The sequence below is a fragment of the Sus scrofa genome, chromosome 1 (genome assembly GCF_000003025.6).
Source record: "Sus scrofa isolate TJ Tabasco breed Duroc chromosome 1, Sscrofa11.1, whole genome shotgun sequence".
Classification (NCBI taxonomy): Eukaryota; Metazoa; Chordata; class Mammalia; order Artiodactyla; family Suidae; genus Sus; species Sus scrofa.
In genome coordinates this window covers 168,126,908-168,270,747 of record NC_010443.5, presented here as the reverse complement: position 1 = coordinate 168,270,747, position 143,840 = coordinate 168,126,908, and the positions used below count along the sequence as shown (strand labels likewise).

Genomic DNA, 143,840 nt, shown 5'->3' with positions numbered 1-143,840 from the left:
CAATGGAATGCCCTGTGACTTGGTCCTGAAGTGCTGCATTTGGATCTGTTGAAGGTTGGGTTACCAGGGGAGCTCTGAGCCAGGGTTTAGCAGTCAGGATATTACTATGGAATGCCCTTGGGATAAGCAGCCTTGAAAGGAAGGGGGTAGAAGGAGCAGCAGGCAGAGGGAGTGTGTCCCTGGCTCTGGCAGGGCTCCGAGGACAAATGGCCTTTTACACCCTGTGCTGGAGGCCCCCACATTTGGCAACTCAGCATAGAGTGGTCCTCACAGTGATGACCTATTACAGAGAAAGGACGCAAAGCAAACGCAGCAGGGCAGGGCATGCAGAGCAAGGCCAGAGGAAACCAGGCACAGGCTTCCAAGAGCCCTCTCCTGGGGGAGTCACACGGGACATGCTAATTCCTCCAGCAACAGACTGTGACAACACGTGTGACATGGTGCCCACCAGGGAGGTGCATTAGAGACTCAGGGCCCAGGGCTTTTGTGGGGAGATGGTGGGAGGCCTGGCTATACAGGCCCCTCAGCCTGCCACCTACGTGCCACAGTGCCCCACTCCCAGGAGGAAAGCACATGTCGGTGTGAAGCATATTGTTTGGACAGTTGAGGCAAAGTGAGCCACTTTTACGGAGGAATGGCAGGGACCCTCCAAAACCCAAGTTCCCAGATGCCAGCCTTCCAAGCAGGCCTTCGAAGGAGGGTGACCTCAGGTTTCATGATAACTCTTTGCTTCTTGTCTCTCCACCATTGGCCGGGGTCCTCAGGGGCAGAGGTGTGACCTTGGTACAGTTGCCCTCTGCAGCCAAGGCAGTCCCTGAAGGGGCTGACCTCCCCCAAAGTCTGCTTGCCACAGCCCCCACACACCCCAGCAAGACCTTCTTTAAGGGGGAATCTGTATCCAAGTGTCTACCACAGGCACAGAGGAGTAAGGCATGCTCTTGGCCCCCGTGGCTGTGGAACAATGAAGAGCTCAATTGGAAGTCTGGCTACCTTGTCTCATGTGGACCCTGGAGACCTAAGCCTAGAGGGAGCCCCTGCATTGTCCATCCACGAATCATTTACAAAATGTGCACAGGTCAGACAGTGGGAGAAAGAGAGTGGAGCTTGGTGTTCAAGGAGGAAGTGAGATGGTTCTAGGGGGACGGCTTGTCTGTAAACACAGATAACCAGAGTAAAACATAATAGCCTGGCAGTAAAGACATGTTTGCTGAATTGAATTGATTGCACTGACCACCTTCCCCATGCTGAGAGCGGTGGACTTAGAGACATAATTAGGGCTTGGTTTCTGCCCTTGGGTGCTCACTGTCTAGTGGGGGAGACTTGTTATCAGAAAGATGTGGTAATTGAGAGAAGCAAGACAGGATGCAGAAAGTGGGGAGGGTCTGGGTGACCCCTGTGCCTAGAAGGACTGGAATCAGGAGGGAAGCCTTCTTGGCAGAGGTGTCATTCATGTCGGGCTCTGAAGAATGAATAAGAGTTAACCAAGTGGACAAGGAAAGAGAAAGGTGATTTCAGGAATGGTCAATGCAACAAACTTAGGGTAACTCAAAGGCTGTGGATTTTTGTGGTCCCTGGTGTTGGATTTGAGTGATTTCTTCTAAGTCAGGAAAATTTCCTAGAGTCACAGAACATCGAGTTGGAGAGAACCATAACAACTCCGATGGCCAAGCATGCGTCTATACCAAGTTATTGGGAAATCTGCTTGCTTCCCTCTGGTGACAGACAGCTCACTACCTCTTGAGACCATGTGTTCATTTGGATGGCTCATCATCAGCAAAGTCTTGCTTCTACTGAGCTACAGACTATGTCCTTGTTTCTTCCACTCATTGACCCTGATTTTATCCTTTGGACTGATGACATCCTTAAATCTTTATGAAATCATGAGGGTCTGTGGGTTTTCCACTGTTACTCTCCAAATAGTCCCTCCATCCACTAACAAAGAAAGAGGCAGTAGTTGGAGTTGCAGGGAGCCAGTGTATTAAAGTTATCAGGAGTGAGACTCTGGAGCCAGACGGCCAAGTGGGGAGTCTTGACTATGCCCCTTATTGCATAACCTCTGCAGGTAATGTAACCTCTCTGTGCCTCAGTTTCTTCATCTGCACAGTGGAGAGAAGCGCAGTAACCTGTGCCATTGGGTGGTGGTGAGGATTAAGTGACTCGATACTTGAAGTGCTCAGAATACTGCACCCAGGCCGTTGGCACCATTGATGTACAAACTTCAGCTGCTATTAAAAAGTGACTGTCACTGCTGCCAGGCCATGGGAATGCTGCCGCAGACCCACTGAATAAATTCAGATTAAAATTGCCAGCACAGCAGATGAGGGTAAGGCTTCTTCCCATGAAAGCCATCCACCTCCTTCATACACTTGGTTGCCACTATTCCCCCTGCTTTTGTGACCTATATGCCAGCCATTTGGCTCCCCAAACTCTCCCATGTATGTGGGCCCCTTTTGCTATTAAATAAAACTGTAAGGTGTCCCCATTTCATGAATAATGGCAAACCTTCCACCACTGAACCCTACAGCAGCCCAACTTTAGACCTGTTCTGCCGCGGTCATGAGTGGGTACTTGTGTCACAGCAAAGCAGTGAACTTCAAGTTGGATGTCACTCCTTCCCCAGGAAATTCTGCCCCTCTGCCCCTGGGTTTCTGTCTCCTCACTCCCTCAGGACTTCCCCACATCTCTGCCTCTCTGTGTCTTCTTCCCCTTCCACTCCTCTCCCTTGGGCTACCCCCAGAAATTCAGGATTCCTTCCCTTTATTAAGAAGAGCAGTTTCTGGCCCTCTACCCTCTACTTGGGCTGGGACCTGTTTCTGCAAATCTAAAGCAGAGCAAAAACCAGCAGAGGCTCTCATGCGGCCGCTTCCCTTCACCACGATCAGTTTTTCCATGTGGCTCCCCCCGCATCAGTCTCTGTCAGTAAGGGGATCCAGGCCACCATGTAATCTTTCTCTGATAGAAGCTACTCTATACCCCAACCCTCTTTAAAGGGAGCTGGAGTTACTGTCTTTTACTTTTTAAACTGATTTGATTCTTTTTAAAACTGATTCTGCCTGCTAAGGGCAGAATAGTCTTCCTTCCTTCTCCCTGGTTCTCCAGATTCTACCTGCTGGCCCTATAGGAAGGAGCAGAGTCTGCCTCCTCTATGAAGCTTCCCCAAGCTTGTGGCTTTGAACCTTGCAACAAGGCCCCCAATTAGCCATTACTTACCTGCCACCTGGATATAGGTAATCCAAATCTCAAGCTTGTGTGACTTATTACCCCAGTTAGAACACTCTTTCCTAGAAGTCTCAGGACTCTCAAATCTACTGAAAACTCCCGGCCTGAGGACAGGAAGAGCAAGGAGTCAGAGAGGTGTGGGTATAACCCTGGCTTCCCCATCTCTTGGCTGTGTGGCATTCCACAAATTACTTACTCCAATCTCTCATCTACAGAAGTGGGGAAGAATGCCTGTATCACATAGTTGCTCTGAGAATTAAAGGAGGTTGAGTGTGATCAAAAAGCCAGAAAGTGTTGGCAAGGATTTAGAGCAAAGGAAACCCTTTTACACTGTTGATAGAATTGTAAAATGGTACAGTCAGTGTGGAAAACAGTGTGGTGGTTCCTCAAAAAAAGTAAAAATAGAATTGCTGTACGATCCAGCAATTCTACTTCTAGGTCTGTACCCAAAGGAGTTGAAAGCAGAGTCTTGAAGAGATACTCGTACACCCGTGTTCACAGCAGCATTATTCACATTTCACATTCCGCAAAAAATGGAAACAACCCCAGTGTCTATCAGTGGATGAGGGATAAACAAAATGCGATATATTCTCACAATGGAATATTATTCAGTCTCAAAAAGGAAGATGCTTCTGCAAGAGGCTATGACATGGAAGAATGTTGAGGTTCATATGCTGCATGAATGAACACATGAATGAGGTTCATACATGTTGCGTGAAATAAGTAAGTCATAAAAGGACAAAAACCATATGATTCCATTTGCATGAGGTACCTGAAGTAGTTAAAATAAGAAAGACAGAAAGTGGAATGGTGGTTTCCAGGGGCTGAAGGGAGGAAAGAAAGGGGAGTTGTTCAGCAAGGAGTTACTCTTTAACATACGAGAGATTGCTCTGGGGAAGAGGCTACAAGGCTGATGCACACTGTGTGGACACCACTTTCTCTGATGGAACTCCCTATTAGAGAGGGGACTCCTGGGATGGTACCTCCCCCGAGTGTTAGGACTCCTCCCAATCATAGCAGAAACTCTGTCCTCCCCATCAGCCTGGAGGGTTCTCACCGGAAGTGCTCTCTTCCTCCCTTCCTTCTGTCCCACACACGGGCTGGCCCTTCCCAAGGGTATGGTCCTTGTCTTCTCTACCCAACCAGGAGCTTCAGAGGTTCATATGTCTTCAATGAATTTGAGAGCTTCTCAAGGGTAGGGAAAGCTGTCTTCCCTGGGAGGTGTCAGCAAAGAGGGACAGTGTCTTCCAACCAAAGCAGGAGCTTCTTATTTTGTAACCTCTCTTAGTAGGCAAGATGGAGCCTTGCCTATCTTGGATACGCAGAGCTTTTTATCCACTGCCTAGGCCCCAGCAGTGGTCCTGGGGATGATGGGGGTTACTTTGAGTTGGAGATGACGCTCGCCCTTTAGTCACCTGACTCAGGTGTTTTCCTCAGGCCAGCTTCCCCAGGTAACTTTGGCCTTCTGTCTCTATGGGTTCTTCATAGAGGAAATGTTCTCTAAAAGGGCAGGGCTCACAGCTTGTCAAGGGCAACACACACATGGTTTTAATTCAATCTTCTTCAAGCGAAAAATGTGTGTTCAGGGAGCTTACCTTAGCCCTGGGAATTATTGAGCAGCCATTACAGAATTCATTAGCTTGCTAACAACCTTTCAAGAACTCCCCACCTGTGATGCTGTGCCTGATGCTATGACAAGTCACCCCAGAGTCTACTTAATTTGTTCTGAGAGGCTGTGAGTGTGTGTGCACACGTATGTGTGTGTGGTCTTGGAGGTAATGATGCAGGCAGTGGGAAGGAGGCAAGAATCGTTTACTGAGTGTCAGGCAGCAGGATTCTGCTCCAAAAGTTGTGTGACCTTGGACAAGTAACTTGACCTCTCTGGGCCCTGGTGAGTTTGTAGCCTGGAAAAAAATCATCCTACCAACCAACCGACCTTTCTTGTAAACAGACTCCTCCCTCCCTCTTTCTCCATAATCAGAGAAAATGCAATAAAAAAGGATTAATTCTCTCCTACAACTTTTTTTTTTTTTGAGATGGGATAGAAGAATCACATTTATACTCAAAATCTCAGTTCTGAATTTCCCTCCAACAAAAAGCCAAGGGAAACAGATTTGAGAGAGCCCATGTGAGTCTCTAATGCTGGTCATCACCGTGGTGTTGACACTCAGTCCTGAATAAGGTTGCTGATTTCATTTGGGCTGTTGCATACAGGTCAAGAGTGCCAGGCCCCGCTGCTGCACAGCCCAGTGTTGGCCACACACTGAATTTGAAAGACTTAGATGGCAAGTCCCAAGTATAAGACAGAAACACATTTCTACCCATTTAATCTCCTTACTTATTGAGCATCTTATATTAGACACATCTCTCCCAAGGTCAAGGTCATCTTCAACAACCCACAGGGAAGGCCAGATGTCCACTGGTTGAGAGAATGGGCAGACTTGGGTTTGAATCCCAGCCCTGCTTTTGGTGTTTGACCCTTTGCTGGTTATTCTTATTTTCTGAGCCTCTGAGCATCTTTACGTACAAGGTGACCAGTGGGTGCTGCATGGAAACTCTTCTGAGCTAGAAGAATTACCATTTTAGAGACTCTAAGTATTTCTGTCTCCACAGCAGAGCCTGGGAGGGGCTGCTGAAAGCCAAGGGCACAGGCGCTGCGTGTTTTCCTGGAAGCCCTGATTACAGGATGTTTTGAGCTGGTATTAAATATTATACTCTCCTTGGGTATAAGGGACCAAACTGCTTCCCCATGGAGTTAAAAATATTCCCTTTAAATTTGGAGGAGTTCCCGTCGTGGCACAGTGGTTAACAAATCCGACTAGGAACCATGAGGTTGCAGGTTCGATCCCTGGCCTTGCTCAGTGAGTTAGGGATCCGGCATTGCCATGAGCTGTGGTGTAGTTTTGCAGACGCGGCTTGTATCCCTGTGTTGCTGTGGCTGTGGCGTAGGCCGGTGGCTACAGCTCTGATTGGACCCCTGGCCTGGGAACCTCCATGTGCCGCGGGAGTGGCCCAAGAAATGGCAAAAATAAATAAATAAAAAGACTAAATAAATAAATAAATAAATAATAAATTTGGAGGAAGTGTGTTCCCCCCGGTCAATTGGTTTATTATTATTATTATTATTATTATTATTATTATTTTAGGGCTGCAATCGCAGCATATGGAGGTTCCCCAGCTAGGGATTGAATTGGAGCTGCAGCTGCCAGCCTACACCACAGCCACAGCAATGCCAGATCTGAGCCGTATCTGCGACATACACCACAGCTGATGGCAATGCTGGATCCTTAACCCACTGAGCAAGGCCAGGGATCGAACCTGTGTCCTCATGGATGCTAGTCAGGTTTGTTTCTGCTTGAGCCAGGACGGGAACTCCCCCCACCCCCTAGTCAATTACTATTTCTCCTAGGGATGTTTGGTGGTGGTGGTGGTGGTGGTGGTGTGTGTATGTGTGTGTGTAGCGTGTGTGTGTCTGTCTGTTCTTATCTGAGCTTTTCCTCCCAGCAGACAGGAAGTAAAGACTGTGCCAAAGGGACACATGGGCCTGGCTTCAGCCCTTCACACTGGAGATGGTAAAGGGACAACCTGGTCTTAAAGCAGCTCAGCCTTGACTGGGTCGCTGGACCCCTGTGAGGGATGTTATGTGGGCACGATTCGGGACACTGAACTGTGCACTCTTACGAATGTCTTATCTGGACATTCCTTGCCTGATGGTGTATATTTTGTTCTGAAGCAGATATAAGTAGCATTATCAGTTGTCTTGAGATGAAACTAATCCTGGGATAGGAGGTAGAGGTAGCCTAGAAGCCAGGCTAGGAACCACCCCAATGAAGGCCTTGGCTTGGGATTAGGTTTAAGAACCTCTTAAAAACTGTCCTTTTACATCTTAAGGGCTTCAGGTGTAGCCACTTCTAGTAACACTCATACATTTTCCTCTGGGTTGCTATTCCTTTCTCTTACTCCAAGACTTCAGACAAATAAACTGGCAGTGGGGGAACTGAGAGGCACAGGTTCCCCTTACAGCTGCTAAAGAGGAGATTCGGATGCACGGAGCACGTTTTGATAATCCCTGGTCTGAAGGAAGCAGGCCCAGTTCTTAGGGTTGATGTCACAGGACCTCTAGGACCTGGGCCTTCCCGTCTTTTCCTTCACCACACTAATGCCTCCCCCTCCAGCCCAACCCATGCTGCGCACACAGCAGGTGCTCAGGAAATGTGTTTTTTGAATGGAACTGGGCAGGTATCTTGGCCCAAGCCCTGCAGGCCCGCTTGGCTCACCCTCTCTTTCCACACCTACCTGCTCACCAGTGTCAGGCCCCTCAACCCTTCCACTGTCAGGAGTTTTCATCTCTGTCTTCCCACTGTTAGCCTCAGGTGAAGGGACCTGCGTGGACTATTACAGTAGTCTCAAAGGTTTAACCACACTCAGATTCTCCCATTTCCCCTCTGTTCAGCAGGTTGTTGCCAGGAGATTTTCTGTAGGTCACTGCTTTGATCATAGCCCTCTCTGGATCCAAGCCCTTGCTGGCTCCCTGGTGAGTATAGATACCAACCTGGCCTTCCACAATCTGATGTCAGCCTGCCTTCCCCATCCTGCCTGGTGGGACTTAAGGTGTATCAGCCAAAGAAGCCCACTTGCACATTTCATGTGTGCCCCTGGGTCTGGAATTGCTCTTAGAGAGACCCGCTCTCTCCTTCAAGGAGCCGCTGCAACTCCAGCTTCTCCCATGGACTTCCCTGCCCTTCTCCACACAAAGGGTCCCTCTCTTCTAAGCTCCGTGTGTACACTGGTCTCTTGGCACTTACTGTGCACTGTGTAGTGCAGTGTGCACGCTGTCCTATTCCTCAAGCTCATAAGCAGGGCCTGTGACTCAGTCACCTTGGTGTCCCCAGTGCCCAGAGCAGATATTTGCAAGACACAGGAGCTCAATAAATGTTTGTTTAATGAATAAATACATAATTCAAATCCAACACTCTGCTTTCTTCCAATGACTCTCAAATGACCTTAGGCAGAAAACATATTTACCTTTCTAACCTGACCTCCCACCATTGGTCAAAATTAGAATAAGCACTAGGTGAATTAAAAGCTGTCACATTATATTTGGCACCTTTAAGACTCAGGGTTGGGAGTGACTCAGAGTTTACCATGCAAAGGTCTAAGATGCTGGCAACAGTATCATCTTCCTGATAGAATGATGTCTGGGCTGGCAAGCATGCATTAACTTGTCCTTTGAGTACTCCCTCTGACTTCATATGTCCTGAGCCCTGGACTGGTGTCTCCTTCTCTGATTTAACCCTTCCCCTGGACCGCTGGGCTTTGATCTTGGTATTTGTTCCTCTTTTGTTTTCATTTCCCAGTCCTTATCTGCCAGGGAGCATGGGGTTCAAGCAACAGAAAGCACTCTGTCTAAGATCAGCATAAAGAGTGTATTGGAAAGATGTGGCAGAACTCATGGAATTGAAGGGAGGGCTAGAGAGCCAGCCCAGAGGTCCTGAAACCAGAACAACGTATGGGGTGGCTTACAGGTCTCAGAAACAGAAGGAACTGATAAAAGGATAGTTCTTAAAACATGGCTGCTGCTACTGCCAGTGCAAATAAGTGCCAATTTTTGTTGCACTGTTCCAATTGGACCTAGAAGGTGCTTCCATTTCACCATCCACTGCCTGCCTCCCAACTCTTTTCTGGTTACCAGCCTGCCACTCATTGTTCCACCCATCACTGTATCCCCACCCAGGCCAGCATCCTTACCCCACAAGGGGTTTCCGAGTTGCCCCCCACCCCCGGCGTGCCAGATTTCTGCTTGGCCCGGGTGACACAGCCCTCTGAGCAGCAGCACAGCAGCAGCAGGACAATTAGACATCGATTGTCCTCCTGCTTAGAAAATAAAGTGTTTCCTTGTTTAGCCAAGAAGTCAGGTCATTAGTGGCCAATAACATAAAGCAAATTTAGATTCAGTGAGTCACACTAAATTTCATAAACCCCTGTTTTCTTTCCTGTGGCATAAAATATGTAGGCCATTTCTGAAAACTCATAGGCGATTTGGTCTTACAGTGTAAGTGCAAACCTGAGGACCATTTGCTAATTGGTTAATTGCTCCTCCTTCCTGGGCATTAGCAAAGCGATCTTTAGGCACAACAGATAGATTCAAATGGCCAATCTCAGTTGTTCCAATACCACCATAAGCTTCCTGGGAAACAGGTTTGAGCAGACGTCATAAAGACAGTGTTCCTAATTTCTACCCATTGGACTTGTGGGTTTGCTTAATGCTAGCTTTCTCTCTAATGAAAGGCAAGGGAAATATCAGCTAGAAATTTCATAATCGGAGTGTTTGCCTAGTTTGCTATTTTTAAGTGCCACAGGCTTTGCTCAAAATGAAGGATGTGCATTAGGCTGGCCAATGAGGCTGGCGGATAGAGAGTGAGGCTCCTGTCTGCAAAGCTGTGCTGGAGAGGACAAAGAGCAGGCGTAAATAATGGATTAAGAGTGGCTCCAATGAGAGCCTATTCGTCCAGCAGCCTCAAAATGAAAACACGCCGCCGATGACTCATTGGATAATAGTAAATATGACGGGCTCATAAAACCACTGGTTCCCACAGGGGCTGTTCCGCAGCCTTTGTCTGGTCTTGAGCTTGTTATGTTCGGAAGCTACCAATTTAAACCTCCCTTCCCCCAGCAAGGACATGGTTCCTGGATCAAGAGAGTTATTTGGGTGATTTGCAAAGTCTGGATGGTGCAGGGGGAGGCATCTCACTCCCCACCTGAGATAGTCCTCTGCTTCCTTGCCTGTGCCCTGGGCCTGAGGCCAGCTTTGCGCGGGACCCCACGGAGACCTGGATGCTATATGAACTTCATTAAGGGGAAGGCAGAGACCTTAGCCCTAGGGAACCCGAAACTGAAAAGAGACACGGCCTTGACATAAAGCGAGGGTTTTGAGCCCAACCTGGGAGACGAATAAAGAACATAAACATGTCTTCCCTCCACCATCCTAAACATTTCCAGCCCGAGTGCCCCTGGTAAGAACAGAAAGAACATGATATTCCGCAGGACTGTGGCTGCAGTGAAAGTGGTTGTCATCAAATGGGGAGTAGCCACGTGGGCAGAGGAACCACGTGGGTTCTCTGAGGTCGCAGAGGCTTCACCAGGACCCATGAGAGGAGGGGAGAAGCAGAACAAGGTGGAAAAGTGCCAACATCAGCATTATCCGAAAATGGAAGGGAATTTCCCACTGCTGGAAGTGTATGGGAATCTGCTCACGTGATCATTGATTTCCTTCAGCCACTGATGCCTTAGGCATCAGGTGGATGGCTGCTTGTAATGACAACATAGAAGGCCTCTGTGCTGACTTCTATTTGCAGGTGGGGTGGATGCCTTAAGAGGCAAATTCTTCATTCAAATTCCTCAAGTGTAGGAATAAAAGTTAAAAAGGGAATCAGCCTCTATGCTATTGCCAGACCTCACAGACCAGGGGCAGAGGTGGGGAGGTTAGAATGGGTTGACTTTATTCTGGTATTATTTTCATTTGCAGACCATTATCTAAGTAATTGCAGATATCCATTCCACAAATACATTCCCATGACACCTTGATGTGTTAGGTGCTGGGGAAACAGAGACAGTTGGGACCAGGCCTGCCCTTGAGGGGCTTGTACCCTCATATGTGCACATACGATGATGTGGATGAGATGCTCACCGCAGTGCAATGAGTGAGGACTGGAGAATGTAGGGCCGGGAGTGGGGGCAGCGACAGGTGGAGATACATGGCTGCTTTCCATGCCTGGGAGCAGCTGGAGAGGAGCATAAATACAAATGTATTAATACTGTCCTAAGCAAAGACTAGCAGAAGGCAGCAGACCCTGTCAGCAGGAGGCTGTGTCCTGACATCTGCATGAAGCTCAGAGTTATGAGTATCACCATAGCACAAGCTCTGGGCTTCCTTCCTGGGACATTTCCCAAAAGGAAGTAAACTCTCCATCATGTTCCAGGGGCCCTTGCACCTGAACAGACAAGAACAAGGAACCGGAGCCAACAGGGGCCCCGAACCAGGCTCTTGTTCACACCCACTGAGTGGTCTCCCCCACCACTCCCAGGCCTTGAGGGGCCTGGGAGTTAAATGTGTGACTCAGCAAAACTGTCACTGATTGCAGACTTTGGGATTTAGGGGTTGCCAGCAAACAACCCAAATTGGCAAGAGTAAATCTGCAAATGACAAGGGTCAGTTATCTTAAGGATGCATCTGCTTGTGGGAGGCAGAGTGTTTGTGCTGAAAATTCCTTGAGGGTGGGGAGCAGAAGAGAGTTTTCATTTTCCTCTGGCTCCTGGCCTTTGCACCTCACACCCTGTGGATCCTTGGGAAATCCTGACAGTGTTTGCACTGAGCAATTGCTTTTTCTTTGCAGATACCTACCGGGATCACTTGATGGTCCATGGCACTATGGACTCTGGAGGGAGACCTTTGTAATAAATCCCAGCTCTGCAGCTGACTAGCTGTGCGACCTGGGGTAAGAAACATTATGTCTTCATGCCTTGGTTTGTTCATCTGTAGAAGGGGTGTAACAATAATGTTACCCTCATAGGTAAGGAATGAATGAGAAATGCATGGATGCCACTTGGCAGACGGTTAAGTGCTCAATAGATGGGAAGCAGTAGCAGCAGCGACATCTTACTATTGTCTCCATCTGCATCCTTAGCACCACCATTATCATCACCATCATTATTCTTGACTCCTGAAGGCCAGGACCAGAAGGGAGGATGGCTGCCCCTTCCCGTAGGTCTCCTGAGTGCCTCCTAGACACCCCACCCCCAACCCCTCACAGACAAGGGCCATTTAGAAGCATGCTTTTCTCTAATTCAGTGCTTCCCAAACTGGAGCATGCAGCAAAATCACCACCACACACCGCACACACTGCTGGGCTCCCCTCGCAGGCTTTCTGGTTCAGCAGGTCTGGGGCAGGGTCTGAGGATTCCATTTTGAAAACCACTGACCTAAGTTAGCCCCCGTTGCCCTCTCCAGGTGTCTCCAACAATTAGCGCTCTGAAGGCCATTTGCCATGGCGTTTAACTGGCTTTCAAAGACTAACTTGTGCTTAAGGACAGGCCAAGACCAATCAGTCACTTCTGATATTTTTCCTCTTTTCTACCTAAAATCATTCACCTAAATCTTGAGCTCCCCCCCCCCAAACAAACAAACAAACAAAAAAAAAACAACTGAGCCCTGGGTTGTAAGCCCTATGAGGGAGGGTACTGGGGTGCCTTGTTCCTCTCTCTTTCCAGAGCCCAGGACATTTTATCAGGAAAATGAATAAATCTGTGATGCCTGAGGAGGCCTAAAGCCCTTTGTGATGGGAATTACTATGCTTCCTTTACTTGGTCCCCTGTGGACAGTCTAGGACATGGAAGTGCTCTTCACGCCTAACAAAGTGGAAAATGCATCAGCAGCTATTTGGATCTGCAGCCTATGCGAGGTGCCCAGGATCCCACTGTGAGCCCTGCCGTAGACTTTATCCCAGCACTGCCTCCTTCAGGAAGCTTTCCTTGAAAGCACCCCCCCTCCCATGGGTTTGGTGCTCTTTCCTTGTGCCTGTGCACACCCCCTCCAACCGTCTCACTTATCCTACCATTTTACACCATTTTATAAATATTACCCTTCTCTGCTTCAGAGTCTCCCTGCCCTTCTCTGTTGAGAATTCTTGAGGATTAAGAACTGTGTTTTATTGACATTCAGGGACTTGTTGAATGAATGATTGATTGTGGAATTATCTGAGGTCACATGCCCGATAAGCATGAATTGAGCAAACTCTGCTAAAATATCACCAGGGTCTGAGGCTTTCCTTCCTGAAGCTCTGGGGATCTTAGCGTCCTACCAGCCCGTAGGTGGTTCCCATGAGGGTGGTGAGCAGAGAGCGAAGGAGGCTTAAGAGGGCACTGCATTGATAACTCACAAGACCTTCCCCCACGCCCACCGTCTCCACAAGGGAAGCCTGGCTCCACTCATTTCCCTCCATGCCCCTGGTCCAGCACCTATCCTGTCCTTGGTCAGAAGGGTTGGGTGGGGTCTTGAAGGAACCCTGCATGGTAACTGGGGCTTGCCTTGACCTTGTGCCTGGGGCCTGGAGTGGGGAAAAGCAATGGCCTGGAATTCACACCTCACACCTCACTAGGTGGTTGTTCACTGCATTCTTCTTAGCCTCAGCTTCTCCTTTGTAAAATGGGAATAATTATAGTACCAGCCTCATAGGTGTGCTGTGATGAATAAATAAGATATTTGTAAAGTGCCTGGCTTGGAATACTGCCTGGTACTGAAGCTGCACTCGGTAGTGTTAGCTACTCTGATGATGATATATGATGATGGTAATGTTGATGATGAAAGAGAAGATGACAATGCTGAAGGGCTCCATGTCACTCCCTGTGCCACCTGCTTGGTACCTGAGCTCCTCTGAGACCAGGGTCTGCCTGGCTCCTGGGAGCTCCCCTTGCAGGGACTGGCACTCTGCCTGGGGCCTCATCACCTGCTATTTCACTTCCTCTGTGTTGTCTCCTGGGATCTCAGCACCTACCTGCCCCTGGTGTTGCTGTCTGCTGGTGAAATGGAGTGGGGCCCATGGGCCTTCCCCCTAGTAAACAGTTTGGGTGCCCAACTGTGGGGCACTGGGTGGGGTGGGTGTGGTCTCACGACACCTGGCACCCCTGGGTTTTCCTGAGTAGAGCCATCAGCCATGACAGAGTGCAGGGTGCTTGCAATGACCCAGCCGCTCGTGGTTGGTTGAACCCAAGAAGGAGATTTGGGGGCACATTCCTAGTAGCTACCAAAACTATTTGTTTCAGGGATCTTCCCTGTTTCTGCCTTGCTGCCAACTTACAGTTTCCCTTGGTGGAGCAGAAAGATGCACCTGGAGGAGCTGATGATCCCCGAGACCGAGTAAGTCCATCTGTGTGCACCTAAGCAAACTTCTCTTTTGAACATGAAGTGCTGTTTGGGCATTTTGCCACCTGGTTCTGCCGTGTGTCATTGTTGAGGACCGTTTATGTTGGGGAAGTGTTTGTTTGGGACTCTGTTTCTGTCGTCCTCCCAGAGGATTTGTGATAGTTCTGACTTCTGGTGTGTGAGTGTGTAATCAACTGGTGTGACTGGTGTTCTGTTGCCTTTTGTAAAATGCGAAATTAAAGTTCAATTCATTAGAAAAATTTCAGCTATCGAACTATGACTGAAGAAAAAAAAGGTGATTTTTTTCCCCCTTTTTAGGGCTGCACCCTCTGCATATGGAAGTTCCCGGGCTAGGGGTCAAATCAGAGCTATAGCTGCTGGCCTATGCCACAGCCACAGCAACACCAGATCCGAGCCGCTTCTGTGACCTACAGCTCACAGCAGCACAGGATCATTAACCCACTGAGCGAGGCCAGGGATCAAACCCCATCCTCATAAATACTAGTCAGGTTCGTATCCATTAAATAGAACTCTGATTTTTTTTTGTTTTAGTACTGGCAAAACTATTCTTTAGATGCTGGAAAAAATTGGTTAGGATGAAATTCTTTTGAAACTCCAGAACTGGTTCTTTTTGCATATGCAGTTAGAGAAATCCGGCTTGATAAAATACTTTATTCAGAATTCTGACTCTGAGAAAATAAAAATGTGCCTAAGAGAAAGTTGGAAGTTAATTCTTATCATGTCCTTGAAATACAGACACAATCCACTTTGCCTGAAACTTGAGCCTTGGGTTAATTAGTAAAACTTCAAGGCAAGCAGGGGAAAGGAGGAAGGAGGGCTTGGGTTTATTTTGTACCACATTAAAGATAAATTATGCTATTAAAATGAATATTTTGTTCTTAAGTTTGGCAATCAGAAAATGCTGGTACAATAGTTCAGTTACTTGTTTCTTGGTCTTGTTAAGCTTTTCAAGGGTTAAAAATTGTAATATGTAAAAATGATAAGGGAAGCATTTCAGTATGTAAAGCAAGTAGGATGCGTGTTATTGGCGGGAGAAAGTATAAAGAATGCAGATATTTTTGCTGAGGAAAAAAATGATAATTTTGTCCTACAGTTGGTTGTTTCTGAATGGGAAAAATGGGACAAATTAATATAAGTACAGAAAATGAGAGATGGTTTATAAAAAAAGAACTTTGAGGAAAGAATTTTGGGGATTCCCTGGTGGCTCAGTGTGTTAAGGATCCAGCATTGTCATCAATGTGGCTCGGGTTTGATCCCTGGCCCAGGAACTTCTTCTGCATGCTGCAGGTAAGGCCAAAAGAGAGAGAGAAAGAAAAGAATTTTGTATGTTGTCAGCACTAATTCAGATTAGATTGGATTTAATTAGGTAAATGAACTTTGTTATTAATAATAAACTAATACAAGATTAAATTTTTTTCCTCCCTGTTAAGAGAACAAAGTTTTCCTGGAATATTGAGCTGCTTTTGATAACAGATTCTAAGTTTCTTTATCTAGCTAACTCTGAGTTTTCCAGAGGGCTCCTGAGGCATCTCAGAGAGAAATATTTGTAAGAAATTTAAAGAATTCTGATGGACAGCTGTTGTTTTGCTTCTAACCATATATTTGCCTTTTGTCTCTGGAAAGACTTTAGTCAAAGAATAAGTTTAATCAGAGAAGTAAAAAAAAAAAAGCAAAAACAAAAAAAAGCAATGGAATAGGACAAAATAATAATAGTTTAGTCATTAAATAAAGTCAAGGACATTTAGTTCCTCCTCAAGGGCTATACATAATATTCCGAGCCATATCCTTTGAGCTGTTTTGTAGACACTGAAACCCCCACCAAATGGAAGAAGTTAACTACCTGATGGCTAGACTGTAGCCATGACCTAAGTGGCCACAGTTCTGAGAACTGGACTCCAAAAAAATGGAAACAAACGGACCCTGGAACTGAAGACTAATTGTACTTAAACCAATCAAGATCAGATCACCCCATGGCCAATTTCAAGAGGACTGTCAGAGCCGGTTGTGCTCTCTGCATATAGCCCCCTCCCTCTGCCTATAAAAGCTCCTGCCTACTGATTATCAGTCAGTGAAGGTAAATGGCCTTTGGACAGGAGTCTTCCCCGACCTCCCTCCACACCTCTGGTTGTCAGTCTTTGAAATAAAGCAAACTTTCCTTTCCACCACCCTTGCCTCTTTACTGGCTTTAGAGCAGTGAAGCACCACTTTCAGTAACACTGGGACTCTGCTCTTGTGCCCCCCTGACACCACTGTATGTAAGGTCCAGCCTCTGCCTCCTGCCACCTCCCTGACGAAGGGCTCCACCTGCCTGTCCCATTGCCCTTGGTTACCGGCATGAGGCTCCAACCATAAACACCTGGTACTCCTGGTTGGCCTTCCCTCCATGCCCCTGCCTCTCCCTCCCAGGAAGAAAACACCTACCTAGTACACGCTGCTGCCTTGTACTTCTCAGACCATTCTGTCTAGGGAGAAACTGCCGGGAGACCATTCACGTCATCACTGCCCTTGCCTTCCCCTAGAAACCACCTTGCAGACGCCCTGACCATGTAATGCTGGAGGGCTGATTGCTTGGTTCTTGTTTCTTACATATATTTACACTGATATTCAGCAATGGAACCTGGATAAAAGATCAAACTCAGGACTTTCTGGGTCTGTCTGTGGTCGTTCTTCTTTCCATTATGTCAAGAGGAGAGTCCAGCTGAAAGTTGGACCCTTGAATTTAATCATTGGTTCTATAAATCTCACCTTCACCCTCTCACGGTGCTCATTCAAAGACAGCTGGGGCAGCCAGATATACCATATGTTATGAGGCTGAGTTTGGGAGCAGAGAAGTAAATTGTTACTATTACGGATGAAGCAATTATCATAAATCTATTTTTAATCTCTTCTTCCTTTTAAAATAATCGAGGCTGTCTTTTCATAAGAGGAAGAATTCAAGCTTTGATATAAGGGAAGGTGCAAAAAGCTCTTCTTCTCCTAGCTGAAAATGCTAATTGAGCAGCACTTTTTTTTTTTTTAAACTTTCATTAACTGCATTAGCCTGCATTAACACCTTTTAAAACCTCTTTAAAATTGTGTTCAATTCACTTTCTTTAATCTCTTCTTTTCCAGGAGTGTGGAATCACTTTGATCCTCATCGTCATCTCTTCTTTGATGACAATTTTGGGTTTAATTTGTATTTGGGAATTGAAATGCAAATGTGCAATTACCCACAACCTTCTCCCACTCCCACTCTGCTGGGGTAGTGAGGACCCAGATGAAATTTTTTTTTTTTGTCTTTTTGCTATTTCTTGAGCCACTCCCGCGGCATATGGAGGTTCCCAGGCTAGGGGTCCAACCGGAGCTGTAGCCACCGGCCTACGCCACAGCCACAGCAACGTGGGATTCGAGCCGCGTCTGCAACCTACAGCACAGCTCACGGCAACGCCAGATCGTTAACCCACTGAGCAAGGGCAGGGACTGAACCCGCAACCTCATGGTTCCTAGTCGGATTCGTTAACCACTGCGCCACGACAGGAACTCCCCAGATGAATTTTGATGCTGTGTGTTCCTGGCCAGAACACCCTCCCAGCCCCTCCCAGGTCCCAGGGTAGGGTGACACTGTTTTCTCTTCTCCTGTATGTCCTGGGCACTTGAGAAATTTGCATAAAATGCTGAGTTGCGCCTGCCCGTGGTAAACCTTCGACCAGTTGTAGAAATGATTGTTTTTGAGAATTTTATAAGGAGTTTCTTTCTTGTCTCCGAACATTGTTTTTCTTTGTCCTTTGCGATGGTGTCTTGACGTTGGGAAGAAAGCTGTGGAAATTTTCAAGAGAAGAAAGACGTAAAACTATATTGGTTTCTCATTAAGTTAAACATAGAATTGCCATGGGACCCAGCAATTCCACACCTAGGATATACCCTAATGGAAAACAGATGTTCAAATAAAACCTATACATGAATTCAGAGAAGCATTATTCACAATAGCCAACAGGTGGAGACAGTCCAAATGTCCACCATCCAGTGAATAAATATACATGTGGTATATCTAGGCAATGAAATATTATTTAGCCATGGAAAGGAATGGAGTAATGAAATATGCCACAATGTGGATAAACCTCAAAAACATTATTCTTTGTGAAAGAGGCCAGATGCAAAAGGCCACATGTTGTATGATTCCATTTATATGAAAAGTCCAGAGTCAGCAAATCCATAGAGATGGCAAGTAGATGAGAGGTTACCAGGTTGGGGTCGGGGAAGGGGAAATGGAGAGTGACTGCTTAATGGGTACAGGGTTTCCTTTTGGGGTAATGAAAATATCCTGCAACTAGGTAGTGATGATGGTCGCACAACATTGTGAACGCGCTCCATACCAATAATGAGAAATTGTATGCGTATTTTACCCCAAAAATAATAATTAGAAAATGGTATTGGTTTCTTCAAAGGGAACTGGGTTTAACTTCAAGATAATATCAACTCAGGCCTGGGGTTATGCATGTGGGAGACACGGGGAAGAATGGAAGAATGGGAAGAGCCTTTGGAGTCAGACAAACCTGGTTGTCAACCCCACTCCTTCCTAGGCAGCACCTGGGCACGTTACTCCTGGCCTTGGGAGCTCAGCCTGTTTTTTCACCTGTAAAATAGGAATAATAATACCTACCCCACGTGCTCATTGGGAGGCTGAAGAGAGATGACATGGGAAATTTTCCTGACGCGCGTGGGTGCTCAATGAGAAAATTGCCCGCCTTCCCTTCTGTATCAACTGTGGTTATTTTTATTGCAAAGAACAGAAACCAATTTTAGTGGACTCAAGGAAAATGAGAAACTTTACTGGAAGACTGCTGGGGTATGCCAGAAGTCAAAGGCCAGTTGCTTTGAGGAGAGCAGGACCCAGGCTGCTCCTGTGCCCTGCAGCCTTCAGCTGGTCAGCCTTCCCTCTCTTCCTGACCATCCCCTGACCTCTTTGTATCTCCTTGTTAAATCTACTGGGGGTGGGGGGTAGAGCCTGATTGGCACAGCTTGGGGAAGCGGTGTCAACACTGGAGTACCCTTATGAGTCTGGGAGCCCTCTCCTGCATCTATCGATGACTGTTCCCAGGGAATGGGAGTTAAACGTAGAATTACCATACACCTCTGTCACACATCTCTACCTCTGCCATAAGGAAGAGGAAACAGTCACCTCTTCCTCAGTGGCTGGTGTCGGGCAGGAGGTGAGGAGAAGCAGGGCACACAGAGAAGTGGAACAGCAGCCCTGGGTGCCAGCCTGACCTCTCCTTGCCTGGCATCACCTTCTCTCCCCCTCCTCTAAGATGCAGCTTCTGGCATCTTCGTAACTCTGCACCTGGCTCGCCCTGTTCCCCTTTGATTTTTCACTGCAATGTAAGACACGGAACTCCTCATGCTCAATTCTAATTTTGCCTCCTCCTGGTGGCCTTCCCTGATTAGCCTCCATCCTGAGTCTTTTGTCCCTCTTTTGTTTCTCTTTCCCTGTATTGTGCACATGGCTCTTAGCACAGAATGCCGATTGATACCCCTAGGGCTGATCAACTTCTCATAGTGTGTGTGCATGCATGCGAGTGTGCATGTGCATGTGCATGTGTGTGTGTGTTTCTCTGCAACCCTGCGGTGTAGGCTCTGTCACTTATCTGCAGTTTTTATAGCACCAGCTCAGTTTTCAGTGATGTAAAGGGGTTATTAGGAGTCCAGAATGATGGCAAGAGGACAGAGGAACCCCTACAGGGTATAGGCAAGAACTTACTCATGGGAAAGCACCCTGCTGCCCAGTGAGTCCCCATCTGTCCTGGGCCATGCCACAGAAAGAGGGTCGGCCTGCAGATTGGGGGTGTGTGGGGGGCCCAAGCCACTAGAAGTCTATTTGCATGAAGACCAGAGGTTCTCATGGCAAAAAACTGACCCTAAAGGAAAGGGGAGGGAGGTGCACACGTGCGACCCTTCTCAGAGCAGGAGTGCAGGGGGACTTTAGTGTACTTCACACTGCCCACTGCCCAGAGCCCCAGGAGGTAAGGACCCACACCTCTGCACCTCAGGTGCAGGGTCCCCACTGGGGAGGGTCAGACTTTGTTTGAATCTCACTGCGTCCCCTACTGACTGTGCGGCTGAAAGCAAGGCTCTTCCCCTCAGTTTTCTACTAGCAAAATGGGCACAAGACCATGTATTTTGCAGGGTTGCTGAGATGAAAGGTAATGAATTCGAAGTACCTCACGTGGTGTAGCACATTACTGCAGTTCTGTAAATGGAAGTGACTTAAGGACTTAGGGCCGGAGGGTGTTGGGGGAACTCCTGGATTCTGGAGGGATTGGGGGCCGAATTATGCATAACGGGGAAGGCCCTGGGGGGGTCCTGTGTCTGGGTCCCCTCACCCTGCCTAGCAGCTGGTTTTCATTGGCTCCTTGGCGAACATCTCTCAGGAGGCAGGTGAAAACCCTGGTTGCTCTGAGGTGATGGTGGGAGATGCATTTAGAAAAGGCAGCCTCCCCTATCTGTCTGCTGGCTGGTGTGTCCAGGCAGTGGGCTGGGACTGATGAGACAAGAGAGGCAGATCCTACAGGCAAGAAGCCCTCCCCTTTTCACTTCCATAAGTTGACTAAGACAGTGAGTTTTTCCTGTCTTGAATTGAGACTGTAAAGACCCATAGCTGCTGAGGTGGTTGGGGAGGGGGACACTTATTCCTCCACTCCCCCCACTCCCATAAGAGGGAGAGTTCCAGGGCAGCAAACCACAGAACAAACAGAGCATATTTTCCTGGAAGGTTAATTCTCCTGGAAGATTTTAATATAAAATCAAACATGCCAGAAAGCACGATTCCCAGGAATTTTTTAGATGAATATCGGGAAGGTTTTTACAGTTAGAAGGGCCCGTTCAGTTGAATTGCAGCCTGTGAAAGGAAGCGCTCGTTCCCACCCAAGACTCGCTTTCATGGAATAGTCTGGGTGACTCTGGGTTGATGTAGAGCCCCTGGGGTTTAACTTCAGGTATAGACTTTTGGATTTCCAGTCTCTCTTCTAGATCTTGGAATTGCTCTCAGGTCAAAGCTGGGCTATCACTGTGCCTCTAAGCTTCCAAATTTCAGCTGGAAAACTAAGAAGTAGGAGACACATTTACAGCCTGAAGCCAGGCATAATGCAATGACCCTCCAGCTACTGTATCCCAGGGGACATTCTAAGGTGACACAGGAAGTGTCAAGAAATCATAGGCTCTCCTGTCACTCAGGAAGAAGATAGGGGTTATTTCAAGTTCTAATCAGCCTGCAGATTGTTGTTTTCTTTCTTTCCATAAAGCCCAGTCTAGCTGCGATGTCTCTTGGCATCCCAGTGTAGGCATAGAGAGATCAAGATAAAGGTGTTTCTCTTCACCTCTCAGCTGGGTAATACCTAGTCCAGGCTTTCCCTACTAGTTGATGACTTTGGGGAAACTGTTTAAACTTTTAAAGTTTTCTCATCTTTACTAGTAATTAATAATCCTTTCCTTGGAGTTCCGTTGTGGTGTAGCAGAAACAAATCTGACCAGGAAACATGAGGTGGCAGGTTCAATCCCTGGCCCCGCTCAGTGGGTTAAGGATCCGGCGTTGCCATGAACTGTGGTGTAGGTCGCAGATGCTGCTCAGATCCCGAGTTGCTGTGACTCTGGCATAGGCGATTCGACCCCTAGCCTGGGAACCTCCATTTGCCACAGGTGTGGCCCTAAAAAAAGGGCAAAATACAATAATAATAATAATAATAATAATAATAATAATAATAATAATAATAGTAGTAGTAGTAGTAATACTTTCCTTAAAGCACTATTGGGAGAATTTGGTGTGGCAGTGAATACCAAAGGGCTTGAACTAAGGTCTGGAACATGACAGACACTTAATGCGTGTTAATTATGATGATTATTATTATTAAAACTGAAAAAGCTACAAAAACTCTTAGAGAGATTGGGGAATATGCGAAATGGAAGCCAAACCTCAGAAGTTCCCTCCAGCAATGCTTAAAAAAATGAATTAAAAATTGTAAACTCCAGCAAGCAGGCAATCATTGACAGCAACCACAGGAGGAAAGGCATGCCCCAGTCCCGTGAATATTAACAGTGATGGCTAAGAAAAGAAAACAGGATTCTGGAGTGGGATGAAAAGAGACAGCACAGCAAGGCTCCTCTTTCAGTAGGTAAAAATCTAGATTTGTTTTCAAAGAAGACCCCCCAACCTGGAGATATGCAAAATGACTGAGTTTCCTTGTCTTTTTCCTCTTCCATCTTGTGAATAGTGGGAAGGCTTCAGGAGAGGTGAAACGGAGGATAGCAGAGAGTGAGCTGCCCCCCCAGCAGAAATGAAGGCTTCAAGGGGAGACCCTCAGCTCAGGCTCTTCTCCACGGTGATGGAGTACATCCTTAAAGCAGGTGGAGAAAACCCTGGGCCAGGTCATGTAACAACTTCAGAAGAGAAAGCAGAGTCCAATTGCTCTGAGTGTGTACTGCTTGAGTTCAACTCCTCCGCATCCCAATCCCTTCCCCATCCCCCAGGATGAAGAACAGGGCCCAGAAATGCTTTACCCAGGCCTCAGTCAGGAGACCAAACCAACTGGTTTCAGGTGTAGCAAAAAGTGCTGAGAAGCACCCTCACTACATTAGTGCAAACAAGAAGTCCAGAGCTATTCAAACAAAGGGAGATAAACAGAAAACACATGGCAACCACACAAACATGCTATAGCTGAGAGAGGAAAGTACCCAACCTAGAAGAAAAGATGTTCCTGAAATAGAAGGAGGCTCTCCACTGCTGCTGCATATATAGCTTCATAAATCCATACATTCTAAGTGACAAGAGAGAATAACAGAATGGAATAGAGATGCAAAGCTAAAAATGTAAACGGAGGACCCAAATCTTCATGAACACTAAAGTTAGAAAGAGCCAGGAAGGAATCGACACAGCTGAACACAGATAAAACAGACGTGACTGACACAGAGAACAGGCTTGGTGGGGGTAGAAGAAAAAGAGATTTCAGCAATTAGAGAGGAGTTACTAGATATCAGCTGAGATGGAGATGCTCCAATATGAGCATAACGGGTGTGGCCTGAATTCAAGAAGCCAACAAAGGATAAAGAGGATGTATCAGAGATGGACCAGACAATGTCCCAGAAATGAAGAAAGGAATGATCCTGTAGATCAAAAGACCATACAGTGTTCCAAGATGTGATTATAAATACTCATTGCTGAACACGGCTTGAGTAGGCTCTTGAACTTCCGGGATAAAGAGAACAGTATCTTTGGGTATCTGGAGAGCAAAATCAAATCACCTGTAAGGGTTGGCGAGGTGGTGAGGATGTGGGGGGGCCTTGGCAGAAGGACATAAGGCTGACCGTGGGCTTACCCGTTCCCAGAAGACCATAAAATAATGTCTCCAAATCTCTGGGAGAGACTGTGTCACCTAAGAATATAATGCGCAGGCATGCTCTTGTTTAAGTACAAAGACCAGGCTGATAGGCCTTCTCACATGTAAGAGAACGTCTGAGCACTTCCTCTGTGAGCCTTTAGTGAGGCTCCACTTGATAAGGAAATCCAGCCAATTAAGTTAAGAATAAAAGCAAAGAATTCAGGAATCAAGAGAGACTGATCGTTTAATCAAATGTATTTAAAAATAAAGTTTCCAACAACTGTGGGAGTTATGGTTATCAAACACAAAATCATAAACCTTATGAAAATAACATAATAAAAACAGGAAAATACAAGGGGGTATGAAAGTACTAGTGTCTTTACACAGAGTGGGGGATCAGTTGATATTGTTTATAATACAAACATGGAATTTAAGAAAATATTTATTATAATATATAATGCTTTTTTTTCCTAATCTCTTTAGTTAACCTTACAGGAATCTTAAAAAAAATTTTTTTTGTGGTCAAGCACATTTGTTTGAAGTTCAACAATTCCTTCTGTTTCACTTCGGCTTCTTTTTCTGCTGATAAATTCATGTAAAATTAAATTTGGTACTTTTTATGAAAATAGCATGTGTGGTATTATCCCATTTTTATTAAAGTATTTCTAACTTTCTTTCTACATATGTATCCAATTAGTTGGCTTTCTCTTCATATGAATATAGAGAAAGTTATCGGCAATGATGTTTACCTAAAGTTAATAATGGTTATTTCTGGGTGATAGTTAACTTTGATTTTGAACCTTTCTGCCTTGCTTAAGTTCTTTAGAGTGAACATATGTATATTTTTAAAAATAAAAACTACACAAGTTTTTTTTTTTTTTTTCTGTTTGTTGTTGTAGAAAACCCTGAAAATAATTATGGCAAGGAGTTAAGAGTGATGTTTTTCTCTTCTGGTGAGTATTTAGTTTCTGTAATTTTCAAATTTTTAAAAATGAACAATTCTGAATTGAATAAAGCGATGTAAGTAAAGAGGAAGAAGCAGACATTTTGCCAAAGGTACACTTTGAAAGAAAGCAAATCATCCTAGTTCTGGGTGTTAGCTAAAGACTGTGGAGGTGACAGGAAAAGAGCAGATGAATGCTGTAGGAATCGGCAGGGTGAGACCTAGAATTTAAAGACTAACCCCTGAGCAAACGCACATCAGGCTTGGGAATTCTTTAAGGCAAAACATGGCCATTTCAGCAAAGGCTGACCTGAGGTAATAGGTAAGTAAGTAGTTAGGTAGCTAGCTAGCTAGATAAACAGATAGGTGGTAGATAAATAGATAGATAGATAGATAGATAGATAGATAGATAGATAATAGATAGAATGGAATCCAGAGGAGAATCTTGGATTGAAAGGAGCCAGATGATGAAGAACAAAAGAATTTGCTCCCTCCCTACATTTGATGAAGGGTTTCTCTATTCTCCATGTATTTTGTGGGATACCTGGTAGAGCTTGGATATTAAAATAAAGTTGGAGCTGGAAAATTCCTCTGGGGGCCTGTAAGCGTTTGAAGCCATCAGGGTGGAGATGAGAATTCGTCCTCTTAGGCAGTTCTGGGAGTCACCTCTTTATTGGGGCCTTTCAGTCAGGGCAACAAGGACCTGTCCATTTTTCTTGGGGAATCTATGAAACACAGATGAAGTGCACCAGAAGCAGAGTCTGCAGCCTGAGATGTTCAGGATCTTGTTTAAAATGTATCTGGTGTGTTAGGAGAGTCTAGGACCATGGAGTTAGGATCCTATCTATACCCCACTGCCCCGCCCAATACCTGGATTTACAATATTCTTGCACAAACAGCGTTGTTTGTATCCTTTTATCTTACATTTTTCTCCCAAGATATATGGAGCCAAGAACCAGGCCAAACAAGGGGTGGAAGCTGCATTCCCCCTTCTCTGCAGATCAGGTTTGGGGGTGACCATGCGTGGAACTGGGCGTGAGCTGCCGCTATACGTTCCTCACCAAACAGGACACTAAAATCGGGAATCGTTTCAATTGTCACATCTGGGCCCTGCTGTTTAGACCACATCCGTGGGACATGGGATCTCTCCAGAAGGAAAGGGATGTCTTGGGGTGGAAAAGGACATGGGCCTTGCACTGAGGATCTTCCCCTCTCCCTGAGGCCGCAAGGAGTGGACTGCAAGGTGTACAGATTCCTGGAGATTCCCAGGGCTCCAGGAGACAGGGCCATTCCCCTCCACGTGGAGTCCTGCTAGGAGCTGGGTAGTCAGTGTAGGTTTTTGACTGTGAGCTTTAAGACTAGCAGCTTCTGGTAGCAGGCGTCATTAATCTCCATGTTGTACATATCTTACTCCTAAGCCTTCAGTAAAATTGTGTTAAAATATCAGCTCAGTCTTAGCTGAAATAAGAGATGGAGACAGTGGCTTGTGTCCAGAACTGAGATGACACAGTGAGGGGGTGGTGGGTGCACTGGCCTGGAGAAACAAATCATCAGATGGTAGGCAGTGACCCTGTAGTGGAGCTGTGCCTGGAGCAGGGTGGCGGGGAAGTCAAGGCAGGAGCAACCATAGCGTCTTAGGAACATATTTGCATTAAATGCATGGAGAGGCTCAGAAATCCTTGGAGGGGGATCCCAGGAAACACTGTCCTCCCTCCATCAGCCACAGCAGATGGAAGCATGGGGTTATTTAAGGAAAGGGGACCCCAGAAATCTGGAGAATGGAGGTGTTTGGGTTAGTTGTCAGAATGCTTAGGCAGGGTTGTGTCTGTCTGTCCTCATTTCAGGAAACAGTCTTTCTCACCTGAGCATTTGGGGGTTTCTCTAAAACCTTGAGTTTAAAGGCACTTGCTGACATCACTAAAGGGAAGGCCCTGAGCCAGCTGCAGCCAAGTGACAAAGCCAGCCACTTGTCACTGGGGTGGTTGGCTGCCCACCCTGAGAGCAGGGGGCTGGATGAAGTATGTTCTTGCCTGAGATCCTCTCTGCTCACACACAGGCCCGCCAGGCTGCTATCCCTCCACGGCTTGAAGTTCCCCTTCCCAGCTGGACTTTCTTCTGTCAACCCAGTTTTTAGACATAGCCTAAATTTGTCTAAATTTCCCTGGTCTTCACTTCACTTAATCCCTGCAATGCAGCTTGTGGAAAACAGACCTTTTCTTCTTTTTCCACCCTAATTTTCCCCGCCCTCAATCCTTATTATGGTTTTCTTAAAAAAAAAAAAATCATTTATTTTGTTTCTTAATAGTTTCTAACATAACTGACATATGGTAATGGTAGAAACTTGATTTCTTTTAATTTGGGGGGCAGGACTATAGGCTTGAGGAGCTGAGAGATATTGCAGTTGGGCTGCTGTGTCTTTCTGTGTCCGAAGGGCCACCTGCTGCTATGCAGGCAGTCTTCAGAGAGTTGTGGGTACTAGGCTGGGGTGCCAGGAGAGGAGAGGTGCAGCCACTGGAGGGTGCTCAAGTCTCTGGGCTGCGCGGCCACGGTAGTGACCTCACTCGGCAGGAAGAGGGAGCTGTGGAGCCAGGCACTTAGCAATGCAACTTTGGGCCCAGCCAGCCAGTAACACCTCAAAGGATTCATCTTGGTTTGCTGCAAACCCTCCAGTTGGTCCAAGGGCACCCCACCAGCATACCATCTGTTGAACCCTTATTATGTTCAGGGCCTTAAGGCAGCTGGGTAGGGTACTTTAAAAACCTAGTTATATTTCATCTTCCCAATAACCCTAGAAGGGAGATATTATTCCCATTTTACGGGGGTGGGGGGAGCAAATGGAGATTTAGAAAGGGTACAGAAGTCGTTAAAGGTCAAGATCATCCGGCTACCAAGGAATGGAGTTGAGAATCTCAACTCACACCACTGACCCCAAAGCCCAAGCCACAAGCCACTGCTTCTCCATGTTGCCCCACCAGCTGAGCTGAGAAAGCATCAGACTTCTCATGGGGGAGGGGCGGGCTTTGTCCCAGCAGTAGGAGGCCCACTAGCCCTGTCCAGGTGTCAGCTGTCGGGGACTTACCATTTCATAGGCTTTGCTTTGGTTTTTGCAGAGGTTCTCACACTTGACTAGGGGATGGAGACTTATCTTTAGGTTCCATCTGACTGGGGATGCTGGTGTGCAGGGGGTAGGGTGGAGTGTGGGGCACAGCTGCTCATCCTGGAGGTTGCCGTGTCTGAGCCAGTGATACCAGGATGGTGAAGGGGCCACTCTAGACATGGGGGCTGCTGGCTTGTCTGCAGGGTGGAGGTGGGAGTTGTGCTAAGCCTGGTCTCCATTGAGGAGGAAGGTGTAGCATCGCTCTAGGAAGGCCCCATGAGAGTGTTTTGAAATAAGGGTGTGGGGTAGGGATGTGGGCGCCCTCTGGGGAAAGGGGAAGCCCTGGGCAAGTCTTGTCAATCTAAGCTTCCTGTGACACCCCATGGTCAACAGAACAAGAAGTACAGACCAAATCAGCCACAAGAGGAACTCGTAGATCACTTTGTCTGAAATCCTCATTTTGCGGATGAGGAAACTGAGGCTTGAGGGGGGCTCTGACTCATCTAATGTGACAAAACCTGTGTGGGGCAGAGGTGAACAGGCTCCTGACACCTCACCACACTTTGGGACCTCTTCGGCCCTCCCCCCCACTCCTGGGGTCTTTTGCTGTCTTAATGTAGGCTAAATCCACGCCCAACCCCTCCCCACTCCCGGCACCAGCTCCTCCTAGGCTAAATCAGACATCCTCTTCTGTTCATTCCTATCTCCGGGCTTTGCCCACGCTGTCCCTTTGCCTGGCCCTGTGGTGGGTATCCCACTGGCTTGCCTAAAAAACTCCTCATTTACAGCCTGAATCAAATGTTACCTCCTCCAGTCTCCCCAGCTGGAAGCGGTCCCTTCTTCCTCTTTATTCCTGAATCCATTGTTTGGGCTTTTCTGTAGGATGAGTGATCTATCTGCTTTCTCTCTCTTTACTGCAACAGTTTACAGAGCGCACATCTTCCTCTGAACACTGGGAGATGAGAGGAGTGAGTACTGTAACCGCTTGTTTGGACATGAGAAATCTAAAGCTTGAGAATGTTAGATGACTAATGAGTGGCAGAGAAGAAGCCAGGCATCCTGACTCCCACACTCTGGATAGGAGCCAGCCTGCTTCCTCTGCAGAACCACTTCTGTTGTCTCTGGAGCTGTGCAGTGCACAGCCTGGGCGACTGTATCCCGCAGCCCCACCTTTGTGCCTGGTTCAGGGTCCCACTTGAGGCAGATGCTCAGTAAATATGGGTGGACTCAGTGGAACCACAACTCAGAGGTTGCTCTCTTTTCTTTTCCTTTCCTCCCTCTTCCCTTTCTGAACCTGTTTCCCTGTTAACACTCTGCATTTTCCACTGAATATTTCATTGGGAAGAAGCACATTTAGAGATGTGAAGCACACACTTTGCTGGGCCTCAGCTTTGATGAATCTTTGATGCTGACGCTGGGGAGGCAGAGGCTGCAGCAAATTGCGGGGGAGGTGAGGGAGGGGTTGGGGAGGGGGTCTCGAAGGGCCTGATTCCCCCTCCCTTGCCTCTGGGGGTGGGGGGCGGATGGCATTCAAACCTGCCAAGCGCCTTGCTATGTTCTGCACGCTGAAGTCATGTGGGGTGGGAGGGGTGAGAGTATGTGCGAGCTCTGGGTGGGAGGGGTCAGCACAAGGCTGGGGGCGGGGCAAGCTGGAAGTCACTCTACCAGGCACCACCCACTCTAACCTCAGCTCTCCCTCCCTTCTCCAAGAGCTCTGAGGTCAAACCAATTTCTAGCTGTGTGGCTTTGGTGCGTCCTTTAACCTTTCTGAACCTTACTTCTTCAGTAGTAAATTGGAGATGCTAATACCTTCCTCCTCAGGCCATTGTGAGTAAATGAGATACCTGTTTACTGTGCCTGACTCATGCTCAGTAAATACCAGTCCTCCTGCCCCTCTGTTCACATCCACCTCCTAGAGCCTGCAGAGGCAGTTTTCTCAACGTGTGTGTGCTGTGCCTGCGCCATGGGCGGGCCCTGCCTAGAGGCCTGACACTCAGCTTTGCTCTGTCTGCCCAAATAGCAGTGGATAACCTACCTCCAGAGCTCTGTCCTTGGCATCCCAAGGCAGTTAGAGTTCTGAACCGACTCAGGTTGTACATGTGGCTCCAACAGCCCCTTCTTGGGGAGAGACCCTGCCTGGGTCAGAGCTGGGGGCCCTGTGATGCCCAGCATAAGTGCCTGGCCTAGAGCGCTACTCATCAGTAGACGGAGGGGATGACGATAGTGGACGTGTGGGCATGGTGGTAATGATGGCCTCTCGCCCCCTAACTAGCCGCTCTGTACAGTCTCCCACAGGATTGTAGGACCATTACTGGGTGGGCAGAGAGGATGACTTGTTTTGTGGCCCTTCCCCTGTAATTTGTGTCATAGTGTCTTCTGTGATTCATCCTTTATTAAAACCCACGGGTGCGGACTCCGCTATGGGTCACCACACACACACCTCTGTCCAGGCTTTGGCCATTGCCACTTCCTTCTTCCGGCCTTTCTCTGTCGACTGAGATGGAACAGCTTGCCCACCAAGGCTCCGGCCAGCCCCTCTGCCCTCTCTTTTCCCAGGCCCCTCTGGGCATTTCCAGTAGGCGTGTGTTGGATGATACAGGGATCTCCATTGGCACAGTTCTGCTCCCCATATTTCCCCGGCAGGTTGTGTGGTGCGTGCGTGTCAGTGTGTGTGCATGTCAGTGCACGTGTGTGTACATACCCCGAGGGTCTCCCTGGCCGGTGAAGTCCTTCCCACTCTGAGGGGCTCTAATTCTAGGATTAACCTCCCATATGCATAACAGATTGTGTAGGTCCTTGCCCAGGCAGGGGTATCAGCGACTCCTGCAAATCCCTTGTCCCTTCCCTTTAACTGCCTTCAGGTCTGGTTTCATGGGCTGGTCTCAGATTTCTCCCTCCATGGGGCGAAAGACACCTAAACAGTACTTCTCCCACCTCCTCCCCTCACCCCCTCACTAGCCTGAGTCAGCCACACCTGAGTGTGAACGTTTTAATCAGATTGCTCTCCTGTTACCATCCCTGAGGCAAGGAGATTTTGGTTGAAGTAGAAGGAGGGTCTGGGTTACTCAGGAAGCCCTGAGCATGCTCTGCCTTTCAGTCATTCAGCTTTGGTCTGTCTGACCAGCAGCAGAGCCTAAGGATGGGAAGAGAATTGCCCTTGGCACTGGAAGGCCTTGTTTGAGCCGGAGAAAGTGCTCTGAGGCGGGCAAGCCTGGGGGACCCCAGGAGGCCTCGGAATATTGGGAACCAAGGGGTCCTCTGGGACTTAGCCACCTGGCTTAGGTGTCTCTGGTCATCCAGCTTCCTCTGGTCTGTGCCCACTGCCTGTTTTGCTGCCCAGATGGCCCTAAGGTGCCTGTGTGTCAGAGCCTAGTGATGCAAACCTGTGGCCACCAGCAGGGGTCACTGTTCTGGCATCCAAGGCCAAACCAGGGGGTGGTTTGGGGACTTTGGGGGAGAATCTGGGAGCTGGAAAGTGAAGGGGCTGACATTTTACTAGGAATGGGAGTGTTCTGCAGCCAGGTAGCAGAGAGCTTGAATTTGGTTCCCAAATCTGAGCCTTCCTAATGGAGACATGTTAATCCAGGAACTCCCAGAGTGGTGTTGCCCGTCTTTTCGGGTGGCTGTCCGGTGAGAACGCTGAACCCTAACCACTTGATGTAGGTCCCTAGCACTTTGTCCCTTTGGAGAAAGAATTCTGCGAAGAGACTAGGGTCGCGAGGCAATGAAGTGTTTATTTAAAGAGAGAAGAGAGAGAAGACAGGTGTGGAGAAAACACAGGCACCGGCAGCAGTGGGAGGGAGGGGTAGAGAAACAGCAAGAGAGGAAAGGAGCAACAAGTCCTTTGGAGGTCCTTTAAATCGCTCTATGGGGCAGTCCTTCCGGGCATCCTCTGACCAATCATCTTGCTTCATCTGTCTTTGGCCTGACTCAGGGCGCTGCCCTCAGAATGGGTTTTAGCCCAAGAGTTTCTGGGAAGTTGACCGGAAATGCTATAGTCTGATGCCCCTCCCTTCTCTGACCCCGAGGAACCTTTCTGCACAGGGTAGTTCCAGAGGTCTCCTTGACCTCAGGAATGAGAAATAGATGGCTGCTATCTTTTATCCAAGCAAGATAAAGCTTTTACCTTGAAGTTATCTATCCACAGGGAACAGATCAGTTGCTCAGCCTGGGACCCACTATCTCCTGCTTTGCCAGGTCAAGTTCTCCATCCCCAGCCCTCAGACGTCCCCATAGATGAACCCGGTCAGGCAGCCCACTTCTGCCACAGTCACATCACCCACCACCGTGACCTGGGGAACAGCTGCTGAGTGCCTTATGTGCAGTTAAGAGTGGGGGCGCCTGGGGCTGACTCTTATCCACCCCCTCCACCAGGAGGTGCTGTCTGCAGAGAGGGGCAGATGAGAGGAGCCCTGAGAATGTTCTGGCATCTTAGCTCTGCTGTTTCTACCACCCAGGGCAGCCCCCGCCCTGGGTTTCAAATGCTGGCATCTGAGGAGCTGCTTCCCTCCCCAAGTCCTCCTTCCCTTCCTGGTCTGCTGGAGCCGCTGCCTCCCCAGCGTCAGGTGCTGTTTGGGCCCAGACCTTTCTTAGGACTAGGCTGAGTGGGCAGCTGAATGAAGGTTTCTGAATGAATGGCTTCCTGTCCTACCAGCTCCCTTCATTGCTGCAGGAAACTCCCCCTTACAGAGCCTGGATTTGGCTTTCAGAGCATTTCTCTCCATTGACACGCCAGGGAAAGAAGGAACATGGGAGCCACCGTCACTGACACCAGGATCGTTGAAAAAGATGGGGCTTCCAGGACACAGGGCATTTATGGGAGCAAGAGGGGCTGGGGCCAGGGAAGGGGAGGACAGCTCAAAGACAGCGTTCTCCTGGCTAACATCTGACCTTGCGGCCTAGAGCTTCACTGAGCCTAAGTTCTTGTGTAAACCGCATTCAAGGTTCTTGGGGGTGAGGGTGGGGGAAGGGAGGTGGGGCATAACTTCTGTCCTGAGTCACAGATAGGGACCCCCCGCCCCCCTTGACACCGATTCCCGCTGAGGCTCACAGTGACTTGCCCAAAGTCCCAGAGCCAAGGTTCAGCACAGCCAGGCTTTGTGGCTGTAAGACACAGCTGGGCCTGGCAGCCCCAAGTGGGCTTGGGGTGATTTAGGGGAAAATCATAGGTTTCTGTAACCACATGGCCACTTCAGGGTCAGCCCCGGCAGTGATTCAGGGCTCCTGGGGGCCGGGGCTTTTGGTCTGAGGGAGGAAGTCCTGAGAGCTGCTGCTGGGCCTAGTCATAGGGTTTTGGAAACAGAAGTGACCTTGAACTTCGGTGAGGTGAATCCCACCTTCTTGGGCTACAGTAGAAACAGCTGAGGTCAGGGGGGTCAGGACCCTGAGCAAGGTTGTCAGCAAGTGGAAATTGACTCTGGTCGCCTGACTGTTCTTTCCATATGGCCCCAGGCTTGTCTCTTTCCAGTAAACTGCTAGAGATACGGGCTGCCGCTTGGCTGGTTTCCCCCACCCACATATGTGGGGGGACTTTCTCTCTTACCCTTTGCCCCGGTTTCTGTGTTTGCACTACCCTCTCTCGGTTCTCTGACCTCCCACCTCACTGCCCGCTTATCTATCATCCACCCGTCCATCCATCCGTGCACTTGTCCACTGAGCAAAGTGTTTACGGGCATCTCTGTGTCCAGGAGGCCCTGGGCCCTGCACACTCTAGAAAAGGGACAGAGACTTCAAACAGAGAACCCCACTGACACCTCACGAGGCCTGTGATTCAGGCCACGAAGGGAAGGTGTGGGGGACAAGGAGAGTGTGTAACTGTGTCCTAGCCTGGGCTAGGAGAGTCCGGGAACTTTCCTGCTGGAGGTGACATTGTTCTGATTTTGGAGAGACAGTAGTGAATGATGGCTTGGAGCGAGAGCTAAATTTTCTCCTTAGGAATTGAACCTGGGTAGCCTGGTTGAAAACCAGGAGTCCTAGCCACTAGACTAACTAGAGGCTAAGAGTAGAATTGCCCTGGTTCTTGTCCCTTGTTGAAAGCAAGAATGTTTCAAGGAGGCAAAGACTGTGAAAGCAGGTATAAAGTTTATTGTTGGAAGCACAGTACACCATGTGGGAGAGCACACAGAGAAGCAGTCTATCTAAGACAGAAGCTAAGAAGTAATACACACTCTAAAGAGGAGCGTGGGTGCAGGCATCCTCCTCAGTGAGGAGCCACCAGAGAGGTGATTTACGGCACTTATTTAGCACAGTTCTTCCTGGTCTTTGTTTTCCTTTGGCCAATTGTCTTGTTGTATTTCTCACACCTGAATGGCACAGGACCCTCCCCAATACGCATGCGCATCTTTTGGCAAAGATGGATTCCAGAGCAAAGGATGCTGGGATGGTATCAGGACTTATTAGGGCCTGGCACCCCCTCCCTTTCTGACCCCTAGGAGTCTTACTGCGCATGTGTAACTAGGGAGCTCTCCTTGACCCCAGGCGTGATTGAAGTGGTCATCTTTCTACTCCCGCAGAGCTCAGCGCCTGCCATTAACTTTTCCCTTGACATATCAAAGAGAAACAAGGCCCAATTTACTCAGCTTAACAAGTCCCAGCTGTTCTCAGCCCAGGGGCCCATCTACCTCCTACTTCAGGTCTACCCTCCCTCCTCAACGCTGCTGGCTCCTCAAGGTCAGGAACCTCAAGGTCAGTCCCTCTGGTGTCTTCTCAGCAAAGAGCACAGCAGCAGGGTCCCCGGCCATGCTGTGTGAAGCCCGGCGAGATGGGTAGGGAGGCGAATGAGTGTGTCTTCTGGATGCAGACAAGGCTGCTGTGATGAAACTTGGGGCAAATTCCTTAGCCTCTTTGAGCCTCATGCTCCTCACCTGTAAACTGAGGATGGAAGTAGCCCCACCCTGAAGGACAGAAAGTGCGGACAAAAAGTGGTCTCTTTTCTCCTTTGACTTGACACTGTGAGGATCGCTGTCTCAAGCCTTCCAGTTTGTTCCTTGATCTGACTTTTTGTTCCTGGTTCATCTTGTGGTGCAAGCAAATGACAACTGATAGGACATGAATGATATGACGTAAGCAGTTGTTATTGTTGGAAAGAGCCCTGGTTTTGGAATCGTGGGCTCAAGGACTGCTTCTTCCCCAAGTGGCTGTGTGGACTTGGGTAAGCCGCTTTCTCTGAACCTTATTTCCTCATCTGTAAAATGGGTCTGCCTGTCTCCCAGATGGTGGAGGTGGCCAATGCCAGCACCTGGCACTATTGAGCATTGAACCCTCTCCAGAAAGTTCTTCTGCCGAGAGAAAACTGCTGGTTGAAGTTGGTAATAGGCTGAGGGTCTGGGAGGAGCATAGGTAGGATGGAGGCCAGGCCAGGTGCCTGTAGGAACCCACTGTGGTGCTAGCTCTGGCCGTTAGCCATGTGAGACCTGGAGCTCTTATGATCTGGGCTTTGATTGGAATAGACAAGTGGCACTTGGATGGAAGGGGTGGTGTTGAGGAGGGAAGGCACAGCTGGTTCCCAGATGTAGGCATGGCTACTGCGTGAGAGGACCCAGGGGGTTTATTATTGCCTCTGCCTCCACCAGGAAGCTCTGTCCTTCCTGTGGAGCCATCAAATACTCAGAGCAGAGGAGCTCCCTGGTGGCCTAGTGGTTAAGGATCTGGCATTACCACTGCTGTGGTGCTGCTTCAGTTCCTGGCCAGGGAACTTGTGCATGCCACAGGCATGGCAAAAAAAAAAAAAAAAAAAAAAAAAAATGCTGCAAAAGATGGTGGAGCTGTGGGGCTCTGGGTTAGCCAGGCTTTCATGAGGCTGATGTGCAGGCAGCAAAGGGGGGCCCTAGAAGCCTGTTTACCCCCTCCTTTGTCTTCTTTCCTATTCTAGACCCACCCCCTTTTGCTTGCCAGTTCTTTCTCCTTTGACCTGCCCTTCCATCAGGCTTGCCCATCATATCTCTGAGGCCCTCTCGTTCCTTCATTCATTCAGCAGCTTAACTGGCCACCTCCTCCTTACTCCACCCAGGGTCTAGGCAGATGCCCAGGATGGTTCATTTGTAAGACCGGTTTGCAAGAGTTGGTTTTTCTCAATTGAAACTGCCTGCAAACCCCCAATATATAAAACAGAGCACAGAAACCTGCACCATCTCACCCTTGCCCTCCTGGGCCCATGAAGGGTGTGGATGTGTCCCCAGACTGTGCAGATGGAAGTTCACAGCTCTGGTCTAACCCCTTGTTTCATGCGAAGGGAGAACCAGGCCCAGAGGGGAGAGGGTTTTGCTTGGGGACAATTGGTGTGTTGTTGGTGGAGTTGGGACTGGATCCCTGACTTCTAAGGTCCCTCCTTCTCACATCCTGAGCCTCTTCCAGTTTAGCTGTAGTTTCTCCCAAAGCTGCCCATGGTCTCTGCACAGAGACCTGAGCTCCCCTCCTGCACCCCCCAGCTATTGCCAGGACATTTCACAAGCTCTCCGAAGGTGAGCTGAGGCTGAGGGATGACAGAGAATGCAGGTGGTATCTAGGCTGAGTGATTATTGAGGGTGGGACCCCTGGGATGAGGCAGGAGACCCTGGAGGGGACACTGACCATAGCTGTGGATCTTGGGGAGGAAGTGGATGGGCAGCCCAAGGGAGTTTTATTGTCCTCAGTAGAAGGAAACTGAGGCTTAGAAAGATTAAGTGACTTGCTTGAGGTCACACAGCCCATGGCAGAGCTGGGATCTAAACCAGTCTGGCTCCATTAGGAGGGGTTGGGGTGACTCTGGGTTTCTGTGGGGGGGAAGCATCGAACTCTTAAAGTACCAGCAGGTGATAGGACTCCTTCTTGCCCACTTGCCCACATCCCCACCCCTAAAGTCACCTGGTCACCATGATGACTCTAATGGCTGGTCCAGGGGAGGGCTGGGGTTTTGGCAAAGAGGGCCTGAAATGCAGGACCTGGGCAGCCTCTCCGCTGGAGGCATCAAGTGCCTCTATTCATCTGCTGCCCCCAGACATGGAACTGTTTTTTTGCAAGTTTTGTAAAAGGCAATTTGTTTGCTCTTGGAAGCCCCTAGTCTACAGAGGCAGAGCCTGTGAGGTTCAAGACTCTGATGCACGTTGTCAAGACATTTGGCCAGCTGAATGGTCATAGGGATGTTTAAAGCATGCTGCCGGTGCTTCTGATTTTCAGGAAATCTCCAAGCATTTATACACATGCTCTTAGGGCCTCTGCCTTGAATTGTTGATACCTCCTCTTCTGATAGAATTGCTCTCTATATTTGGCATTTTAAACCCTGGGTGTTCCTAGAACCTAGAAGTACATTAACATGTGAGCCGCTTTATAAGAAAATTCACAGTATTTTCACCTGTGACCTCTGGCATCATGGAGGAAAGGGGACGCTGCTTTTCTTCTCTGTGAGGCCTGGGACTAGCTGCCTTTCCTGCCCACGTGCCCACCTGAGAGTAGCAGCCAACGTTTTCCTTCTGACTGGTCTCATTAAGCCCAGGAACTTGGAAGTGGGAGAGAGAATTTCCTCATTTCATAAAAATTTCAACTACCGTGCAGAGGCAGCCAGGTCCTTCCTAGTTATTTTCTCTCTCCTGCCTGGAGATATTTAGTTATCTCTCTTCCTGGTGGGAGATAAGGTACTGGAAGAAAACAGAAACAGCTGACGGGGGAGCTGATTCATTCGGTTGAGGACGTGTTAGCTTGGGAGGAACACATGAGAATAACCAGCTCTAATTGAGCCCTACCTGTGTGCCAGATACTTTGTGGAGTCTTTATTTGATTTAATTTGTAGAACAACCCTCTGAACGGAAGATTCTTTTCCCAGTTTCACAAGTGGAGAAACTGATGCTCAGAGAGGCAAAGTAGCTTGCTTAAAGTCACGTAGCTGGAGGCCGAAGGGGGTAGGACTCAAACCTGAGTCCGCAAGCCACTAAGGCTGTGGCTGTGAGTACCATGTTACATGGCTTCCAGCCTGAGTGGCAATGGCTCACAGCTTCGGCTGACAGGGCCAGGTTTGGAAAGCGCAGTCTCCTGGCCTGCTAGCTTGGGGATTTTCCTCACTTGGATCTGGGTGGGACCCCCTCAGGGGAGGGTGGGATGGAGTTTGTCTGGGAAGAGGCTGGATGACTACATTTCAACCCAGGAGAGCTGACACCCTTCGCTTGTACTATGAGGAAGAAGGCTCTGAAATCAAAGTTGATGGGGCTTGGATCTTGGAAGTTTGCTAACTTATTCTGTGCCAGGTTCAAGCCACTTATGTTCTCTCAGTGTCTTTATTTGCAAAACAAGTCTGCCCTTGAGGATCAGCAGGAGACTCAAGAAGACACTAGTGTCTGTGACCAGCCTTAGCCCCATGCCTGGAACAGGGGAGGGACTTAGAACGTATTAGTTCCTCGCTACACATTCTCTCCAGATCGCTCCTCCTCTGCATTCAGTGCATCTCACTTTGCTGAATTATCTTCAATGCCTGCCACAGCTATGTGGAGGGAAGGGGATCATCTGTCCTTGCTGGTGCAGGACACGGCCTCCCTTTGGCTGGGAGGACCACGCCACTCATTAAATATGTGTGAGTCAGGAGTACAAGGTACCTCCACACCCAGGGTGCCTGTTGGGAGCTCCCTAGCTTAAAGGCTCTGGCTGCTCCCTAGAAATACTAAGAGGACACCCTTCTCCCGATGCCCATCAGGAGAGGATGAGACCAGGTTGCAGGGGTGTCACTGAGCCAAGGACCTGCTCTTCCAGCTCGGGGCCTCTTGGGGAATGGTATTCTTTGCTGCCCACAACTTAGAAAAGAGCCTTCCCTCGAGGAAAGGATGATTCATCTCTGTAAGAACATGGACGGAAAATCTCTGCCTTAACCAGGGCCTGGCAGGGGGAGGTTGGCCTCATCCAGGAAGACCGTGCCGGAAGAGGACATTTAGGCAGGTAGTTGGGACAAGAGGTGGGACTTGGTCTCGGTGGGGCAGGGAAGGAGGAGTCCCAGGCCCTTTGGCGTTGCTTCAACATTTATTTCTCCCTGCAGCCTTGTAAGGCATTAGTGTAGTTAGTTCCATCTTGCAGGAGTGAGCAGTGAGGCTCAGAGAGGCAGGTTATACATCCCAGGTCACTCTGCTAATAGCAAGACCCTAGAGGGGAACCCAGATCTAGCTGGTTTCAAGGCCTGTGTCATTGTCGCTGTTCCTCTGAGTTCTGGGCATAGTTGGTGGTGGGCATGCTTGCTAATTAAACCACCAGTCAGCATCATCTCTCAGTCCTAAGCATGGAAACACCAGGGATGTGTGGGACAATATCAGTTAATAAGAATCTTGTCCCTCAAGGACCTCACAGTCTAGGGTGGGTATGAGACAAATAACCAGGCAGTCACAGTGGGACATGTCTGTGATTGGAGAAGTGAGGATGCATTGAACTCAGCTTGAGGAACCAGAGAGCTTTCCCCAGGGAAGAGGGGTTTAAATTGAGTTTGAAAGAGGAATCGCTGGAATTAGGAGCCTCGGTGCCTCTGTGGGCAGCGGTAGGACCACAACTCCCATTGCACCCCCTTTCCTGCACAACCAGACCTTCAGCTCATCACTGAGCTGTCTGCATTGCTGATGGCTAGAGTGGCAATGTGGGAATTTCTACAGCACAGTGGCTGCTGACGCCTTTGCATTAGAAATGTCTTGTCAAAGCTGGGCAATGCAGAGCTTCGTCCTGGTCCTATAGAATCAGAATCTGGAGGGTGAGAAGAATCAGGGAATTTGTGTTTTAAACCAGTGGATTATTCACAAAGCCCACCCTGATTATACTGCATGGGGAGGGGGTGTCCCTCAGACCCAGCCCAGGCTGGATGAAATGGAAGCGCTCAATAAATAAGAAGCAAAAACAGGGAAGAAAACAAAAAGAAAAGGGAAGATGTATACATTGTCTTCTAGCGTGAGTTTACAATCTCTCTGGGGAGATAAATTTCCCACATTGAAAAGATTGCCCAACCTGGACTAGGCCACAGTGGAAACTCCCCAGTAGGCTCTGCTCAGCATTCGCTTCCCAGATCAGACACGCAGGGCTGAGGCGAGTGCTGGGAGGAAGATTGGGACAAACTTGAGGCAGGGAACGGGGCAAGTAGGCTCTCCCCACTCTATCAGATCCAGGTCAACCAGCATGTATTGAGTGTCTCCTGTGTGCTGGGCCCTGGGTTAGCTGCCAAGGATATGGGAGAGAGAAATGGCCTCTATCATCTAGGAAGGAACTATCAAGAAAGGATGACAGACATGTGAATAAAAAATTACCCCTTGGTGTGACATAGTGAGAGAGGCAATAGCCAGGTCACAGTGTGATGACTAAAATCTGGGCTCTGCACCTGACTAAGCTGGGTTGAGATCTCATTTCCGCTATGGCCCAGCTGGGGGACCTGGGGAACATTTCTATTTTTCTTTCTTTTCTTTTCTTTTTTTCTTTCTTTTTTTTTTTTTTTTTTTTTTTTTTTTGTCTTTTTGCCTTTTCTAGGGCTGCTCCCGTGGCATATGGAGATTCCCAGGCTAGGGGTCTAATCAGAGCTATAGCTGCTGGCCTACGCCACAGCCACAGCCACAGCAACGCAGGATCTGAGCCGCGTCTGCAACCCACACCACAGCTCATGGCAATGCCGGATCCTTAACCCACCTAGCAAGGGCAGGGACCGAACCTCATGGTTCCTAGTCGGATTCGTTAACCCCTGCACCACGACAGGAACTCCCTAGGGAACATTTCTAACATCATTCAGTGTCAGGTCCTCATCTGTAAAACGGGATGGTTTTAGAACATAGTGCAGAGTGTCTGAAGAGTTGTGAGGATGATACATGGAGTGAATTTGGTCCCATGCTGGGCCCAGGAGTCACTCAGGAACATTAGCTCTGTTGATTTTGATGTTCAGAAGAGAAAGTGATGAACTCCATCAAGGTAGGGATTGTGGCAGTGATGCCAGGACAGAGTTATGAAGGATGAAAATGAGTTCACCAGGCAGATGAGGACGGAGGCAGTGGGAACATGTACAAAGCCTGCCTAAAGCATATGATAACCCATTATTTTCAAGCATAGGGTAAGAGAACCTTAGCCGCTTGGGAGTGGATAGAGGTGAGAAGCATAGGAGAGGAGTGGAAGATGAAGCTGTTGGGGAAGGTTCTGAGTGCCATGTGATGGAGCTAACAGGGATGGTTAATAAGCTGCCATCATGCTGCCACTCTCTGATGCTGCACCCATAGCAGCCATTGCTAATCAATCAGAGAACTCTTCCTGGCTGAGTCACTTTGGCATCCTAGGTGGATTGGCACTGACCTGTAAATTGAAGACTATTTGCCATCCCTGAGAGAGAACTAGATACAGCTCCTTCCAGAACCCACGCATATACCCTTGCCCTCAGCACAGAGTCTTATCAAGCCTTTCCTGTCTTTGCCACACTGTGGTTTGGGCTGCAGTGAGCTGGCAAGCCATAGTCTTTCCTTCTCTTTGACCAGCCCTCTCTGGTCCACCTCCTAACCGCGGGCCTAGGAGGCAGCTGGAGCAGGCTGCCATTTGAGGTTTGGCTGACCCTGGGCTGTTCCACCCACCCTCTCCACAGCAAGGACGGCAGCAGCACCCACCCCTGGCCAGGTTTGGCTCTGTGGGTGGGCAGATCCCTCTGCTGGATCTGGCTTGCTCTCCACCTGCAGCAGCTGCAGCCCAGGGACACCACATCAGGCCCAGTGACAACCTTCAAAGCTTGCCCGATATGCTTCTAATTTGGCCAAGACCTCATGGTGCATGTGAGTGAGGGCTGTGGGCAGGGCAGGGCCCACTCTGAGACCGGCCATTGCGGCAGAGACCAGGAATAGCCCAGACAGCACCACGTAGCACAGGCACACTCCATGTCAGCAAACCCTGTATTTGGAAAGGCAAGCGTGAAGAGCACAGACTTGGTTTCCAGATGGCCTGAAGTCAAATCCTGGCTCTGCCTCTTACCAGCATTACCACTTAACTTCTGTCTGCCTTGGTTTTTTAATCTTTAAAATGGGGATTTTTTGTTTTTTTTTTTTTAGGGCTGCACCCACGGCATATGGACATTCCTAGGCTAAGGGTCAAATCAGAGCTGTAGCTGCCAGGCTACACTACAGCCACAGCAATGTGGGATCCAAACTACATATGCAACCTATACCACAGCTCATGGCAATGCCAGATCTTTAACTGACTGAGCAAGGCCTGGGATCAAACCCACAACCTCATGGATGCTAGTCAGATTCATTTCCACGGAGTAGCCCCTAAAATAGGGATATTAACAGTGACTCCCCTTGGGATTTTTGCAAGCATAAATAGAAGGATTCTAAGGAAAGTGCTGGCACTTAGCTAACTATTTTACAAAGATTAATTATTGTAAAGAAGGAAGGACAGAATGGGTACACAGAGGGCCTGTGAATAGGATGGAATGAATCAGAACATAACTTTGCAGGATCAGAAAGGTACATAGAGGAGTGATGACTGTAGAGGCATCTGAAAGGTCAGAGCTTTATTCCCAGGTGTCAAGGGCCTGGGACCACACAGCCCATCCTGCTTCACCCCATAACCCCCAAGACAAACCTTGCCTCTTCTCCACTGAAACTGACCTCCCTGCTCCCCAGAGGCGGGGAGCTCCCGTGAATTCCCTCCAGGCTACTCTGCCCAGCCTGGTGAGATGGGAAATTAATCTCCCTTTAATCCTCTACTTAATGTACAAGATTCCACTCCCCAGTGAGACAATGAAATTAATCTGCCACTAATTTTCTGTTTGCCAACCCTGGGTTTCAGCATTTTTCAACCCTGCTTTTCTGACTACCTTTCTTCCCGGGGAACAAAGATCTAATCTCTTCTCTGGCTTGTTTATTCTGTGTCTTCAAAAAGTGAATCACACTGGCAGTTTGCTCTACTGGTTTGGGAAGGAGGGTGGAATGAGGATCCCCTGTCTCTCCCGCAGGGCACAGATTCAAGGCCCATCACCCCAACCTCTCCCCAGCTTTCTGGGTGTGAGGGGATTAGGGCCCCATGATGTGTCTCCTTACTCAGAGTCTAAGTGTATTGGTCATAGATGGGATGACTAAGGGCTGCCTCCTTGGGAACTGCAGGAGCGGGGGAAGCCCCAAAGCTCAAACACGTTCTAGTGTGAGGTGCAGACCTGGGTCCCCTCTTGTCCGTGTGTGTGTGTTGGGAAGGGGGCTCAGGACTTGGCCTCACCTACCCTGTCGTACCATCTGGCCCATTCCCACACTTATGCATGAGAAAACTGAGGACTGGAGAGGTTGTCCAGCAGGCCTGAGGACACACAACAAATCAGAGGCTGCCCCTGGATTGGATTCAGTTTCTTTCCTCCCACTGGAGAGCTCTTTATGACACTGTGCCACCTGTCATCACTTCACCAAAACCACCACGGTGGTTTTGGAGCAAGGACACTAGTATTCACTGGCATCTGCCATGTGCCGAGTACTATGTAGGCTTTTGTGCATGTTAGCTCAGTTACCCTTCCTGACACACCTGGGAGAGGTGATACTATGCTCTCCACTTTATAGGTGGGAAAACTTAGGCTGAGAAAGATGAGGCCACCGATCAAGTCACAGTAAGGCTACAATGAAGCTGGAATCCAAACTCAGATCTGTCCACTTTCAAAACCTCTGATCTTTCTGTTCTTTTGACAACCCCCCATGGAGAAATGGGCCCAGCTGAGCCCCAGCCCTGGGTGGTTAGGCAGGGGGATGCCAGCCTGGCATCTCCATTCCTCCCTCTGCTGTGGGAGGTGTGGAGGACGCTTGGGCAAGCAAATTACAGACGGTGGCCGGGGACTCATGAGCAGCTAGGGCTAGATTATTCTGGTGGGACTTCCCACTGCCTCCGTGACCCAGCCTACAGCCCCTCCACCTGGACAGGTAGATTTCTGCCCCTGCCTGTTGGTGGGAGGGTGGGTTTGCAGTTAGCTGGGACCAGTGGAGTAGCAGAGACCGGGGCTGTGCAGCTGCCACGAGCCTCAGGCCAGCGGTGCCAGGAACTGGGCAGGAAGTGGTTTGTGGGGAGCGGTGACGAGGCCGAGGCTGTTCGATGTGGCTCTGCCTGAGGTTTCTGCCCTGGAAACCCGACATGTGGATGAAGCCCAGGCTCCCTCCCCTAGGGCAGTGGAGGGGTGGCAGTTAGTGCAATTACAGGCCTTGGCCCTGCAGGGAAGGGAGGGTATGCTCCCAGGGGGAGCCCAAGGCTGCCCCAGGGGTTAGTGGTTTCACCACTGGTGGGCGGAGGGTGTGTGGGAATGAGTCCACGCAGGCTGAGATGCGGGGGAAACTGGTGGCATGCACTCTGCCTGCGGGGGGGGGCTCCCCCGAGGAGGCTGGAGTCCTTGTCCGAGCCCCAGCATGGTTCTGACTCATCGCCTGAACTGGGGCAAGGCCTTTTCGTTCTCTGGGCCTCACTTTCTGTCTTTATCTCTAAAATGAGGTTTCCCCCAGCTCTAAGAATTAGATGAGTCTCCCCTGCCCCCACCCAATCAAAGGAGCGTAGAAACCACAAGGGAGCAAAATAACAACACGGAAAACCACAGCGGCAAGTAGTAACTGCTGGAGATGTGCTCGGCCCTGCTCTGAGCCCTTTGCGTGCCTTCTGTCATCTTCCTAACAACCCTGATGTGCCCATTTCTCAGATTAGGAAGCAGACCAAAATATTCATGGGGATCTACAGCTGGAATGCCCAAGTACTGCAGAGAAGGGGAATCTTCTGAATGTGAACTGAGGGTGTTGCCCCCTGCATTTCCACTCCTTCTCAAACTACCTCTTTAGCTATTAAAACTCACTGTGTTCAGACACAGTCCCACCACTCCTGTCTCTCCCTCTCCCCCATCCCCATCAATCCCAGGATGACAGAACCTAAGGGGACCTTATTGGCCAAGCAGAGTGAAGCTTCAGGGAGTTCTGGGGAGCGTCCTCGGGGGGTGAATGGATGGGAGAGGGGCATGGGTCCAGCTCAGAGAGCCCTGCCGCTGCTTTTGGCAGATCTGTGATCATCTGTGGGTCCCACAGGCAGTTTGTTGCAAAGAAAGGTTTGTCTTGCACAAAGCAAATTTGAACGTCCCGGATGGAGTTCACCCTTCCCATTTCATGGATGGTGACACTGAGCCCCAGGGAAGGAGAATTTGCCCCTCAGGCACTGGAAGGCAGTACTGGGACTTGAACTCAGGTGTCCTGACTCTCAGTGCCATGTTCTGTCCTTCCAGCGCTCTGGCCGGGCAGGGCTGGGCTTGGAGTTGGACCAAGAGTTGCCTGCCCTGAGTACGGACTGAAGCTCTCTGCTGGTCAGACAGAAATTCCAAACCAGGACCTTTGGGATTTGTTAAGTGGGGCATGGCCACGAAAGCGGTGTGAACCCAGCTTGCATTTCCCCCCCAGCTTTACTGAGATATAATATTGTCTAAGTTTTAAGGGCACCATATGATGATTTGCTATATGTATAAGGTGTTTACCAAAATAAGGTTAGCTACATTCTTCACTTCGCATAACTACCATTTTGCTGTTGTTAAGATCTTCTTTCTTAGCAACTTTCAGGTGTATAGGATTGTTAACTGCAGTTACCAGACTGTGCACTATGTCCCTGGAACTTACTCATCTTATAACTGAAAGTCTGTACCTGTTGACCAACTCTTCCTGTTTATCCCCACCTCTGCCCCCACCCCAGGCCCTGGGAACCATCAATCTACTCTCTCTTTATATGAGTTTGATGTTTGTAGATTCTGCATATAAGTGAGATCATACAGGGTTTGTCTTTCTCCATCTAACTCAGCTCATTTAGAATAATGTCCTGAAAGTCTATTCATATTATTGCAAATGGCTGGATGTCCTTTATTTTATGGCTGGGTAGTATTCCATTGCACACAGAAACCACATTTTCTTTACCCATTCATTCAATGATGGACACCAGCTTGCATTTTTCTCTTGGGGAAAGGGGAGCAGTTGTGGCCAGAAACTGCTCACCTTCTAGCTGAGGATGCCAGCAAAGTATTAGCAAGAGTGTCTGCATACAGCAGGTGCTCAAAACTGCTACCTGAGGCTGAAATAATTGTATTTTTCCAACTCAGAGTCACCTTCCCACTGTCTGACTCTTGGAAAAGAATCCAAGGGGGAAGACTTGGCACAAGGACAGGAAGGACGGCCAGAATCTCCTGCCAGGGGCGGGTACCAGGGTGGGCCTTCTGCCCATGTCACAACCCAAGCCTGAAGATTGTGGGATGCCCTGGTTTGGGGGGTGCAAAGACTTCTGGGTCCTTGTCCCAAGGTGTTACCAGCTCCTCCCTCTGGGCCTCAGTTTCCTGCTCCGTGGAAGGGAAAGTTTGGACTAGCTGGTGATTCTCAGCCCTGGCTGTCCAGAAGAAGTCACCTGGGCAGCTTTCAAACAGTCCCAAGGGCCATGGCTCACCCTGGGTCCTCTGAACTTTTGCGGGTACCATCTGAGCATCTGTAGTTTTGGTTCTGATGCCAGTGAAAGGTGGGACTTGTAGACTGGATAGTTCTGGGGGAGGGGGCAGTCCCTGGTGGTTGAAGTCCAGGACAGCTGTGTGGGTTCTCAATAGGCTGCTGTGAGTAAGGCTTTACATCCCTTCTTGGCATTGACTGGGCATCACTCTCAGCCAGAAGCTGTCACCCAGCACGTATCTCCTGCCCTGTAACAGGTGATAGGCAGTAGGTCCCTGGGTACTTCAGGGAGGAGGCCACCTGGGGATTGGTCTCCAGAGTCAGGACCCCAGGAACCTCATTATTCTCCCCACAGGCCAGTCAGGGCTGCTTGATAGAGCATGGCCCCCAGGGAGCTCCCAGCTCTGCAACAAACTCTTCCAGTGGGAGTTCAGCCATCCAAAGATTTGGGACCCTTGTGTCCTGGACGGGGATCCTGGCAGGCAACTGGGGTTGGAGCCACAGTGTGAGCCCACAGTGTGAGGGCCAGCATCCTAAGTCAGACTCTCGGAGTTGTGCTGTGGCTCTGCAGTTAATGAACCTGAATAGTATCCATGACCACGCAGGTTTGATCCTTGGCCTCGCTCAGTGGGTTAAGGATCTGGCGTCGCCGTGAGCTGTGGTGTAGGTCGCAGATGTGCCTCAGACCTGGTGTTTCTGTGGCTGTGGTGTAGGCTGGCAGCTGCAGTTCTGATTCGACCCCTAGCCTGGGAACTTCTGTATGCTGCAGTTGTGACCCTCAAAAGACAAAAATACATACATATATACATACATACACACATACATATATGTCAGATTCTCACATCCAGGTCAGGTTCTGCTGTCTCCGGGCCTCAGTGGCCCCATCTGTAAAATGGGTCATGTAATCCACAGCCAAGGTGGTGTTGGGGGCTGGCTGCTGTGGGGATTCTGATACGGAGACCTTCAGAGAGAGGGTCAGGCAATACGAGGACTTAAAGTCTCAGGGAGAATGACAGGAGGGGGACAAAACCTCCTGAGGGAGCAGGGGTCAGACCCTGTGATGCTGGGAAAGCTAAACCCAGGGAGTCTATACAGGAGAACAAAGCCTCACCACATGGCCCTGTCCATGGGTCTCAAATGCATGTCAGTGAATATTTTCAGCAGGGGCTCCCCTAAAAAAGAATTTTACCAGGAGCCACAGTTCACAAAATATATATACATGGAGCTGGTGTTGCTGAAGTAGGGGAACAGGTTCTAGTTGCCCCAGGCCTCCCCTCCCTGTCCCCACAGTGGCCTAATTTGGGAATAAGTTTGAAAACCACTGATCTAGCACTGGAAGATGAGCTTTGCTATTTCCTTTTGAGGTTCATTTCAGGGGAGAAGGTGTGCTGTGCAGATGGGGCTTGGATACCCAGGAGCATATTCTCGCAGTGGGCTTGGTAGGTGCTGTACAGGCGGCCTGGGGTGCTGGTTTTTCGTTCCTCCTGAGGCATGAGGGGTGAACAACAGCCTCTTCATGGCCTGTGGGCCTCCTGCATCCAGAAAGTGGGGGGACTGGGAGGAGGCCTTTCCTGCTTTGGTTCTTGGTCCTGTTCAGAAGGACAGGCTTCTCCCAGGAAAGCTGGACATTGGCCACTTGGCTAAGTCCTCCAGGGGCAGTGGGGGCATGAAGGCCTTGAGGTGGGGAAGGAAAACAGCAAAGTGACTTCCATCCCTCTGCCCTCTGTGGCCCTGGCTGCCGAAGAGGAGCAGGGACAACCCGGTCAGTTGGCAGTGGGGGGAGGAAGACACAGAGAGGGGAGAAAAACAGCAGAAGTCAGGACTGAGAATGGAAAGCCAGGGAGGCATGGTGGAGGGGGCAGGACTGGGAAGAGCTAAGATGCCAAGAAACCAGACTCAAAGGGAGCAGAGTCTGAGGGTGGAATTCCAGCCAGCTCCATCCTCAGAATGTGTCCAGGATCTGCCACTTCCTGCCACCTTTGCCATGCAACCCTGTGTGAATCTACCTTTTTAGCATAATATATCCCAAATAATGCATTCATTATTTATGTGAAGTTAAAATGTGCCTGAGCTTCTGTATTTTTATTTGCTAAAGCTGGCAAGCCTAGTCTTGTCTACCCCCTTTGGACCTGATGCTTATCAGATCAACTGTCCTAATGCTTATGGGCTATTAGCAGAAGGGAGAAGAAAGCTATCCTGCAAGTATTTATTTTACATAAATATATTTACGTACACTTATTTAAGGTAAATTCTTTAATTTCAAACAGATGAATTTATTTTCGAGACATTTATTTATTTATTTATTTGTTTATTTTGCGTCTTAGGGCCACACCCATGGCAAATGGAGGTTCCCAGGCTAGGGGTCTAATCAGAGCTACAGCTGCCGGCCTACACCACAGCCACAGCAATGCCAGATCTGAGCTGCATCTGCAACCTACACCACAGCTCATGGCAATGCTGGACCCTTAATCCACTGAGTGAGGCCAGGGATCGAACCCACAACCTCATGGTTCCTAGTCGGATTCGTTTCTGCTGTGCCACAACGGGAACTCCCATTTATTTTATTTTAAAATAAATCTATTTGGTGTAGGTGGGGGGTCCTAGAGGCCATGTTCCCTCACCTCTTTCCTGCCTTGAGTGACCCAGATGGTGGAAATTTTAGGAAAATTGGAGGGGGTGGCCTTTTAAATCAGAAAATTCGAGTTCAAGTGTAAGATCTGTTATTGGTCCCCTGACTGGAGTTAGGGAGTTTCTTCCACTGCTGTGGCCTCAGTTTATCCATCCATAGAAAGGAACTAAGACTACCTGCCTTCCAGCTTACAGTAAGATTCATGACTCATGAGCACACATTGTGGCCACATGAGAGGTTTAGTTATTAAGGCCCTGCTGCCTGGGGTCCAGGGTCCCTGGATTGGAGAGCTGGGAGGTATGGCCAGAACCACAAGCACTCTGCTGCTTAGCACTTGGATGGTCTCATGCCAAGCCTCTTGACCTCTTGGGGCTGCTTGGCTGGCCATGCAGTTCAAGGTTATGTCCACCAGGGGTCAATCTTGTATGGTGCATGGGGCCCTCCAGCCTGAGAGGTACAGGCAGTGAGGATGGGGCCTTGGCACTTGTGTCACGGGGCACTTGTTTCACATGGCTCCTGGAGCTGCAGGTCTGGGACTTGCAGATCTGAATGGTGAACCAACCGTTCTTTCTTGTATTTACTTTCTCCTTGGCACTTCCTAGAGGGCTCCTCATCTCTTTGGCCCTCATCAGGAGACACCATGGAGGAACTGGGTTAGGTGGTTGGGGTCTGGAGAGAATTCTAGGCAGGGAGTTTGAAGACAGTTTGGGTTCCCCCATGTCATCTCTTGCTAATATCCTTGTGGGTTTTATTGCCCTCTGAGCCCTGGTTTCTTCTCCAGTAGAGGAGGATAATAAGGCCTCTCTTGCAGGAGGGGTGTCAAGATCTAGGGCGTTGAGCTGCTGCTTTCCAGCAGGGCTGGCGTCTCTAGATGGAATGACTGGAACGGCTTGTGTTGAAGGTGGAGACATGATACAAAAACAGAAAAAGGACCCAAAACGAGGGCTGTCACAGGATACCCCATGATCCCATGCCAAGTCCTGGAAGCAAGCACAAAGCTGTGAGGAGGTCTGGGTGCTGTAGCCCAGAGAGGGGAGGTCACTGGCTTGATCCATGACAGCCAGGGGGACAAGCTCAGGGCTCACTGGCAGGTGTCTGAGCCGGGCTTTGTGGTCCCCGGAAATGGGCAGCAGATCAGGCACCCAAAGCAGGCGTGTGGAGGAGCCGGGTCATAGCGTGCGGGCGGTCAGGGCTCTGGGACTTCAGATTCAGTTCAGTATGTTTCCTGGGCACCTGCTCTGGCTGTGGGAGCTCATTCACTCGAGGAGACAGATGTTTCCAGAGCAGGGTGGTGAGCAGCAGGTGGTTCCGATTTTTGGTTCAGGCACCAGACCCAGGTCTCAGAGACAGGCTTTTCCTATCACAGTCGCCTGGCCTCCTCCAGGAACCTCATATGTTCACCTTTTATTGTGCAGGGAGAAAGGCAGGTCATCCCAGGGTGCCCTGAAAGAGTTGGTGTCTTTGAACTGGGCCCAGTGGCCCTCCCTTCCCCCGCAGCCTCAGCCCCGCTGTGTCTCAGTAAGTGGGCAGCCATGTACCAACCGGGGTTCTGTTCTTTGGCCCCTAGCTGTGGTGTGGCTGGGGTGCTCTGGGGAGCCTGAGGGCTGTCCCATGGCTGTTCCCTTTCTGGGGGTGGGTCCCAGTGGCCCTGATGGATTGCCCTTTCACCCCCACTGGGTTGCTGTGGTTTCCTCATCAGCAGAAATGACTCCTTACCCACAATTGCATCAGACTTTCCACAGATGGAGTGAATCACGTTGCAAGATGTGGTTTCAGACTGTGCCCTGTATTCTGCTCAGGGCTGGCTGGGCCAGAGGGGTGGGGGCTGGGGCTGACAGTGCTTTGACTTGGACTTGGGAGAGGGAAGCAAAAGCCAGGAGGGCGTTGCCTGGGTGGGGAGGGGTAGGCGTGAGAGGATGCGGAACTCATTCTCACAGGCTGGGGAGGGGGCTGAAGCAAGTGTCCAGCGACCTTGACCGCAACCACATGAGGAACCATATACCTTGCTCCCCCCCCAGCCCCACCACTACCTCCAAGAGGGAAGAAATGAAGAGCACGAGCTGATTCATCCTCTAATGCACTGCAGCGGTGTGGGGGGAGCCAGGGAGCTGAGTTGGTTTCATTTCCTCCTCTTTCTCTATTTTGAACTCCATGGCTTGCTTCCCCCTCAGCTGACATGTCATGGCCATGGGCTGAGGGCTCACAACCTCAAGACCAGTTTCTTTCCTCTCTCTACTTCATAGCCTATAGCTATGGAGGTTTGGTTATTAAGGCCCTGTTGCCTGGGGTTCCAGAGTCCCTGGACTGGAGAGCTGGGAGGTACGGCCAGATCCACAAGCACTCTGTGGCTCGGCACTTGAGCCATCTCATGCCAAGCCTCTTCACCTCTTGGGGCTGCTTGGCTGGCCATGCAGTTCAAGGTTATGGCCAGCCTTGACCTTGTAGGTGTGTGGTACTTTACCAGAAATATGCACAGGGTTCAGGGTTCATGACCTGGGAAGAACACTTGAACTGAAACCTAAGAGGTGTCCCCAGGAGGACAAGGTTGGGAGTGGGTGGAGAGTGGGGTGGGATGGACAATGCATCATGTGCAAGAGGAAAGAGGGATAAGATAACTTGGTCTGTTTAGGGAATGCTCACTAACTCAATATGACTGCAGTAGAAAATGAGCTTATAAGGCAGATTTCTGGGAGGTAAGGTAGGAACAACAAATAGACCTGCATTGTGACATTTGAGGACATTTAGAGGCCTAAAGGTAGCAAGAACATTTCATCTTGAAAACTAACTGTGATGAATTGGTGGTGGCTGCTTGGAGTACTGTATTAAGAAGGATTCTGAGGCTGCATCTGGTTTATTAGGGAAGAGTGCTGGGTTTAGTTGGTGATGTCATCCATAGGCTGGGGAGCTGGGAGTGACAACCCACATGTCACATATTTTCCAGCTTCACTTAGGAGCTGTGGAACAATGGGAAGAGTCTGAGGAGGAAAGTGGTGGGACCAGGAGAGCAGGTGAGGTAGAGACATCGTTCATCGTTGTCTAACGCCATAGAGGAAATAAACGAAAGAGATGAGATTGAACCCAGGTCTGGGTGACAATAAAGTCTCATCCTTAAAAATTCCCTATCTTTTAAGAGAACGATTCCTTTCTCGACCAGAGAAAGCATATTTCAGTGTGAAAGCTCCCTGTTAGTTTGGTCAACAATCTTTCTTCTTGCTGCCTCTTGTTTTCATCTTGCTTCCTGTCTCTTACCCTCCCCCACCCCTGGTCACCTTATGCCTAGTCCTGCTCCAGCAGGACTTCCCAATTCAAGGGCTGTGGCTTGCTGGGTGCCCTGAACTCTTCTTGGCTCTGAGGTCAAATCTCAATCAATGGGGAAAGCTTATTTATTTATTTTTCATACAACTGGTTGGGGAATATCAGCAGACGAGATTGAGCAGAATACAAGCCACCATAGCAGAGGATCCAGGTAATGCCAAGGGAAGATGGCAGGGAGGGTGCGCTCATCATGACACCACCTTGGGGCTCCAACTGAGAGAGCAGCCACCATCTTGAATCCTGCCAGTCTCACAGCAGAATGAAGAGAAAGCCCTGGAACATCTCCTCCCTGCTCAGCCTGGAAGTGACTTCCATTCATTCTGCTCACAACCCCAATGTCCAGAACTAGTTCACATGGCTTCACCCACTAGCAGGAATCCATCATGTCCCTGGCAACTGGGGAGCCAGAAAGACGTGGTGAGCATCTCTACTGGGTGCCACCATGTACCTGGTGTCTAGCGCAGAGCCTGGTAGGGAGTAGATGGTGAGCACATTTTTCTTGAAGCAGTTTCCAGCCCAACCAGTCTTCCCCGAATAGCTCTTGCTAAGGCACCAGTGATCTCCACGTTGCTATGGAGATCAGTCCTCATCTCCTTTGACCTTGCATGCGGCACTGCCCTTTCCTTCTTAATACGTGTCTCTTGGACACAACACTTACCTGATTTTCTTCCAGCCCCTGGGGTCACTGCTTCCCTGCTCTCTTGCAACCTTCGCCTCCCTTACCTGGCCTTACATTTTGGGTTTCTCAGGGTGTGGACCACTTTCTCCTCACTGAACTCTTTTCTCAGCACATCCCACCCACCTGCTTGGCTTGAATTACTTTGCAACTTTTGTCAGATTCCCCTTTCGAGTGCCACACTCATGTATCAATATTAGTCTGCCGGACATTTTCTCAAGAGTATTCCAATGTCATTGCACCTTTAATATGTTGAATATCAAAACCATGACCCTCCTTCCTCCACTGCTGGTCCCTAAAACTGGTCCTATTTCTGGGGTTCCTCATCTCACAAAATGGCAACCCTGTCCACCTTCTTGTACAATCTAGAAACCCAAGAGTCATCCTTGGCTCTTTTCTCTCTCACCCTCACACTTTCATTTTAAATCCTTTACCAGGCCCCACCAATTTTACTTCTTCAACATCTTCTTCAACTTCCCCATCCACCCCTCTCCCATCTTCATCACTAGTCCATGTGGCCTCCATGTCCCATCTCAAGCTGTAAGGTCAGCTGTGTCCCATCTGATTGCCGTAAGGTCCCCCAGTGGCCTCCATGTCCATTCTAGCTCCACCTGTATGCTTGTCAGGCGGCATCCAGAGAGATTCTTTCAAAATGCAAATCTGATCATACATCCTTCTCCCCTAAAAACACTTTGGTCACCCACTCTTAGGATAAAGAGAAACCTCTTGTGCAAGACCTACAAGGTATGCATGGTCAGGTGTCTGCTAGCTTCTCATCCTGTCTTACTCCCATGACAATGACCAGCACATAGTAGGTACTTCCTAAGTATTTTTTGAGTGGACAAACACACGGCATAAGGGAAATGGGCAATCAGTTTTGTAGCATTAGTCAGATTATTTTTTTTTTTTACTACTAAAAGCAGCCTGGGATGGTTTTCCTGGATACCGAGGCTGGTTCAGGGGCCGTTGGCAGGACTGATGGGTGCTAATGTGCCCACTGTTGAGTTCTGAGCCAGTGGTGTCTTCAGGCCCTAGGGAACAGTGTTGTGGGGCCTGGTGAGAACTGGATCCTGAAGGAGGCGCTGTGGTCATGGCAGATGCAGGGACTCCAATGACACACCCTGTCTCCTCCCACCTTCTCATCTCTGTATCTCCTCATGGCTGAACCCTGCCCCCCTGCACCACCAACAGAAACCAGTTGGAAAAGAGCCTGGGGAGATTGCAGTCCTGGAGGCCAGCCTGGGGATGGAGAGCAGTAGGGGAGGGGCACATAAAGACCCCAGGGGAGTGGTGAGGTGTGGCAGGGGTCCACACGGGGCTCCCACTCAGGGGGGGGAGTGAGTTGGTGTGCACAGTGTCTCCTTTCATTCCTGCCCATCCCAAACAGGAGGGGACAGTCAGCTGGCCTGCCTCCTCCCCCAGGCATCAGCAGCGCCCTCCACCCATCACCTCATTCAAGTTTTTTCCATCTGTTCCTGGGCCCCCAGGTCAGGGTACAGATCCTGCAGCCCACTGGGCGAGCAGGGCCTCCCTGGGGACCAAATTCATACCTATTCTCAATCCCTCCTTCCCTCCCCCTTGCCCTCCCCAGCTCCCCTCAGACTGGGGTTCACAGTGTCTTCCCACCCTGGTTTCCTCTGGCCCCTCCCTGTCTCCTCCTCCAGGCCCCCCTTCCCTCTGACCAGGGGTGTCTGGGAGTGCTGACAGAGGGGCCTGGAGGCCGTCATCCTGAGCACAGCTCCTGGGTCAGAGACAGTGCCTGGGGTTCAGCCAGATGGGCAGGGCATCCTCTGCCAACAGCCAGGAAGTGAAAACACTGGCTCAGCACTTGGGCTGGGGTAGGGGTGGGGGTGGGGTTGCCGAGGAGCAGGGAGGAGGGGAAGCCTCCTGACCCTATGAGAACATGGCCTTCTTGTCCTGGAGGCAATTAACCACCTTGCAGGAACCCCGGCTGCCCCGTGGTGGGGGCATTAAATATTTATGAATTAGTGGCATTCACGATGTTTTCTGAGCAATAAGTTTTCATGATGTGTGTTTGGTGAGCGAGGCAGCTGCCCTGCCAGGGCCCACTGGTGCATTCATCCCACTTGTCATCCCTCCCGTCATGCTCTTATAAATAAGTGTGCCCTGACACTGGGAGGCAGAGGGAGGCCTGCTCGAGTGGCAGTGGGTTGCTGGGGTGGAGGGACACTGGAGGAGGGGTGACAGCGGGGAAGGGGACCAGGGGCAGTCCTGCCTGGAGCTGATAGGAAAGATTCCGAAAACTCTGCTGAGGAGAACTAATTCTAGTCACACATCATTTCCCATGCTGCTGCTCTCAGGGGTATTGGGGCCTAAGGACTCTGGGCAGTGGGGTGCGGCCCACCACTGGGGCTTGGCAGTGGATCTCTGTGGGACCTCAGTCCCTAGACTCTTGCCCCATGGTGGCTGTTAGGATGTGGTGCCAGGCTTCTGCAGGGCTGGTGTGTGCTGAGTCCTGGGGGTGTTACCATAGGCTGGCTGATGGGGACAGAGCCCCTTAGAGGTCCTCTCTCCCTCCTCCCCACCCAGCCAGGAAGCATGTAAGGAACAGTCTTGGCTTCATCCACAGATTCCCACGTAGTGGCAAATGAGTTACTTAGGCCCTCGGAACCTCCACTCTGTCATCTGTAAAATGGGTGTTCGAAGTTGTAGTGAGATCATGGTGCTCTGAGGATGATGTTCGGTCAAGATGCTGCCCTCCCGTCAAGGGCCCTGAGGGCTCTTCATGGCAGAGGGGCACAGCAGTCAAAGGGATATGTTACAGAGCTGACACCTTGGTGCCCTGGCACCGTACACTGGGAATCCCCGCCCTTTAACCTACACCAAGGGGAGATCTGAGTCTTGCTCGGTCCTATAAGGGGGGTGGGAACAGTTGAGGGAGGGCCAGACTGAGGGCAGGAGAGGACACCTGCCCCCATACCTCGTGCCCCAGGCAGCTCGATGAGGGACTGGCCCAGCTGCCATGGGAGGGGCAGAGGGAGCAGCTCTTCTCTTGCCCTTGACCTCTGCCCCCACCCCCTGTCTTTAGGAAGGAGGGAGGGGTGGCCGAGTCAGGGAGGGGGCAGGAGTTTGGAATGGATTCCCGAGCTCTGCTCAACGCTGGGTCCCCACAACAAATTGGGGAGGGGGGCACTCCTCAGGGAGGCACAATCTTTCTTCAGGTCTGGGTTGTGACATCTGCTGAGGAGAAGGCCCGCCCTGGTTCCCACCCCTGGCAGGAGATTTTGGCCGTCCCTCCTGTCCTTGTGCCAAGTCTTCCCCATTGGATTTGTCTGCAGGAGTCACACAGTGGGGAGCTGACTCTGAGTTGGCAAAACACAGTTGTTTCAGCCTCAGGTAGCAGTTTTGAGCACCTGCTGTATGCAGACACTCTTGCTAATACTTTGCTGGCATCCTCAGCGGGAAGGTGAGCAGTTTCTGGCCACAACTGCTCCCCTTTCCCCAAGAGAAAAACGCAAGCTGGTGTCCATCGTTGGATGAATGAGTGAAGAAAATGTGGTTTCTGTGTGCAATGGAATACTACTCAGCCAGGGTAAAGCAGGGGGCCATGAATGGGGTCATTTTTCAATATTGGTGAAAACCAGTTTAAGCAGGTTTCAAAGCTGATTGAAGGGGGCAAAAGGGACTGCTCAAAAGAACGACTTAGAGCAGTGTGAAGAGAGGAGGGGAAAGAGGTAAGGGCTGCAGCTTTGCAGTCAGTCAAGCCCTGGCTTCAGCTGAAGCTGACTTTTCCCAGGCCAGATAGGTTCTGGTGACAGGGAAGAGCACAGGAGTGAGAGAACCAAGGCCACCCCTTTGCTGCCAGGTGCCCTTTTGAGCACTACCTCCACATCTATAAATTTACTCCCCCATCATGAGACTACTCTGACTACATGATGGAGCCTTAGGAGCATATTTGAGGCTTGGCGAGGTGGAGTGAGAAGGACTCCGTGGCCCGTACCCTTGGCTGGACCCTAAACTGTGAACCACCAGCATCTCTAGTCTCTGTAACTCTTCCCCCACCCACTCCTGCCCCTCTGCTCTATTGATTATAAAGCAACCAAGGGCGGAGTTCCCATCATGTCTCAGCGGAAACAAATCTGATTAGCATCCATGAGGATGCAGGTTCGATCCCTGGCCTTGCTCAGTTGGTTAAGAACCTGGTGTTGCCATGAGCTGTGGTGTAGGTCAAAGATGCAGCTCAGATCCCGTGTTGCTGTGGCTGTGGTGTAGGCTGGCAGCTACAGCTCTGATTTGCCTGCTAGCCTGGGAACCTCCATATGCCGCTAGTGTGGCCCTAAAAAGACCAAAAAAAAAAAAAAAAAAAAAAAAAAAAAGCAACCAAGGGGATCCTTTAAAAAACTCATACCTCTGTATGCCACTGCTTAAAACCCATCAATGGCTGCCCCTTGCTGTTAGGATAAAGCCCTCCACTGTTCCCTTGGCCTTTGAGGCCCCTGCCCAGTTCTCTACCCTTAAGGCCTGCTCACCCCATGTGCTCCAGGCTCCCTGGGTGTCCATCAGCACCCAGCACACCATCTTCTTGGCCTCAGGGCCTTTGGTCCTGCCATTCCCTCTGCCTGGAATGCTTTGCCCACTTAATTCCTACTCATCCCTCAGGCCTCCCAGGCCAGGCCAGGCGGGGCCCTCCATCCCATGCTATAACAGCCTGTACTTCTCCTTGAGGTGCTAACCACAATGGCAGAGAAACCATCAATTGTCTAATTTAGCCTTGACTGTGTGCCTCCCCAGCTTAAATGTCAGCCTGGTGGGGGCCAAGGACCATGTCATCCTATAAACAAGCCCATGGACCTCACTCCAAATGTTCAGTCTTCATAGAACGGTGAGTCCAGGAAGGAGAAGTGCACTGGAATCTGACAAATCTGGGTTCAAACCCCAACTCGGCCACTTACTAAGCGTGGGCCCAGAGCATGAATGTTACACCGAGAAGCTTTTATTTCTTTGCTATCTTCCTCATAAATCTGTTGAGAGGATAAAGCCAGCCATACCTGGGTGGGTTCTGGGCCACAAGCTGAGGTCACCCCACATCAGCCCCCTCCCTGCACAGGGCCTGGGTTCCAGCCTGGTGTATGGAAGCAGGAACACTGCTGGGGGTGATGTTAATGCCCTGCCCCCCCATCTCCAGCCACCGTGGGAATGGAGCGGCTCGCAGAGGGGAGGTGTGCGGTTTCACTTTCATAGTTTTCAAACAAGAAGACAAAAAGAGGAAAAATGAAACCACCCGGGAAAGCAGCAGGGGCCCATTTTGTCTGCAGCCTGACGTGTTTAGCTCGGCAGGCACAGCCGGCCCCGAGTATTTATTTATTTTTTAAGTAACTGATGCATGAGTCAGTCGGTTGGCTTGGTGGTAAAACGCAACCCACGATCAAGGAAATAACTGATGAACGGCATGGAGTGGATGCCGTGCCAACACACCACTCATGACTTCTGCAAATCCCTTGTTCTCGGGGCCAGCACGGGCCAACTGGAGCTGCGGTTCCTCGCGCTGCTCTCCAGGACCTGCCGCCAGCGCATCTGAGATCCTTCAACAGTTGCCTCATGCTCGCTGCTCACCGCCAATGCATGTTTGCTGTAATTATACCGTGTCTAAAGGAGAAGCACAAAAGACTTGTTGATTTTGGATGGGGGCTGACCTGGGCTGCTGGCAGAGTCTGGGCCGCCCCGGTGAGGACGTGACCAGCTGGGGCGAGTGTTGAACTCAGGCCATCGTAGCCCTGCTGCTGCCTCCTCCTGGCTCCGCTGCCAGCTGACTCGAGCCGGCTTTCTTTGGAGAATCACCCGAGGGGAACGAAACGAGGAACTGGAGTTCCTATAAAAAGCAGCTCGCTCCTTCCTCCCGCCAAGTCCCTGAATGATAATCATCTCTGAAGTGGGCTGCCCCTCCCTCCCCACCGCTAACCATGCTCATTGTCTGTCTCTTGTTTCTGCGAGGAAACATCTTGGCTTCCCAGAGAGGCCCGTCCATGGTGGCTGGGGAGATGTGGCCACCCCGTCTGAGCTGGGCTTCCTGCTTGCCCCACACAGACTGCACTGGGCAGTCAAGGGGTTGGCTAGAAGGTGCTGGAAAGGTGAGAGCACTGGCTTGGTGCCGTGGCTCATGTTCTATGTGACCGGGACAAACGACTTATCCTTGAGGGGGTTCAGTTTCTCCATCAGTTATTTGAGGGGGGTGGGCCAAAGGGTGGTTTCCCAACCCCTTTTTAATTTCTTCCCAGGGAGCAATTACATGGAACCTCAGTGCAGAAAGCGGAACGGCTTGATGAAGCGAGGGCATGTTCCACAGCCCCATCCACCCAGTCTTTCCAGTCTGGCCCCTCCAGTGACCCCTTGGGGGAACCCTAGAGTACCGGGGAACACAATTTGAAAATCATGGCTCTGATCGCAAAGGCGCCTGGCAGCCTTTGGGTTAGAAGGATCTAGGCCTGTGGAGGTAAATCCCAGGAGTTGCCTGTGACTGTGTCTCGTGAACCTGACTCTGTCCTGGGACGGGGAGGGGGCATAAATTCAGCAGGAAGACGACACCCTGTAGTAATAACAACAACAACAAAAACGATTTTGCTCCCGCTGAAGTTTCTTGAGCAACTGGCAGGCTGCCACGAATGTACTTAGGCGGAAAATCACCAGAAAAAAATGATATAATCTGACAGATTTTTCACAGGCTTAAATATTCATGAATTAAAGGAATTGGCAGAATTTTCTACATTATTAGCTTTCATCATGGCTGCAGGAGCAGTTGGTATACTGGCTGCTCTTCAAGATCCATTAATCTCGTCCATCATAAGAGCAGCCATTTTAAAATTAGCTATTTTTACTGAGTGATGGTGTACGGGGGAGACGGGGAAGTGGAAATGCGATTCCAGTTGAAAGGTCCTCCCGCTTCTCACTTTAAAATCAGCAGGACAAGCCAAACAGCATCTCCACAGGAAGGGGATCAGCAGGACTCCAGGCTGTGAAAATCCAGGCATGCAGTGCAGTGCAGGGCCCTCTAGCTCTTTTGCACAGCACAGAAAGCCTTCTGCCTGCTGAACCCAACCTCGGGGTCAGGGGCTGGGCAGGGGGGTCAGGACACCTTTCTGGGAGGCTGAGGCCAAGAGACACCCAATAGGGTCTTCTGGGTGAAGAAGACATTTAGCTCACAGTCTTTCTACCAGATGGCACTCAGGGTGCAGGACTGCAGAATAGCCACGGAATGATATTCCTTATTTACGGAATGCATGCTCTGAGCTGGGTACTGCACTACGCATGCATCAACTCATTCCAGTACCGGAAGCTACCTATCTTCCAAGTTCTTTGATGCTAGAGTGAGATGATGCATATTATAATATTTATATCTTTTATGTACATGTAATAGTTGAGGAAATGAGTCAAGAGTGGTTAAGCCAGTTATCTGAGGTCTCACAGCCAGTGAAAGGAAGGGTCATACTTCAAACCCAAGCCTGTGTGTCCCCAAAGGTAGAGTGTCAATTGCTGGCCGGCACTGTGAAGGGGACATTCTCCGCAAAGCATCCAGGACCTGCCAGGAGGAAGCTGCTTTTTTCAAAGCATAGAGCAGAGTTATGGGTCAGATCATTCCTACAGAAACTTGAGGCCCAGCTTACTTCTGCCCTTCTATCTTTCCTTCTGTCCTTCCTTCTATCCTTCCCCATCTCTGTTTTAAAATGTAGGTTTTCATTATTATTCAGATATAGTAAGGCCCACAGACCAGAAGATGACTTCCATTGAAGAGACAGTGTATTACTCACAGTTTCCTGGAGGAGGGGCTTGTGGTGCCTTTGTGGGGAAGGACCAGTGTTAGTCAGGAGGCAGGAGAGAGGGAAAAGGTGAGCGAGTCTTTGTTGTGGTTTCCAAGGGAAGGAACAGATGAGGCCAGGAAAGCAGGTTTGGGATCGGCTAGTTTGAATGATTTTCACAGCCCTCTGGGGCATGGAGGCTGTTCCTCATAATCTGGTACCTGGCCCTGGGGTGAGGAGGGAAGGTAGATAGTGGCCCAGAATGTGAGGGCCTGATAAAGGGTAGTTGGGGGTGGGGGGCAGGGTAAGGAAGGGGTGGGTGGGATAAGGGCTCTGAATTGGCTGGTTTGCATGTTTACCATCTCTAAGAACTGACTAGGGTAGGAGTTGTCGACTCTCCTGGGTGAGCAAAGCCTCAGATGTCAAAGCATCAGAAAGAAAGAAAACAAAAAGACATGATTAATATCCTGCCTCCCACCATCCATCCATCCATCCAGCATCCAGCCAGCCATGTATTTATTGAATTCCCGCTCTGCCGGGTGCTGACTTAGGCCCCGGGTACCTCTGAGGGCCCTACTCTGATTCATTTTTCAGGGGGGTGGTGAGATTTGCACGCTCAGGTGAGCCTGCTCCTTGCTTACCTGCCTCATCCCAGAGGCAAGAGTCCTGGGAACTGGACCAGGATTTCCTTGGGTTACTTTCTGCGTGCTGGTCTGCCTTGTTGCACAGGAGCGGGGACTCAAGGAATCACAAAGGGGTGCTCTGTTTGGTTGATATTCAAAATATTTAACAACTCAGAGGCAGAGGAGCTAAGTAGATGCAGAGCATAAGCAACCTGAACTGCCAGATGGGGATGAACGTTTGGATGAACATCACCTGCCTGGGTGAGACCAGCCCCTGTGGCACTGCTCAGGAGCTTGGGGGGGGAGGGTGGGGGTGGGGGGCGCTGCTCCCTATCTGCCTGCTTGGGACTGGCTCTGGGTCCCAGAGCATTTCTTTTCTGTCGAGGCGTAAAAACTCTTTGCAAACAGATTGAGTGAGGGAGCTGGCATTTGGGTAGCAGTTCTCACGTTTATCATCAACAATAATGATGATTAGTCATCATAATAATTAATAATTATTTACACTTGTATGGTGCTTATTTGTGGAGTATTTACTCCATGCCAAGTGCTTTATAACAGCTTATGACTGTAGCCAAAGTTTACTGAGCTCCACTGGGGGCCAGTCACCACTGTGCTTAGGACTGTTTGGACATGAGTGTGCTTCATCCACACATCCTCCCTCTGAAAGCAAGGATGTCATCTCCCTTTCACAGGTGAGGAAAGAGGTTAAGGCTCAGAGAGGTTAAGTAACCCATCCATGACCACATGGTGAGTAAATAGAAGGGATGGGTCTCAAAATTCAGTCTACCTGACTCCTACCTCTGGTCTCTCCTATGCCCAGCCTGATCCTTGGCCTGTAGATGCCAGTTTCTAGAAATCAGAGAGAAGGGTTAGGATCTGGGGTAGTAGACCCAGGTGTTCAGGCATGGGAGGGTTCCTGGACCAGCTCCTAGGTCTTGGCTAAGGAGTAGAAGCCATGTCTTGAGCCTGATACTGGCTGAGTCTGTGTCCCAGGCCAGGTGGAAACATTGAAAGATCGAGATTTCTGACTGCAAGCTTGTGGGAAATCTTGCATGAGGTCCTGGGGTCTAGTCTGACATGGGTCTGAAAGCCCTGCACCAGCTCAGTGGCCCCCAACAAAGCCACCATGATGAAAAACCATCCCCTTAAGCTTGGTTCTTATGTACTTGAACTTCTACCCTGAAGTCGAGATTCCCCAGCCTGTCCCCTCCATCCTCACTGCATTCACTTAGGTCATCCCTGGGGTTTGCTCTGTGGGTGCTGGGGAAACCCACTGGGTCAGTTTTTATTGGACATTTCATTACTGTTGAAGCATCAGTCGGTGGACGCAGGGGCATTTGATATAGAAGGTAGGGATGCCAAGGATTTTCCTGTAGCCACAGAATGTTTGATTTCTATAGGAAGCATCCCTAGAAGTAAAAGCTCTGCCTGCGATGTCATTTCCTAACTTGGCTAAACCCAAAAGGGTGGCAGGTGGTGTGGGACGATGTCCATGGGAGCGAGGGCTGGGTCTTCCCTTCTCTAGCCAGCTCAGGGGCAGGGAGGATGGCTAGGCAGGAGCCCATGGGTCGACAGGGGCTGGCTGAGCACCTGCCCAGGAACAGAGCCCTGAGCTTGTGCTAGGGGAAAGTGCTGGCCCCTCTGCCTCTGGGCACCCTCTGCCTCTGCTCAGGCCCTCTAGGAAGGAGCACAGACTCTGTGGGGGTGGGGTGGAGGATAGGGCCAGATACTTCATAAACTTGCCCCAGGTCTTCGCTGGCCCTGTCCCTAGGACTGGGTCTAGGTGGGCCCCTGGCGCCCTGCAGCCCACCTACATATCCATCCTGTACTCTAGCACTAACTCAGACCACCCGTTCCTCTCCCCTTTGTGCCCCACACCCAGCTGGAATGTTCTTCCTCTCTCTGTCCTCCAGAGCCCGGTTCTTCCCCAGCCCCTCCCGACAGCCACATGAGCAGGAGCCTCTCCTATCCTCCCCGGCGACGTCCACACGCCTCTCTCAGCACTGACCACGTGTATTGGGTGAACTGTTACCTGTGCTTGTGCCCCTGTTGGCTGGTGAGCCATGAGGGCAGGGCCACTGCTGAGTCACTTGTGAACAGATGACCAGGGACCAAGTCTGATGCAGAGGAGTGCCTGATCCCCCTCCCACAATGGCCCAAGCCCTCAGCCCTGATCTGTGGGGAGGAGGCAGGGCCTGTGGGGGGCTGGGGTGAGAGCCCAGTGGACCCCCGGGAATACTGTCGGTTCACGGAGAGTGACTGCCATTGAAAATGATCTGATGCCTGGGCTCCGGTGGCTCATTTTTTCTGAACTCTGGGCTGGGCTGCCAGAGGCAGGTGGGAAAGACATCTATACCCTGGGGCCTCCGACCCTTGACTCACCTCCAAGAGCCAACAGCTCCCCTGCCCACGTGAGGGAACCCCCCTGGGAACCCCTCCAGTCTCCATGAGGCACCAACTTGCAGTTGATCAAGTTGGGGACAGTCCCCGAGATGAGTCTGCATGTCCCCTGACCAGAACAGCCTTTCTGCTCCTCTCCTAGGACCAGTGGGGCTGAGGTTCCCCCAGTCCACCCCCTTGCCTTCCAGTAACATTGTCAGGGTTTTCTCCCATCATCGCTGGTTTTCTCTCTTCCCTCTCACTGTCTCTCTGCTTTGGTTTCTCTCTCTCTCTCTCTCTCTCTGTTTTTCTCTCTATCTCTAATTCTTTTTGCCTGTCTGCCTGTATCTCTCTGTCTCTCCCTCCTTCTCCAACCCTTCTATTCTTTTTTTTTTCTCCTTTTTTCTTTTTTTTTAGGACTGCACCAGCGTCATATGGAGGTTCCCAGGCTAGGGGTCTTATCAGAGCTGTTGTTGCCGGCCTATGCCAGATCCGAGCCACATCTGGGACCTACACGACAGCTCACAGCAACACTGGATCGTTAACCCACTGAGCAAGGCCAGGGATTGAACCTGGAACCTCATGGTTCCTAGTCGGATTCATTTCTGCTGCGCCACAAAGGGAACTCCCAACCCTTCTATTCTTAACTGTCCATCTCAGATTTATTCTCCCCCTCACCTATTCATTCCCCATTCATGGCTAAACCAGTCCTTCCCCCTTCTTCTAGGATTTTTCCCAGCTGTGCTGTGCACCTCTGAAACCACCCATTCTAGCTTTCTGGGGACACAGGAAAAACAATAATAAGCATGCATGAGACCCTGGGCTTTCAAGCCATCAACAGGGGTTAAGTGACTATGCTGCTGGAGAGGAACCCTCTCCAGAAAGGTAGCACAGGCAGGCCCAGGGGCCACTTTCTTCTGGAGGAACATGTTCTCTGTTCCCCAGGACCCGGGTCCTCATGACAGTTCTGGGACACGAGAGCAAAGACGGTGAGGCTCCTGGCACTAGATGATAGTTACGGATCTCTGCTCTGTTTCGTCACCTGTAAAATGAGGATAATAATACCTACCAAGGAGTTTTTAGTAAGGTTTAAAGCCAATACGTTGCCCAGAACACAGCATACACTCCATAGATATTGACTCCTGTTGTCACATTGGTGTTATCCTTACCATTGTCACTGCTTTGCACTCCAGCTGTGTGAAATCAGGTTTACCTTTCTGAGTCCATTTCTGCCTTTTTAAAATAGGGCTATGCTGGAGTTCCCACTGTGGCTCAGTGGGTTAAGAACCCGACTAGTATCCACGAGGCTATGTGTGCAATCCCTGGCCTCGCTCAGTGGGTTAAGGACCTGGCATTCTCACAAGTTGTGGCATAGGTCGCAAATGTGGCTTGGGTCTGCTGTTGCTGTGGGTGTGGCATAGGCTGGCAGCAGCAGCTCTGATTAGATCCTTGGCCTAGGAATTTCCACATGCCGCAGGTGTGGCTCCCCCAAAAAAAGGATAAAATAGGGCTATACTCTTTGCCACCTGGGAGCTTGGCAGGCATTTGACCTAAAGCACCTGGCATTATCCTACCTCTCTGCCGGTGCAAAGGTGACTACCATTTTCTCTCTTCTTCCCCCGCCCCTCCCTTGCAGACATCATCATCGCTGAGGCCCAAGGAGGTGGCTCCTGTGGCTGGCACAGTGAGCCAGCGGCATGTCTAGAAATAAAGCCTCTTGGATGAGACCCGTCCCTTAGCCAACAGTGCTTAACTTTGCTGCTCAGTCTGAATTTGGTCTGCAGATTCTAAATCTGTTTGTCCCCAAAGGTCTTGGCTCTCTTGATCCCTCCCTGATCTGTGTAGACCCTGCCAATTACTTGGAGGAGAAGAGCCTGTCATCTTTTGCAAGCATGGGGACTTTCACGGCTTCGTGGATTTCCTCCGGCTGGATTATGGAGCAGTCATTAAAGTCTTTAGCAAGCTAGAAAAGGAAGGTAGTACGGAAGTAGGGAATACTCTTTCTGAGCACAATTAATTCCTGTCTTTAGGCAGGACTGAGCCAGGAGGCCGACTCCCAAATGGTAAGGCTTCTCTGGGCTCACCTCCCACCACTGTGGATGCCTCCCTGGAGAGGCCACCACTCCTTTTTTTTTTTTTTTCCTTGTGGGGTCTAGATTGTCATTGCAGAAGGGCCCAGATGCAGAAATCTCCAGAACAAAACCTCCCAGTCCTGTGTCATCACTTAGCTACATGGTAGAGCACAGCTGGTGCTGGTCCCCAGGCTACCCTTCTGCCCCGGGATCCTATTAGAGCTCAGGTGTCTTTGCACATAAGGCCTATAGGTGGCAGCAGCTCCCGGCCCCAGGAAGCTCAGCGTTGGGGAGAGTGGGTAGCGGTGGGGTAACCAAGTCTGGGAGCAGTCATGGATTGGAAGTACCTGAGGGTTAAAGGTGAGGTCAAGAATCAGGCATCAGGTGAGCTGTCTGGAAGGCTGACCACGACAGTTTAGCTACCAGAGAGGGCTAGAGTGGGAGGAAAGTGTAAGAGGGTGGTTCTAAAGCCAGCTGACCTATGTCAAATCCTTGTTCTGTTGCTTACTCATTGTGTGATCAAGGGAAGTCGCTACCCCTCCCTGTGCCTCAGTTGCTCCATCTGTAAAATGGTAATAATGTGGTAAGCAACTCAAATGATGATCCGAAGATTGGATTAGAAATTACATGCTAAAGTAAGGACTTAATAAAGATTAAATCTATGCTGAAAGTCCCCTTTGTCAAACAATGAATGCTGCAGGAAAAAAAAAAAAAAGGAGTTCCCGTTGTGGCACAGCGAAAACAAATCCTACTGGTAAATACGAGGTTGCAGGTTTGATCTCTGGTCTCGTTCAGTGGGTTAAGGATCTGGTGTTGCCATGAGCTAAGGTGTAGGTCATAGACTTGGCTCGGAGTCTGTGTTGCTGTGGCTATAGCGTAGCTCCAATTGGACCCCTAGCTTGGGAGCCTCCATATGCTGTAGGTGTGGGCCTAAAAGCAAAAAAAGAAAAAAAAAAAAAAAAAACCACCAATGAATGATGCTTTTGAAAAACACTGTGGCTAGGAGTTCCCTGGTGGCTCAGGGGGTTAAGGATCTGTCATTGTCACTGCTGTGGTGAGGGTTCTATCCCTGGCTGTATAAGTTCTGGATGCCACAGGTGCAGCCAAAAAGAAAGAAAGAAAAGAAAAGAAAAATACCATGACTGCATTGTCTTCTTCAAGCCTGGGCTGTCAGTCAGTATGAGAGTGTGGGGGTGGCACATGAGCAAGGGACTATAGGCCCAGAACCCCGGGTCACAGGCTGGGTAAGGAGACAGACTTCAGACAACAAGCAGAGCCTGCAGGAAGCTGGCCTGTGCACCTGGCCCTGCAGTTCCTTCCTTCCCACCCCTGCAGGGGTTAATCCTCAGGCCCTGGGCCCTGCAGTGCTGGCTCCTGAGTAGGAGGGGAGGGCGAGGACAGAGAGAAAAGCAGCTGAGGACAGGCTGCCCTGTTCATGGTTAGCTCTTGACAGCACCTTTTCATTAAACCATCTCTTTTCAAAAGCTTCTGTCCCCGGCGTAATTGAGGCTTTGGTTCCCTTCACTGCTGTCTGCTTGTTTTCCAAAGAGCTGCCTCGGTGCCCCTCCAAGCCTCTGACAGATTTTTCAGAGCAACAATTATGGAATCCAAAGAGTGAGCGTGATCTAGCCCTCTGCCCTGTGCCTGGTGTGCCTCGGGCCTCTCTCGGGAGGGGGCTGGAGGTGATCAGAGCCCAGCCTGCTCGGGAGCGGGGGCTGGGTTTCAGGGATCCCAGGAAGTGAGGAGGCTCTTTTGGTGGAAAGGTCTGCTGAGCTCAGGGGGTCCCCAGCTCGCACCCTGTCTCCCCATTCTTTTCTGCCTTCTGCCTGCCAGTATTGTGGTGGCTTTGAACTTGAATGCCCTAGAAATACATTCATTAGGTAGATAGCACTTTTCATTAAGGAAGCTCTGGGCTCTGCCTGTGAAATAGCCACGAAGTCCGACAACACAGAATCAGAGGCTCTGGCTGGTCCTCAAGGGTTTCAAAGGCTGCAGAGTCTGGCTCCTATTCACTGACTGAATCCCCTTGGCAACTGCCTCTCCCAGTGGTGCTGGCCTCTCTAACCACTGGTGGGGCAGAACTCAATGCCTTTAGAGGCAGTCAGTGATGTCGTGTCCGGAGAGCTCAGACTGTTCATTGGTTCCAGGGACGTGGGGACAGGGCCAGTGGCTGCACCTGTCCAGGGATGTTTGAGTTGCACTATTACTCTCCATCAGGTGTGGGCCAGCAGGCAGTGCTAGGGAGAGGGGTGGGGACACGCTAAATGGAAAAAGGCAGAGTTCTGCCTCCAGGAACCTTGGTCTGAGAAGTTCAGTAGAAACTCACTTTGAGTCCAGCTCTCTGAGCAGGAGCATCAGGGGTGCAGTGGGGAGTAGGGGGTCATGAGCCCTGTACTGGGGAAGGGCGCTCGCACTACCTCCCATCCCGTCAGCTAACCTCAGTCCTTGGAACTGCCCTGGGAGCTGCGTCTGATCACCTGTACTTCATGGCTGGATAAACAGGTGTATCTTCCCCCAGGCTCCAGAGGCCTGGCCCACTCTGAGGCTGGGCGTGGGCTGCCTGAGAAAGGATGCTCCACCCAAAGGGGCTTCTGTCCCTTTGATGTTGGGCTGGACTGTGATGCTTTGGTACCACTCTTCATGGGTGGGGGCTACTTGTGCATCTGTGCTTCTGTCCGTATTGGGCAACAGGACTTCCTGTTTATCTGTTGTCAGGGGCTCTTTCACCACCGCTGGAGGCTGAGCTCTCTTTCCGACTCCTTTCTGCATAATCATTGGCTGGTCTTCAGGGATAGGGAGGCTCCTGTCATCCAGAGCCGATACCCCACCTGGCTTCCCTTCAGGCTGCGGGGGTGCTGAGAAGCCCTGAGCCCCTCCTATGGGACCTCGTCCATGATCTCGTGAGAGGACAGTCCCCTTCCTAAGGACAGTCACACACTCTGGCAGCTACCTTTGCAGTGACCTTGCCCTGGGGCTCAAGGACACCCAAGTTTCTCTTTCTGTCTCAACCCTTGTGGACTCAGAATCTTCAAATGGGGGTTAATGGCATCAGATAGACTTGGAGGTGAACCCCAGCATTTGTCATTCTCTAGCTGTGTGAACTTGGGCAGATCACTGCTCCTCTCTGAGCCTTAATTTCCTGAACAGTAAAATAAGGATAATGCTTTTATTTAAAAAAAAAACTATTTTACTTTCCATGTATTAGGCATTATTCTAAATCCTTTGTATACATTATCTCAGTGAATCACACTAACAACCATGTTAAATGATTCATATTTGTTAACCCCTATGTTTAAGGTGAGTAAACTGAGATCACACAGGCAGTTAGTGGCAGAGCTGGGATCCAGGGGAAGCTAGCTCCACAGTCTTTAATGCTTATTCTATGCTCTGTCTCAGGGATGCATGTGTATGGTCTAATAAATCATGTCTGTTTCACTGGGGAAGGAATAAACGTGACAATGTTTGTACATGCCTGGTGCTGAGCCTGGCATCTAATAGATGCCTGTTAAATCTCATCTTCCTGGTCCTCTCCTGGCTCTGCTCATCCCTTTTCTTCTAGTCCCCCTTGTGAGCACATGTTGTGGCTACGGCAGAGGAGCCAGCAGGCTATGTTTGAGGAAGGCCGGCGGGATAAGCCTGGGCTGGTGTCTCTCACTTCCTGCTCTCTCTCTGCTTCTGGGACAGCTGGCAGTTCAGCACACAGGCAGGTGTGGGTCCAGGGTCCCTGGAGCTGACATACCTCCCTGTTTCCCAAGGCAGGCGAGTAGGAGGGTGTTGTAACCGTCCATTGGAGGCTGTCAGTAGGCCTGGGGTCACAGGGCTCCTCTCACCTGCTCTGGGGAGGTTGTCTGCCTGTGTTTACACACATTTCCTCATGGACACACCAGGGGGTTAGAGATGACGTGGCATGGCCTCTGGCTGAGGGGGAGCTGACAAGAAACAGACCTACCCACTGGGATCCAGTGGGGGACTTCCATTATGTCTCACAACTATTTAGATAACCAAGGCTCTAGGTAGAGTTCACACTTTCCTCTTTCTCTTGGCTTCTCAAGCCCTCAACCAGCTCAACCCCAAGGGGCAGCCATTTATGGTTCCCCACAGACACTCAACCCTGCTGGAACTCTGGGGAAGCGTCAAGAACCAGTTTGACCGCAAAACACAGAAGCAGGTCTGTGAGGCCCTATCTGGGCAGAGTGGTCATGGTAGCTGTCAGATGAGGATCCAAATTAGTCATGGGAGGAACAGGAGCCAGGCTGGGGGGTGGAAGCAAGCCCTGATGGGCTTAGCTCCAGGGCCTGGGATCTAGCCGGGGCAGGAGCAGAAGCTGTGTTGCAATTTCACTGCAAATCAACTGGGCCATCTCTCGTGGGTGGCACTGTGCAGAGCTGCCAACCCTCAGGTTTGGTTCCTAGATATGGAGATGGTATCATACCTCCCAACTGCCTCTGGCGTCGTGCTGAGAGATGAGGCTGGAAGGAAGTTGTAAGATAGACATTCTTGGCCCGGCTGGTGGCTCTGGAGGTGTGGGATGGAGGGGGTCCGGGGGGAGTCAATGTTTGGGCAGGTTGGGAACCATTTTTGGAGGAGCCTTGGGCCAGAGGTCCTGCTCCAGGTCAGAAGGGGCCCCTGGATCTGTTTGCAAGAGCGGAGAGGAATATTTCCCACCACACCCTAATTCCAACCATCTCTGGCCATGACACACAGTAGCTAGCTCCTTTGCCTGAGGCTATCCCCTCATGTCTGGGATACACAGTGCCTGGAAAGGCAGTGAGGTGTGGTAGGAAGAACATCGGCTTTGGAATCCAACCAACTTGAAACAGAATCTCAGCTCTGCCCGGAACACTGGCTGACCTTGGGTAAATTACTTCACCTCTCTGGACCCCGTTTTCCTCATCTCTTAAAAAAAAAAAAAAAAAGTAACAACTTCTAGGCAGGGTGGTTTTGAGAAGTTATAATCATAATGTAGGAAGAGGGATGGTATACAATGGGAACGCCATAAAGGTTACGCACCTTTCTTCCTCCTCTTACAAAACACACAGTCCTTCAGCCACTTCCAGGTTTATCCTCGTAGTCTTGGCAATTGGCTGAAAGGCCTCGCTGGCTGGCTGCCCTGCCTAGATCAGGGATTGACAACCGTTTTCTGTTAAGGGCCAGAGAGTAAATATTTTAGCTCTTGCAGGCCATAGGGTATGGACTCTACTCTTCTCTGCTGTTGTGCAAAACCAGCCATAGATGATATGGAAATGAATGGGTGTGCTTGTGTTCCAATAAAACTTTATTTACAAAAACAGGCAGTGGGCCAGACTTGGCCTCCAGGCTGTAGTTTACCAACCCCTGGCCTATGATCTCAAGTTTAAACATACCTGCTCATCTCTCAAGGGTCTTCTTCAGGCTGGTTTCACTTTGTCCATCCAATCAGTTTTGTAATTGTTCCCTTAAATATTTCCCAATCCATCAAACAGGACTCCTGTTGGTCTTTTGCTCATGAGATGTTTAGTCTTGTTTCCACACCTTTGCTTGTGTACTTTCCCCTGCTTAGAGCCTCATCCCATTTCCTCTCTGCCCTTTTCACATTCGCCTCCAGTTAATCTCCTAGGTTGTTCTGTAAAATAAAGGGCTCAGATCAAGGTCTCTTGATGCAACACTGTATGAACATCCCTCAAGGCCAGGCTCAGGTCCCTGTCCACAGGATTGTCCACATGGATTAGTCCCTTTGCAAGACTCCCATGTCCGTGCCATTGATGCCACCATAGCCCTCCTGTGGACCCCTGGTTTGAGTTGGTGCACCGATTTCAATGATGAACCTTTGAGGCTCAATTCTTAGCTTTTCTGCATCCAATTCACGACAACTTGTGCATTCACACAGCTTGGTATCTTTGGGACTTCCTATATATATGGATCCAGAAGAGTGTCAAGCATTTTTTCTGCAAATACTGCCTCTCTCTCATTCTCTTTATTCTTTCCTTCTAGAGCTCCAGTTAGTTATAGTTTAAACTCTGAACTATATTTTCCTGTCTTTTATCCTATCACCTCTTCCCACCCCCCCTTTATTATTTTGCTCTTCTAATGCAGTTGGGGTAATTTTTTTAAATCTGTCTTCTAATTCATTAATTTTTTTTTTGTCTTTTTAGGGCTGTACCTGCAGCATATGGAGGTTCCCAGGCTAGGGGGCAAATCAGAGCTGTAGCTGTTTGTGTATGCTAAATCAAAGCTGCGTCTGCGACCTACACCATAGCTCATGGCAACACTGGATCCTTAACCCACTAAGCGAGGCCTGGGATTGAACCTGCATCCTCATGGATGCTAGTCAGATTCATTTCTGCTGAGCTACAACAGGAGCTCCCTAATTCATTAATTCTTTATCTGTGTCTGATACATCCATTGAATTTTTAAGTTCAAAGTTATATTTTTTTTATTCCCAGAAGTTCTATTTGAGCCTTTATAAACATCTTTTGAGTCTTTAAGTAGTTCATATACAGTTCTTTTATGGCCTATCTTATTATTCTAATATTTTAAGTCTTTGAAGATCCAAATCAGACATGCTACTAAACGTTTAACACACAGAGCAACCCCCATGGCAAAGAGTTATCTGGTACAAAATGTCAGTAGCTCTGAGGTTGAGAAACCCTGGTTGAAATCTGTTGCTTGTCTCTGCTGACTCTTGCTCATGGTGATTCATTGCTTTGAATGTGGGGTGTTTTGTTTTTTGGTAGTTTGTCTTTGGAGAATCAGAATGAGAACCCTTTACTCCTGGAGGATTTGTATTTGCTTTTTTCATCCACCAGGGGGCAGCACCAACCTGAGACCAGTTCACTTTTCCCTCTTGGGGGTTCCACATCCCATGGGTAGCAGAGATTCAAGCCCCAGACTCCCATGAGAACAGGCAGTACTGAAATTCTATGTGTTATACCCAGATGAGCTGGAGATGACATTCATGTGCAGACTTTGGATTTCCCCACATCCATTAAAGAATGAAGATCTCAGCCTAGACATGAGTGTGGTTTCAGCAATGCTTTCGTTCAGCCCACCCCGCATCATGCGTATGTGTTATGTGACTATGTATTTTGTCCTATATCATCTCCTAAAAGTAAGTAGAAAATAAACAGTTGCAAAAGCTAGTGTAGGAACAGTAGGTCTCCTAATCTCAATACACTTGGGCCAAACTGGGTAATTTTTTGGCCTGACTAAAGCCAGCTTCAGGGGCACTAACACTCCCTTAATGCGATGGCATCCATGTGTGCTGATACATGAGAGGGCAAATGATGTTATAATACAGGCATGTCATGCTGACGTTATGTTATCAGAAGTCACTTTTATTATTTATTTAGTCTTTTTAGGGCCACACCCATGGCACATGGAGGTTCCCAGGCTAGGGGTCAAATCAGAGCTATAGTTGCCGGCCTACACCACAGCCACAGCAACTTTGGATCTGAGCCATGTCTGTGACCTACACCACAGCTCAGGGCAATGCTGGATCCTTAACCCACTGAGTGAGGCCAGGGATCAAACCCCCGTCCCCATGGATACCAGTTGGGTTTGTTAACTGCTGAGCCGTGACAGGACCTCCATGTTATCAGAAGTCACTTTTAAAAGTTAAGACTTAGTTAGAGATCACCTTCTGGTATAGCCCCTTACCCCCAATTCCAAAGTCCACACAGATCTCAAATGCCAAAAGTTGATTTTGTCAGGTTGGCATGAGCTCATTTCACAGCAGAACCTGACTTGGGCTAACCTATGGCTACCTAGTCTTCATCTTCAGCATGAACATTCATGCATTTTGCTGCAGAAATATGTGTTTGACCATAAGGTGCTGCTCCAAACTCTGCTGGCACAACTATACAACAGGCAGACTGTCACTAATGAAAATTATAACATTTCTGATCTTCAAAACACACCTGGCTGCCAGGGTCCTTGGTAAGGGCTTGGTAACCCATGTGATTATATTTCCAGGAAAGGATTCCCCCACCCTTACCCTCACACCCACCACACATGTAAGCATACATTTGAACACTCATACTCTTCAGTTGTCAGATGTTTTCCAGTGCATGTCAGGTGACAGTAGGGACTGCAATTACATGATTGGCATCTCGTGGTCATCAGGAAGGTGAATGTACATGGATCTGAATGGGACATGTTTCTGTGGGATCCTTTCATTCCTCACATGATGTTGGATATCTATAGAGTTCTAAGTGCATGTTTCCAGTGATTCCTTCATTCATCCTTATTTAGCATCCAAGAGTTTGTCAAAGATCTTTTATATTTGCTTCTGCAATGACACTAGGAGTACAGGAATACAATCTCATTATAAAAATAATAATATCCAGGACCCAGGCATCCCTGTCTTCCACCTGCCAGCCCCCACCCCCCCGCCCTTCCCTCCTCCTCCCACCAGGCTGCCCTGCTGCACTTTGACCCTTGGACACCTCTAGAGCCCAACGTGATCAAGATGGCAGAGGAGTAAGATGTGGCAGTCACCTTCACCCACAAACACATAACAAAAACATCTACATATACAACGATTCACACAAACATCTACTGAATGCTAGTAGAAGACCTTGAACATCCAAAAAAGGGCAAGAAACCCTCCACATAACTGGGTTGAACAAAAGGAAAAAAAAAGAGAGAAAGGAATCAGGATGGGACTAGAACTCATGAGAGGGAGCTGTGAAAGGGGAAAGGAAAAAACCACACACTGGAAATCCATATAACTGATGAGGATTTCAGCTGATATGGAGGGACCTCAAACCTTCTGAGAAAAGTGCAGCAGTTGGAATGATGAGGGCAAAGCGGAGAGAGAGCCATACAGACCATCAGTACCACTGCCCTGGGCACCATAGCCTGAGACTCATGGACGGGGCTGGGCTGGGTGCTGAGACTCAGGCTCTTGGGGTCAGTTCTGGGGAGAGGACTAGGGTTTATTTGTGTGGAGACAGCTTGAAGGGCTAGAGAGCGGTGCTCTAAGAGCTGGGAAGTGAGCACCACAGCCTAGGGAACCCCAGAGGAGCCCTGGGCCCACTGGAGAAGCAATTGCCATTGATGCAGAGGGCGAGAGGAGAAGGGGTAGACCACCATAGGAATATCTTTCTCTGTGCAGGTGTGGACTCTTGGAGGGTGGGGCTATGGCTGTGAGGCACTTCTTGTGCAGGCTACAGGAAAAGGGCCCCTTATGGGTGGCATTACCTCTTACATGGGCTAAGTGCATGGGGGTGCGCTTGCATGGTCTACAGGTAGCAGGGGCAAACTTTCAGTCATCTCAGACTCCAGAGGTGGGCATGGCCCACCACCACTAGGGGTCCCTGAAAAGGCAGCCCCTGAAGCCCCAGTCACCTCAGAGGTCAGCCTAGAGGAGGTCACTGAAACCAAGAACCACCTGCTGTTGCTCTCACTCCCCAGGAAAGCACATGCCCTGTTGCTGCCACTGACAAACACTCAAAGTGCCATCTAAAGCTGCCTGAGGATCACTGCCACTTCCCAGGGCCCTGCAACTAGGAGCAGCCTGAGCCATCTTTGCATAGTTCCTTGCCACTGTCAAGGGCCCAGAAACCAGGCACTGGGTACTAGCCCTGCCCATTGCCTCCATCTCCCTGGAAGCATGTGTAGCACCCTAGAAATAAATAGTCAGCCCTCACAAAATACCCAGGGGAGCTTGTGCATATGAATATCCCTTTAAGACTACAGTAGTTGTTTTCCCTAAACTCACAGAATAAGAAAAATATAAACAAAATGAAGAAGCCCAGGAACCATTCCCAGTTGAAAGAACAGGAGAATTCACCTGAAAGAGCAAACAGTGAAACAGACCTCTGCAGTCTAACAGATACTGAGTTCAAGAAGGAAATAGTGAAATTTCTGAAGGAATTAAGAGTGAATATGAAGGAATTAAGAGCAGATATGAACAGTAATGCAGATTTCTTTGGAAAGGAATTAGAAAATATCAGGAGGAGCCAAGAAAAGTTAGAAAATTCATTTGCAGAGATGCAAGCTAAGTTAAAGTCACTGAAGAGAAGAATGAATAATGCAGAGGAACGAATTAGTGACTTGGAAGATAGAATTATGGAAATCAACATTCAGGACAGCAGACAGAAAACCAAATGAAAAAACATGAAAACAATAAAAGAGACCTATGGGATAATATAAAGCGGGACACTCTCTACATAATAGGGATTACAGGAGAAGAAGAAGAAAAGGGGATTGAAAATGTATTTGAAGAAATTATGGCTGAAAACTTTCCAAATCTAAAGGAAACAGATATCAAAATACAGGAAGCACATAGGCCCCAAACAAGTTGAACCCAAACAGGCCCACACCAGGACATGTTATAATAAAAAAGGCAAAAGTTAAAGATAGAGAGGGTTCTAAAGGCAGCAAGAGAAAAACAACAAGTTAATAACAAGGGAACCCCCATAAGGCTATCAGCTGATTTCTCTACAGAAACACTACAGGCCAGAAGAGAGTGGCAAAATATATTCAAAGTTCTAAATGGGAAAAATTTGCAGCTAGAATACTCTATCCAGCAAGAATATCATTTAAAATAGAAAGAGACATAAAGAATTTTTCCAACAAACAAAAACTAAATGAGTACAGCAATCCTAAGCCCATTCTAAAAAAAAATAATAATAATGGAAGGGCTCCCCTAAATAAAGAAGAAGAAATAGGATGGAGGACATCACAATTGGAAGGTAATCACTTAAATTAGCCCTTTACCACAGATATTGAAGGGGAAATAATAATAATAAAAAAAAAAACCCTATTGTAAAAGTGACAGTCAACACAAGGAACAGCAAAAGATAAACATAAGATATTTAAAAAGGATATGAAAATCATAAATGTGGGGAAGGAAAGTAAGAAAATCTAGACTGGTTTTTTGTTTTTGTTTTTTTTTTTAGAATGTGTTTGAGCCTATGTGACTGTGAGGCTAAAGCAAGCAGATATAGGGAGGGGTTAACATGTTTGAAAAACAGGGCAACCACAAGTCAAAACCAAATAATACATTCACAAAAACTGAAAAGAAGAGGACACAAGCATAAAATAAAAGGAAATCATCTAAGCAAAAATAAAATAACAAAGGAGAAACATAGAAACAATTGGAAAACAAAGTTTAAAATGGCAATAAATATGTGTTGATCAGTAATTACCTTAAATGTCAATGCAATGAATGCTCCAATCAAAAGACATAGAGTGGCAGACTGGATAAAAAGACAAGACCCTACAATATGCTACCTGTAAGAAACTCATCTCAGGGAAAAGGACACATATGAATTAGAAGTGAGGAGATGGAAGAGATATTTCATGCGAATGGAAAAGACAGGAAAGCAGGAGTTGCAATATTCATATTAGACAAATAGACTTTAAAATGAAGGCCATAAAGAAAGATGAAGGACACTACTTAATGATAAAAGGAACAATTCAAGAAGAGGATATTACACTCATCTGTGTGTGTGTGTATATATATATACATATATATATATATATATATATAAACCCCCCTAATATAGGAGCACCCAAATACATACAACAAATACAAACAGACATAAAGGGAGAAATTGACAGGAATACAATAACAGTAGGAGACTTTAACATGCCACTCACATCAATGGACAGATCCTCTAGACAGAAAATCAATAAAGCAGGAGACCCTAAAATGAAAAAATAGAAAAGTTAGACTTAATTGATATTTTCAGGTCATTACATCAAACAAAAATCTGAATATACATTCTTTTCAAGTGCACGTGAAACATTCTCAAGGATTGACCACATATTGGGGCACAAAACCTCAATAAATTTGAGTGTAAGAATCATTTCAAGTATCTTCTCTGAGCACAATGGCATTAAACTAGAAATCAACCACAGGAAAAGAAATTAGAAAAAACTGACTACATGGAGACTAAACAACATGCTACTAAAAAACAATGGGTCAATGAGGAAATCGAAAGGAAAATTAAAAAATAACTCGAGGCAATTGATAACGAAAACGCACTCAAAATCAATGGGATGCCACAAAAACAGTTCTTAGAGGGAAGTTCATAGCAATGCAGGCTTTCCTCAAAAAAGAAGAAAAATCTTAAATCAACCACTTAACCTACCACCTAAAAGAATTAGAAGAACAAATGAAACCTAAAGTCAGCAGAAGGAAAGAAATCATAAAGATCAGAGAGGAAAGAAAAATACCATATGATGTTACTTATATCTGGAATCTAATATATGGTACAAATGAACCTATCTACAGGAAAGAAACAAACTCATGGATGTGGAAAACAGATTTGTGGTGTCCAAGCAGGGAGGGAGTGGGATGGACTGGGAGTTTGGGGTTGGTAGATGCAAACTCTTGCTTTTGGTGTGGATAAGCAATGAGATCCTGCTGTATAGCACAGGGAACTGTATGTAATCACTTGTGATGGAACATGATGGAGAATACTGTGAGAAAAACTATATACATATATATATATATAACTGGGTCACTTTGCTGTACAGCAGAAATTGACAGAACATTGTAAATTAAGTATAATAAAAATTTTTAAAATGCTTTTTTAAAAAATACTAAAAACATGCAGTACAATATAGGGAACTTCTTTACCAAACACCGCTGATTCCTACTCCACTTCCCCAGAAATAACTCTGTCAGCACTTAAAGCAAATTTTTCCTATCTCCTCTCTGGATATTTGCTTTGTGCGCGTGTAATTACACACTTAGGTTTTTCTTTTTTTTTGATAAAAATGCGACTCTGCTCTACTATATGTTCTGCATTTTGCTTTTGTCCACCTAGTTATGTGAACTTTCATATTGATACACTTAGAACTACTTCACTGCATGATACAGAAATATTATTATTTAAAATATTTCCTCATTGGGATAGATTTTGAGAGGTCAAAGTCATGTATGTTCTAAACTTTTATGGATGAGCCCAAATAGTCTTTTAATTACCTCCATCAATGTATAGTTCATAAGAGTGATTGTTTCCCTGATTTCTTTTCTTGCCAACACTTGAGATTATTGACTTTTTAACTTTGCCAACCTGATGGGCAGAAGTTAAAATCTTGTTGTAATTTGTTTCCTACTTTCCTTGAGAGGCTGGGCATCTCTTCTTTCCTCATTAATTGGTTGAATTTGAATATTTCTTTAGTAATGAACTGTTTGTTTATAGTGTTTTCCCAATGATACTTAAACTTCTCTTAGTGATTTTTAGGAGCTCTTTATATATCTTGTATTTAATCTATTCTTTTTTTTTTTTTTTTTTTTTTTTTTGGTGCCACAACTGTGGCATGTGGAAGTTCCCAGGCCAGGGATCAGACGTGCACCACAGCAATGACCCAAGCCACAGCAGTGAAAATCTTGGACCCTTAACCTTCTGAGCAACCAGGCAATTCCAATCCACTGTCTTTTTAATTGAGGTGTATTTTACACACAGTTAAATCTGTAGATCCTAAGAGTGAAGTTTGAAGAGTTCTGACAAAGGTACACATTCATGTAATCATTGCCCAAATCATGATACAGAACATTCCCATACTCCTACACTTTCCTCAGGCCCCCTTTCTTTTCAACACCCCCAAAGGCAACAGTTGTTCTGATTTTTATCAAATTAATTTGGCCTCTTCCTGAACTTCTTATAATAGGATCATACAATTAGATGTCTGGCTTGCTTCTTTTGCTTAGCATGCTGTTTTTTAGATTCAACCATGTTGTTGAAAGTATCTAGTTGGTTCTTGTTCATTACTGAGTGGTGTCCCATTGGCCACCCATTGTCTTAGTGATAGACACAAGGGTGGTTTCCAGTTTGGGGCAATTGCAAATAAGGATGCTGTGAACATTTTTACATAGGTCTCTGTGTGGACATAAGTTCTTGCTTCTGTTGGGTAAATACCTACAAGTGGAAAAACTGGGTCACAGGGTTAGTGTATGTTTAAGCTCTATTAGAAACTGCCAAGCAGTTTCTCAAAGTGATTGCACCTGATGTGTTTTAAATATATTACAAACTCTCGCACCTTGTCTGTTACTTGGACTTTCCCATTGGCTAGGATGTCCTTTGTTTTTAATGCATCTTTGTAAAGCAAACTCAGTCTTGTGTCTCGCACAGGAAAGTGTAATATTTAAAAATATGTATTTTAAAAGTTTTTTAGTTTGTTTTTTACATTTTACATCTGTTTCTATCTCGAATTTAATTTCATAATGTGATATGAGAAAGATCTTAATCCTAGTCCAAACCATACAAGATAGGAGTTATTATCCCATTTCACAGATAAGGAGACAGACTCAGACAGGTTATAAAAGTAGCTCAAGCTGCCCAGCTAGCACGGAGTGGATCTAAGACTCAAAAGCAAATTTGTCTCCTTTAAAATTGTTTTCTATCCCAGAACTCTGGACTCCCATCTGCACCCTAACATAAATCTCACAGGAAAGAAGGGGAAATAACAATATATGTGTATGAACAAATATGCATACACATATATTAAAAAACCAGTAATAAACCAGAAACTAGTAGGGGGGTGTGAGAGTGTTGACCTGGGAGTAAAACTGTTCCCAAGTATGGTTTTTACTATAGTTTCGTGTTTTTAACCATGTACATGATTTATATAGTCAAAAAATTAAATAAAAAAAATTAAAAGAAAACTCCCAAGTGGTTCACAAACATAAACAAATAAACCTGACTAAACTAATTTGAGAGCCTAACCATACAACAACCAAAAATATTTCAAATAACTCGAAAAAAGTACCCTGACCGTACATCTGTGGTGCGATGTATTCCAAGGACAAATAAAACTACAAAGAGGTTTTAAGTTTACTTAGTATGTTTATTGTTATTAATAATGATGATATGGTAATTTGAAAAGTACTATATGTGTCTCATAAAATAAAGCAAACATGTGCATATGTTAATGCTATTAGAAATGAAGATTCTCTGTGTCAAAGAAGAGACACTCAAATATTAAATTAACAGCAACAAAAAGAATTAAGGGGAAAAAAAACACAGAATGTTAAAGTTGAACCGATGATACTATGAACTGATTTCAGTTTTCCCATCTCTGTCCATTGAAAGAGTGTAGAAGCAAGACCCTCAGGAGCAATGAGACCGCTTGACGTCTAGTTTTGATTTCTAAGACCACCGCCCACCAAAAGGAACGAAACCTTTCTGGAGAAATGGCTGATTCCAGGTCTGGGGAAAGCAAAGTACATGGTAAGTCAGGGACATCTTACTGTCCCAAGAAAGAGTGATGTGCTGAAAAATGAGTGAGATCATATCAAAAAGATTCAGAAGTGAATTTGAAGGGATCCTGCTGGCTGAATTTGGGACGACTGAGCATCAAAAAGAATAAGTAAACAAGTAAAAAATTGCTTAAAATTTCACATGAAACAAAGAGAAAATCCATGAATTCAGTGTGTAGGGGGGGTGGGCTGGAGAGAGGGAAGTCTTTACAAAAGACTGACAGCAGAAGACTGTGGAAGGAACGAGAAGTCTAGAAAGTCGCTGTTTCGCAGCCTCCAGGGTAATTCTTGATTTGGGCAGGGGTCATTAATGGATGCCAAAAAACCTGTGGGTTAAGGCTTGTTGGGGAATGGGACATTTGTGCAGCTGCAAAGAGTCCTCCCAGCTTACTTGCTAATTAAAAAGGGGAAATATACCCTTACAACAGAGAGTGATGCTGTCTACATGGGAATCCAATCAATCAAACTTAGCATCATCCATTGTTAGGAGGACAACCTGACATCCCAGACCTCCTGATGTGAGCTGACGTATAGAACACACCTCGTTTAAGGAATGTCCTTGCTGAAATGCTTAACATTTAGCCCCAGCTTGCAGGATTTCCAGGGGACAGAGGAACATGTTAAATGATCACAAGAGAAACCAACTCACAATGTTGGCCATCCTAAAAGGCTATAAGGTTTAGACTCCTCAAAAGGCCTATGTTATGGGATGGAGGGGGAAACCCAGGCCATTTTAGCATGAAAAAGACCCAGTATCCACATGTGATGTGGGAAACTTCATCAGATCCTGCTAAAAACAAATGGAACAACAAACCAAACAAAAAGTCAGTGAAAGATGTACTTGGGGCCCTTGGGAAATGTGACTATGGATGGGAGGTGGAGGCTTTGTGGCATCACAGTGTGGGAATGGATATTACCATGCAGAACATCCTTAGGGGCTGATGTGAGCTGAGCAGCTGAGCAGCCATGTGTCTGTGGTCCATAACCCATCTTCAAACTTTTCAGCAAAACCCACTGTTTCTAGCCCGGGATAAAGCAAGTCTGGCCACAGATTAGAATGGTCCAACAGGGCCAGGTTGAGGCTGAGGCCGCCAAAGTGCCTAGGGGTATCCTTAAGGGAAATAACCCTCTCAGGGTCCACCCTGCACCTGCGGACCCCAGAAGCATGGCCAGCCTTCAATGTGGCACCCAAGCACCTCACTGGCCTTGCTCTAGTCCAAACTGGTTGCTGAGTCAGGGGAGTAGGAAAATGAGTGCTGATCACGTTATTCTTGCAACATTTCTGTATGTTTAGGAATGAAGAAACCATCCAAATGCCCATCAATGGATGAATATTATATCTATAGAGTGGAGAATATGATTTGGGAAGGAAGGTGGAGGAACCTGGGATACATACTAAGTGCCAGAAGTCAGATACCACAGGCCATATTCCTTTTGTAGGATGTATCCAGAATAGCAGATCCATAGTGACAGAAAGCAGATTTGAGGTTACCAGGGGATCAGAGGAGGGGGTGGGAGTGGGGAGTTTGATGGGGACAGGGTGTTTTTATGGGGTGATGAAAAGTTTTGAAAACAGAGAGCTGGTGGTTGCACAGCATTGCGAATGCACTTGACGTCACTGAACTGGACCCTTCAAATTGGTTCACGGTATGTTATATGACTTTCACCTCAAAAGAGTTGACCACAGCCAGAAGGGGAAAAACAAAAGGGTCACAAGTTGGGGATAAAAATGATGCCTTTCAAAAGTGATCACAATTGTGCAGGGTATGTGTATGAAGGAAGACTTGGAGTCCTGGCCCGTGGGAAGGTGGCAAAAGCAGTGACAAGAGTCTGATGATGTGAGCCAGCCCCGGGTGTGCTCACTTCCCCTCTTGAGCCTGGGCTCCTCTGCTGTGAAAGAGTGTCTGGGTTTCCCCCGCCCCGCTGCTGCCGCTCCAAGCCCTTGCTTTCCCACCAGGTACCTTGGCCACAGGCTGGTGACACAGAGCGGACTTGCCTCTCCACACACCTGCCAGTGAGCTTGCAGGGAAATATGTTCTGCTTTCTGGGAACTCACTGGCACCTTTCATGACCTGACCCCAGGAGCAGGGCTCCTTGTGGGTGACACAGTGGTGCCGAGTGTCCCACAGGTGATGTTGATTCAGTGGGGAGATGTGGTTGATGAGCAGCTTCTGAAGCCTCGGGCTGGGGCAGCACCTCCATCCGGCTCTTCCTGGGCCCCAGGGGCCACGGTGTCTGTGATGCTAGCATTAGGGAGGAGAGCTGTGTGCTTCTGTTTGGGTGTGTGGGATGAAAACAACCACAGAGCCACCAACATTCGCTGAGCCCTTACCAGACGCTAAACCCTGCACCAAGCGCTCGGCTTGGGTCCTGTCATGCAGCCCCTCTGATGTGGCAGCCATCACGGGGTCCATGTCACTGAAAGGAGAGGGCAGGTCACACAGGCTGGGTTAGTTCCCAAGGCGCACCCAGCTGGATTCAGACCCACTGGGGTGGCTCCCAGGGCCTGAGTGCTCCGGATGGGGACCCTAAACCTACTTGGGTAGTGAAAGGGCAGGAAGGGGATGGTTGTCTCTTGACCACCCACTATGTGCCTTGCCTGCTACACTCAGAATCCGAATCTCACCAAACGCTTCCAGGTGACCCGGTGCACAGCATCCTGGGCTCATGACCATCTTATAGAGGAGGGACCTGAGGCTTGGAGAAGGGATTTGTCCCAACGAGGCACAGCTGGCACACAAGGGGTCAGGACTCAGGTGAAGTTTGCTGTGGTCCCCGTGCTGGGCCCTTTCTTCCCAGAGCTGAGAGTCCCTGTAAGTGTCTTCAGCTGGGGTTTCCCCTTTCATCTGCTGTTCTGAGGAGCAAGCATTTCATTTTCACGGGGTGAGAGGAATAGGAAAGTCCTGTTTTTGTCTAGAGCAATTAGCAGTGAGCCAAGCAGAGGGCTGGCTGCACGAGCCTCCGAAGGCAAAGCAGACAGGCCTTCAGACCCTAGGCCACCACGGCGGCTCCTCCACAGAGGCGTGGCAGCCTGGCTTTGATGCTCCATGGAGGTTGGGAAAACGGGAGTTTCCAGGAGGGAAGACACCCACAGCAGGCCGCGCTGCCCACAAGCCAGGAGCGTGAAGAGTGCTCCAAGGGACTCAGGAGAAAGGACCCCAAGGTGGACAGAGTTCTCTGGGAACCATTGCTTGTCTCTAGAGCTCTCTGCAGGTCCCCGTCCAGGCGGGTTGGGCTGGGTCTGGGCTGAGGAGACAGGAAGTCATAGCCCCATCATCTGTCTGTCTGGGAGTATCTTGCTAGCCTGTGTCGGGTCCTGTCCCATGAGGAGCCTCAGGGCGGGGTGGTGTCTCCTGGGTGCACAGCAATGGATCCAGCTGTAGAAAATGCTTCTTGACACCCCTGGCCGCTCCAATTCACCAGGTGTGAAATACTCACTTCCTCTACCGTCCAGACAGAGCCAAACCAGCAAAGTTTGGTTGAAGCCAGTTCGGTCGGCCTTTGCCCCCACCTCCTTGCCCTGCCCATTTGCTCTGGGCAAGACTGGGGTTGGTACTGAGAGGCTGGTGCCAGTGCCCCTGGGGGTGAAACATCTTCTTGGGTCTGGACACTGAGGTCACCCCAAGGCATGGGAAGGGTCCTGAGGGTTTCATTCCTGAGCGGGAGGACTCTAAGTGGGCGTGGGAGTCAGTGGTGCGTAGCCAGGCCTGGGTGGGGAGTGGGTAATGATGCTGACCTGCAGCTCATCATCAACCCTCCCGTCTTCCTGCTCTGTGCAGAGCAGCCTGAGGCTTGCTGAGGGGATGTATTACCCTCCTCTGGGGGCTGTCTAAGGGGAAAGCTGGGTTCCCAAGACCCCCTTGAGGCTTTGGGGTCCAAGCCACTTTGCAGGGATCAAGCGCTTACTTGGGATCCAAGGTTGAAAGTGTGAGGGTGGAGGAGGAGAGAGCCTAGGCAGGGCCTCTGACATGAGAGGTGATGCAGAGGGCCTTCTACAGATGGTAGGACCCCAGGCCCCCAGCCCAGGAGCAAGCACCAGTCCTAGGATCACCCTCCATTGGAGGTGGTGGGCTGTGAATTACTGCCCAACAAGTTTCACCTTCCTTTCTTCCCATCCAAGTATCCATCCATCCATCCATCCACACTGAGGGTTTGCTACATGCCAGACTCTGACCTAGACTTTGGAAGTGATAGGTAAATGAAGACATGGTCCCTCTCCTCACAGACTAGAAGAGAGACTGACAAGAAAGGAAGTGGTTTTGATGGAGGGGGTGCAAAGTGGTTGGGCCCAGGCAAACTTGGTGGGAAGCCTGGGTGAGCCCCTCCCTGGGGGCCAAGGGAAGACTTCACAGCAGAGAGGGTATTTGACCAGGTTCCTGAAGGATCAGCCAGGCAGGAAGGAGAGGGAGGAACATTACAGGCAAAGGAACTAGCTTGTGCAAAGGCACTGGGGCATCTGCGAGCTGGATATGTGGTGTGTCTGGCAAACTGTCGAGGGGGATATCCATGTCAGTGGGGCAAGGAGGAGGAGATGGTGCTGGAAAGGTAGTCTGGTCCAGAAGGAGGCAGCCTTGAACACCGAGCTAAGGAATGAGGACATGTCCCGTGGCCGTGGAGCATTGGTGCGTGCCTGCCTCCATGGCTGGCTGTCCTTTGAGGGTGTCTGAACCACCTGGCCTTGCCCCTTGCTGGGGTCTCCATCCCTGTGCTGTCCCCCTGTCCTGCTACTGCCCAGGTTAGGGTGATGGCCACGCTGAGATGACAAGCATGTGAGGAGACCTATATGGCCGGGGGGCCTGAAGCCCTGAGACTTGGGTGGACTCCCAGCTTCTCAGGAAGGGCCGGCCTGAGCTCATCTCTACTCCGGTTGCACCTCCACCCCAGCTGAGAACAAGGGAGCTCTTCCAAGTGGATTCCTTGTCTCTGCTCCCAAGCAACCCCACTGGCACTTCCTTTGCCAGAGGGGAGCAGGTTTCAGGCCCGCCCTCCATCGTCACTGCTGCCCAACTTCTTGGCATGGTGCTGTGGCGCCTTGTTATCTCCTGCTTTGTGCTGTCACCTTTTATTACAAAACCTTCAGAAGTTCTTCGAATCGGCTTGCCGGTTATCGCGCTCCCCACAACCGCTTGCATGAGCCTCTGAGCCTCAACCGCAAGGCGACCACAGCACATCAGTGACTTCTGCTCTGAGCTGAGCCTGGGGCCCCTTTCCCTTGGCACCCCCAGCCCTGAGCTGGGCTCCCCATGCTTCTCTTTCTGTCTTTTTCTTCTGCTAAATCTTAGAAACTGAAGAGAAGCAGAGAAAGGCTTGAGTGAACCACTGAGGCCAGTCCATCAGGGAGATAAGCCCTGAGCAGGCCCCAGGGGCTTGGCTTAGAGGAAGGCCGGATGGGGGAGGGGAGGAAAGGGGGGCAGGGGGAGGGGCAGGATGTTCTGTCTGCTGAATCCACCTATTCTTCCCACAGAGCTCCCTCTGGCTTCCAGAAAGCAGCCTCAGCCAAGGAGCCTCTCAGGAGAGCAGGGAGTGAGGATGTGTGTGTGTGTGTGTGTGTGTGTGTGTGTGTGTGTGTGTGTCTGTCTGTGGAGAGAATGTGTGTGTGTCGGGGAGAGACAGAAACCCAGTATGACACAGAGGAGAATTTATGTGAGAGAGAAAATGAGACCATTAGTCTATATTTTCCTTCTCTTCCTCCTCTCACCCCTCTATTCCCAGTGACTGTCATAGGAGCTGCTTTATAGTAACTGCTTAGGACATGTTTTATTGAACAAATAGATAAATCAGGGCTGACATTCTACTACTTAGAGTAGGCCTGGCAAGGAGCATGTTAGGGGTTGAGGAATCCCTTGCCCCCTCTTTCCTCCAGGGTTTGCCCTATGAGGCTTATACACCTGGGCCACGGTTCTAAGCAGGCCCAGTCTCAGCCCCTTGTGGGCCGGGTGAGCACCTGTTTCCCCCACCACCACCACCTCCGAGCCACAGGAGTGAAGGACAGGGAGTTACACGGGGTAGCTCTGCCCCTGTTCCCCGGAGACCAAGCCCAGGACTGGTGGGCTCACCCTCAGATCATTAACTCCTCAGCTTCCTTCTCAGCTCCTTTCTAAGTGGGGAAGGAGGGGAAGCCTCCAGGAGCATGTGGGGGAGGGGCAGGAGGGGAGACGTTCCTTCTCACGTAACTTTATCTTTTGAACCCCAAGTGTTCCTCCTTCCATGTGGACCTCTGCTATTTTAGGAGAAATGAGTCCAATTAGATGAGTGTCTGTGATCCCCTCGTGGAGATAGAACAATGATGCTAACTGACAGCACTTTACAGTTGGCAAATCACTGTCATGGCCAGGATCCTGTGGGGGTGTCCCATCCACCTTGTGGAGTAGGTATCTCTTTCCTGTCCTACAGATGAGCAAAGGAGGGGCCTTGCTTAGGGCACCCCTATGCAAGCTGGGGAGCTGGGGACGAGGGAGCCGGGGAGCTGCACCCAGATTCCCAACCCAACCATGAACCGAGCCCTTGGGCCAAGAGGAGGAGGGGCCAGGAGGTTGAGGGCGGGACCAGGACCCGGGACTTTGGGGTTGAGCACAGCCACAGCCAGTTCAGCAGGAGTCTGGTTTTTGCTATTTTATATGTGCGCAGAAAAAGACATATGTTGGTTCACATACAATGTCAGGGGGCTCAGAGGTGCTCACCTGGGGTCAGAGAGGGAACCCAGAAAGGAAGAGGGGATAGTACTGAAGCCAGTGGGTAGCTCAGCCCTTCCCGGCCTCCAAGTAGAATTCTTGACTCACTGGGGGTGAAAGCAATTTCTAAAAAAAAGGGATTCCCCACCCTATCCCAAGCCCAGCACATAACGCGTGGCGTTTAGGAATGCTTGCTCTTTTAACAATTTGTTCTTAGCAACTGGAATGTGCCATGCAGTTTCTGACGATGAAGTCCCCAACAAATGTCTCAATGACGACTAGATCAAAGCAGCCACCAACAGTGTGTGTGAGAGAGGTAATAGCTATAAACTTCTAGTGTGCTATAAAATATAAAACTATACTTCAAGTCCTATAAAATGGACATAAATGTTGACTTCATACTATGATTACAAAAGGAGACGCTGTTTGCTAGGAAAATCTAAGGATAATGTCCGCTTCTGCTGTATCATAAATGCAACCTAAAGTAATACACTGCCTTTAATAAGCATTCATTCCATTTTTATTTAAGAATTTTTTTTTTTTTTTGCTGTGTTGCTATTAGAAAGTGTTTTCAAAGGCAGTTAGGAAAGCTAATATCTGAGAAACAAAATCTACTAAAAAAAGTTGGAGCCAGCATCTCCTTTGTTAAAGACAGAGTCTCCCAGCAAACAGGACCCCCTGTGGTGCCTTCAAGGCTGCTTCCAAGGCAGTGGTGGAAGAATCAGAGATGCCTTGGCAGTAAGTCATAGCCCTGACCCACACCCGGCCATAACCTTGGGTGGGGAGCCCTACCATCTGCCTCACCCAGCAGGAACCTGGCATGTCCAGAGGTGCAGTAACCTGCCCAAGGCCCCCTGGGGTTCAAACACAGGCCCGTGTCGTGCTACAGCCATGAGTCTTTCAAGTAAGCCATGTCCTTTTTGACACCGGTAGGAATAGTAAAATATTTTTAGCTGTGTTTTTCAGCCCTTGCTAGGCAGAGAGGTCCAAGGCCGGGCTGAGGCAGATGCCCAGGTCTGGGACAGGCTCCAGACTGTGAGCCAGTACTGGTCCCATGGAGGGTGGGGGGCGGAGGATTCTTTGCTCAGCCACCCCTCTCGGCCTTTTCATTTCCATCCTCTGGGCCCAGTGTGGGCCTAGGAAGCCATGTGGCCTGGGAAAGAAATATGTCCATTGAGCGCCCACTCTGTGCTAGGGTGCTCTGGTCCCTTTTGGTCTGAACACCAGCTCTACTCGTTCAGGGTCATCAGGTCTGTTCGATGGGTGGGGAAGGGGAGTTTGCTAAGTGGGAGGCAGTAGGACTCATAGTTAGAGGCTTGGCCTCTGGCCTGACCTGCTGGAATCCTGACTTTCTACTCACTAGACTAGAGGAAAGGGAACTTAGCTTATGGTGCTCTTCCTATGCTTGGGAATGACAGGAGTGCCTCCATGATGGGGCTTTTGTGAAGATGTGCAGGTGATGCTTGCCAAGCGTTTGGCACAGTGCCTGGCATACAGGAAGGGCTTCCCCCCATGCCAGCAATGGCCACTGCTAAGAGGGAGGGCTGGGATTTAGCCCCGGCTCAGCCCAACCCTCCATGCTATCGGAGCACATGTGCTAAACCCCTGCTCTGCAGTTTGCTTAAAAGCCAGGTGATCTTAGACAAGTCGCTTTCCTTGGGCCTCAGTTTCCTTCACTCTAAAGCGGGGATGTTATTTCACAAGGTGGTCGACAAGGCTCAAGTGAATTAGAAGTGAAAACATTGACTCAACTACTAAGGGTCCTGTGTAAAGTGTTAGCTGGTGTTTTAGTAAGTGCTGGTTGGTGTGTTAGGATTAGTCCTTGTTCTCTCGAGGGTTTAAAGGACAGAACCCTAACCTCTGACTCTTCTGGAGACAAGATAAAGGAAAAGATCAACGCCTAGTCAATGAGCAAGGCAGGAACGAAGGGGAGTGGGAAGGGAGCTGACTTGTCCTGGCACCTACTCCATACCTGGCCTGGTGGTAGGCATTTCAGAGATGTACTCCCGGGTCCCAGCCCCCAGCCCCCAGCCTGTAGCTAGGAAATCTTGGCCTATGTGCTTTCGTTGGCCCCCACCTCTAGATAAGAGTGTTCCCTGGCTATTTGGTGGCCTTGTCACTCGTGGCAACCATGCCACCTCTCCTCTCCTGCTGGAATCCTCATGTCTGTGCCCACTGCCCCTACCCAGCAGGGGCACTGCTGCATGAGGGGTCCGTGCTCCTTAGCCAGGGCCCTGAATGCCGGCACACAGAACATTCCAGGCCGAGGAGGGGAGGGTGCCCCTCTCCACCCCCATGGGCCCCAGGGCAGCTCTGCTTCTGCCCACAGTCTGACAGAACTTTCGGACTCTCAAGCTTCTAGATGTCAGAGTTCAACCAAGTCCCAGGGGCCAAATGAGAAGAGGCCCTATATCATCTCTTTCTCAGACCAGGCCCCCAATCCAACATCTTCTTTAATCTTTCTTCTATGAAACGAAAGTATCTGGGCATTACCAAGGGATATCAAGAATATTGGAGAACATAGGTGGGAGTATCACTTGCCCCAATAGTGTCTGGATCTGGGGTTTGACAATCCCCACATGCCATGCTGCATCCTTACAAAGATGCTGTGAGACAGACACTATTAGCCCATTTTGCAGATGAAGACACTGAGGCTCAGAGAGGAGAAATTGGGCCAAGGATATTCAACTAAGAAGTGGACAAGCTGGGATTCAGATGCAGAGCTGTTTGACACCACCATGCTTCTGGGAGCCGAAGGGCTGAAGCTCTGACAGTGTCAGGATGGGCTGTGGGCAGGTGGTGGGGGTCTCTGGGTCCCTTCGCCCAAGCCATGTAGGCATTAGCTGATGCTTCCCAGCTGGCCGTTCAGGTTCATCTGACGCGCTCACCCCAACCTCAGTTTTCAGGATGCCTGCCCTTGAGAAAGCCAAGAAATTCATCCTTCCCCAGAACCCAGGCTCCCTCAGAGTCTCTCAGTGCATATGTACACACAGAAGCCTGAGGAAAGGTGGCCTCTGTGTTCCTGCTTCTCATCAATACGTCGCCTTCATCTGGGTCTGCAGGAGAGCTTCCTTTCACCCCTTCCTTCCACTCATTCCTCCTTATTATTTTTTCAGGGTCGTAAATGCAAAATGGCCAAGATAACATGGCTCCCATCATTTTCCTCCCTGCCCTTTGTGTCTCTGAATCTTCAAATCACATGCCATGCCAGCCAGTTTAGCATAAGAAATTAAATTAATTTTCATGCTTCAGATGTAAATGCCTTTATTAATAATTTAAAGCACATTTATTTATGCAGTTTGATATTTTTTCAGGTTCAGGGAAGCAATTAAGTTTTACCCAAGTTGCTGATCACCAGACAGTATCTTCCGTGCCTCCTGCCCCTCAGAGCGGCTGCAGGAGAGAGAATCGTGTGGGCAGAGCCATGCCCCTCCGGCCTGCCCCTGGCCTCTGTGAGACTTGGGCTTTTGACATGAAGAGAGCACATTCATTTTCTGGGGCCCATCTCAAGAAAGGCTGATTTCTTTTTCAGAATTGCCCCGGGTTATTAAACTAGAAGACCTTCAGAAGTCCTGGCCACTAAAAGTTCTTCCCCTCCACTGGCTTCTGGGGCAGCTGTCACCCTTTAAAAGCCACTTTTAACTTCTACCCCAGGAAGCAATTTCTCAGCTATTAGGGGCTTGGTGGCTTGGCAGTGAGAAGAGCTGGCCTGGCTACTTAGGAACTGGTGAGTGTGGAGAACTTGCCCTGCGTGTTCACCTGTCTCCTTATCTGAAAAATGGGGAAATGATATTTACGTTCGCAGGGATGCTGGGAAGATTGAGCCGCAAGATGTCGTGCCTGAAAGCACTCTGCTGGTCTAGTCACCTCCCCCTTTGATCGCCTGGTCCCGTCCCCTCCCCAGGCCTGTGCCTGGGCTGTGCCCCTGCCTGTGAGGCCCTTCCTTCTCCTCTTCATATCTCAACCCCACCCCAAGCTTTGTCATAAGAATATTTTCCATTCACTTATGCTTGCTTCTATCCAAAGAGCTTCTGCATGCCTGCTATCATTTCATCGCCAGTAAGAATGTTTTAAACAGAGATGGAAAGCAAGTTCCCAGGATCTGTAATCCCAGAGACAGATTAGAATTCAGACGTGTTCTTGGGATCCCTGGCTGACCATCCAAGCCCTGTGTACCATGGGCTGTGGGAGGCGCTCTGGGATGGGAGTGGGGCATGCAGTGATGACTGATCTGTCTCTAGGCTCTCATGGTCTAGGGTGACCAGGAGAAAGCAGCTCCCCTACCCCATCCCAGGACTTGGCTCTGCTCAGCATGAGCTGCCTGCTGAGAAACTGACCAGGAGTCTGGGGTCAAGGCTGGCTGGGAGGTGTTGGGTACATCTGCTCTGTCTTGTCAGTCAGATTCCAAGATCAGATCTTCTCTATCCGTGTTCATCCATGGAGTGGCACCCAGAACCACCCTTGACTTCCCTCTCCCTCATCCCCACCAGTAATGCAATGCCCAGCCCTGGTGATTTCCTATCTCGGGAGCACACCCATCTCTTGTCCTCATGCTGTTATCACCTACCTCCAAAGCATCATCATCTCTCCTGTGGACACACTGCAGCCTCCAGTGGGTCCCCCCACCACCACCTCTGCCCCATCCAGCCTCACCTACCAGCTCCCTCCTCACCATAGAGACACATTTGAAAGCTCTAAGGCTCTTCATGGCCTTGAATCGAGGCCAAATGCTTTTTCACATCCCATAACTCATGGCATGTGGTGGCCCTGCCAGCAATCCTGGCACACCCGCTGTTTCTGCTTCAAAGCCATACTGGCCAGTCTCTAGGGCTCACCATGCACGCTCCTCTGGGCTGTTCCTTCCATGATGTTTCCTCCCACACCCTAAGCCCTCCCCTCCACCCTTTGTCTGTCTAAGGCCAATTCATTGCTCCTTCCTCAGGGATCTGCTGGAATAAATCATTCTCCTCCCTTACCAGGTGCTCTCACGGTGCTTTCTTGCCGTTCGCGGCCCTTATCACAGCTGTGATTCTGCAATGATGTCTGTGATCGTGGATCTCTGCCCGAGTCCTCTGCTAGCGTGCGAACTTCACGAGGTCAGTTGTCTCCTCTGTCTCACTCTCCATCATACGTGCAGCGCCTCGCTTGGTAAACGGCACAAGTCGGCACTTGGTGCATTTCTGTGAATAGAGAGAGAGCAAGGAGTAGAGATGCCTGAGTCAAATGAGGCAGCTGGATTAGCTGCATTCTATGGCCACTTCCGGCTATACGGCTCTCCTCTGAGATCAGTTTGGCAACCAATCTGCGTCATAAATGAGTGGAAACTCTTGGACACCTTCCGGTGGGATTGCTCTCTTGGTTGGTATTGTCTCTGGAACTTTTGGATCCCTGCTCTCAGCAGGGGCTAAGGGGGGTGGGGTTGAGGGGAGGTGGTGCCAGGTTAGGGAGATGTAATGGGGAGGGCAATGAGGGGAAAGCAGCTGTCTCATATTTGGCTTGGGAGGCAGCGTGATTTGGGAAGACTGCTGGGCTGGAGGGCAAGAGAACCGGGTTCTAGCACAGGTCTCCAGGGCTCCTATGTCTTTGAGCAGCCTCTTGGAGCCTCAGTTTTGTCATCTGTACCTGGAGGTAACCTCGACCTTCCATGGCGAGTGAGAAAGCCTAAAATGATGTCACACTCGAAGGAGCCTGCCTTGCTCTTTTCCTGTAGGTCTTCCTGCCCCCTGACTGCTCCCCAAGTCAAGTGAGGGGACCAGTTAGGGCAGATGCAGTGCAGGACCACGGAGGCGAGCACCATGGAGGTGGCCGGCTGAGCCTGCTTTGCTTCTGTAGCCTTCTTAGTACTGATCACTTATCAGGGGTTCATCTCCTTGCCTCCCCCAAGAGGAATGTCAGCTCTGAGCACAGGGAGTGGGAGCTATCACCTTGTCCTGCGTACTCACCTCTAACTCTCCAGCACCAAGCAGGTTGTCATAGACTCTCAATAAATACGTGCTGGAAATGGAAATGGAGGGAGAGGCAGCCAGGAGCACTGGGAAAGAAGCGGGGGGATAAGGAGAGGAGGATGTGACTGAGGGCTGCTCCTGGGTTGAGGGAGCTCCTAGGCTTGTGCCCCAGACAGGTGCTAACTATGGAAAAGGATGGGGTCACTGGAGGCTGGGAGAGGAGATGACCCATGGAGATACACCAGGAGTCTGTCCAGACAGGAGCAGCAGGAGTGCAGGATCTTGTGCCAACACAGCCTAAGTGCTGACCTGGCTCCGATTCCAGCTCCTGCAATTCCACCCCCCACACCCCCCACACCCCCCGCCCCAGGTGCCTTTGGGTGAATCAACCAGCTTCTTTGAGTTCCTGTTTCTGCGGATGAGGTATAAGAAAACTGAAACTGTGTTCGTTCATTTGTGGTCCCTGTTCCCTTCCCTTCTAGAAAAGTCCTCTGAGGGAAGGGCCATGTGCAGGGTCTGTGGGCGGAGCATCTAGGCTCTGGTTTCTTAGGATGCAAAGCCTGTCTTCGCTGATACTGTGGCTACAGTTTACCATGTCCTTATAGCCATTTCTTATGGGGGGAAAGGAGATTAGAGCCTTTGTCTGTAGGAGAGTTAAAGCGGGTGAGAGTGGGGACCTGGAGAGAGACCAGCGGAGGGATGTGGAGACCATGCAGAGGTGGGAGAGTCAGAGACCCCCAGCTCGTCCCTTAGGCTGGCTCCCCAGTGGGGCTGTGGCCCCCAGAAATGCTGGCTTAAGCCTGGGTCCCTGGTGGGCTTTTCCCCGGGGGTAGTCACGTCATCCTTCCCCCAACCCCACATCCTCATCCTCCCATGTGGAAACCCCCCCATGCCCCTTCAAGGCTCCCTGGACTACAGTGCTCAGCTGCGCCAAGTGGACCACTCCCTGCATGATGCTCTAGACACGGGCCAGCCAGGGAACACCAGGCCCCAGTGCACCCATGTTGGGGTCAGAGGAGTGGCCGTCACTGTTCACATGTGAAAATCAGGGTGGTGAGCAAGTGCACAAGGGGTTATCTCCTTCCTAGGTTTGTTCAAGGCATGGTGCTTGATCCCATTCAACTGTCATCCAAAAAGGTCTCAGCCTCGGAGGTCAGAGTGACCTTGGGCAAGACAAACCACCTCACTGAGTTTCATCTGAAAAATGGGGGTAAGAGTGTTTGACCTGTGGAGTTCTGATAAGGAGGAAAGGAGGCAAATGATGAAGCATGGGGATGGCAGGAAATACAAGAAAAAAAGATTTCTCTGTCTCCCCTTCTCCCCCATCCCCTGAGGGCCATGGGTGGGGTGCAGACCAGCTTGCACCCCTTTCATGATTCAACTCGCATCCACTGGAGGCTGGCTTTGTGGGGTCCAGGTTCCCCTGAGCCTTCTTCCTGCTTTGTCCACCTGGAATAGCCCCTCTGAGGGGCTGACGTGCCTCTGACATCCTTCCACTCAGGGAAGCCTAGGGATGGTGGTGTGGGAGGTGTGCTGAGCTTCCCTCTCATCTCGTGGCTGTCACTCTGTCACTCCCAGCCAGCTCCAGGTGCCAGAAACTGGTTTGCACAGGGGCTGAGACAGGGTGGGGTGAGGGGGGGAAGGGGTGAAGACCTGGGTCTCTGTCTGGACAGTTAGCCCCCTGTGCACCCAGGTTTTCCTGAACTCAAGGCTGGCTCAAACCTAGAAGCAGAAGGTGAGGTGGGAGGGACATCGTGGAGCCCACGAAATGCAGGCACCTCATTATCATTGTGGGGAAACAGGTTGCACAGTGCAAAGAACTAGAATTCAAATTTATTTCTCAACAAACATGATTCAGAATGACCTGCAGACTGGACACTGTGATGGGGAACAGAGGGGATGGGGATCCAGCCCCTGCCTCTTGTTCCAGATCTCCTCTAGTTGGGGCCTCAGGGGCACAGGCAGGTGTGAGTCCAGGTGAGTGTACAGTCTTGCGGTGTGAGTGGCTTGGTCTCACAGCTGAGCCTGTCAGTTCTCTGGGGACTCCCACCCACCCCAGGCATGCTTGGGTCACAGCGGCACTCCTGGGGGTATAGGGATCCCCGGGAGCATCGCCCAGGCCTGCCTCTTGCTTTCCTCTCTGTCACTTGCAATCTCCCTTGAAAAGCACAGACAATGCTTTAGGGAACTGGAGCAACCCCTCTGACCCCACTAGTAAACTGATGAACGATGCTACTTGGGCCGGTTTAACCATCCACCCTGTGTTTTCCAAGACCTGAACTGCCTGGCTCATCTCCTGAGTCACTTAAGTCTCTCCATTGTGTAAGATCTGGGGATCTGGGGAGGCCTGTGGCAATTTGACATCACCAGTTCCGTGAAGCCCTGCCTGTTCTTTCTGAGCAGGTGGGGCCGGGTTTGTCCAGGAAGAATGCAGGAACCTGCATGGCACAGCCCACAGCCTGGGCGGGCCGAGGGCAGGCTGCGCCCACAGTGATTCCTGGATGGCCTTTCCGCTTACATGGCATTTTCAGAAGCTGATCATCTAGGAGCGAGCTCCTGCCCTGAGCAAAGCACCATGCTCAGTACTTGGGGGAGGGAGTAAGACTGACATCAGTGCATTGATTTAGGGCATGGAAGGGAAGGTTACCTATCAAGCTGGGGTGTGTGGGTGAGTGCTTAACAACCAGCTTTCCACAGGGAAAAATGCAACCCCTGCATTTGTCATACAGCATTAGCCAGTTCCCATGGTATGAATATTCCCACCATGGTGGATTTCAAGGTACCAATGTGACATCTTGGGAAGCATGCAGAGAATCATGTCCTGAAAGCAAGTGGAAGCCGCTTCCAGCACACCACTGTTCCAAATGAAGCACTGGGCAAGGCAGTTTGTACAATGTACCAACATAGGATAAATACAATTTTTTGGCTCCTGGACCAGGGAGCAACACCTTCTGATGGAGCTCCCTGGGATTTTTTTAACTTTAGGTGGATGTCTTTCCAACATGTCTCTATACATATATACAGATAAAAGGCTAGACAGATGTAGTAGAAACAACATAAAATAAGTGAGAAAAAGAAAAGGAAAAAGAGAGAACATAGGAATTAACGGGTCAGAGGAACCAGTGCTTCCACTGCATGTTGTCAAGACTGTGTATAATGTTTGGAGCTGTGGCAGCCATCTTGTGACCATGAGGAAATCTAGCCCACCCAGTCCACTGAAGGTGAGAGAGTGGGAAGATGGAGAGAATAGGGGTTTTGATGGTGATGTAGGGTAGCTACTGTCTTTTACATATAGATCATCGTGAGACAACTCTAGTTTTCTTATATTTATGGTTTTCCTATCTACTTAGATTCTGAGTTCTCAAGGCTCAAAACTGGATCATCATGAAGTAGATCAGGGCAATGCAGTGTCAAAGACTTGGGCCTTGCAGTCAAGCAAGCCTGTTTTTGAACTTTAGCTCCTTATAGAGAAATTACCTAATCTCTCAATGCCTCAGTTTTCTCATCTCTGAAATTGGAATGGTAAACTTTCTTACAGAAATGTTGTGATCATGGTATTAGTTAACATATATAAAGTTTCTACCACAATGCCCTAGATAGAAGGCACTCAGAAATTGCTTGTGAAATGTGCAAATAGATATGAGAAAATATTTAGATGCCACTGCATGGGAAAAAACATTGTATCTTGATTTCTTCAGTACTTACAGCAAAGATTTGGCCAACTATGAGTTGTGGAGTAACAGCTCTGACAAAGGCAGAGTGATTTTGAGTAAGTTTCTTTACTTCTCCGAGTATTAGTTTCCTTAGCTGTAAAATGGGTACATTAAAGGGAGATTAAATAGTTAATGCCCAAAGCACTTGGAACATGGCAGACTTTTAATTAATACTGCTTTCCTTCTTTCTTGCTCCTCTAACACACAGACAAGGGCTCACATATACGTACATACAGATGTACCTAGACACGCATGCATGCATGTGTGCCCATGTGTGTGCGCACACACTCACACACACACCTTTCTCAGCTCCAGAATCTTTCAGGAGATTTTTCTGAGCATGTGGCTTTAAGGAAGCTGTCCCCTTGTCTGTCTGCAAGGCCAACCCACTCCGAGTCATGGATTCTTTATGTTTCTCTCGATCTATTCTCCAAGTGTAGGATCTTCAAACAATGGGCATTGGTGCCTAAAGAAAAACTATTTTCTGGGAAGAAGATACTTTATTTATTTATTTTTTTATAGTTTCAGAAAAAATGTAATAGTGTCAAGCTACTGCATTCATTCATTTAATGTATTAATTAATTCAATCAATAAATGACTATGCTCCTGGCATTGCTCTAGGTATAGTGTTACAGCATATTTACAACATAGTTTCTGTGCTCCTGGAGCTTATATTCTATGTATTTCCTAGTAGTAATCTTTTTTAATTTTTATTTATTTTTATTTTTTTCCCCACTGTACAGCAAGGGGATCAAGTTATCCTTACATGTATACATTTTTTTTTTCCTGGGGAGAAGATACTTTAAAATGTAATTATATATTAAGATGCATATCTAGTAAATAATCTAGTAAACAATTAGCCATGTAATGCTTTGAAGATAAAACACATATTTGCAGATGAGACAGATTTGGCAGTCAGAGGGAATCAGGAGAGAGAAATGAAAGAAGAAACTCAGTACTACCTTTCCCTTTACTGAGTGGAACTGGGTCTGGCCCTGGGGTGTGTGGCGGGGTGGGAACTGTGGGATGGGCTGTGCCTGAGATCACCCATCATATCCAAGCTTTAACCATCACAGCGGAGATCTCTGTGGAGTCTTCCTTGGAAGGTTGCTTGAGTTTTTGCTCATGTCCCAATTCCATTCTTTCTTCCTCTGCCCTGTTCTATGTAACATTTGTCCCTTGAAATGTCACTTTTTTCTTAAATCGCCCTCCTGCCGTGAGACCTCCCCCCGCTTGCCCTTTCCTGCCTTACCCTTCCTGCTTTGCTTCCCAAGGGAATGAGACACTCTTTTGGGCAGTGCTCCGAGGCACGCATTTGGCAGCACCATCTCCATCCTTGCCAGAGTTGCTGCATCCTAGAAACCATCAGGTTCAGCCCTAAGCCACAGAGATGGAGTCACATCTTTCTAAAGGCCAAGTCTGTTCATGACCTCGGTCCTAAGCCACTCTCTCTGACCCACCTTGTACTCTTCTTCCCCACCTGTCCCTTCTCTTCCTCATTTTTCTTTCTCTTCCACTTTCCTTGGCTTCTTGGGCTGCCTCCTGAGCCTTACCTGTTCATCTTTGACCTTGACTTTCCTCTAGCAGGTGGCTTGGACTTTCTCTCTGGCCAGGCACTCATTCCTTTCTTTACCAAACCTGTCTGGCGCACTCACCAGGGGCATGTGCCAGGCTGTGCTCCTGGAGGTGTGCCTGGGACCCGAAGTGTTGCAGGGAAGGGAGGTGGGGGTGGTCAGACAATCACTGAGAACTCACTCTCTGTGTGTGTTGGGGCGGGAAGTGTTGAGTGGATGGGGAGAGCGAGGTTGCCCCGAAGAGTAAAATGCTGTCCTTGAACTCTGGCAACTCACCAGAGCTTGGTCAATAGAATTTTTCCTTAATTGATTTATCAGATTAGCTTTAATGGAACCCAGAGGAAGCTGGAGCAAGCTGGGAAGTGATGACAATAGAGGAGATTGGACTCAAGGATTCCCTTTGATCTTCAAACAACCCTGAGAGGGAGGGGGTCGTCCCCACTTTCGAGCCTGGGAAGTAGGCTCAGAGAGGCTGGCTGAGTTTGCAGAGGTTGAGCGGTGGAGAAGCCACAGACATGAGTTCTGGCAGACCTGCTGGGTGTGGGTGTTGGTTGATCCCCCCGCATCTGCCGTCAACACGCTTCCTGAGCCTTCTGGGGACTGATGCTCCGGTCCCTTCCATGGGGGAGGTTGGAGGTGCACTTTTGCTCCGGCACTGCTTCCTCCCCTCCCTGTATCATCTTCTTGGCTCCTTTGCCTTGTCCCTGGGCAGAAGGGGAGCCTACTGAGCTGTCGTCCAGAGGCACATAGTCCAGGGCTGCATAAGAAAAGGACAGTGATTTATGACCCAAAAAGGTGAAGGGTTATGCCAGGGAAGAAGCAGAGTAGTGGGGCTGGGTGGGTGTTAGGGATAGAACCAAAGAGAATAAAAAGCCTTACAGGAGAGCCTGCCTTATGATTCCTGGGTAGGAGTGGGTGGAGAAGCTTCTGTGTAAAACTGAAATGGAATCACAGATGAAGAGAAATCATCTTGGGTCCTGGGTGTGTCTTACAGGGCTGAATTAAATTAAAAACCTATTGATTTTCCCTGCTGATTAACAGGCCTGGCACGCAAGGAAGGGCGGCAGCTCCATAAGCAGCTCAAAACACGGCCCCTGCTCTCAAGCGTCCCTCAGCCGCACTCCGCGCCACCTCTGAGTCTTGGCAATTTTATAATTGGCCCGATGGGTTACGATTTGAAAGCAGAAGCGCCAATTAGCAGGAGGCTCCTTTGACCTCCGTTTGGGGTGGTAGGCGACGAGGTAATGACTTAAGACAGAGGGAAGAAAAAAAAAAAAAAACCCTAAAAATAAAAATAGAAAATATCAAGAGCAAAGACTTAAATCTTTTTGGCTCTCTGATTAATAACCCTGTCATGCCGATCACAAGCTCTAAACAGCAATGCTGGTTGCAGCTGAATTTTTTATACTTTCTATTAATCTTTAATGATAGCTTGGTCACCTAGTCTCTTTTATCTTGTCAGATAAATGTATGGTTAACAGGATAATGAGATTTCTGAAGCCCCATTCCAGCTCCCAGCTATCTAGTGCATGTGGTGACCTCTGACCCCCGGCAGACAGCGGCACCAGGGTGCTCGTAATTGGTAGGTGTGCTGGGAATGTATTGGAAGCTGACGGATGGTTTAAACTTTGATTTGAGGTCGGCGAGGTCACAGAGCTCTGGAAGACCAGCCCGGTTTTATTACCAACTGCCTCTGATGGGGATATAATTAGATTTAGCTATTGCTTTATTAATAAGTAATCGCTTCCCCCATCGCTGTGGGTGGGCAAATGTATTCCTTGGATAATCTGAGGACACTAGTCTGGCTTTATTAATAAGAATATATCATGCGTATTTGACCAGGCGCAGACACCCATCTGGTTGGCTGGACTCTGGGGGAACTCTATCATTTTTAGTCATTTGCAGTATTGAATAAATCGGCTGTGCCTTGTGAAATCTATCCTCACCTCAGTGACCTCGAACTCTCTGTTGTTGTAGGGAATTTCTGTTTTGGCCTGTTTCTCAATGACTTAAGAATAAAAAATATGTAAATAATTGTATTCAGTTGTCCGTCCGTCCATCCATCCATTCATCCACCCATCCCCTCATCTATTCATTCACATGAGTACTTGCTCAACGTGAGTTCCAGCCCTAGGTGAGGCGGAAAGGGTTCACAATGAGTTAAAAACTTAATCCCCATCTTAAGAGATTTACAAGCATGCAAACAACTAAATTTCAAAGAAGGGCAAGATAAAAGCCATAAGAAGATATTAACAAAATGCGAGACAGTGTGTGGAAAGTGTTGAGGGTCGGGCCTGACACACTACAGATGTTCATACTTTTTGGTAACAGTTATTAACATTACTTGCTTTTGTAGAGAAAGGCTGGGGCATAGGAAGGAGGCAGATGTGAAGGAAGAACTGAGGAGTTTCTGTAAATATTTAAAAATTTTGAGAATTTCTTCCATGCCTTTGTATAACAGAAAATAGAAAGGAATGGGGAAGCAAGGGAGAAAAACAAAATATAAGAGAAAGAGAATTCAAGAAAGATTGATCACTCCTTAGTTCTAGACTCTAGTTAATTCAACAACTGTTTTTGGAATGTCTCCGGTGTGAAAGCCCTGTCACATAGCCTGGCTAGGACAGGTTTCCTCTTTGCCCAAAGATGACCCCCGTAAAAACACTGCAGTTTTAATGTTCAGTACTTCAGTATTGCATATGTCCTTCTATTCTGAAATCCTGTAATCTTGGTATTTTCTTGTTGGTTAAATACCATCCTTTAGGTATTTTTTAAAAAATCTGATATTTGCTATGCTGGGCACTTCTTCTTCAACTGGTGACTCAGGGATTTATCTCCTGCTATCTTAACGCGTACCTAGAGACTTAAATGCTGCACTAAAATTTCTAGTGGAACAAAGGAGTGTGCTTTTAGTGAGTGATCTGACTACATCTCTAGGACATTTTGTCTAATCTAAGACACACCATTATGTACCATAAAAAAGGAAAAGTACTGTTCATATATGTTCCTAATTACACTGTGATAGGCGATGGACTGTAAGATGCATTCTGATTTCCAAAATATTAAAATGTGAAATGAAACGTTTTATAATTGACAAAAGATAGGAGTTTAAACCTTCCCCCAATATATTGTTGTTCTAATTCTCATTTCTCAGGTTTCTTGGGAGGGTGGACACATTTCTCCAAAGGAGGGAGAGTCTGCAGAAGGGGACAAAGGATTCATCTGGAAACCAAGGTCATGGGTTCAAGTGCCACTTTCACCCTTGTTAGCTTATGATTTTAAACAAATTATTTCCCTTCTCTGAATTTCAGGATGTTCCTCAGTGGTGAAACTACATAAAGAGCGATAAGAGTTTTCTGATCTTAAATTAGGACACTGATAAATTCTGGTATATTTGTGGAGTCCACAGGACAGCGGTTTTGAAATCAGCATCAAACTAGGAGACTAAATAGGACTGAGTAGGACTAAACTAGTTTCCTGTTGCTGCTGTAACAAAATGCCATTACTTTGGTGGTTTAAAACAACACACATGCATTCTCTTGCAGTTCAGGAGGTCAGAACTCCAAAAGGAGTCTCGGGAAGCTAAAATAAAAATGTCAGCCTGTCCAGTTCCTTCTAAGGCTCCCTTGCCTCTTCCAGCATCTAAGGCTGCCACATTCCTTGGCTCACCTCTTCTCCATGTATTCTTCCCACCTTCTAGAGCTTTCTTAGGCTGCAAACAAATCTTGGCATGGTAGCTAAGAGTATGGGCTCTGGAGTCTGCTTGCATTTAATTCCACTTGACACCATTTAATACTGGCTCTGTGACCTGGGAAAGCTGCTGAGCTTCTCTGTGCCTCACTTTCCCCACCTGTGAATTGGAGATAATACTGGCAGCCACCTAAGGGGGTGCTGTGAGGACTCAGTGAGTTGACACTGTCAATAGAAAGGACATTTCAGGGCCCTGAGCTTCCCCAGACCACTGGCTCCGTGCACCCTGTTATCCCCCTACCCATGCCAACCTCAGTGGAGACAATCAAGTCCGATGTGAGCCACCGCCTCAATGAACCAACTTCCAGATCAGTTTATTATCAAAACACAGTATAAATGTTGTTTTTATGCTCAATAAACAGTTCCTCAGCTCTGCAAAATGAAATATTCCTTTCATTATGAAACTGAGAAGCCATTTATCCTGTGTCTTAAGTGGTATAAATAGACTGTGTGGCAGTCAGCGGAGGGATAATGACACTGTTTATTTTCACTAGCTCGGGATGGGCTGACACAGCGTGTACCGGGGGAGTGAGCGCGGCTCCTGGAAGGGGACCCACAAATCTGTCATTCTCGCCAAGAACAAGGTGCCGGGCATCTGTTCCTGGGCTCCACTTGCCAGGCCCAGGCAGGCAGGGGAAATGTTGGGATTCCACCTGGCACCTTGAGGAGCCAGCTTGGAGCTTCAGCTGAAGGGTCCCCCCAGGTGGAGGGAGCCGATAGCCCCAGGAGGCCCTATGATACTGCTGTGCGATCGAATGAGACAGCACATGTGTAGGTGTTTGGCTTTGTACAAACATATGCCCTGATTTTTCTGGAGAGGAAGAAGAATTCTGTAGAGAGTGGGTCAGAGGCTTGTGGGCGATTCTGGCTCAGATCCAGGTCTCCTGACTCTTGGTCTTTCTACCAGTGTGTTCCTTGGATTAAACACTGTCTCTGCAAAGGCACAACCATTGTCTACATGTGCACCCCACAACTCCAGGTGGAGGCAGCTGTTCACACGGATGCCACCTGCTAGGGTGCTGAGCACACACCTACCACAGTTGGAGGTGGTCGTCTCTACGGTCTGAAGGCTTCAGATTAGAACAAACGTGTTTCTAAGGTATGGAGGACACCTCAGCCCACTGACCCTTTTTTAATTCTCTTCCTGGAAGAAAAGAGCAGTCAACAGAGAGAGCGAGCCCAAGGCATTGTATTGGAGGTCACAGGATTGGAAAGTCCAGGACTTGGGACTCAGCCTGAGTTGAAGGCTCTGTGTAATAGGGGTGGAGGTAGGGTGTTGACCCCATGAGCACCTAAGATGAGGAAGGGGAGATGGAATCTATAGAAAGGTTTGACTGTGGATGTCAGACAGGGGCTTTTCCCAGAAAACTATGAGTCACTGCATCTCTTTGAGACACATTGTTTTCATCTGTACAATGGGCATAACAATATCTTGCTATTCAGAAGAGCAGAGGCTAGACTGGAAGAAGCTGACAGGGCTGCTCCAGGCTCAGGGTCATCTCTGAGCTGTGCTGGCAGCAGAAACCATCCCCTTCTCTGCTTCGTCCAAGGGCCGGGAGGGAAGCTGTATGCATTTTAGGATTCTATCCTACTGGGGTGGCTGGGAACCTCTGGCAGGGGTGGGGAGTGAGTGAGCTGAGGACTGCTGGGGCCAAGGAAGGACCTAGGGGAAGTAAATAGAAAAGAGGGACTGGGTCCCTCCACAGAGTGAAGAACCAAGGTTTCAAGTCTGGGTCTGATCTGAGGCTCAGGCTGTGTGTGTGTGTGTGTGTGTGTGAGAGAGAGAGAGTGTGTGTGTGTGTTGAGAGGAGTGCCTAGGTGGTCTTAGCAGCCCAAAGGGCCTGGGCTAGGGTCCAGTGAAAGATGTGCAGAGTAAGTCAGAAGCGCTCCAGATGGGTGCTACCTGCCGTCCACAGCATCCTTCAGTACCCAGGCAAGAGCCTGGAGATGCTGTAAATATTTTAAGTAGATATAATGCAAGGAATTGGTTACAAGGGGGCTAAAAAGTCAGAAGGCAAAAGGAAATGAAGCTTCTTACACTTACCCCAGGGAGCTGGTTCTCTCCTGGGACCTGTGGTCCACAGCCCTCGTGCAGCCCAGCTGCCATGTTTGGGTGCTGCCATCCAACAGCAACCTGGGGGTCTGCTCTTTTGCAGATGCTGCTAGAACCACCTGTGACGCTGCCTTAGACCCCAGGGCCACAGCTGCCCTCAGGATATAGATTCTGCCTCTGCTGGAGGCACTGCCAGGAGCAGACAAATGCTGTGTCCCTCTTTCTAGCCTTCCATTCTCCCACTGGCGTTTCTATTTGGATGAACCTCATGGGAAGCCAACAGGCAAGAGAGCCTAGGAAATGCAGTTTGCAGGGATGGGGCTGGGAGCCAACATGTGGTACTGGGCACATGAACCCCCTATGTTCTGGAACAACTGGAGATGATCAGGTACATTATCTAATTTAAAAGTTTACTCTGGGAGTTCCTGTTGTGGTGTAGCATAAACGAATCCGACTAGGATCCACAAGGATGCAGATTTGATCCCTGGCCTTGTTCAGTGGGTTAAGGATCTGGTGTTGCCGTGAGCTGTGCAGGTGCAGATCGCAGCTGCAGCTCAGATCCTGTGTTGCTGTGACTGTGGTGTAGGCCAGCAGCTGTAGCTCTGATTCAACCCCTAGCCTGGGAACTTCCATGTGCTGTGGGTTCAGCTCTGAAAAAGAAAAAAAAAAAAAAAAAAAAGAAAAGAAAAATTTACTCTGGATCCTTCCGACCATCGTTGGTAGGGGTTTTATCAAGTCTATTTTAGGTATGAGGCTCAGAGAGGCTAACAAAAATTGTCAGAATCACACAGCCAGCAAGTAGCAGGGCCAAGATTTGAGCCCTGAGCATCTGCTCCCTTATTCTTGGGGCACTGCTAGTCACTGGGTTCATCTGAGCCAAGGTTTTGAATAGGTGACCAGTCCCAGCAGGAACCAGGGATTTGGGCAGAAGCCAGATGAGGCTTGCCAAGTTGGGGGGAGGGGAGGGCCAGCTAAAGCCCATGCGGTCCCTGGGGGCTGAAGTCACCAGCAGGTTTCTGGGCACAGGAGCAGCAGGTGTGCCCACTCCCCATCTGGCTATGGGAAGGCGGTGCCACTGCACTCTTGGGCTAGTATTTTGTTGCCCAGAGTGGGGCTGGAGGAGATGGGAACTGACCACATCCCACCTTTGGGAGGGGAGCTGTGTGACCATGGGAGCATGCCAGAGCAATCATGGGTCAGTGAAGCTGGGGTGTCCACAAGCTCTTTGCTCCTCTGATGTGGAGGGGGTATAGAGATCCAGGGACCAATCCCAGCTGGATGGAGAGAATGGCCTGGTGTGTGACACCCTGGAGCTGGGCCACAGGGTCCCACACCCATTGTCACTCTAGCTTACAAGGTGGCAGGTCAGTCAGTGTGGTAGGGAGGGCAGTTGGCCAAAATCCAGAGAGCTTGGCTGGAATTCTAGCTGTTACCTCCTCCCGAGTAAGCTTAGGCAGATCAGAATCACTTTTTGTCTTGGCCCTTTGTGATTCTGCCTGGGAAGGCCAAGGAGTGGTTGTAAGCGTCACCATTAAAGAACGTGAAAGACCCCCAGAGGAAGTCCATGGCCACTTGGAGGCGGCACTGAACCCTCTTTTCCTTCTCCTTTGATCACTGCAGCTTTTCCAACAATCTCCCATGTCTCAGTCCCAGCCTATTCTTCTTTGCTTCCTCATTAGTTAACTTTGGCCTTATTGTAACCACTGAAGGGGTCTTGAGGCTTAAGTCCACATCATTGCTGGCACCAGGGGAGTCTGGGGACAGGAGAGGCGGTAGGACTTGCTCCTGGCCACACAGTTGCTATGGGCAGTCGAGTTTTGGAGCCTGAGACTCCCTCTTCCGGTGCTCTTCCAACTGAAGCACCTGGGAAGATCTTCAGCTCCCAAGAAGATTTATTTTAGACTAAATAAGCATCACTGGGATTATTAGGGGGAAACAGGCCTGGCTTCAGCCTTCTGAGAATTCTCTCCACTCAGCCCCCCACACTTCCAGTGTGTCTTCACCTGCAGCCTTTCCACCTGTATCAGGTATCTGTTGCTGAAGAAGATTAAGAAACCACACCAAAACGAATGACTCAACACAACGACTGAGTCAGCTCACACGTGTGTTGGTTAGTTCTGCCGGTCTGTGCTCGTGCACATATCTGTACTCTGTTGGCTGTTAGGCTGGGGCTGGCTAGCCTTGCCTGCATGTCTGCTGGTTATCTAGCCGTCGGCAGGAGTGCCTGGGTTTTTCTTCTTGTGGTTTCTCATCCTCCAACCAGCTGGCCAGGCTTGTCTGTGTGGCAGCAATATTGGAAAAGCAGGAAGAGCTGAGGCTGCAAGGGCCTTTGAGGGCTAGGCTTAGAATGGGCTCACTGTCCCTTCTACTACCTTCTATTGGTCCAAGTAGTCACAGGCCAGTCCAGGTGCAAGGGGAGGGGAAGCAGACTCCACCTCCTGATGGGAGGAGCCTCAAGGTATCACGGCCTCCTTTGCACTCTGCCACACCTCTAGAAGTTGAATGTCTTCCCTGCCCCACAGTAGACACTATGATAGCTTACCCCAATATCTACTCTATTCTTTTTGTTTAATAGTGGAAACTTGACATTCATCTGGGCTCAGAATCATGACTGTATTTCCCAGACTTCCCCAAAGCCGGGACAGACTCTATAACCAGCTTCTGGCCCATGAGATGGTAAGAGAACCTGGCATACATCCTTTGTCCCTTTCCCTTTTTCTTCTTTCTTCCTGCTGCATGGATTCTGTATGCAGTAGCTGGAGCATGAGCAGCCGTGTTCAACCATCAGGTAATACACTAAAGATGGCAGAGAAGCAAGACAAAAGCGCCAATATCCCTGGTGATTTAATGTCTTTTATGTGAGAGTAAAATGATCGTATGTCTTCTTCAAGTCATTGTTATTTTTACATTTTTGTAAAAATGGTCCCAACCCTAATTAATAGACTTTCATCCTGATTGTTTTTCACCTTCTTTCTATTTCTTATAATTGTCCCCAGCTTACAAAGTCTTCCCTGGTCCCACTCATCTCCTCTTCTCTGGATTGTCGGAACTGCCTGTTTGTTTGAGTCCCTGACACCGCCCCCCCGCCCACCAATCTGGCCTCGGTCTCTTAGTCCTCTGTTTGTTTGTCTTGGTATCATCTATATAGTATTTCTTTCATTTTATTGTAGAGCTGAGGTCCGTAGTCTACTTTGTTGTAGAGCTAGGAACTGTAATCTCCTTTGTATTTCCCTCAAATTAATTAATTAACTCGAAAATATTTCTGGAGTACTTATCATATGCCAGGTATTACGGTAGGCCCTGGAGACATAAAAATGAACAAAACAAAATCATAGTCCTCGCCATCATGGCGCTAAGGGTTTAGTGGGTGTAAAGAGTCTTTGAACAAATAAATGACGATATAATTATAAAATGCGATAAGTGCCCACATGAAAAATATCAGGGGCATCTATTTTAGATCAGGTACTCAGGAAAGGCCTCTTTGAAGAGACAGTGCTTATTGTGAGATTGAAAGAGGAGGAGAAACCAGGCAGGTGTTGTAAAGAGTGCTCCTGCCAGAGGGCTATCTTGTGTAAAGGCCCTGAGGCAAATAAATAAATAAATAAACAAACAAACAAACCTCTGAATATTTGAGAAGAAAGAAGGTCCCTGTGAATGGAAAGCCAGGGAGGCAGTGGAAGAAGAACTTGGAAAGGAAGCCAAATTGCACAGGGCTATGGGGGCCATGGCCAAGAATCTGCTTTTAATCCATATGTACCATATGGAAACCAAGAGGTTTCAGGCACCAACATGGTCTAATTGTTAGAATTGGGTTCTCTTGCCTGTAACTGAAGACCCAAGTATCAGTATCAGGGAGAAAGGCAGTCTAGGGCTCACATGAGGCTCCAGCATGTCATTAGGGATCCAGGCTCTGTTAGCTTTCTGGCCCACATTCCTCATTGTGTGGCACTATTCTCAAGTCTCTTCATGGCCCGAGACGGCTGCTGGAGTGCTGGTCACATCCACATACCAGGCCCAGGTAGGAGGGAGGCAGAGGAGGCCTCAGGGCTGATTTGGTCCCCAGGAGAGCTCCTTAGAAGCCCTGTGGAGTGGCTTCCACTGACATCTCATTGGCTCCCCTTGGCTTCAGGGAAGCCTGGGAAATGTAGTCTCATAGCTGTGCATGTTATCACCCTATATAATTTGGAGTTCTGCTAGTAAGAAAGAAGAGTAAACTGGATGTATCATAGGTAAGAAGAAGTCTTTGCCATAATTGGGTTCATAGGAGCCTACTCAGGAAATGCCTATTTGTTCCAATAGCTATAGACAACGTGGAGGAATCTTGCAGACATAATAAGGTTTTGTGAATGAAGCCAGAACTATAAGATTTCTCTATGATTCTGGACAAAACTATTCTATAGGGATTACATTTTTTAAAAAAATAAGGTTACTCCTGAGGCATCGTTGACTGGGAAGAGGCATTAGGGAGATTTCTATTTGGTTTTTAATCCAAGTGGCAGTTGTAAGGTGGGCACTAATATAAGAATTCAGGGAGGCATCTGCTTAATATATATGCTTTGTACTGAATACACACTATACTTCAATACTTTTTTAAAAAGCATTTTCATTCCAGGATTGTCTGTCTTCTGGGTGTTAACCAGAATATTTAGGTATTTTTTAAAAAATATTTTTTGCTTTCTGAAAGGCTCTAGCATCAGAAAGCTTTGCTCTATCCCTTTCCCAAGTCCCAGCTCTGGGCCTCTCCCCTACAAACCCTTCTCTAGTCTCCTGAACTGGAAACGCTACACCAGCCTCAGAGCTTCCCCACTTTCGCATCTCGCAAGAGCGCATCAGATTTTCCCACACTCTTAACTCGGCACCGTGCCTGGCACCCATTTGCTGAATGAATGGACAACTTTATGCTCCACCCACCTAAGCCTTGCACAACCCTTGTAACAAACTTCTATCTAGCTCTTTATTTATAACAGGCTCTATGTGCGGGGGTAGAGAGATAAAGACACCATGAACCCTGTCCACAATACCTTATCCTGGAAACAATAGAGTGTTGAGGGAACAAAGACAGCAGGGAGGAAGAGGAGACCAACCTTATGGGAGCAAACCTGGAAGGTTTCCTGAAGGAGTTGACGCTCTGAACAGAATGTTGAAAATGAATGGGAATTTGCCACTGGTTGAAAGAGGTTGGAGACGAAGGAGCTAGTAGAAGAGAGGATGGTGGTGTGTCCACGGGGGTGGGAAGGCCGAGTGACTGGCCAGGAGCCGGGCAGAAGGAACAGCAAGTCCAAGGCCATGGTGTGGTCCTCCTGCATCACTGGGCTCTATCTGTCTGGGGAGAGTGGACCTCAGGGGGCTGCGGGGCTGGTGGCCTATGTCACAAGACTGGGCAGCCTGGCCACTGGGAAGCCCTCTTCCTTGCTTCCTTCCCTCCCACTCCCCTCCTCTCTGCTTCTCACAACGTGGTCCTGAAATGACACCAAGAGCAGCTGCTTAAGCAATTTTGCCAATTAATGGGTCTCTGAAATTAAACCGCCTACACAGTCTGGATGAGCCTTCTCCAGGAGGGATTTAGCAATTGTCTTCATGATAATCAGGCTTGACTTGCCTTCACACACATTAATAAAAAAAGCGAAGGCGTCGAGAGAGATGCCCTTTCGAGGGGAATATCGACAATATCGTAATGAGGCTCGGGGAGAAGGATGCAGAGGCATGGGGCTGCATGCACAAAACCGTCCCCCTCTGCAGCAAGGGCAGCTCTGGCAGGAGGGATGTGGGCTTACAGTAAAGAATACCAATGCCTGGGAGCCAGTCAGGCTGGATCGGTCCCAGGAAAGGAAAACAAAGGTCAGGAAATGCTTAGGAAGAGCAGTCAGGAGAACCTGCAGGAGGAATGATCTGGGTGGTGGTGGAGGGAAGAACAAGCCAGCGAGTGCTAAGCACCCATGATCAGAAGCACCCAGGCTACTGTCAGCCCTCTTCCCCTACACCTCACAAGACCCAAGCATTTCCACGTGCTCATTCTGAGACATCGCCTGTTGACCTGGTCTGCCTTCCCCAAGTCAAAGTGACCTCATAATCCTCCTCAACACAACAGGCAGGACAACCACTCCCAGTAGCCTCTACCAACTGGTTGGATTAGAACTAGGATTAGGATCTCCTTGCCATCCAACCTAAGAATCGATGTCTATATGTGTGCTTATAGCATCTTCTGGTCTTCCGTACTCTGCACTCTTTCTACCAGGCACAGTGGGCATTGTAGTTTTCTAAGGGTCAGAGGCTTAAGAGATGAAGTTCTAATGGTGGCAGTTCATGGGTAGAGCACAGAAGTGAGGCTGGATGGCTACCCAGGTCCTTGAGAAATGACAACACATGAGAAAAGGAAACTGACCTCTCTTTAATATCTACTACATCCTCTGGTTTAACTCTTGCATCATTTCTCCTGGTAGGTGTGTCCTCTGTTTTGTACATGGGATGTGAGGCTTGGGCAGTTTGCATGATATGCCCCAAGTTACACTGAGTAAGTGGCAGAGCTGGGATTGGAACCCAGATCATGGCAACTCCCAAGTCTGTGTTCTTTCCACTCAGTCAGGCCGAGGAGAGGACACACCATTAGGCTCCTGTGGAGTTAGTGCCCTCGGATTAGTGCAGGATCATGTTCTTTGCATGTTGAGTGTCTCAGCTGCCTGGGTAGAGGGAGGGTGGGGAGAAGAGGCAAAGGAGGGGGGCAGCAGCATCCTCAGTTGCATTCAATGACCTTATTAAGTACCTTACCATGTGCCCAGCAGAGTCTGTAGAACACGTGGCTGCCCCTGAGAGCTTAACAGAGCATGCTGTTCCCTTTGCATTAAGTGCTGGCTTCATAGAGTTTGTGTTGGGCTGGCCACGTGGGAGACCCTTGGGTGTACCGTCTATACAACTCACCTTTTCTTTTTTTAGGGCCACGCCAGCAGCATATGGAGAGTCCTAGGCTGGGGGTCAAATTGAAGCTACGCCACAGCCACAGCAACACAGGATCCTAGCCGAGTCTATGACCTACACCACAGCTCACAGCAACGCCGGATCCTTAACCCACTGAGCAAGGCCAGGGATTGAACTCACAACCTCATGGTTCATAGTTGGATTCATTTCCGCTGCGCCACGACAGGAGCGCCTCACTTCTGATTCTTAGAACTGTCAAGGTCACACAGATTTCAGGGGGCTCAGTGAGGGTGGGAAAGCCAGCTTGTCTCAGGGGAAGCCAGGCTCATTTCACACGCCCACCAATGCACCCCCCATGCCCATCACCCAGCAAAGAGGCCACTGAGGAAAGGTCATCTTTGTGACCTAGTAGGGGACCCAGAACAGTGCCCCCTGCCCTCCCCTGAAGCTGTCTCCAGTTGTGGTGCCCATATTTATTATAGCACCATGTAATAGGACTTCTGATTTAAATGGTCCATACCAGGCTGTCCTTTCCCACATCCCCACTGTCACCTGTAGTTGGAGAGCTGAACATCACACCTCCTATTTCTCTCTCTCTCTCTCAACTCCTAGCAGGGTGATTATTTTGGAAGTGGTGTACTTAAACTTTCAAATAAAGTAAGGCAGCATGAGATTGTGCCAAACCTGCACTAAATATAGCACAGAGACTCTATAGCTACAACTGCATATTTTTTTCTGGAAAAAAAAATGTTTCTGTTTCCTTCGCTCTGTGTGATTGTGTGTACACAGTCATTGTCTGAGGGAAGATGTTTGGTGTCAGTTCGTTTTTGCTTGAATGCTTTTAAACCAAGAACACATTCGGTTCTAACTCAGAAGGCCATGGCCGGGCTCGGATATAAGGAGCACGGGCTCGGACTTGGGGACGTTTCTTAGGACAGAGGGCAGAGCAGACTGTCTCCTTTGCACACCCACATCAACTGCCTCTTTTCAGCTTCACTGGCTCTAAGGGAGACCCCACCCCCCCACATTCACAGTGTAGATACCGTGGGCTGGGGGTGTACACGTGTATCACCTCATTTACTCCTCACTCAACCTGGGAAGTAGGTACTCTGAGAAACTCCATTTTCCTTGGAGCAGCAAAGACAGCCCAGAGCATCTGTGTGGAGTCACTCTTCATTCTCCTTCCCTTGGTGCTCCCTGGTGACAAAAAGCCTTCTGGTTGGGACAGATGCCAGGACTTAGAGCAGACAGATTCAGCCCTGTAAGATGGAGGCCTGAGACCTTGGCTTCTTTGCTCATCCCTCCAATAGGCTGAGCTTCATGGCCCGTGGCAGAGATGACCAGCTGCCTGCCAGACATCCATATCCTCCAGCTCATACTGAGGCCATTGCTCAGTTAGGAACTACATCTCCCAGGTGCCCTTGCAACACCAGGGGCAATGTGACTAGTTCTCACCAATGGGGTATGAGTCTGCCTTCTCTCAGGGAATGCAGAGGTCCTGGAGGATGGGTGGAGCCTGGGTCCCAGGATCATTCTCTGGAGGAGAGCTACCCGTCAACCAGAAACACCTTCTTGGAGCAAGAAATAAATTTAAGTCCCTGATGATTTCAAGTGTATTTGACACAGCAACTAGCACATTTGGCCTGACCAAAATATGACTCATGACCAGAAAAGAGCCCAAGATTCCTGAAGGACCTGTCCTTACACTTATCTAGGGCACACCTGGCCAAGGAAACCCTGTCCTCGGGGCACAGCTTAGAACCTGCTCATGGACTAATAGAATGTCAGCACTGCAAGGGCCTACCTGTAATCTCTATGGAGGCCCAGAGAGAGCTGAAACTTGCCTGTCACTACGATTCTCTGTCAGGTGCTCATAGTGTAAAGGGCCTTCAACACACACACACACACACACTCTCTCTCTCTCTCTCTCTCTCTCTCTCTCTCTCTCTATATATATATATATATATATATTTATGACACTAGGACAGAAAGGAAATGATAGAATTTCTTTGCACATCTCAAGGCCTGTGCATGTTTCCTCCATACAAACCTTCCTTCTTGGCCAAGTCCCTGTGCTGTGCCTCCCTCTCCTGACACCTCCTGAAAGAACCAAGCGGGTTTCGAATGATGGAGGAAGGGGCTACTCTGGACCCCAGCTGCCAGCCCCTGCTCATGTCACTGAGGGCCACACTGGCTCCAAGCAGCCCATGGCAATGGGAAAAACCTGGGCTCTGAGACATAAAGACAGAAAACACAATGTTTTATTAGTGCTCGAGACTTTTATTTCCTGAGTTAACAACGATAATAAACTCGTTTACGGCTGTGAGTTTCATGGCCTCCCCCAGTGGGGCTCCCACCTGCTGCCTCTGTTCGCATGGTGTGCGGCTCCTGAGCCCAGGGAGGCCAGCCTGGCAGCTGGCACGGGTGGGCACTGCCTCCTGGCAGCTGGGAGGGCCCAGGTGGGGGTCCCTGCGATGCTGTACTGTCAGCACGAATCCCGCCTCGGTGCAGGGAGACAGGCTCGCTCCCCATGCAGGACCATCACAAGCAGGTGTTGGCTGAGGTCCTTGGGCCCTCCCGGACTTCTATGCAGGTAGCTCTTGCCAATCAAAGAGTAAAATGACATCACCTGACTCAGATGACTTCTCGGGGCGGGGGGTGGGGGAAACCAGCATTTTAATGTCAAGGTTTATCTTTAGGCAGGGCAGGAAGCAAGGGAGAGATGAATGAAGCTCCCAGGGTGTGAACTTGAGGTGCATACTTGCAAGGTTGGTCAAGTGTCACCTTATTTTTTTATTTTATTTTTTGGTCTTTTTGCCATTTCTAGGGCCGCTTCTGTGGCACATGGAGGTTCCCAGGCTAGGGGTCTAATCGGAGCTGTAGCCACAGGTCTACACCGGAGCCACAGCACCATGGGATCCGAACTGCATCTGCGACCTACACCACAGCTCATTGTAAGGCTGGATCCTTAACCCACTGAGCGAGGCCAGGGATTGAATCTGCAACCCCATGGTTCCTTGTCGGATTCGTTAGCCACTGAGACACGACAGGAACTCCCAAGTGTCTCCTTAAATTTGGTTTCCTAAGCACCCAGCTTACCTGCCCAAGTCCTGTCCTGGCCTTCAGGCTCCCTCCAATGACAAGCACATGGGGTCTCCTGGGCTTTTTCTTCCAGTGCCCCTTGGAAAACAAGCCAGTCTTTCTTTTCCCTTTTCTAGATCTCACTGTGGCAGCTGTTGACCCCTGGTCACCCCCCTTTCTCAAGAAGCCAGGTTGCACTGGGGGGAGAACTTCACAGTGGTTGAAGTTCATATACCGTGGACATGCCTGTCACCCTTCCCAGGACCAGAAACCAAGAGGCCGTGCATGGGAAGAGGAGGGAAGAGGAGGCGAGGGAGAGGGAGAGCGATTTTATGGGTTTATGAAGACATGACTCACCCTACATTGTTGTTGTTTTTTTGTTTGTTTTGTTTTTTTGTCTTTTTGCCTTTTCTAGGGCCACTCCCGCAGCATATGGAGGTTCTCAGGCTCGGGGTCTAATCGGAGCTATAGCCGCCGGCCTACACCACAGCCACAGCAATGTGGGATCCAAGCCGAGTCTACAACCTACACCACAGATCATGGCAACACCAGATCCTTAACCTACTGAGCAAGGCCAGGGATTGAACCTCAACCTCAAGGTTTCTAGTTGGATTCGTTAACCACTGTGCCATGATGGGAACTCCTGTTGTTATTGTTTTTTAAAAATTCACTCAAAATAACCACTCTCCTGGTGGTGCTAACTTCCTCTCTGGTTCTAATTGTTCTTCTGCATCTCATTCTCTTGGCTCTTATAGATTTGCTTTGCCTAATGCTTCTTCGCATGGGCTTTGGAAAATTCTGAAATTTTATCTGCATGAGCGGTGGGCAGGGGCAATAGGCAAGGTGAGGGAATGTTAGGCTGTAGTTCCCTGCACCAAGGCTTCTCAGACTTGAGCAATGATAGGATCGCTGAAGGACAGGTTGATTGCAGCCCCGCCCCCAGAGTTTCCCACCTAGTAGGTAAGGGGGTGGGGCTGGAGAATTTGCATTTCCAGGGATGCTGATCCTGCTGATTGCTGGTCAGAGAAAGGAAGGGGGTGGACCACATGTTGGAAGGACCCACAACCCTAGCTGAGTACAAATCCAGCTCTGCTGTTATCAGCTGTGTGACCTTGGGCAAGTTATTCATAACTCTCTGTGCTCATAATAATAGCTCACATCATAATGTGCAAATGTGTTGATCTAGTGCCAGGAATAGTGCCACGTTTTTATTTGGCATCATCTCATCTAATCTTCACAGGAACACGAAAGGAGGGAGTTCCCGTTGTGGTTCAGTGGGTTAAGAACCTGACCAGTATCCATGTGGATGCGGGTTTGATCCTTGCTCAGTGGGTTAAGGATCCAGTATTGCCATGAGCTGTGGCACATGTCACAGATGTGGCTCGGATCCGGCATTGCTGTGGCTGTGGCATAGGTCGGCAACTGCAGCTCCAATTCCATCCCTATCTTGGGTACTTCCATATGCAGTGGATGAGGCCCTAACACAGACAACACAAAACAAATCAAAAACTTAAAAAGAGGTCGGTCTTTTTAATAGCTCTCTTTTATGGATGCAGAGATGGGGGCTCAGGAGTTAGGAAATTTTTCCAAGTTCACACCACTCAAAAGGGGTAGAGGTGAGGATTTACCTGAAGTCTGACTGCAGAGGTGACAGAGAGGAGGCAGGGATTGTAGATTATGAGAGCGGAGGAATAAATAAGACAGGCAGAGCATCCAGCTTGAGGTCTGTCAGAGTCTCTGCTCACGAAGGGTGAGCCCCATCTCCCTAAGAGAGGACCCTTGCTGAGGTCGGAGGAGGACAGAAGAGGACACAAGAAATGGTGGAAGGAGTGCCTAGGGGCTAAGTGGGAAGAAGCAGACAGCTCCATTTGTCTCTCAAGGGCGGGGGTGGAGAGATCGGGTCTGTCTCTGACACCTGGAGGAAAGAACAGCCCATCTTCTCGGCAGGCCCTGTATCTCCTGGTCAGGAAGCCCTTGACAAAGCAAGGGGTCTGCAGGTCAGAGGCCTTGCTACTGCATCTCGGGGTGCCCTTTGAGAACCCCCATGGGAGACACATGGCCTTTGGAAGCCTGTTATCAAGTCCTCCCCCTCTGGGCTCTGTCCCGTGCAGCTGCCTCTAAAGCCTTTTCCAGAGCCGTCATCGACCCTGGTGCAGAGTCAGAGTCCCATTGCCTTTGCATCCTGTTTTCTCAACCCACTTTGTAAAAACGCAGTCATTATCTTGTCTGCCCCATACCTTTATTATAGCGATTGTCCTGCAAAGTAAGCACCTCGCATATACACAGCTGGCACCTGGCAGGCTAGTGTAAAACAGGGCATCCTGGGGTACAACTTCTAAGCAGGGAAGCACAGGGCCCTCCCAGCCCAGCAGCCTGGTTTATCCTTCACACAGCACATTCAGGTCAGGCTCCCAGGACTGGGAGCACTGGGGCAAGACTCCTGTCTCCATACTGCTCCACCTTGTTATGGGAAAGGGGTTCTGAGAACACAGCTCATTGGCTGGGTGAAGATGAGGCTTGTCTGTTGAGGAGCTGAGTCTGTCTGCCTGTTCACCGTCTTGGCAATGAGCCTTCAAGGGCCACACAGATACGCTCTCCTAGACCATCTCCCCTACCCCTGAGATGCCACCACCCTTGTCCCAATAACCCCCTGCTTTCCACCTGCAAAGCCTTCACCTCTTTGTAAGGCCTGATGGGCTGACGGGCTGGATTCTGCACACACGGAAACCATCAGAATATGAGCTTTTGGGTGGCAGGCCATGTTTTCTGCTTCTTCACCAAGCCCACCAGAACCCGGAGCATGTAGGTGTCCACCTGTTGGAGGAAGGAAATGGGTGGACAGTCCCTTTAACCCGGGGCATTGCTGCCCAACCTCCCTGAATTGGCTGCTTCTCCCACCATTGCCTTCCTCCTCCTAACAGTCTCCCTGACATACTTACCAGGGGGTATTTTTAATCAGAAAAAATTAAAATGAGTTGGTCTGAAAAGGTCCCCCTCTTCAGATGCTACGAGAGTCACGCATGATGTCACTGACAGCGTAGCAAATCCTGGCTTCCGTTCAAAAAAGAAAAGACTTTGGGGATGGATGGAGAGTGGTGGAAAAGGGTCATTTCTCAGAAGCACACAAAACCCTCTCTCCCAGTGATGGTGTGACTTTGGGTGGGTCACTTATGTTTCTGTCTTCCAGTTGGTGAAATGGGGATGAGAATATAGGGTCTGCCTGGTGGATAGTAAAGCCACTGGCTTGGAGGGGATGCTTGAGCAGTGTTTGTGGGGAGAACAAGTTCCTGTAGTAATTATTTCCCATATTTGAACAGGATTTTACAGCTTTCCATGCAGTTTCTAAAACATCCTAGGGCTGAGTGGCAATGCTCACCAGAAGCAGAAACAGAGAGGGAGCCCCCGGCCCACCCATCATGGGGCACAGGTGCTATGGATCTCCACGGAACAGGCCAGGCTGTGCATGTCCGATTCTGGCACAATAGGATTCAGACTGCTGCTTTTTAGTTCTTCTGGTTATATCAGGAATGGAGATCTAATTAAATGCTGATTTGTCTTGAACAACTTTGAAACGCCCTTTTCACTACGAGAGCTCAAAACAACTTGCCAGGAAAGAGGAAGTTGCTTATCAGGGAACCGGGAAAATATTCCAAAGCACAATTCTGGTTTTCTGTATTAAATCCTTGTGTCTCTCCTCTCCAAGCTCTGTGACATACACACACACACACACACACACACACACACACACACACACACCCCTACAAATATCAAGCGATAAACACATAACTATGAGAAACACCCAACAGGGTCAAGTTTGAGAACATGATGCACTCCTCAAGAACTATATTCTGCACACCAGCAAAAGCGGAGATGATTTTTTCTAACCACCAGACACCCCTCCCACCATGAGTCTCAGGACCCTAAGCAGCCCCCAGGCCCCTTGTCAGAGGTGCTGACTCAGGAAGTCAGAGTGGGGCCAAATCTCTCCAGTGATGATAATGCTGGGGGGAGGAGGACCACACGTTTGGAGAGAGCATTCTAGCCTTTGCCATCCAGGTATTGAAGAATGGATGCACCAAGCCAGCCCTGGGGAAATCACTTTCCCCTCCCCCACAATTGAATCCCTCAGGATTCACACCTTGGAGGAAGCAGAGCGTTTCCTTGACAACAAATGACTAATTTAGAAGTCCCTGTGAACAGGTGGGAGACAGGAAGGGACAGGAGAAGCAACATGGGTAGGCGCCAAATTGAAACAACAGGCTCTTGGCAGTCCTGGGAGCCCAGCCTGGAGGGGCTCAGGCAGAGAGATGCTGGCCCAGGGAGCCCAGGGCTCCATCTGGAAGGAAGGCGGCCCTAGTGAACTTGCATGGGCAGGTCCTTGAAAGTCTGTCCCAAAAGCTAATTGGGGAATTAAACTTTATTGAAAGAAGTTGTGGTCAGAAGGAAAAATTTGGTTTTGAATCATTCATTGGAATAGGAAGCTCAAGTGGAGGGGGCAGTACCCAAGGCCAGCAGCTACTGGATGTGGGAGTCCCAAAAGGAGGACTTGGTAGGCAGAGAAATCTGGAGAGCACTCACACCTGGCCCCAGGTTCATCGCCTTGGTCCTTAGAAAGTTCTTTTTGGGCCACTCGGGCCTGTCCCAGGCCCCCTCTGGTTTCCTCTCCCACATTCCCTCTGGGGCTCTGGCCAGCCTCCAGCTGCTGAACCACATCTCGTGACACCCTACCTTGCCTTAAGCACGTTAGTCCATCTATCCACATCCGGCCTGTCAACCCCAGGCCCAGCTCAGATCCCTCTCTGCAGGATCTGACAACACCAGCAGACTGTGTCTCCTGTCACAAACCTCATGTCTACAGCTGAGCATCCAGCATGTCCAGGACAAGGACTAGAGCTTTCAGAAGGCCTTCTGGGAAGAGGAACTTCATGGTGGGGCCTAAATCCAGGCTCCATGTTGCTTCCTTCATTGGGCTTACAGTTGGCACAAATATGCTCGCTTTGGCTGCACCTGAGAACCACCTGGGGAGCTTTAGAACATGCTGACAGCTGACCCCACCCAGGATCAACTGAAACCAAATCTCTCCAGGGCAACCAAGTCATTTTAAAAGCCACTGGGTTATTCTGATGCCCAGAGAAGATTGAGAACTATTGCAGTAGGCTGTTCCTCAACCTTAGCCATGGAAGAGCCATTAGAGAAAATGCTAGTTCCTTTGCCTTTTAATACAATAAGAGTTCAGTGTATGGTAGTTACCGTTGCTCTTTTTCTGCTTTCTACTTCTTTAGGAATGGGGAAAAATAATCCAAGACTCCATGAAGGTTTAAACTAGCCAAAGACCCAGGGATAATTGCCAAGGATGGCAAATCCCTATGTATCTACTCCTCAGCACCATATCCTTGACAGGCATTGGCTGTCAATTGTGGCACCCCTTCCCTCTTAACCAGAAATGTCCTCAGAATGTTTCACCACCCTGCACCCCAGAAAGCTCCAGTGAATTGGAGCTGCCATCTTAGTTGGAACCTATTTTTTATCCTTGATTTAAAGAGGCAATACCATAGGGTTAAGGAGAAGCAGGGTTAGTAGATATGCCTGATCTTTTAAAATTACATTAGGGATGTCGACCACAATCTTCTCCTAAATGAACTTTGAGGTCCTCAGGGCCTAACCTGAAATGAAAAAGGCAATTCACAGTTCCTCTGAAATTAGCTAATTTATTTATCATTCTTATAAGTTGGGTATGGTCTTTCATGGGCCCTCTGGACTTAGGGCAAGGACGGCTGAGTAGAGAGAGTAGGGTTTTAGATAAGGATGGTCTAAATGTGCTTTTAGACAAAGTTGACAATGTTGTCAATTTTCCTACCACTTGAGCATGTTCTGGAAATACTCAAGCCAAATTTTCTTCTCTGGATGTATTAGATCCCTTATGGACTGTCTCCTCCAAAGGCCTGACTGCCAACTTGCTAAGTTTAGTGTCAATTCTCAAACTGTATTCCAAATGCCTTTTTGTACACTGCTCACCCTGGCAGCCAAGGGTCCATACCACCTGGCTCCAGCCTAACCTTCCAGACTAATCGCCTTCTCCACCCTTTCCCAGGCTCTGACTCTCCCCTGAATGTGTTTGTTCCACCATGTGTTTATCTGCACCAGAGATGTCCTGGCTTCCATTTTTGTCTGCTGAGATCTTCCTGCACATTAAGACACATTCAAATTACACTTCCTGCATGAGGCTCTCATCTCACTGATTTTCCTGCCTCACTTCTTCAATTCTCCCATCTTGCTCCTTGTCCTTCCATTTCAGCCAAGGGAATGGTGTGACTATTTCTGAGGCATCTACCACATGCCAGGCACTATCCCAAACAGCAGTTTTAGGACTCTGATTTTACTAATCTTTTTTTGGCCATGACTGCAGCATGCAGAACTCCCCAGGAAAAGGACTAAACCCATGCCACAGCAGTGATCTGAGCCACAGCAGTGACAATGCCAGATCCTTAACTGCTAGGACATCAGGGAACTCCTGATTTTCTTTAATATTATCAGCATTTCTAGTTCTTAGATCTCACTGTCTACATTTTATTTATGAGAAGATTGGTAATCTTTGTAATTCAGTGATTTGGCTGAGGTAGCAAAATTAATAAGTGACAGAGCTGGGAGCAGACCCCGCATTTCCTGGGCCTTCCCAGGCTCTGATTTTTATCCTTCTCTGTTTTCTTTGTCTCTGGGGCAGAATCTCCCCTTGTCTGCCTTGTATATAGGCTTTGGAGTCAGATACTACAGGCCCATACTACCTATTTAGTTACTATGTTGTCTTAACCTCTTTGGTTTTGTATTTCCACCAGTCAAGGAGAATTAAACTAATACCCACCCTGCCTTGCTAACAGAAGCTTCTCTCTTTGTAGACTATGAGCCTCTTGGGTAAGGCCTCCTGATACTCATCTTGGTGCCTCCATGGCACTTGGTGGGCACTGGGCCCAACACACCAACATGTAATAAATCCTTGTTATTCAATTACATGAGAGTAAATTCAATGAGTCAATAGATTATGGAAAAACCCCAAGCACTTCACTTCGAGGTCCAAAATTGATCCAGCATCACTGGAGTGGGTTTTGATCACATTCACTTGTCACTTGTTTGCTCTTTGCTTTGTTTAGCAAATTCCTTCACAGAGAGACAGGGAAGGAGCCTGGGTAGGCAGGATAAGGGTGTGGGAAGATGCTGGAATCTGAGAGGGAGCTCAGATTGTTGGTTGAACATATTGCTGTCTGTGTGGAAAATGTTCACAGCAGTTACAACTTTGGATGAATATGCATTAGCGGCGGTGCTGCAATTTGCCGGCGTGTGCCACGCTACACTCGGAGACTTGGCAAGATGGGTAATTATCTCCACATTATGTGCCTTGTCTCTTTCTCTTCTTAATTAAGTAACTAATCTGGTGGAGGAGAGCTCTGTTTGTGTTTGTTTGGCAGGTGCAGCCTCGTGACAGTTGTCTGGAGAAGTTTCTTGGAAATTTATGAGACTTTTCAAAAAACAAACTGCTCGGAGCTGAGCCGACCTGCTGGAGCCTGGGAGGATCAGAGTCAGGCCTCTGGTGGAGCACAAGGCAGTGTAGCAGTTGCTGCTCCTCCTAGACTGTGGGGTTCCTGCTGTGGGGCCCATCAGGGGCTCTGAGCTTCCACGGTGGCAGGGAGCAGGGTGCTCCAAAGGGGGAGTGCTCCCTGTAGAAAAGAGGGAGGTCAGAGGCCAGAATTAGAACATCAGTGTGTTCAGCCTTCTACCTTGTTTCCCTATAGATTTCTCTGAGCAGATTTTCCCTCTCAGCTCTTCCAAGCTCTCTGTAAAGATTAAACGAGCTAAGTGCCTACCACTTATTGAAGATCTACCTCGTGGCTCATGGGCAAACCAGCTGACATAAAGGTGCTTGGCTGGGCTGGATGGGACCCAGGAGTTTCACCCTGGCAGATGACTGAGGCCCGTGACCCGGGAGGTGTTGGGTCCCACAGTGCTGCAGCATTGTCACCAGCCAGGTTCCCAGACCACTACTCCGATGACTCTTCCAGGCTATCCAGAAAACAGAGCACGCTGGCCCAGGAGGTGAGAGATGGTGTAGCTTCTTTTGAGGTCCATGAGTTAGTTGCAAGAGAGGGGTGGAAAGGACCAGGCCAGAAATGGTGGTATGTCATAGATTCAGGAATGACAGATAAAGGAGCTCTCAAGGTATTTCTAGTGGCTGCACTGAATTTTATAGGCACACTTGAGTGGGTCACAGTGTTCAGTTGTGAGGAGAGTCCATTACACAACACAAATGCACAAGCCAGATGCAGGGTGTGCTGCTCTGCTCAGATGGCTGCGCCGTCTCAGGGGTCCTTTCTTTGACCCTTAGATCCTGGGCTTGCCTGGGTGATGGGCTTGCCTTCTGTGTATTTGCACCCTTCCCAACACACACACACACACACACACACACACACACACACACACACACACACACACACACCAATTCAGTGAAATAGGCTGTCAGCCTCCCCTGAAGAGTGGTCCCTCCCAGGGGCACTGTGGTCCTTTGGGAGGTAGAATTCTGCGATGACCCCTAGATTACTGCACCCTAGTGTACACATTTCTCGATCAACTTCTAATCTTAATGCTGCAATGAAGGGATTTCACAGATGTAATTAAGATCCCTAATCAGTTGACCTTAAAGTAGAGATAATTGGGTGGGGCTGACCTAATCATATGGGCCCTTTAAAACCAGAGTTTTCTCCAGCTTATTGCAGAATAGAAAGTCAGAGATTTGAAGCATGAAAAGGACTCAATACACCATTTACAGCTTGAAGATGGAAGGGCCACAGAGTAAGAAATTAGGGTGACTTTTAGAAGCTGACAGCAGTTCCCCCAGTGCCCAGCCAAAAAGCAGAGTCCTCAGTCCTACAGCCACAAAGAATTCTGCCAACAACAAGAATGAGCTTGAAAGTGGACTTTTGCTGAGTACCTCCGGAGAAGAACTTAGCCTGGCCAATACCTGATTCTAGGAGTATCATACCTTGAGCAGAGAAGCCAGCCATGCTCTGCCAGACTTCTGACCTATAGAACCCTGAGCTAATACATGGGTGCTGTTGGAAGGCCCTATGTTTATGCTAATTTGTTATGCAACAATGGAAAACTGAAAAGGGCATTAAGCCTTCTGCCTGGTCTTGGAGAAAAGTTGCATCAAGAGACTCTACCTTTGCTTTTACAATCTAGGCATGTGAAAACTCAGATCCTAGTCCAGTTTTGCCACTAGTTTGCTTAGCAATGATCTCAAGAAAATCACATGCCTCTCTCTGGAACTCAATTTCCTCTTCTTTAAAAGTTGTTAAAAATGTTCCTTAAGGTCTACTGTGGCTGTAGACAGTGATATAAAGAAATGCTTGGGAATGACCCCCCGGGAGCTGTAGCTTCTTTTTGCATGAGATCTCTGGCTTCAAAGTCAGCGCAGTCCTCCTGTGAGACTGTTTCTGTATTGCCATTTTTATGCTCAAACGCCATTCATGGGTCTCCTCTTTTGGCTATTCAGGGTCTGGATAATTTGGGCCAATCAAACCTCCGGCATTAGGTTTCACTGCTCTGCTCTGCACTCCTACGCTGTTGGTACCTGCATTCATTTTCCACTCGTCCAATTTCTAAGTTCTCCATCTCTGTTAACAAAAAAATTAAGCAAATAAACTTCACATCTTCCAAGGGTTAGCTCTGGACTTACCTGCTCCAGGCAACCTTCCTGGCATTTCTATATGAATCTGTTTCTCCTTTGACGGTAATAAGAAACTCAACTAGCTTGAAAAGAAATAATGGGAACTAGTGATTCATAGAACTGTGAAATCTAACGTTAACTTTAGGTGCAGATGGATACAGGGGAGCAAATTATGTATTTGGAACTTTGTCTCTTGCTATTCATCTCATTTGTTTCCCTCTGTAAGTCAGGGCCCTTCCTCATATGGGTTAAATGTATATATAAATATAAATATGAATATAAATATATAACCAGTAGCCCTCAGCCTGGTTCTTTATGGCTTGAAATGTAAAAGCAAGATGTAGCCTTTCTTCCTTCAACATCTTTATACTAAAGATCAGGGAAGACTGACTGGGCCTGGTGGATCCTGAACCAATTATTCTGTTGACATTGAAAGACACTTCTTTGATTGGTCAAAGGGGTATCCATCCTGAACCAATCCATGCATACAAGTTGATAGACACTTCTCTGATTGGTCAGAGGAGTATCTGCCTAACACTTGGTTGGAGAAGGGGGGCTGTGACGGATAACCTCACCCTGACAATGTGGACTGGGAGAGTTGTAGTCCTTCTAGGGAAAGCAGGAAGACTGTAAAAAGCAAGAAAGTAGAGTTGGTCAGAGAGAAACAAGAAATGCTTATCCTATCCTCCCCTTTTACTGCTCTGGACTTCCATTAGGTTCCTATCTTTCCATTCATTTGGCCATAATCATACCCTACCCTGCCTAGGGGTTGTGTATATGGCTGATCTGATTCCTCACACAGCAATTTGTATATGCAGAGAGAATATAACAGGTTGGTTTTTTCCATGCCTAACCAGATTTTCCTCCCGATCTTGATGAGCAGGGGAAAAAAAGTAACTAATTATCTAATATGATTGAATATAGTTGGCTCTGATCATTTTAAACAGTTCCATTAGGAAAATTTTTACTCATTTGAGTAAAAATACTCAGCTGCTGCACTTGCTAAGATGGGGTCCAGGTGTATATAGAGAGAGGGGCTTAAAAAATCTTTAAAAATCTATGCAGGGGTGGGGGATGAGTCTGAGTCCCTGGGCAGAATTTCTCCCCCACTTCACCCTCCAGCCTTGTCTTCATGGGGACATTCACTGCCAGAGCCTTGGCTTGGCCAGGGTCCATGGGCACCCTTGGCTGACACAGTCTGTCTTTAACTCTCACGAGATGGAGTCCTGTCAGGGGATGGGGAAAGGCAGTCCAATCTCTGTGGAGCCTGCAGTCCACTCCTTGCCTTGATGAGACTCACCTCTCCCTGTCACAGCGGGCCCTACAGTTTATGTGGGGGGTGGGGGGAGGAGAGGGGGCCTCCACTCACCACATCTCCCCCTTTCTATCTCCAAATCTTTGCTGAGCCTTAGTGACACACAGGGCCCATGATTTCCTTCACTGATTAGGAGAACTCTCTGAACTGAGGCAGTTGGTATGCAAATGGAGGAGATAAAGGAATTTAGAAGTCCTCTTTGAGACAATAGCTGGGCTTACAAAACTATTGCCCCAACGTATAAGCCTATTTTGTGTGTCAGTAACTTGAGTATTGCCTCAGTCTTTCTTTCTGAATCCCTTTTGAAACAAAGACTAATCTCTTTCCAGGCAGATGGCTCCCTGGGATGGACAAGGAAGGTCACCCTCCAATTAGGCAAAAGAGGAAGTATATTAAACATTAAAAACACCAGCCACACCACGTGTGTGCCGCTTGTTTCCTCTGCCAAATCACCTGCTCTTGAAGGCAGGAGTCTGGTGGCACCCTTCAGCACCCAGGGCCATGCCCTTGCCTTGCTATCACTCAGTAAGCACTCCCTGGCTAGGCAGAGCTTTGTTTGGTGAGCAAAACGTGCCTCACTTTCTTTCGTAAAGGGCCTCATGCCATTAACCCTATTCATTAAGGCGATTGCTGGGTACCTGTTGTGTGCCAGGCATTGTGCTGGGTGCTGGAGGAAATCAAAGGTGGGCTGAAGCTGGGAGGTGTGCTGTTTGCTGAAACACCCACAATACCAACCATCACCTCAATTTGGAGAGACTACTGGGTAACCAAGCAGATGTCAAAAGTCCCCTGGGAGTTCCTGTCTCCCTCCCATGTTGCCCTCCAGGTCTTTGAAATGTTCTGCAGATGTCCAGTGCTCTACTTCCTTCATCCTCCCCTGTTGATGTTGCCCACGTGAAGACCTCTGTTTCTTAGAACATCCTTCATGTGTCATTGCTTGACCTGCTCTATAAATATTGGTGCCCGCAGTGCCAGTTCCCTGACACTTGGTGGGGAGCCTCCCTGGAAGTGTGGTTCAGTTGAACACCTGATTTATTTCTTGGGTTACAGACCAGTGAGAATTGTTAATGGAAACATCTTCTCTAGTGACCCAGGAAATGTGGAGAGGGCAGAAGCTCGCTAAATCCTTCCCTCCTTGATTTTTTTGGCCGTAACTGGTCTGCACTCCATGGCCTCCACTCAAAGACAGGCAGGCCCAGGGATTGATTCTGTTTTTGAGAAGCTCACCCAAGCTGGATGTAAATTTCAGACCCATGTTAGGTAAAATAAGCAAATCAGACTGCAGTCATTTTAGGACAGCAAATGGATGATTGCAAAGCGAACTCAAAGTATGCTGTGTTTTGAAGACAAAGGAGGGTGAAAGTTTGCCAAAGGGCTTTGCTAGAGATGACAAAACAACTGAGTGATTTCGTACAGGAAATGCTCTCCAGCATCATGGGCTGGGAGAAACACCAAACCTGGAGAATCAAGTTTCTTTGTTTATTTATTTTTCTTTTTAGGGCCGCACCCATGGCATATGGAGGTTCCCAGACCAGGGGTCGAATCAGAGCTGTAACTGCCGGCCTATACCACAGCCATAGCAACGCAGGACCCGAGCCACATCTGTGACCTACACCATACCTCATGGCAAGGCTGGATCCTTAACCCACAGAAAGAGGTCAGGGATCGAACCCAAGACCTCATGGATGCTAGTCAGATTCAAGACCTCATGGATGCTGAGCCACGACGGGAACTCCCATGGAGAATCAAGTTTAAACTCTAGGCCTGGATCTGCCACTGACTAGCTGTGTGACCTGAAGAAAGTCCCTGTCCATCTCTGGGTTTTCCTTCCTTGGTAAAACAAGGCAATTGGACTTAACAATCTCCAACATTCTTTCCAGATCCAGAAGGACATGGTTTTTTGTCCTGATAAGGATTCCTTGTCTGGCCATATTTGTGGAGCTTCATGGCTTCAGATTGCCTCATTGTAATAGTCACTTGAAATACATGTCATCAATTAGATGCCTACAGAGAAGAAAGGGCTGTTGCTCAGGAATGAGTGGTGGGGCAAGCCTAGGGTTCTCCCTGGTCCTGTGTCCAATGAGCCTTTTTAAAGGCAATTTTTAAAGATGAGATTGGGTTAGACATTATGTTGGGGGGCAGGTGTCTGACCAATCCAAAAGGAAGAGTGGACAGGATTTTGGAACTGAATCTTGTCCTTGCCCTGCTGTTCACTAGCCGTGTAATCCTGGACAACGTTTTCTGAACTCGGCATCTTCATCAGTGAGGATGCTCTCCAGAATCTCTTCCGGTAATCACATGCTCCCGTGCCATGGTGGTGCTAGGCAGTGCCTCCCTCTTTAACACAAAGCGTAAAGCCTTGATCTCTCCAGGGCGTTTGTGGAGCAAAGACTTCTTCAGGAGACTCGACATCTCTGTGGGCAGCAGAAATCAAAGTGCACCTGCAGGGAGGCAAAGCAAAGGGAGCACAGTTGAGAGGCTGTCAGCATAGCCACCCCTTCCCACGGGGAGAATTCCCTGGGGTGAGGGGGCTTTCACTTTGCTTTTTTTTTTTTTTTTTTTTTTTTTTTTTTTTTTTTTTTTTTTTTTGTCTTTTTGCTATTTCTTTGGGCCGCTCCCGCGGCATATGGAGGTTCCCAGGCTAGGGGTCGAATCGGAGCCGTAGCCACCGGCCTACACCAGAGCCACAGCAACGCTGGATCCAAGCCGCGTCTGCAACCTACACCACAGCTCACGGCAACGCCGGATCGTTAACCCACTGAGCAGGGGCAGGGACCGAACCCGCAACCTCATGGTTCCTAGTCGGATTCGTTAACCACTGCGCCACGACGGGAACTCCTCACTTTGCTTTAATGAGAGCTTCTGCTCCTTCCAGAAACCCACTGGTCAGTCACACCTGAGGTGTGAGAAAGGGATGGGCTTTGGAACAGTGTAGAGAAAGTCAGAACAACTTCATCATGCACCATGATCTGCTATTTACTGAGCATCCATCAAGTGTTGGCTCCTACACTGGGCACATTTCACGTGTGGCAGGTAGTGGTTGTTTTTCACTCTTTGGGCTGTCCAATCCCAGATTCCTGTGGGTGAGTTTTGATGGGACGCAAAGCCCTACCTTCCACCTAGGAAAGCAAATAGGGCGAGATGCTTCATCTTGGAACATTTAAGAATTGGCCACGTGGCCCAGGTGCCATCATTCTGATGCTCCTGTCTGAACTCTGAATCATGAAGAAAAAGTCAGAGACATAGGGACCATTTGAATGGACAGAGTCCGGCGTCTGTGGCTGTGGAGCAAGAACCCTAGGCAGTCTGTTTTTGCAAAAAGCTGGTTGTGCCCTCTGCTCCTTGGTCATTTGCAGCTACCTTAGTTTTTTTCCCCCTTTCCAAGCCTTATTCTTCAGATGCATGGTGACTCTGAGAGTCCTTTCTTTTTGTGGTAACCAGAGCTGGTTTCTGTTACTTGCAGCTCAGATTCTGAACAGAAACTCTTCTTGTATCCTGTAATTCCTGTCATGACCTTCTGTGGAACTCTATCCATTTATACTTTGTGGTGTCATTGAAAATCTTTGTTTCTGTCTTGCTCCAATCACTGTGATCATTAGTTCTGAGAGGGTTTTACCAGCTTGGCTCTTGAACTCTCACTTCCTACCCTGGGGAAGATTTTGGTGATGCCAAAAGTGCATGGCAGTGTGCAGAATGGAAGCCTCAGAGCCACCCTTGACCAGTGAGGAATAGAAACCAGTGGAGGAATGTTCTCTCTGTTCCTCCCCCAGAACGACAGTCACATGATGTATTTCATAGACTTCTTAGAAGGTCATCCAGGAGTGCCCAACCATAATACAGGATTATATGGGATTCTATCTTGCATGTTCCACTGGCTGGTCCTTTGCTCAAGTTCCTTGTATTCCTTCCAAGGTAAATGACCTGCAGGCCAGCCTTTTTCCTAGGCTCTGCATCTGGGGTGACTGAGGCTCAGATGGGAACTGAGACATGGAGATGTCAGGGAGCTTATTCTCAGCCCACCAGGAGCCTAGGACAAAGGCTTGAACATGAGACCATCCGACTCTGAAGTCATTTCCTTTCTGGGGTGTTTAGTATTAATAACAGGTGGGGAGCATGTCACATTGATCCCTTTGAGTCAGTATCCTGGGATGGGGTAGGAAGGAGGACTCTGGATGGCCTGGGGAAGGGGGCAGATCTGGAGTCCTTACCGTATCAGCTTCTGGATATTTCTGGATATGTTTTCCTGCCTAGGAAGGTTTATCTTTTGTTTTTCTCTTGAATTTTTTTTTTTTTTTTTTTTTTTTTTTTTTTTTTTTTACTCTGTCTTTCTTTCTGGCCCTGCTTTGGGAGCATACTTTTGGAACATGAGTCAGCAGAACCAGCATCCTCAGGTGCCCACCAACGTGCTGTTTGATCACAGACCAAGGCACCTGCTCTGACACTGTAGGTCCCCATTTGGCCACTTGGGTAGTTCCCATGTGCTTATCTGGGTTGGCCATGCCCATCACCTGTAAAGTGGGGCCCCGAGGTAGGGAGCTCACTAAAAATAGATTCCCCAGTTCCACCCCTGGGATACTCATCCAACATGCCACATGCAGGCTGGACTTCTATGTTTCTAACACGTTTCTCACATTTTAACAAATCTTGCTCTGGCCTTCTCTATCTTGATCTCTCTTTTTGTCTCTTAACAGCTTGATTTGGGAATGAGTAGGGAATCCCCAAAGGCAATTCCACTCCCCAATATCTCCCCTCTTAGCAGTGACAGCCCTGCAGTTTCTACCTTTAGAGCAGCAACTGTCTCCAGGAGGCCTCTGTTAAAACACAGATGAGTTACTCCAGAGGGTGACACGTTATCACTTTAGCATCCCTAATGTCACATAGATTGCCTTACCATATCAGGGAGCAAATCAGCTTGAGGTCAGGGCCTGAGGATGTTAGCACTAAGGGTGTTTTCCGAGGAGCAAGAGGACAACCTGTGAGCACTGAAGACCAGTGTCTTCGTGCTGAAAGGGAGATGCCAGCACGAAGAGAGAAGAAGGGGGCTGATGACAAGTTTCACTTACTTACACAGAGCAAAGATGGGCAGAGATCCAGGAAGAAAACAATGAGGGAGCAGAGGAGGCTGAAGCCTGTAAAGACATCTCTGGGTTCAAATCTTAATGTCACCACTATGTGATCTTGGGCAAGTTACTGTGCTTCCCTTTCTCTGAGGACACCCCTCTCTGTCTGTCTGTCTGTCTCTGTCTCTTACACCTACCACACACCAGACTGGGTTCCCCATAGGCATGGCTGTTCTACATGCTCTCATTCCCATAGCTGACTTGATCAGGTGGTCACCATCCAAACAGATCCAGGGTCTCTCATCTTGCACTTAGAATTTGGCCTCGAAGACAAAATATCCAGGTGGCTGGCATTACTATGTGTCCATGGCTATTGTTGGGCAGGCAGGTGCGATTTGTGCAACCACCAGAGGCAGAAAGTGCTGGTTTGCAGAGACCATGAAGCAGAAACTCAGAAGCAGAAGAATGAGGTGGACAGGGAGCCCTGAGGGCTGTCGGACCTTAGTCCAGTGTCTTCCTGAAGCCAAGTCTTGTCTATGGGTTCTGAGAGGCATTCTGTATCTTTATGAAAAACCAATGAGAGGAGTTCCTGTCGTGGCTCAGTTGTTGGTGAATCTGACTAGGTACCATAAGGTTGCGGGTTCCATCCCTGGCCTCGCTCAGTGGGTTAAGGATCTGGCATTGCCGTGAGCTGTGGTGTAGGTTGCAGACACAGCTCGGATCTGGTGTTGCTGTGGTGTAGGCTGGCAGCTAGAGCTCCGATTAGACCCCTAGCCTGGGAACTTCCATATACTGCGCATGGGGCCCTAAAAAGCAAACAAACAATCACCCAATAAGAAACTCACATTTCTTGCTTAAACAAGTCTAATTTCTTTAGCTTGCCATCCAGCACTCCCACCGAGACCTCCCTTCTGCTGAATGCACTGTGAGATCAGACACAGCAGCAAACAGACCCCAGTGATTGGACACTGCAAGCATGCTCCATGTGCCAGTGAATTGTCCTGTGGTTCTGGCTGAAACTTTGCAGCAGATGCCCCACCACCCACTTTTCCCAAAGCAACTTTTTCAAAGCACTTCTTACAGAGCTTTATCTTGAAGAATGATAATGGCCCTTCCCCCTCTTTATCCAGTTGCCAACTTGCCTAGGACATTTTACAGGGTCCACAATACACATATCAGAGCTTCTCAAATTCTCCCTGAGATAAAAATGTTAAAATGCAGATCCTGATGCAACAGTTTAGGGCTCACGCATTGGTCCAAGGGCCACACTTACGCTAGCAAGGATTTAGATTCTCTCTGCTGGGAATTACAAATGAGTGGCCAATTAGAACCCCTGAATCAGCCAGCAGGATTGAAACTAAGCAGGGCCAAAAACCTCACTAGTGTTAATTAATGGGAGAAAAACTCTAAATAGAGCATTCTTGCGAAGACATATCATTTTGTTCCTTCCAAGAGTACATGGGCAATAGTTGGCCTCTCTAGGAAAGAAGGAGCAGATAAACGCCAGCATTGTAATTAGCATATCAATGACTAATAATTAAAAAGAGGTTTCTAAAGAGCTGAAGAATATTCGAACAGTTTTTTCTTTCCCTCTTAAATTCTCAAGTCGGTTTCGGTATCCCCACCTTCTTTCCACTTGCTTATATGTATCATTCGGGCAGAGCCTCTTTTACAAAACAGAGAGACATTAAACTTGGGTGGCTCCCTAATGCTAAGTTCCCAGAATCCTCAGTGACGCCGCCCCGGTGATGGTGCTAGCCTCCTTACCAAAGATTGCTTTTGTTTTATTTTTCTCTTTCAAGAAACTGACATCTTAGCGCCTCATATCCATCTTAGTTTAAACAAATGTTTTGATTACATCCAAGCGAGAGCCCAACAAAAGCTGTTGGGACTGAGCTGAAGCATTCGCTATTAGTTTTAGACAATTTGTTCTAATATTGTCTGGAATCATTCGTTTATACACCCATACAGATTTGATTACTTTACTTGTTTCATTAATCTTTATTTGTTTAATCATCTGTTTAATCTGTTTAATCATTGGTTTAAGTGGAAAGATTACATGAAGATGTTTAGCATTGGCTCGTATAGGCATTCTGACATGGAGCCCAGCGTTCCTTCTTGACTATTTATTACATTCATTTATGGGGCTTCATGAGCTGCTTTAAAGCCTGTAGGATGCTTCGGGGAATTCAATAATTTAGTAGTTCTTCACCACTGAACATGATCTATTTTTTAAAATGTTATTTAAATAAGCAATATTTGTGGAATAATTTCACTTCCATCTTGGGCTTGTGGGTCCTCCTCTCCCAACCAAATGCAATATTTAAGTTGGCGCAGAGATCATTCTTGAAGAAATCGGGAAGGTCTGGTAGATTGGGAGTGTTCTCAAAGTTGAGGGAGTGATTTCGTCTTTTTAGGCTTCTTTGTTCTGAGAACCCAAGTTGGTTCTTGTTGGAGAGTGTCAATCAGTGCCCGCGATCTCTTAGCTACTGTAACCGTCAAGAAGGTTGTGTCCCCCATCTCCTTCCATGTTGGAGGTGTCAATCAGATGTGGGGGTACTCATTCCAACTGGGACACCCCTTGGGAGCAGTTATGAATGGGAATAGTTTCCCGTTGCATCTGATCCATTTAATCAAATAGCCACTACTCTCTCTGGTGAGAGTGTGTTATGTGACAGTTTGGCTTGAGAATGGGAGGTGAGTGGGCCGATAAACCTTATACAGACATCATGGTCAGTACAGTAGATGTTACTTCAACAAGAGTCAGTGAGCATCTCGGGTAAGGGGGGAACCTCTAGGGGGAATGATGCCACTGCAGTGTTGCAGGCACCACTCATTTCTTTCTGGGAATTGCTTTTACTTATTATTTTCTTCTTTTTAAGGCCGGACCCATAGCACAGGGAAGTTCCCAGGGTAGGGGTCGAATCAGAGCTATAGCTGCCCACTTATGCCACAGCCACAGCCACAGCCACAGCCATGCCAGATCCAAGCCATTTCTACTACCTACATGGCAGCTCACGGCAATGCCGGATTCTTAACCCACCTGAGCAAGGCCAGGGATTGAACTCATGTCCTTATGGCTACTAGTTGGGTTCTTAACCCACTGAGCCACAATGGGAACTCCCTGGAAATTGCTTTTAAATTTCAAGCCATAAAGAACCAGACTTAGGGCTGCTGGGGGGCCATACAATTTTTTTAACCAATATGAAGAAAGGCACTGACTTGTAGAGGTAACAAAGGAAAGAGATGGATAGTTCCAAATACACAATTTGTTCTCCTGGGTCCATCTGTGCCTTATGTTAACCTCAGACCTCATAGTTACATGAATCGCTGGTTTCCATTTTTTTTTTTAGGACTGGAGACCCTTGCTCTCAATGGAGAGGTCTGCCCACCTCCAGCCCTTGCCCTTGGCAGCCCTCCACTCCATTCTCCCCAAATGCTGCCATTTTCCAAGGCCAAGGTTATGTTTCACCTCCTTTCTCGGACCCCAGAGTCACACATAGAGCAGGTGGGAGCAGAATTGAGATCAAAACTCACTGCTTCTGGAATTCTGTTGGAAAAGAACCCTTTTCCTCAAACCATAGTATTCTGAACTTTTGGTCCCTTATGATAAGAAGCTGATAGGAGAATAAAAATGACACAGCTCTGTGCTGCGGTTGTCATCCTAAGTACCATTGTTTCACGCTTTCCAAGTACGTTGATTTTATGCCCCTCAGACCTTGCTGGAGTGTGGCCGGGTTGTTAACCTGCCCATTTGTGCCCTTGAAGGGAATAAACCTCGTGGGATCTCCAAGTCTTCACCCAGGGCCCCCTCAGACACGATTCTTGGAAGAACATAGCACCCAACATACCTGAGCACGTTGGGTTCATGTCTTCTCTCTCACCAGGCACGTAACCCTGGGCAGCTTCTTAACATTCAGAGCCCTGTTTCTGATCATATCAACGAGGATGGTAATTGTCTTTGCCCACAGGTTGTTGTGAGCACAAAATGACAAAACAAGTGTCAGTGCCTGGCCAGCCTGGTGCCTGGTGAGAGTGGACCCCAGGGTCTGCTGTCGTGGGGGAACCTCTGCAGGGATCTCTTCTGTGGGCCTGTGTGCAGGGGTCTTTGGAAGGAAGAGTGAGCTGCCAGAGGGGACAGATTCCAAAAGAGGAGGAGGTGCTTGTCCCCTGTGAGTCTTTCTCTCTATTCCAACATCATCTGGAGGGTTCGGGTTGTGCTGTTTGTTTTCTGCAGTTGAATCAGCGCCAGAGCCCAACACAAGTGCCTTGTTCCTTCTCTGAAGGATGCCTCTCTCCAGATTCCCTTTGTCAAACCTACAGCCCGAGGCACCTCTTTGATTGGCCCTAAGCATCCTAGACCTCGGCAGCCCCCTACCCACACTTGTGAAGGAATCACTTCTTTAAATAGAATCCTGGATGGTGTTTGAAAGAGATGTTTTCACTGAAAGGCTTTCTCCTGGGCCTCCAATTTCAGTGTCTGTAAACCACCAGTGCCTGCAACTGCTTATTCACTCATGCCTCTGTTTGGGAACTTTTTGATGCTCCCTTTTATCCTCTTTCTTTGTGTTCTTGGAAGCGCTGCCCAAGCAAGTTTGGAAGAGACTGGGAGAAGCTGGCAGCCAGCCCAGCTCAGAGCATCATTCCCAATTGGGCATCTTCAATCTGTGATTAGGTGGTGGCCCGTGCAATGGCATGATTAGTGCTAGTGCCTGGTTAACTCATAGCTTTCTGACTGAGGACTAGGGCCTCCACCCTCTGAAGGGCCTACCCTCTTCCATCAAGCTTTGGGTTCAGTGTTCAGGGAACTGTGTGGGAAGGGAGACCACTGTTCCATCAACCAGTGCAACTAACCTAGTCCTGGTGCTCAGTGGTGTGAGCAGCTGTGGTCAGATATGCCTTGGATCCAGGAGAATACAGGTGAAAGGGAGTTCTCTCTATGCAAAGATCCCGCCTCCCACCACTACCACCAGCAGGGGCTCATTCCCCTAGTTAAGGCTATGTCTCCTGGATTTGGTATACCAGGCTTTGAAGAAGAGAAATGTAAGGTCCTGGTGGTTTCAGGTGGAGAGGAGGGACAGGGTGATGCCCAGTCAACACCCAGAGGTCCTGATGACCATGGGAACAGGAAGAGGGTCTTCAGCGATGAGACAAACTCTAGAATCCAAGATAGCCTTGGTGGTTCCGTCCCACTTGTCCCAGGTCATCTTGGTGCTACCCTTGGCATCCTGGCCATGCTTTACAGATGCCTGAGGTGGTGTGGTCTGACTGTGGGGCTGAACTCTACACATCAGATCCCAGTCTTCCTTCTTACTCCTTCACCAAGACAGCATTTCTATTAAGGTAGGCACATCACAAAGTGAGATAGGCTGGGTAGGGGAGATATATATAGGTAGTAAAAGAAGGTGATGTGGATGTTCAGACAACCGTTCGTTAATATTTATTGAGCACCTGTCATGTGCCAGACGTGATGCCAGGTCCTGGGAGTCCAGCAGTGGACCAGCTGGACCCAACTTCATACGGCTGCTGTAAAGATTAAGTGAGAGAATGTGCATAAAAAAAAAAAATACCGCTAGTGCCATAAAGTGGAACCAAAGCATGGATGGAGGGTTTGGCTGGCAGGCTAAGGACTGTGTACTTTCACGAACGGTGATGAGTCGTGAAGTCGTTTCAGACAAAAGAGTGGGATGAACTGATTTTGTTTTTGAAACTTTTCATTGTAAAAATAAATCACATTCATTGTAAAAAGATGAGGTATATGAGAGTTCCAGCTTCCATTTATCCCAGAAAACACTGTGTTTTCTAAATCTTATTAATATTTGTAAATCTAATGGGTGAGAAATGATGTCTCACTGTTATTTTACGTGTTTTTAATGATTAGTAATCTGAGCATCTTTTCACATATTTATTTGTGCTTCATTGACTTGATTCCATTTGCTTGTTCACATTCGTGCCCCAGTGATCTATTGGGTTGATTTTTCTTAAATTATTGGTTTGTAAGAGATCTTTTTATTTTATGAAAAATAGTTATTATTTATTATGTGTATTATATTTCTTTGTTTTTTTTAACAAAATTATGCTTTTATCGAGGTACACTTTCCATACAATAAAATTCACACATTCAATTTTATTTTATTTATTTATCTTTTTTGGCCACACCTGTGGCATATGGAAGTTCTCTACACCACAGCTACGATCCTTAGCCCACTGTGCACAGCGGGAACTCCCACACATTGTATTTTAAATATAAAAGCTGTTGACTTGACAAATGTCTATATCCACTTAACCGTTGTTACCACAACCAAGATAGAAAATATTTTCATCACCCCAAAATTTCCTTGGTACCCCTTTAGTGTCTATTTCCCTACCTCTCCTTAGCCGAGGCAACCACTGAGGTGGTTTCCATCACAATAATGGTTTTAGTCTGTCCTAAATCTTCATATATAAGGAGTAATAGAGTATAGAGTCTGTATAGTCTTTCCTTTTTTTTTTTTTTTTTGGTCTTTTTGTCTTTTCTAGGGCTGTACCCGTGGCATGCAGAGGTTCCCAGGCTAGGGGTCAAATCGGAGCTGTAGCTGCCAAGCCTATGCCAGAACCACAGCAATGCGGTATCCGAGCCGCGTCTGCAACCTACACCACAGCTCACGGCAACACCAGATCCTTAACCCACTGAGCAAGGCCAGGGATCGAACCCGAAACCTCATGGTTCTTAGTCGGATTCGTTAACCACTGAGCCACGACGGGAACTCCAAGAGTCCATATATTCTTTTGTATGTGACGTCTGCCCAGCATGACGTCTGTGAAACTCACCCATGTTTATTGTGTTTATTAGGATTTTATTCCTTTTTATTGCTGCCTGTGTCTCATCACATGGAAATATAACAATTTGTTGAACTGCTCACCTGTTAATGGAGAGCTGCATTGTATCCAGTTTAGGGCTATTCCAAATAAATTCACTGTGAACATGCTTGTACAAAGTCTTTATGTGGACATATGTTTTCATTTCTCTTGGGTAACTACCTAGTGTTGGAATGAAGGGATCATGTAACAGATAGCTTTATGAAAAACTCCAAAGGGTTTTCATGTGGTTGTGTTTTTTGTTTTGGTTTTTTTTTTTTTTTTTGCTTCTTTTTTTAAATTTTTTAAAATTTATTTATTTATTTTTATTTTCCCACTGTACAGCAAGGGGGTCAGGTTATCCCTACATGCATACATTACATTTTTTCCCCCACCCTTTGTTCTGTTGCAACAGGAGTATCTAGACAAAGTTCTCAATGCTACTCAGCAGGATCTCCTTGTAAATCTATTCTAAGTTGTGTCTGATAAGCCCAAGCTCCCGATCCCTCCCACTCCCTCCCTCTCCCATCAGGCAGCCACAAGTCTTTTCTCCAAGTCCATGATTTTCTTTTCTGAGGAGATGTTCATTTGTGCTGGATATTAGATTCCAGTTATAAGTGATATCATATGGTATTTGTCTTTGTCTTTGTGGCTCATTTCACTCAGGATGAGATTCTCTAGTTCCATCCATGTTGCTGCAAATGGCATGATGTCATCCTTTTTTATGGCTGAGTAGTATTCCATTGTGTATATATACCACCTCTTCTGAATCCAATCATCTGTCGATGGACATTTGGGTTGTTTCCATGTCCTGGCTATTGTGAATAGTGCTGCAATGAACATGCGGGTGCATGTGTCTCTTTTAAGTAGAGCTTTGTCCGGATAGATGCCCAAGAGTGGGATTGCAGGGTCATGTGGAAGTTCTATGTATGGATTTCTAAGGTATCTCCAAACTGTTCTCCATAGTGGCTGTACCAGTTGACATTCCCACCAACAGTGCAGGAGGGTTCCCTTTTCTCCACAGCCCCTCCAGCACTTGTTATTTTTGGATTTATTAATGATGGCCATTCTGACTGGTGTGAGGTGATATCTCATGGTAGTTTTGATTTGCATTTCTCTTATAACCAGCGATGTTGAGCATTTTTTCATGTATTTGCTGGCTATCTGTATAAAAATCAATATTGTAAAAATGGCCATACTACCCAAAGCAATCTACAGATTCAATGCAATCCCTATCAAATTACCCATGACATTTTTCACAGAACTAGAACAAACAATCCAAACATTTATATGGAACAACAAAAGACCCAGAATCGCCAAAGCAATCCTGAGAAACAAAAACCAAGCAGGGGGCATAACTCTCCCAGACTTCAAGAAATACAACAAAGCCACAGTCATCAAAACAGTGTGGTGCTGGTATCAAAACAGACAGACAGACCAATGGAACAGAATAGAGAACCCGGAAATAAACCCTGACAACTATGGTCAATTAATCTTCGACAATGGTTGTGTTTTTTGACACCTCCATCAATGGTGTAGGAGAGTTCCACTTGGCCCGTATCCTTGCTAACACTTGGTGTTATTGGTCTTTTTTATTTTAGACATTCTAGGGATAGAGAGCTATCCTCTTGTGGCTGTGCTTTCCATTTACCTATAATTAATGAGTATGAGCATTTTTTAAGTGCTTATAGAGCTTTCATATATTTTCTTTGCTTTCATATTATTTTCTTTTAAAGGGTCTCTTCAAATAGTAGCTGAGTTTAAATTATGTTGTCTTTAATTATTGAGTCATATATATTCTTTTTACATTCTAGCCACAAATCCTTTATCATATACTCATATTGTGTACATTTTCTCCCATTCTGTGTTGCCCCTTTTCACTTGTAAACCTTTGCTCCCTCCTATTGATAAAACTTTGGGACAGGTCGCAAAGATTTTCTTTGATATTCTCTTCTAGGATTTTTAAGTTTTCTCTCTTAGATGTGGGTCTGTGATGGGATTGTGTGTTCACTTTTTTTTTTCCTATACATGAATGGAAATTATTTTGCTTGGGTATAAAATTTGTGGGTTATTCCCCTATTTCCAAAGTCTGTAGATATTTTTACATTGTTTTCTGGGACACAATATCTCTGTGAAGAATTTTGAAGTCAGCTGCCTTTGCTTCTTAAAGGTGATTTATATTTTCACCCCAAATAACCTTAAGATTTTGGACTTACTCCTAACATTTCAGTAACTTCCTCAAGATATGTCATGGTGCTATTTGTTCTGCATTTTTTCTCCTTTAAGGTACAGACTTATCATTTCTACTTTTAAGGAAAATTTTCTCTGAAAATTTTGTAAAGTATTTTCCTTTTGCTGTTTTATTATTTTTTTTACTTAATTAATAAGGTTTTGGAAGAGGTTTTGTGATCCTTACATCTACTCTGCTATATTCCTTAGGAGACTAAGATACTAATTTAGGAAAATAATAAATTCCTCCCTAGAAGAAAGAAGTCCCTGCAAAAAAGCATAAATTGGAAATATGAGTAGATATATGCCCTATACTCACGCAAGCACACACACATGCCTGAAATATATGCATGGAGGTGTTAAATGGTTATCTTGCCCATATGTGTCTCATCTATATGTATTTTTGTTTTCCTTTTGGCCTGTTTCCATATTTCTATTTTGTCTATAATGAGCATGTATTGCTTTTGAAATAACTCACAACTCTCCGAAGCAGAGTTCTGGGAGCAGAAAGGATGAAGCTCGCTCAATAGCTCATTTACCAAACATTTCCTGAGCACGGACTTCCCTTCAATCAGGAATTGAACATCTTTCCTCCCATTCAAGCTTGAATGGTTACTCCAAAGTGAAAAATAAGGGAGGAAGATTTGGCTGCTGATGTAAACAATCTCTCCAAAACAAGGGAAGTGCCTCTTCTCTATGTGTCCTAGAGGCCTCGGCCCTGGGCATGGATTGGGAAATTGGCTACCAGTGGGCCAGACTTGGCTTGCTGATGTGTTTTGACTGACCGATGCAGTGGTTACCTTTAAAAAAGTTTTTTTTCTGAGACTTTAAATGGGGTATATGTTCCTTCCCCAGTTTTCGCAGCCCCACTCTAGGGCACCCCAGGCCTGTTCCACTCACTTAGTATAGCTTGGTCCCTGCAGGCATTGGATTTTGTGACCTTCTGGTCCAGGAGATGATAGATGAGTATCCAACAGGTACCAAAACATTCCTACTTTGTCAATTTTTCTTTATCCATATTTACATACTTACATGCTAAGGCAGAAAGGGGAGATGAAGGTTAGTAAACACAGAATATACCGTAACCTTGCTTAATGCAAGTGGCAAGTTTGGCCCTGAGTTTCCGAGTGGCTAAAGCAAAGAAGACAACCCAATCAGTTTTACAATTCCTACTGCCACTCAGTCTAAAATTAAACTACTTGCTCAAGGGAGTTCCCGTCATGACTTAGTGGTTAACGAATCCGACTAGGAACCATGAGGTTGCAGGTTCCATCCCTGGCCTTGCTCAGTGGGTTGAGGATCCAGCGTTGCTGTGAGCTGTGGTGTAGGTCACAGACGTGGCTCGGATCCCACGTCGCTGTGGCTCTGGCGTAGGCCGGCGGCTATAGCTCCGATTAGACCCCTAGCCTGGGAACCTCCATATGCCCCAGGAGCGACCCAAGAAATGGCAAAAAAGACAAATAAGTAAATAAATAAATAAATAAACTACTTGCTCAAGAGAAACAAGGTTTTACTTTGAATCAAGCTTAGAAGATGAAAACTGCCTTTGTGTGCTTCTCAATTTGGGAGCTCAGAATCCTAAAATGATCCCCGTTGAAGCTACACAAATACATGAAATGCAGAGCGTATGCCCAGCAAGCTTTCGGTCTACACAAGCTAATCGAGATGAGTGTAACATACAGGAACTGAGTACATCTTCCCACATTATAGATAGCATTGCTATTTTCTAAGTAAAAACTGAAATATTTCATCTGTGCATGCAAATTAGCCTGGACTCTGTGTCCAAGCTCTAAAATAAATGGCATCATGAATATATATTTAAAGTAATTCATTCTACCTCTTTTATTTTTTTTTTCTGCAAGTTTAGTGGCATTGTATAAATGGGTGTATGGAGGGGATTGTATTTAGTATGGGAACCGGAGGGAGAATCAGGGAGATGCTCTAGTATTGTCAGAGCTGAGTGTTTCTCAATCCTGGCTGCTCACTGGAAAAACCTGGAAATCTCTGAACAAATACCAGTAACTGGGTCTCATCCCAAATCAACTGAATCTGAATCTCTGAGGTGGGGCCTAGGAAACTATTTTTGTTCAAAAGATCTTCTGGTTATTCTGAAGTACAGCCAGGGTTTTGAGCTCTGATATCTTTGGGCCTGTGATTCTCTAATTGGAGTGAGTGAGACTCACCTAGCAAGCTGGCTAAGTGCAGATTCCTAGGCCCTGCCCCTGAGATTTTAATTTTTTTCTTCTTTTTAGGGCCACACCCGCGGCATATGGAGGTTCCCAGACTAGGGGTCTAATAGGAGCTGCAGATGCCAGCCTATACCACAGCCACAGCAACACCAGATCCTTAACCCACTGAGCAAGGTCAGGGATCAAACCCATAACCTCATGGTTACTAGTCAGATTCATTTCCGCTGTGCCACAACGGGAACTCCGAGATTCTAATTTAATAAGGCTTTGGGGTGAGGCCAGTATTAAGTAAAGCAGATCTGGTCTTTCTTCCCACCTCATATCACTAAGTACATCATGTGTCTGAAAATATGGACTCAAGTGAAGAAGTGAACAATTAGTACAAATGATATCAGAAATTAGAAGGAAAAAGAATGAGAGTAGAATCCTGAGAGGATGATCAGTCATTATAACTCACACAAAATTTGACTTGGCTTTCCCTGCAACCAGGACCTCTATCCCTGCAACCTTGAGACCTCATTCTTGCTATTGAACTTGGCCAGCCACAAGTTTCCTTACCTGTCCAGTGCGGATGGTACTAGGTGGTGCACAGGGATGGGGTTCCTCTATGGCCACTGAATGGAATTTCTGGGAAGGGGCAGGGGGACTGGACATGTCCAAAAGAGCACCAGAGAAGTGTGGGACCTCCAGGCTCTTGTGAGTGCCACCATCATCCCACACAAGCCATCACACCTGCCAGCCAGGAGCTATGCTTTTAGTGGAAATCTCCAAGCTGCGTCTTGCCAATGCCTAACAATCCATTTCTTAGGGGAGCCAGACAGAAGGATGCTTCTGCCTCAAGCAGGCATTTCCCGTACACCAAGAGATGGGGTTGGAAAATGTCTTCTGATACCACCTTTTTGGGTGTCTAAACAAGGGAGACAGCTGGGGCAGCAGGAGCAGTGGCGACCACTCTGGTCTCTCTGCCTACTCCCCCAGCCAGCCCGGCTGCCACAGCCCAGTTGGAGGATGAATTTTCATATGACGTCTGTGTTTTCACTGGGAGGGACCTGGTAGCAGCGGCTGCAATATTTCACCAGCTCTTCTGTTTGTCGGTTCCACTAATCATCCGCCTCAATCACTGGTGCGATATTTTATGAATTAATAAAAATGATCACGGGCAGTCCAGGGGGACCCAGGGAAGAAACGCGTGCAGTAGAATTTTAATGAGCACCGTGGGGAATTTCAACCTTTTCTCGCCTTTTATTTTATTTTTTATCTTCCCTTCTCTCTTCCACCCTCCCCCTGTCCCCCCGCCCAGAAATCCTTTCTCGCCCCCTTTGAGCACAATCATAGCTGAGCTGCTTTAAATCACTGTCACGCAAATTAGGTGTTTTTCCTCAGCCTGTTGTTTGGCCCACAACAGTGCGGTCCTAGGCAGCAAACGCGCCCCGTGCACCTGCTCTCCGTCCTAATTGAGCAGATGATCTGCCAATTTGTCATGCTTAGCCCAGACCCCCTTCCTGGCGCCCCCTCCCCCAGACTGCCAGCCTTGGCTTGCCTGGAACAATGGGCAGATGTAAAGGTGTGTGTGTGTGTGTGTGTGTGTGTGTGTGTGTGTGTGTTTGTGTTATGACAGATCTTGTACTCATTATTGAATAATTCATTGTTGCGTTAATGTCTTCAGATACCATCTCTCACTTTCCTTCACTCTTCCTCTCTCTCTCTCATCTGGCTCGCTTGGGAAAACTTGATTATGCCTGCCGCTCTGACGACAGAATATACAGATAAAAGATAATTGCTTGGCTTGACTCCTCCATTGATATGAAAATAAGATTTAAATTATTCACTCCGGTTTAAAGGTTAGTTGAAGGTTATTACAGGGGATGAAGGAAAAAAAATCACTCTTCATAACGTTCGGGGTGGAGATAAGACAGGTTTGAAAGGGCCTAATTTGCACTGTAGGCAGAAGCGCCTTGTTGTGAATAAACTGAGTCCCTCCAGAGATTTTAATCTAGGAGAAGTCAATTATTTATAAGCAAATTATGGCTGGCTTTTCATATATATAAAATGCTCTGTGTCACAAATAAGGACGAGGTAGTATCTGTTTTCTCAGTGCCTGGTTTTTCTTGATCTCCAAACCTTGGCCTTGCCTGCGATGGGAATTTAATGAGGCACCCCCATTAGGAAGGTGGGCTGCCATGATGAGGGCTCTTTTTAATAGATGATAATGGTGATGATATTATAATAATTTGGCTTT

The 143,840-nt window shown here is 48.3% G+C and overlaps 1 long non-coding RNA gene across 3 annotated transcripts; it reads left to right on the top strand.

Moving 5' to 3' along the window:
- LOC110262000 lies at positions 33,562–101,109 on the top strand. 3 transcript variants are annotated; one of them, XR_002346486.1, is made up of 5 exons: positions 33,562–34,695; positions 80,394–80,531; positions 90,764–90,958; positions 92,211–92,327; positions 99,505–101,109. It is a non-coding gene; the product is annotated as an uncharacterized LOC110262000 (long non-coding RNA). The 3 variants fall into 3 exon arrangements; XR_002346490.1 differs by lacking the exons at positions 90,764–90,958; positions 99,505–101,109 and adding an exon at positions 94,265–94,758 and having other exon boundaries at positions 33,600–34,695; XR_002346485.1 differs by lacking the exon at positions 90,764–90,958 and having other exon boundaries at positions 33,601–34,695.